The sequence below is a fragment of the Erinaceus europaeus genome, chromosome 13, assembly GCF_950295315.1.
Source record: "Erinaceus europaeus chromosome 13, mEriEur2.1, whole genome shotgun sequence".
Classification (NCBI taxonomy): Eukaryota; Metazoa; Chordata; class Mammalia; order Eulipotyphla; family Erinaceidae; genus Erinaceus; species Erinaceus europaeus.
In genome coordinates this window covers 13,695,515-13,821,738 of record NC_080174.1, presented here as the reverse complement: position 1 = coordinate 13,821,738, position 126,224 = coordinate 13,695,515, and the positions used below count along the sequence as shown (strand labels likewise).

At 43.8% G+C, this 126,224-nt stretch overlaps 2 protein-coding genes and 1 long non-coding RNA gene across 6 annotated transcripts; 1 reads left to right on the top strand and 2 right to left on the bottom strand.

Moving 5' to 3' along the window:
• Window positions 1-10,238: 10,238 nt before the first annotated feature.
• PCMT1 (protein-L-isoaspartate (D-aspartate) O-methyltransferase) lies at window positions 10,239-64,938 on the top strand. 4 transcript variants are annotated; one of them, XM_060205347.1, is made up of 9 exons: window positions 10,258-10,510; window positions 30,779-30,883; window positions 33,699-33,730; window positions 41,169-41,273; window positions 43,962-44,082; window positions 50,057-50,142; window positions 54,128-54,297; window positions 61,308-61,447; window positions 64,141-64,938. In XM_060205347.1, exons 1-8 carry the CDS (start codon window positions 10,273-10,275, stop codon window positions 61,444-61,446), a joined length of 996 nt encoding a protein of 331 aa, XP_060061330.1. In that variant the 5' UTR covers window positions 10,258-10,272; the 3' UTR covers window position 61,447; window positions 64,141-64,938. The 4 variants fall into 4 exon arrangements, with proteins under 4 accessions (XP_007515962.2, XP_060061330.1, XP_007515969.2 ...); XM_007515900.2 differs by lacking the exon at window positions 61,308-61,447 and having other exon boundaries at window positions 10,239-10,510; XM_007515907.2 differs by lacking the exon at window positions 61,308-61,447 and having other exon boundaries at window positions 54,128-54,344.
• Window positions 59,428-63,777, bottom strand: LOC132542678 (uncharacterized). The gene is made up of 2 exons (XR_009553646.1): window positions 63,483-63,777; window positions 59,428-59,555 (listed from the first exon to the last, which is right to left on the bottom strand). It is a non-coding gene; the product is annotated as an uncharacterized LOC132542678 (long non-coding RNA).
• Window positions 64,939-69,781: 4,843 nt separating the features above from the next.
• On the bottom strand, window positions 69,782-105,102 carry LRP11 (LDL receptor related protein 11). Its single transcript, XM_016185343.2, is given in 8 exon segments — window positions 69,782-72,567; window positions 79,501-79,590; window positions 86,581-86,805; window positions 89,171-89,217; window positions 89,219-89,294; window positions 90,332-90,473; window positions 96,236-96,393; window positions 104,197-105,102. Coding segments are annotated over 8 exon segments (1,521 nt in total). The 5' UTR covers window positions 104,825-105,102; the 3' UTR covers window positions 69,782-72,412.
• Between the last annotated feature and the right edge of the window lie 21,122 nt (window positions 105,103-126,224).

Sequence of the window (126,224 nt, the reverse complement as noted above, 5' to 3'; positions counted from 1 at the left end):
TGAGTTTCACTGAACATAGAAAAGGTCCAAAATCCCTAAGTGCTTCTGGAAGTAGGCCCATTAATTATTCATGTTATTGTTCTTTGTCTTTTCTCCGAAAACAAATCCTTGGCTTTTAAGTTGTCAATACACGGTCAGACACTGGAGTTGAAATTTGCATTACTCTGGTTTTAGTTTTGAAGTTTATTGCTTAACTGTGTAACCTTCTGTAAATCATATATGAATATAACTAAACCTGAACTTGATGGACAGCCCAGTAATCAATGGTCTAACTCCTATGTGTGTTTAAACTTTATTCATTTATTTGAGAGGGAGAGAGAATCAGAGCATCACCCTGACACATATAGTGCTGGGGGTTATATTTGGGACCTCATGCTTGGGAGTGATTCTTGATCACTCTTCAGTTTTTTTGTTTATTTATTTATTTATTTATTGCCCTTGTTTTTATTGTAGTTATTACTGTTGTTATTATTGATGTTGTTGTTATTGATGTCGTCGTTGTTGGATAGGACAGAGAGAAATGGAGAGAGGAGGGGAAGACAGAGAGGGAGAAAGAAAGACACCTGTAGATCTGTTTCACCACCTGTGAAACGATCCCCTACAGGTGGGGCCCCGGGGGCTCGAACCGGAATCCTTGCGCCGGTCCTTGCGCTTTGTACAATGTGCGCTTAACGCGCTGCGCTACTGCCCACCTCCCTACTCTTTAGTTTTTTATTACAACTACAATGTTTTTTCATTCTGCTCTACTTTTCAGATTTTTTTTTAAATTTATTATCATTATTTATTTGTTGGATAGAGACAGCCAGAAATTAAAAGGAGGAGATAGAGACAGAGAAACACCTAAAACACTGCTTCACCACTGACTGGCGAAGCTTTCCTCCTGCGGGTGGAGACCGGAGGCTTGCACCAGGGTCCTTGCACATTCTTACACATGCGCTCAACCAGGTGTGCCATCACCTCGTCCCCAGATTTTTTTAAATTTACTTTTCCCTTTTGTTCTCTTGTTGTTTTTATTGTTGTAGTTATTGTTGTTGTCGTTGTTAGATAGGACAAAGAGAAATGGAGAGAGGAGGGGAAGACAGAGGGGGGGAGAAAGACAGACACCTGCAGACTTGCTTCACCGCCTATGAAGGGACTTCCCTACAGGTGGGGAGTTGGGGGCTCGAACCGGGGTCCTTAAGCTTTTACGCTTCATGCCATGTAAGCTTAACCCGCTGCGCTACCGCCCAACTCTCGATTTTTTTCCCTTTAATTTCTATATAAAGACAGAGAAGCAGAGAGAGGGAGTGAAAGAGACTGAATGTAGCACCTAAACTTCCTTCAGTATGCTGGGGGCTGGACTTGAACCTGGGTCACACTATCCAAGCCATTTGACTGGCTCTACTCAGAGTCATGCATTATTGAGTTCCTCCTAGTATTTTTAATTTTTTTCCCCTCCAGGGTTATTGCTGGGGCTTGGTGCCTGCACTATGAATCCCCTGCTCCTGAAGGCCATTTTTTCCCATTTTGTTGCCACTGTTGTTGTCCTGGTTGCTGTCGTTATTGCTATTGTTTCCACTGATGTTGTTGTTAGTTGCTCAATAACAAGGACAGAGAGAAATCGAGAGAGGAGGGGAAGATAGAGGAGGGAAGAGAAAAATAGACACCTGCTTCACCACTTGTGAAGCAACCCCCCTGCAGGTGGGGAGCCAGCGGCTGGAACCAGGATCCTTAAGCAGGTCCTTGCACTTTGCGCCAGCTGGGCTTAACCCACTGCGCTACAGCCCCACCCCCTTTACTTTTCTTTGCTTCCTTTTCTTTTCTTTTTTCTTTCTTTCTTTCTTTCTTTCTTTCTTTCTTTCTTTCTTTCTTTCTTTCTTTCTTTCTTTTTGCCTCCAGGGTTATCTCTGGGGCTTGGTGCTGGCATTACAAATCCATTACTCCTCCTGGCAGCCATTTTTCCCATTTTATTGAATAGGACAAAGAGACATTGAGAGAGGAGGGAGGACTTAGAAAGAGAAAGATAAGACACCTGTAGACTTGCTTCACCACTTGTGAAGTGTCCCCGCTGCAGGTAGGGGGCTCTAACCCAGACCCTTGTTCAAGTCCTTGCACTTAATACTATGTGTGCTTAACTGGGTGCACCACTGCCTACACCTTCCTCCCTGTATTTTTTCCTGATTATGCAGGCCTTTGTTGGCCTAAATAAGTATTGTAATTAATGTCTAAATCACTGGTATCACTTACAGATATGCTAGTTTGGATGGAGATCTCCAAAGACTATAAAGCCTTCATTGAGGTCCAGGTTTGAGAGGGTCCATCAGTCTTAACCCAAACGCACAAGTCCTTTTTTCCACTTTAAGGAGTTAAGAGTACCCTTCCTTCCCCCTCCAATCTACTTTACAGAGTTTCCCAATCAAAAAAGGTGAGGCTTCAGCTAATAATGACTTAGTTAATAAAAAAAAAACTGTTTTTGTTTTTTTGTGTGTGGCTGTAGAGATCAACAGATTTCCATGCCCCAGATTATTGGTTCTTTTTTTAAAATTTATTTTTATTTTATTGGCTGGAGATAAACTGAGAGGGGAAAGAGAAGTAAAGGAGATTCCTTCAGCACTGCTTCACCATTCTTGAGGCCCCCCCTCCCCCACTGTGGGAGATTAGGATCTTGAACCCTGGTCCTTGCACATGGTAATGTGTGTGCTTACCCAGGTCTGTCACCACCCAGTCCTAAAAGCAAATCTTTTTTTAAAAAAATATTTTTATATTTATTTATTTCCTTTTGTTGCCCTTGTTGTTTTATTATTGTAGTTATTATTGTTCTTATTGATGTTATTGTTGTTGTCCTTGTTGGATAGGACAGAGAGAAATGGAGAGAGGAAGGGGAAGACAGAGAGGGGGAGAGTAAGACAGACACCTGCAGACCTGCTTCACCACCTGTGAAGCGACTCCCCTGCAGGTGGGGAGCCGGGGTTCGAACCGGGATCCTTTTGCTGGTCCTTGTGCTTTGCGCCATCTGCGCTTAACCTGCTGCGCTACAGCCCGACTCCCAAAAGCAATCTTTTAAGAAAGACTCTATAATATTGATATATTCACAACAGTTGATTTAAAAAAATGAAGGCATGCTATTTTTGTTGTTTTTAAGTTATTTATTGTGAGAAAGAATGAAAGAGGAAGGAAAGAGGGAACAGAACACTGCTGGGCTTTGGCAAAAAGTGGTGCCAGGGCATTGAACCTGTGGCCTCAGGTACGAAAGTTGATGCTCTAACAGGTGAGCTATTTTCTTTCTTTCTTTTTTTTTTCTTGAATTCTGTGGTGTTCAAGGTAGTTTTTTTCTCTTTCTTTCTTATTTCTTTTTTTGTCTCCAGGGTTATTGCTGGGGCTTGGTGCCTGCACTGTGAATACACTGCTTCTGGAGGCTGTTTTTTTTCCCTTGTTGTTTATCATTGTTGTTTTTATTATCATTGTTGGATAGGACAGAGAGAAATGGAGAGAAGAGAGGAAGACAGAGAGGGGGAGAGAAAGACACCTGCAGACCTGCTTTGCCGCCTGTGAAGCCACCTCCCTGCAGGTGGGAGCCAAGGACTCGAAATGAGATCTTTACGCCAGTCCTTGCACTTTGTACCACGTGCGCCTAACCCGCTGCGCTACTGCCCAGCCCCCAGGTTGAGCTATTTTCATGACCTGCATTTTGTATTTATTAATTTATTTGGGAGGGGACAGTGTGAGAGAGAACCAAAGCATCACTCTGGTATGAGTTGCTGGGGACTGAACTTGGGAACTCATGCTTAAAGTCTAACTGTTCCCAGGATGCAGCCTGAATTTTTCATTTCATTTATAAAAATGAAACACTGACAAAACCATAGCATGAGGTACAACTCCATACAATTCCCACCACCAGAACACTAGAACTCCACAACCTATCCCCTCCCTTGATAGCTTTCTTATAGCTTTTTTTTTTTTTTTGCCTCCAGGGTTATTGCTGGGGCTCCTCGGTGCCTGCACTACAAATCCACTGCACCTGGAGAACATTTTTCCCCATTTTCTTGCCCTTGTTGTTGCACTTGTCATTGTTGTCATAGCTGTTGTTGTTGTTGGATAGGACAGAGAAATGGAGAGAGGAGGGGGAGGCTAAGAAGAGGAGAGAAAGACAGACACCTGCAGACCTGCTTTGCTTCATCACTTGTGAAGTGACCCCCTACAGGTGGGAAGCTGGGGGCTCAAACCGGGATCCTTATGCCAGTCCTTGTGCTTTGTGCCATGTGCGCTCAACCCACTTTACTACCGTCCGCCCAGTTCCCTAGCTTTCCTATTCTTTAACCCTCTGGGAGTATGGACCCAAGGTCATTGTAGCATGCAGAAGGTGGAAGGTCTGGCTTCTGTAACTGCTTCCCCGCTGAACATGGGCATTAACAGGTAGATCCATACTCCCAGCCTGCATCTCTCTTTCCCTAGTGGGGCGGGGTTATGGGGAATCAGAGCTCCAGGACACATTGGTGGGGTTGTCTGTCCAGGGAAGTCTGGTAGGCATCAAGCTAGCATCTGGAACCTTGTGGCCGTAAAGAGAGTTAACATATAAAGCCAAACAAATTATTGACTAATCATGAACCTAAAGGTTGGAGTAGTGCAGATGAAGAGTTGGGGGTGGGGGGTCCTCCATTCTGTACATAGCTAGTAGGCATATTTTAGTTATATTCTTTAAAAAAATTTAAAATATTTATTTTCCCTTTTGTTGCCTTTGTTGTTTTTTATTGTTGTTGTAGTTATTGTTGTTGTTACTGATGTCGTTGTTGTTAGATAGGACAGAGAGAAATGGAGAGAGGAGGGAAAGACAGAGAGGGGGAGAGAAAGACACCTGCAGACCTGTTTCACCGCCTGTGAAGCGACTCCCTTGCAGGTGGGGAGCCAGGGGCTCGAACCGGGATCCTTTGTGCCACGTGTGCTTAACCCGCTGAGCTACCTCCTGACTCCCATTTTAGTTATATTCTAAAGGGCCTGTGGCTATACTAGTTTTTTTTTTTTTTTTTCCCCTGAGCCTGAAATCTGATATGCAGGTGGATCCAAGTTATTGTCTGGGAAGATGATGTCATGGCTGGAGAAAAGCCTGAATTTGTTGTTCTGTTTTGCATCCTAGTCTGAGGTTTCATGGCTATGGGCTTTTTCAGATAGAAAGACAAAGATCAGCCTAGGAGATGGTTCAGTTGAGATAAGGTGCTGGGCCCTCAAGCATTAGATCCCAAATTCTTCCCCAAGCAATACTGAGTTAGAGTGATACTCTGGCACTCTTGCGAGCTCTCTCTGCCTCTCTTTTCCTTCCCCTGCTTCCTCCCCTTTCCTTCCTCCTAACTAAAAGTTACTGAGATAAGGAGTACAGAAGACAGCACAGAACCAAAATTTCCTTAAAATGCATGGGGGCTGGTCTCCAGTTTGGGTGCTCATATGGAAAAGCAGACTCACTGTTTGGGTGAGTTATTTTATCAGCTCTGTTTCCTGTTTTTAATTTGATAGCTGGGGCAATAGCACAGCGGGTTAAGCACATATGGTGCAAAGTGCAAGGACGGGCTCAAGGATCCTGGTTCCCTTTGAGCCTCTGGCTCCCCACCTGCAGGGGGTTGCTTCATGGCAGTGAAGCAGGTCTGAGGTATCTGTCTTTCTTTCCCCCTCTCTGTCTTTCCATCCTCTCTTCATTTCTTTCTGACCTATCCAGCAACAACAACAGCAATAACAACAACAATAATAACAACGATAAACAACAAGGGCAACAAAAGGGAAAAAATGGCCTCAATGAGCAGTGGCTTCCTATTGCAGGCACTGAGCCCCAGCAATAACCCTGGTGGCATAATAAATAAAGTAATTAATAAATATTATATCCATAGTCCCAGTTGACTACCTTACTCTTTAATTTGTTTTTCCTCCAGGATTATAGCTGGGGCTTCCAATCTTTGGGGGCCTCATAGTGGCACACCCAGTTGAGAGCTCATATCTTACCATGTGCAGGAACCCTAGTTCAAGCCCCTGTTCCCCACCTTTAGAGAAAAACCCATGAGTGTTGAAACAGTGCTACATCCCACCTTCTCTCAACAGATGATGGACACTAACCATTCTATTTTTTAAAATTTTATTTATTTATTTGTGACAGAGAGAAATTGAGAGGGTAGGGGAAGATAGAGAGGGAGAGACACACATATACCTGTATACCTGCTTCACCAATAGTCAAGCTATGCCCCAGCAGATGGGGACCAGGGGCTTGATCCTGAATCCTTGTGCGCTGTATAACGTGTGTGCTTAACCAGATATACCACTACCTGGCCCCTCACATAGTTCTTTCCTTTTTTTTTTTTAAATATTTATTTATTTTTGCCCTTGTTGTTTTATTGTTGTAGTCATTATTGTTGTTATTGATGCCTTCGTTGTTGGATAGGACAGAGAGAAATGGAGAGAGGAGGGGAAGACAGGGAGAGAGAAAGATAGACACCTGCAGACCTGCTTCACCGCTTGTGAAGCGACTCCCCTGCAGGTGGGGAGCCAGGGGCTTGAACCGAGACCCTTATGCCAGTCCTTGTGCTTTGTGCCACCTGCGCTTAACTGCTGCGCTACCGCCCGACTCCCCACATAGTTCTTTCTATCTCCCTTTCCCCCTCTCAATTTCTCTGTCCTATCAAATAAATTAATATTTAAAAGAATGGGGAAGGTCGTAGATTAAAAAAAATATCGGGGGCTGGGCAGTGGGTAAGCTAGTTGAGAGCATGTTACTCTGTGGAAGTACCTGGGTCCAAGCCCCCAGTTCCCACCTAAGGAGAAAGCTTCCAGAGATGTGGAGCAAGGCTCTTCCTGTCTCTCTCTCCCTCTTTCATCTTGATTTGTCTCTATCCAATATATAATACATAAAATTATATTAAAGGGCCAGGCAGTGGCACATCTGGTTAAGCACGCACATTACAGTGCACAAGGATGAAGGTTCAAGCCCCTGGTCCCCACCTGCAGGGGAATACTTCCCGGGTGGTGAAGCAGGGCTGCAGGTGTCTCTCTTTTTCCCTCTCTCTTCCTCCCCTCTCAATTTATCTATCTCTATCCAACAATAAATAAAAGGGCAACAAAAGGGAATAAATAATATATATTTAAAAAATGACTAAAATAAATAAATATACTAAAAATAAAATTATATTAAAAAGATCACAAGTGGGGCTAGGTGGTGGCTCACCTGGTTGAGCACACTTTACAGTGCACAAGGACCTAGGTTCAAGTCCCCAGTCCTCACCTGTAGGAAAGCTTTGTGCGTGGTGAAGCAGGGCTGCAGGTGTCTCTTTCTCTACCCATTTCACCCTCTCAATTTCCCTGTCTCTATCCAGTAATAAATAAAAACAATATTAAAAATTAAAAAAAATCACAAGTAACAGAAAGGGTGATAAAGAATGCAGGAGAGGAGATTCTATAGCACTGCTCCAATGCTATAAAGCTTCCCTTTTTCTTTCTTTTTAAAATTTATTTACTTATTCCCTTTTGTTGCCTTTGTTGTTTTTTACTGTTGTAGTTATTATTGTTCTTATTGATGCCGTCATTGTTTGGATAGGACAGAGAGAAATGGAGAGAGGAGGGGAAGACAGAGAGGGGGAGAGAAAGACAGACACCTGCAGACCTGCTTGACCACCTGTGAAGCGACTCCCCTGCAGGTGGAGAGCCGGGGCCTCGAACCGGGTTGCTCACAGGTGCTTGCGCTTTGTGCCATGTGCGCTTAACCCGCTGCGCTACCGCCAGACTCCCTTCTTTTTCTTTCTTTCTTTATTTCATTTGATTGTCCTTGTTGTTTTATTGTTGTTATTGATGTTGTGATTGTTGGATAGGACAAAGCGAAATGGAGAGAGGAGGGGAAGACAGAGAGGGGGAGAGAAAGACACCTGCAGACCTGCTTCACTACTTGTGAAGCGACTCCCCTGCAGGTGGGGAGCCCAGGGCTTGAACTGGAATTCTTAGGCCAGTCTTTGCACTTTGCGCCACCTGCGCTTAACCCGCTGCGCTATTGCCTGACTCCCTAAAGCTGCCCCTTTTCATGGTGTTCCCGTGCGGTGGCTCTGGGGTTCAACATAGTAGAGCTAGAGCTAGAGCTAGAGTGTGCTGCAAGGGTGAACTATCTCCTCGCCTCTTGGCTTCTTTTATTAAAAAATAGGAGGGAGTCGGGCAGTAGGGCCAGCGGCTTAAGTGTATGTGGCACGAAGCTCAAGGACAGGCATAAGGATCCCAGATTGAGCCCCGGCGCAGGGGAGTCCCTTCACAGGCAGTGAAGCAGATCTGCAGGTATCTTTCTCTCCCCATCTTTGTCTTCCCCTCCTCTCTCCATTTCTCTGTCCTGTGCAAAAACGACAACATCAATAAAACAACAAAGGCTACAAAAGGGAATAAATAAATATTTTAAAAAGTTACCATAAAAAAGGGGGGGTCGGGCGGTGGCGCAGTGGGTTAAGCACATGTGGCGCAAAGCGCAAGGACCAGCTAAGGATCCCGGTTCGAGCCCCCGGCTCCCCACCTGCAGGGAGTCGCTTCACAGGCAGTGAAGCAGGTTTGCATGTGTCTATCTTTCTCTCCCTCTCTCTGTTTTCCCCTCCTCTCTCCATCTCTCTCTGTCCTATCCAACAACGAATAACATCAACAATGGCAATAATAACAACCACAACGAGGCTACAACAAGGGCAACAAAAAGGGGGAAAAATGGCCTCCTGGAGTGGTGGGTTCATGGTGCAGGCACAGAGCCCAGCAATAACCCTGGAGGAAAAAAAAAGGAAAATGGTCTTTGGGAGCAGTGGATTGATTCATAGTGTCTGCAGGGAGCTCAAGAGACAACCCTAGAGGCAAAAAAAAAAAAAAAAAAAATTCATTCATGAGGACAGGCAGAGAGAGAAAGATGGAGAGAGAGAGAGGAAGAACACACTCTGGTACATGTGCCGCCGGAGACTTCACACTTGAAGAGTCCAATGCTTTATCCACCGCCCCACCTCCCAGACCACTTTTTTTTTTTTTTCCCTCCAGAGAGATCGCTGGGTGAGTGTGGTACTATGAATACACTGCTCCCGGAGACCATTTTTTTCATTTTATTACATAGGGTAGAGAGACATTGAGAGAGGAGGGGAGGTAAAGGGAGAAAGACACCCACTTCACTTGTGAAGCCTCCCGTTGCAGGTGGCCTGGGGAGCCAGGAAAGAACCTGCTTCCTTGCGCGGGCCCTTGTGTTTAGTAGTATGTGTGCTTAACTGGGTGTGCCACCGCCCGCCCCCCTCTTGACTTCGTTATTTTTTAGCTGAAAATTATCAGAATTTGAGAAGATGTAATGGAAAACTACTAGAGTTCCCTAAATGACAGTTTGGTTTCTGATATTTAAGTGTAGCGAGCAATGCTTTGAGTGTGGTTTTGTTTACTGTCTCAGAATCCCAGAAGCTAGGTAATTTATACTCTGGTAGGAAGTAGGCTGAATGTCACATCTGACAAAACTTGGTGAGAACTAGAACTTGAGCCTTGGTGTTGATGCAATAGCATAGATGTCTTAACATAGGTGTGTTTCCTTTTCCTGAAAAACTTCTTTGGGCTGCATGGTGCTGGATTCTGTTTTCAGTTCAGATTAGGAGTCAGCAAGCTGCATGTGGCAAATAATTTTCAGGTCCAGTTTCTCATTGTCCTGAAGAGCTGATAATAACAACAAAACCACTAGTGTGCACTCCAATGGTGGAATCTGGTTGGCTTCATTAGCTGGAAAAAAAAAGAAAGAAAAGAAAAGAAAAGAAAAGAAAAGAAAAGAAAAGAAAAGCAGTACACAGTACACTTGTCCCGGGAAAAATAACTCTTTTCTCCATAGGCTGCAGCGGGTATTTTTAAGCAACTGTATTGTTCTCAAGAGCACAGCGATGCCCTCGCTCCAATCCACCTCGCTTTGAATTTGAGCTTCGGACAAATCAGGGTCCCCAAAGCCTTTGAGAAGCAGTTTAGGTCCTGGGGGAAGCTGTGCCTTCTGCTTTTAGGAAGATCCATCTATTCAGATTCAGGCTCTTCCATATAGGAAGCTGGGAGTCTAGTCGGTCCAAATATTATTAGTCAGCTGGGTTGGGCGAGGTGGCACCGAGGAAGCCCACCGTCTAATAATCTGGGCAGCTATAGGAGCAGACCCGGGCTGGCAGCAGCGGACCCAGCGAGCGGCGACAGCACTTCGCTGAGACGCGGCGGCGGGGACACAGGAGGCCGCCCCCGCCCCCGGCCCCACCCGGCCGCGCCCGAGGCCGCGCGGCGTCACAGAGCGCATGCGTGCCGCGGGGGATGCCGGGAGCGCGCAGTGGCGGCAGCGGTGGCGACGGCAGTCTAGGCGGCGGCAGCGGCGACTCGAGCGGGGACGCGAGCCGGGCGGTGACCGTGTGGGAAGTGGTCTCGCTCTTGGGGAAGCTGCTGGGCACGGTCGCCGCACTGAAGGCGGCTCTGTACCTGCTCCGGGTGTGCCTAGCGATGGCCTGGAAATCCGGCGGCGCCAGCCACTCGGAGCTGATCCACAACCTCCGCAGTAAGTGCCACCCCCGCCGGCTGCGGGGCCGCCGGGACAGGCCGGGCCCGGAACGGGGTGGGGGTGGGGGGGCTCGGGGACCGTCCGATGCGCGCCGTGTCCCCTCCCGTGCACCCGCTGGAGGGGGTCTGCACCGGCCCAGCCGTGGCGTCCCCGGGGACCTGTCACTCATCGGCGACGTGGACGCGGAGGGGAGAGAAAGAGCCCGGGGCCGCGGCGGGCAGGGGGCGCCGCCGCCTGCTCGTCGGGGTCCTGCGGGCGGGAGGGGGGGCGTGCCCTGGGGCTTGGGGTCGGGGGGGGGGGGACGCTTTGGCCAACCAGGCCTTGCAGAGAATGGGCTGAAAGCGGAGGGGAAGGGGAGCTACCCCCTCCAGCCCCCTTCGTTATCGACCTGGTTGCACGCTTTCTCTCCGCGGCTGCTGCTGCCTCCCCCGCCCTCGGCTTTTTCCTCTGGAGGGAGATGCCACCGTCTGATACCGGCCGAGAGGAGGGAGAGGAAGATGAGGGGCATTGTCGCCGCAGATGCTGGGAGAAATTTCCGCGGCGGCTGTCCGGAGCAGACAGCTTCGTGGGGTGGGGGTGCGGGGTGCAGGGGGAAGAAAGAAAGAATCTGGGGATGCTGTCTCCCTGCCTCCCCCCTCCCAGCCCCCACCCCAGACCTGTATTTTCAGTCCCCATCCAAGGTCCTGGGTTCCAGTAACCGATGCTGTGGTTTGGTGGCTAACTTTTCCACGACTGCTCCTTGCTCTTCACAGCCTGGTATGAAAGTTTGTTGAATGCGCCTTCTTGCTACTTATTGCATTCCTTCCTCTGAGGGTAATTTTAGGGGTGGGATGAGTGCTGTGTCACTTTCTTTTTTTAAATCGAAATGCAGAGTGTCGCCGCCTGGCTAGGAGACCGGGAGGGCCGAAGTCCCTAACGTACTTCACTCGGGCCAGAAATTTATAGCGCTCTGTTTGCCATTAACTTTGCAGACAATCATGTCGTGCCACGTGTTCTTTTAAATTGTCACAAAGCCTTTGGTGTGCTTGTCGTGTCTCTTCTAATGTGACTTAAAATTTTTTTAAAAAATTATTTATTAATGAGAAAGATAGGAGGAGAGAGAAAGAACCAGACATCACTCTGGCACATGTGCTGCCGGGGATCGAACTCAGGACCTCATGCTTAAGAGCCCCCCAATTTTTTAAAAAATATTTATTATTTATTCCCTTTTGTTGCTCTTGTTGTTTTATTGTTGTAGTTATGATTGATGTCGTTGTTGTTGGGTAGGACAGAGAGAAAGGGAGAGAGGAGGGGAAGATATAGAGGGGAAGAGAAAGACAGACACCTGCAGACCTGCTTCACCGCCTGTTGAAGAGACTCCCCTGCAGGTGGGGAGCCGGGGGCTCGAACCGGGATTCTTAGCCAGCCCTTGCGCTTTGCGCCACCTGCGCTTAACCCGCTGCACTACCGCCCGATTCCCGAGAGTCCACAGCTTTATCACTGCACCACCTCCCCGACCACTCTAATGTGACTTCTAAGCCTTCCTGGAGTGTTGGGACTTAACAAAATATAATTCTGGGTCCTCTCAGACATATATTTAAGTATTCACCTCCTTTTCATAAACATCAGTGGAGTTTACATTATATGCTCAGATCAATGCTAGAAATGCCAAGATAAATACGAGAGATATAGTACTCTCTGATCTTTGGTAAGTAGTTAATAGCAGCCATTTTTTTTTTTTAGATGATAATAGAATTTGGAAAATTGTGTCCTTAGTGTTTAGTAATGATGAATGTTTGCATTTCAGAATTTTGTCAAGCATTGACAGTGTTCACTTTATGAAAGGATGTGTGATTGGGAGTGGACATTTATGCTGAGGCAGTATTTATTATTCATGGGTTAGGTTTCCAGGAATTGCACATAATGCTTATGTTGTAAATGTTTGAGTGATTTAATAAAGTGTCTTGAATGATCTGGTGCCTGCTATTATTGCAGGATTGCCATGCACACACCTGAAACATTTGGTACATGAATTGTGACTAAGTAATTTTCCACCAGTAAGTTATCTCCATGGCCACTTGGCTGAGGCCGAAATTTGTAATCAATCGGGCACTGAAAGTCTCTCCTTTTGGGGCTATTTTTGGGCCACATTTACAAATGTAAGCCAAGATCTTCTGCCAGTAGTTTTCTAGTCACCTTAATTTACTGTTGCGCTACTGTTCTAACAGCATTTAATAAGAAATATTTAACATCTGTGACTGCTGTACTGAAGATACTTAGTTTTATGTGAGGTCACTTAGCCCCTGCTAAGGCAACACTTAGAGCCGAGCAGACAGCACAGTAGTAGTGCACGTGAGAGAGCCTGGTTTGGATCCCCAGCACCACCAACACCAGATTGAACAGTTTTCTGGTTCCCCTCACGCCCCCCCCCCCATCATGCAGTTTAGGCTTAACTTTATTGATTTATTATGAAAGTAATAACCTGCTCATGTGAAAAATTTCACTTGTCATAAAATTTGAAACATTTAGAGGCCAGGTGGTGGTGCACCCAGTCGACCGCACGTGTTACCATGCTCGAGGAGCCAGGATCAAACTCCGGCTTCCCACCTGCAGGGGGGAGCTTCACAAGCAGTGAAGCAGGTCTGCAGGTGTCTGTATTCCTCTCCCCCACTCTGTCTCCCCCTCCTCTCTTGATTTCTCTCTGTCCAGTCTAACAATAACAACAACAACAACGATAAGGGCAAGAAAAATGGAAAAAATGGCTTCCAGGAGTAGTGGATTCGTAGTGCCGGCACCGAGCCCCAGCAGTAACCCTGGAGGCAAAAAGGGACACCGAGACAGGCAGAGGCACACCATAGCGCTGAAGCTTCCTTCAGTATTGGGTCTGGGCTCAAACCTGGGTTGTGCCCAGGACCAAGCAAGCACTCTATTCAAGAGAGCTCTCTTGTCAGCCCTAAGATTTATTTATTGACTGATGATACAGGGAAAGAGGAAATGTATATATAGAGAGAACCAGGACATTACTCTGACGCATTCAATGCCGGGGATCAAACTTGGGACCTCATACCTGAGAGTTCAATCCTTTATCCACCGCACCACCTCCTTGTCTGCTGTCTTCTTTTCGTACCCTTGTAATTTTTAGCCACGGGAAAAGACGGGATGTGAGTGAAGGAGCCATGCAGGATGCCTGCCTTACTGTGTGCACTGTCCCAAGTTCTAGTCCCAGCAGCACTTGGGAGTCTGCTGGCGCTATAGTGTCTTTCACCTTGTGTCCATCTCTAGCTTCATGAGAAGGCTGCTCCAGAGTGGTGAAATTGGACCTGTGCAAGGCCCTGGCTTGTTTATAAAAATGAGTAAAAGTAGAAGGTGGCAGGGAGAAATGAAGTTGGGAAGGTGATTCAGAACAGGGGTGACTAAAGCAGAGCATTTGTGGAAGGCTCATGCTTAATCAATAAACCTCAAAGGCTGTACTGGCCATTTAATGATAACAGTTCTTCATTTACTGGCTTCTCTTTGTAAAAATAATTCACTCCACTATCCTAATTCAGCAGCTGTTCGTACTTCTGCTTCCTTTGCATACTTGACTGTGTCATTTTGTGTATATAATGTTTGTTGGATTTGTTGCTCATTTCACCGGCATTTGAGCATCTTCTATTTTTTTTTATATTTATTTATTTACTTATTCCCTTTGGTTGCCCTTGTCGTCTTATTGTTGTAGTTATTATTGTTGCTATTGACATCACCATTGTTGGATAGGACAGAGAGAAATGGAGAGGAGGGGAAGACAGAGAGGGGGAGAGAAAGAGAGACACCTGCAGACCCGTTTCACCACCTGTGAAGCGACTCCCCTGCAAGTGGGGAGCCAGGGGCTCGAACTGGGATCCTTAAGCTGATCCTTAAGCTGGTCCTTGCGCTTCGAGCCACCTGCGTTTAACCCCTCTGCGCTACCGCCTGACTCCCTGATCATCTTTTATTTTTAAAAGATAATATTTTATTTATTGGATAGTGAAAGAGAAACTGATAGGGAAGAGATAGAAAGAGAGAGAAAAGAGAGATACCTGTAACACTGACTCATCACTTGTGAAGTTTTCCCCCTGCAGGTGGGGACCAGGGGCTTGAACCCAGGTCCTTGTTCACTGTAACATGTATGTATGCTCAACCAAGTGTGCCGTCCCCTGGTCCCCTTGACTATCTTCAGTGAACTTTCACCAAATAAAGCAGCGAGTATGTTGCATGTTAAGTGATAAAGCAGAGAAAGAGGCTAGGGAGTATGGGCCAGTAGGCATGCAATTATAGGGGAGAAATTTTGACAGACGTCATTTGAGTAAAGATTGGGTGGAGGGGAACTTTAAGCCCTGCATATAGAATTGGGGAGTGGGCATTCCAGGCAGGGGAAATGGCAAGCCCTTTGTATTTGGGCTGGGCAGGGAGAGAGGAGCAAGGCTATGACACTGCGGTAGGTCTGGGCAACTGAAATCATTTGCCGTTTTCTTGAGTTGGAAGTAATAGGCGAGCACATACCATGGATTTGGCAGGGGAGCAGTAGATGTGGGAGACTGGAGTTGATTTTGGAAGAAAGTCAAGTTTGAGATGCTAGTAAGGCCCCTGTTGACATGTAATCTTGTAAATCAATATTAAATCACTAATAAAATTTAAAAAATTAGACTGGGTGGTGGCACACTTGGTTGAGTGCACATGTTACAATGTGCAAGGACCTGGGTTCGAGCTTCTGGTACCCACCTGCAGGGGGAAAGCTTCACAAGTGGTGAAGCAGGGCTGCAGGTGTCTCTCTGTCTCTCTCCCTCTCTGTCTCCCCTTCCCCTCTTGATTTCTGGCTGTCTCTATCCAATAAAGATAATTAAAAAAATAAAATAAAAATTAAAAAAAGATGCTAGTAAGACATTACATTAGAGATCTTTAATAGCACTTTGAATAGGTGAGAATTATGGCCCGTTGTCGCTTTTGTATCCTTAAATTATTTATTTCTGCAAATAATTGAAGTTGTTGTCTTAATCATTGTAGTCTTTCAGTTTTGTTCTTTTTTTTTTTTTGCCTCCAGGGTTATCATTGGGGTTCGGTGCCAGCACTACAAATCCGTTGCTCAGATCTGTGGCCGTTTTTTCATTTTATTGGATAAGACAGAGAGAAATTGAGAGGAGAGAGGAAGATAGAGAGGGGGTAGAGAAAGAGAGACACCTGCAGACCTGCCTCACCACTTGTGAAGTGTCCCCCCTGCAGGTGGGGGGTGAGGGCTTGAACAAGGATCTTTGCGTGAGGGCTTGAACAAGGATCTTTGCGTGGGTCCTTGTGCTTGTACTATGTGTGCTTAAACCACCACCCACTCACTTTCCTTTTTTTGTTGTTACTTAGGCTTCACCTCTTTAGTCTGACTTTTTTGTGTGTATGTGTGTAGAAAGACACACACGCACAGATACCGCAGCACCAAGTCTGTCAATATGGTGGAGGTTGGATTTGAATCTGGATCATACCCATGGCAAAGCAGGTGTGGGATCCAAGTGAGTTATTTGGATGGCCAAGCATTTCAGTTCTTAGCCACTGTTGCCTGACTGTAGTGGAAAAGAAGAGTGTTCCATTAGTTTCATCATGTCCTTCTTGGGCTAATAAAAAAAGAGGCTCTAGTGCTGTGGTCAGTTGTTCTCTCTCCCTGCCTCTATCCAAAAGGAAGTATAATAGCAATAAATAAATAATGCCAACGCTGAATGCATTATGAATTTAGAAAGCACAATCAAACATTAAATATATTCGGTGATTTGGTGGGACTGAGAAACTCTCAGAGATCAGTGGTATTTATTTATCATCATCAAAATCATTGACCAAAGCACTGCTCAGGTCAGACTGATGGTGGTGCTGAGGATTGGACCTGGAACCCAGGAGACTCGGGCATAAAAGTTTTTAGCATAGCTACTTAAACTTTTTTTTTTTTTAATTTCCTTTTTGTTGCCCTTGTTTTATTGTTATCATTGTTGTTGGATAGGACAGAAAGAAATGGAGAGAGGAGGGCAAGACAGAGAGGGGGAGAGAAAGATAGACACCTGCTTCACCGCTTGTGAACTTTTTAAAAAATATTTTGTCTTTATTTTATTTATTTACTGGGTAGTAACAGAGAGAAATTGAGAGGGGGGAGGGAGATTGAGAGGGAGAGAGACAGAGAGACACCTGCAGTCCTGCTTCACCACTTGTGAAGGGACTCCCCTGCAGGTGGGGAGCCGGGGTTCGAATCGGGATCCTTAAGCTGGTCCTTGTGTTTTGCTCCACGTGCGCTTAACCCACTGCGCTACAGCCCGACTCCCCATCTGCAGGTGTCTATCTTTCTCTCCCTCTCTCTGTCTTCCCCTCCTCTCTCCACTTCTCTCTGTCCTATCCAACAACAATGACAAGGGCAACAACAAAAAAAAATATGGGCAAAGTGGCCTCCAGGAGCATTGGATTGGTAGTGCAAGCAGGCACTGAGCCCCAGAGATAACCCTGGAGGCAAAAACAAACAAACAAACAAACATGGCTGACGGGTGTGGTGGATTTGTAATGCTGGCACCGAGGCCCAGCAATAACCCTGGTAGCAATAAATAAAAAAAAAAAAAAGAAAAAGAAAAAAGAAGGAAAAGAAACGAAGAACAAAAGAAGCACCATTTAGTAGAGGGTGAAACTAGGACAGGTGAGAGGCAGATTTTGGCTCGTTACAAGGAAGCATTCACAAAGCTATCCTACAATCAGAGTTGGCTTTGAAAATTGTGTTTTTTAATCACTGGATATGGTGAAGCAAAGAATAGTTGATCGGGGAAGCAATTACAGAAGCCAGACCTTCCACCTTCTGCAACCCACAGTGGCCTTGGGTCTAGACTCCCAGAGGGATAGAGAACAGGGAAGTTATCAGGGGAGGGGATGGGATCTAGAGATCTGGTGGTGGGAATTGTGTGGAGTTGTACCCCTCTTACCCTATGGTTTTGTTACTTTATCCTTTTTTAAATAATAATAAAGAATAGTTGACCATTTCATTGTAAGGGATATTGTGGAAAAGATCATCATCAGCTTTGAATAAATACTAGATTTCTAAGATCCTTCCAGGTCCCCATTTTAATTGCATCAGGAGTTGTGAGAAATCACCTGTATGTGTATGTTTTGCCATAGAAATTAACATAGAAATTAGAACCTTCCATGACTTCTCAGTTTGTCAAACATAAGAGTTCACCAAACACTCTCCTGTAGGAAACAGCATCAAAATAAGTAGCTGACTTTCTGTATTTATTATGAGTACCAACAGTATAGTGAGTAATTTCTTTTTTTTTGCTGTTTTTTTAAATTAATTTATTTTTTCCCTTTTGTTGCCCTTGTTTATCATTGTTGTTGTTATTGTCATTGCTGTCGTTGTTGTTAGATAGTACAGAGAGAAATGGAGAGAGGGGAGGAAGACAGGGGGGAGAGAAAGAGAGACACCTGCAGACCTGTTTTACCGCCTGTGAAGCGACTCCCCTGCAGGTGGGGAGCTGGGGGCTTGAACCGGGATCCTTACGTGGGTCCTTGTGCTTCACGCCATGTGCGCTTAACCCGCTGTGCTACTACCCGACGCCCCATTTCAGACTTTCTGTACTGAACGTGTCTGTAGCTCTTATGTGTACTTTTAATCAGGAAGTAAAAGTGACCATGTTGTTCACTTACTGTTTTTCCTGGTATTTTAGTAATTGAGAAGACATGCATTTGAAATGCCTTGGAGGTGACTCTGGATAAAGCGCTGGATTTGCAAGCATGAGGATCTGGGTTCAATGTCCGCATTTCCTGTGCCAGAGGGATATCCTGGTTCTCTCTCTCAAATTCATATAGAAAGAGAGAGAGAAGACCCATAGAATAGATGGTTAATAGCAGTTTACATACTGTAGATTAATAATAAGTTGCTCTTTTTATTTTTAATTATTATAATTACTTTATTCATTGAATAGAGACAATTTGAGAAGGGAGGAGGGAGATTGAGATGGTTAGAGAGAGTGTGCATGTGAGCATGAGAAAGAGAGACACAGCACTGTTTCACCATTCATCAAGCTTCCGTCCTGCAGGCGGGGGGCCCTGGACTTGAACCTGGATCCTTGTGCATTGTAACATGTTTGCTTTACCAAGTGAGCCACCCGTCGCCTGGCCCTTCTTTCTTCTCCCTCCCTCCCTTCTTCTCTTTGTTTCTTTCCCTTTCTCCTACTCTCCTTTCACCCTTCCCTTTCCTTCCTTCCTTCCTTCCTTTTTTTTTTTTTTAAATTTATTCCCTTTTGGTGCCCTTGTTGTAGTTATTATTATTGTTATTGATATCATTGTTGATGTTGTTGTTGGATAGGACAGAGAGAAATGGATGGAGGAGGGGAAGACAGAGAGGGGGAGAGAAAGACAGACACCTGCAGACCTGCTTCACCGCCTGTGAAGCGACTCCCCTGCAGGTGGGGAGCCGGGGGCTAGAACTGGGATCCTTCTGCTGGTCCTTGCGCTTTGTGCCACGTGCACTTAACTCGCTGTGCTACTGCCCGACTCCCTCCTTCCTTCCTTCCTTCCTTCCTTCCTTCCTTCCTTTCTTCTCTTTCTTTCTTCCTTCCTTTCTTCTCTTTCTTTCTTCTCTTCCTTTCTTCTCTTTCCTTCCTTCCTTCCTTTCTTCTCTTTCTTTCTATCTGGTCTTTACATTTCCTTAGTTCCTGGTGGACCCCGGTGCACACTCTACTAAGTAAGCTATCTTCCGGTCCCTCTTTCTCTATGAGATTTTTCTTTTTCATTTTCCCAGACCAGAAATCAGAAATCAACGAAATCATTATTTTTTTTTTTCAGTCATCCAGTTAACTCTGATTCTGAAAAATGCCTAGTCATCCCCTTCATTGTGCTTTTATTAGTAATTTAACAGTTATTTACAAAATTATTAGATTTTAGAGTCATAATTTCACATGCCTACAGGGTATATGTAAACCACTGCTCTCTTTGTCTTTTCTGGTATAAAAGAGAAAAGGAGAGAAAAGAAGAGACAAACTAGGACGTTGGCCTGTGGCAGTGCAGGCATTGCACCTGCCCCTTCCGAGCCTCAGGCGTGAAAGCCTTTCTGTAGAACCCTTATGCTCTCCCCACAGCCCAGCTTTCTTAGTGTCCCCAGTTCTGTTGCCAGCTTTCTGCACAGCTCGCTGTATCTAGTGTAAACACTTGCTGAGCTTTCGAGTCTCTCTGGGATCTTAGACAGCCCTCCTACCCTGCTCTAACTCCAGTCCCCATCTTCAGACTGAGTTCCCTTCTCCTCCTCATGTGTAACGTGCTTTGGAATACTTGCTTTAGGATACTGCTGCAGCAAAGACCGATATAACAACGGCTTCACCAAAGTAAAAGTTACTGTTTCCTCAGAGTCCAAGAATAAATTCAGACCTAATATAGTGGCTCTGGGGAGTGGGTCACCTGGGCTCTTCGACTTTTTTTTCTTTTTCTTTTTTGGCTCCACTGTCATCTGTGAGCTTGTTCTGCTATCATTTCTCTATTCCACCCAGTGCAGAGAAATACGGCGAAAGAGGAAAACCCCATTCCTTTTTATTTTTTTCCCCCTCTAGGGTTATTGCTGGGGCTTGGTGCCTGCCTGCACCACAAATCCACTGCTCCTGGAGGTCATTCTTTTGCATTTTGTTGCCCTTGCTTTTTTATCTTTGTTGTGGTTATTATTGTTGTTACTGATGTTGTTGTTGTTGGCTAGGACAGAGAAATGGAGAGAGGAGGGGATGACAGAGGGGGAGAGAAAGATAAGACACCTGCAGACCTGCTTCACTGCTTGTGAAGCGACCCCCCTGTAGGTGGGGAGCCTTGTGAAGCGACCCCCCCCTGCAGGTGGGGAGGCGGGGGCTTGAACATCAAGGATCCTTGTGCCAGTCCTTGTGCTTTGCACCATGTGTGCTTAACCCGCTGCACTACTGCCCGACCCCCAGCCCCATTCCTTTTAATATGTTTGTGTATGTCATTTCTGCAAAAGTTGTATTGACAGAAACTTAATTGTTAGGCTACATCTAACTACGGAGAGGGATGAGCACACACTTCAAACTCTCGGCCCCCATTTGTAGAGGGGAAACTCCATAAGTGGTGGGGCGAGGCTTTAGGTGTCTCTGCTTCTCTGTATCTCGCCCCCCTCCCCCCTTGTCTTACCCTCAGTCAAAAGAAGAAGATGGCCTCTGGGGAATCTGAACTTGTACAGATCCTAAGCTCCAGAGATAACCCTAGTGGCAAAAAATAAAATAAAATCAGTCTGTATGTGTATATATATATATATATATATATATATATATATATATATATATCTCGTTTTATCAAGACTTTTGGTTCCTTTTTTTTTTTTTTTTTTGCTTCCAGCGTTATTGCTGGGGCTCGGTGCCTGCACTATGAATCCACTGCTCCTGGAGGCTATTTTTTCTACTTTTGTTGCTCTTTTTTTTTTTTTTTAATCATTGCTGTGGTTATTATTATTGTTTTTATTGCTGTCATTATTGGATAGGACAGAGAGAAATCTAGAGAGGCGGGAAGACAGAGGGGGAGAGAAAGACACCTGCAGACTTGCTTCACCATCTGTGAAGTGACCGCCTTGCAGGTGGGGAGCTGGGGGCTGGAACCAGGATCCTTACGCTGGTCCTTGCACTTTGCACCATGTGTGCATAACTCTGCTGCCCGACCCCGCTGGTTCATCTTCTGTGGTTACATTTGCAGTTTTGAGTAATATACTGTAACTTCCATTTTTTGCTTCATAATTTGGAAGCTGATAACTGTGTCTTAAGCCTTTCACTTTGGAAGAAGACATACAAGGGAACTCTCTCTCATTTCCTAGTTTATTGGTGGCTCTTTCTACCTTGTGTCAAAAATGGTAACATTTGTATTTCATTCTGAGCACCAAACAAGTCTTTTATACTTTGTTCATTTTTAAGTTTTGAAAATCAGTAGCCATCATTAATTGTATGGCCACATCAAAACTTAAGAGTTCACTGGGTTTACTCCTTACTCTTTGTTTCTTTTGGATTGTTGGAAAAGCCATGATGTATTTTTCTATGGAAAAATGGATTCTCCATACTGTATATTTGTATACATTGTGAAGTGACCAAAAGTCTAGTTACCATCGGTCTCCATACCGATGTTATGAGAGTCAATGTTTACGATTTGCTGTCTTGGCAACTTTCAAGTATACTTTCCAGTACTGTTGACTGTAGTCACCATGCTGGACACTGCATACCCATGACTCACTTAACTTTATACCTGCAGGTTTTGTATTTCTTCCATCACTTATTTTTTTGCTTACTCCCCTACTCCCTCCACCCCTCTTAGCAGCCACCATTCTTTTCTTTGATTCTTTGACTTTTGTCTATTTTTGTCATTGCAGGGCCTTTGCTGCTCTAGAATGGCTTTTTCAGGTAGAAAGAAAAAACCACAGGGAGAGGGAAGGACACCATGGCACTGAAGCTTCCTTTGGTGCTGTGGGGTTCAAGCCTGAGCCGGCGTGCATGGCAAAGCAGGTGCACTGTGTTGCTGTCTCACTAACCTGACACTAGCCTGAGGCTCCAAAGTCCCAGATAAGTTAGAGATAAGCAGTGCTCTGGTTAAAAAAAAAAGTGTGGTCCAGGAGGTGGCACAGTGACTAAGGCACTAGACTCTCCAGCATGAGGTCCTGAGTTTGATCTCTGGCAGCACATGTACCAGAGTGATGTCTGGTTCTTTCTCTCTCCTGTCTTCCTCATTAATAAATTAATTAAATCTTTTAAAAAAGTATTTTGTTTATTTCATATTATATTGGAAACACTTCATATGAAAGAGAGAGAAAAGCTAGAACACCATCCAGTACAGTTTGTGCTGAGGATCAACCGGGAGCTCTAAGCATGCAAATCCAGTGCTCTGCCAGCCCCCCCCCCCCAACTTCTCCTTTGGACCAACATTAAACGTTATTATAATTACATAGTAAGGGTCCGTGCTTCCTAACATGCAGGGGAATTGGGCATGGGTGGTTCTAAAGTTCTTCACTGTTTCAGAAAGGCTAATAATAGGGGGCCAGGCTGTGGCATGCCTGGTTAAGTGCACCTAATAGAACTCTCAAGGACTCAGGATCAAGCCCCTGTTCCCCTCTGCAGGGGAAAAGCTTCACAGAGAAAAGCTGCAGGTGTCTCTCTGTCTGTGCCTCTATTTTCTCTCTTTTTCTTTTAAAGAAAGCCTAATAGTAATGGCACATTTACTCATAATTAGGCTATACGAGTCAGGCAAAGTGGAACATTAGATTACTTGGTTGTTTGCTGGAAATATTTAAGGACACTGGAAGTTGTATAATTCAGATTACAAAACAAAACAACACACTGGCATGGTTCAGGCATCTTTCAAAATAATAATAGGCAGAAATAAGTAAGAATCGTGTGGTGGAAATTTTAGAAACTTGACAAATAATGAGCCTTGATGTGTTCAGATTTTTTTTCCTTCTGTTGCTAAGCTTTGTTGAGGCTTTATGCCTGCATTATCCACTTGTTCATCGTTTCCAGTGGATTCTTCTTTTTCTTCCAGATAAAGGATGAAAGGCAGATAGGGAGAGAGAGAGACAATGCAATACGGTGCCACCAAAATGAAGCCTCCCCTTAGCATGGTGCTCCTCTGGTGGCAGTGGCTTCAACTGGGTGGGTCCTTGTGGATGGTAAAGTGTATCCTCCATTAACCGAACTATTTTCTGGCTCCAGATTCAGACCTCCAGGGTTATCTACAAATGAATCCACTGCTCCTGGAGGCTATTTTCCCCTTTTTGTTGCCCTTGTTGTGGTTGTTATTGTTGGATAGGACAGAGAGAAATGAGAGAGGAGGGGACAACAGAGAGCGGGAGAGAAAGACACCTGCAGACCTGCTTCACTTAAGTGGCTCCCCCTGCAGTTGGTTGCTGGAACGGCATCTGGGATACTTAGGCCGGTTCCTGCGCTTTACCTGCTGCACTACTGCCCAGTAGCACCCCCCCCCCCCGTTCACATTTGTAATAAATGACTGGTGGTGATATGCTTTTACTTAATTAATTATTTTTAAAAATATTTATTCCCTTTCGTTGCCCTTGTTGTAGTTATTGTTGTTTTTGATGTCATCGTTGTTAGGATAGAGAGAAATGGAGAGAGGAGGGGGAAGACAGAGAGGAGGAGAGAAAGACAGACACCTGCAGACCTGCTTCACCGACTGTGAAGCGACTCTCCTGCAGGTGGGGAGCCGGGGGCTCGAACCCGCATCCTTAAGCCATCCTTGTCCTTTGAATCACGTGTGCTTAACCCGCTGCACTACCGCCTGGAACCTTGTGATATGCTTTTAAAAACCACTTAGTGTTGGCAGTCCAGGAGGTGGCACAGTGGATAAAGCCTTTGACTCTCAAGTGTGAGGTTCTGAGTTCAGTCCCCGGCAGCACATGTACCAGAGTGATGTCTGGTTCTTTCTCTCTCTCCTTCTTTCTCATGAGTAAATAAATAATCTTTAAAAAAAAAAAAAAGGCACATGGGGCTGGGCAGTGGCGCACCTGGTTAAGCGTACAGGTTATAGTGCACACAGACCCAGGTTCGAGCCCCAGTCCCCACCTGCATGGGGAAGGCTTAACGAGTGGTGAAGCAGGGCTGCAGGTGTCTCAATCTCTCTCCCTTCCCTCTTTTGATTTCTGTCTGTCTCTATCCAATAAATAAAGATAATAAAAAAAAAAACTCAGTGTTTTTAGTAAATTCTGTGTACCTCTGTAGAGGTAATAGTGCAGCCAAAGAAATTCATGCATTTGATGGAAGTATATCATCTAGCTTCAAGGAAGTAATTTCTTTAATTTTTTAAAACTTTTTTATTTATAAAAAGGAAACATTGACAAAACCATAGGATAAGAGGGGTACAGCTTCACACAATTCCCACCACCAGACATCCGTATGCCATCCCCTCCACTGATAGCTTTCCTGTTCTTTAACACTCTGGGAGTATGGACCCAAGATAATTGTGGGATGCGGAAGGTTGAAGGTCTGGCTTCTGTAATTGCTTCCCTGCTGAACATGGGCGTTGACAGGTAGATCCATACTCCCAGCCTCTCTCTCTCTTTCCCTAGTGGGGAAGGTCTCTGGGGAAGCGGAGCTCCAAGGCACATTGGTGGGGTTGTCTGTCCAGGGAAGTCTGGGTCGCATCCTGCTAGCATCTGGAACCTGGAAAAGAGAGTTAATATACAAAACCAAAGAAATTGTTCACCAATCATGGACCTAAAGGCTGGAATAGTGCAGATGAAGTGTTGGGGGGTCCTCCATTTTGTAGATAGCTAGTAGGCATATTTTAGTTCTATTTCAAAGAGCCTGTAGCTATACTAGTTTTGTTTTTTTTTTTTTGCCTGAGCCTGAAATCTGATATGCAGGTGGATCCTAATTATTGTCTGGGGAGATGATGTCATGGCTGGAAAAGGACCAGAAAGCTGGATCAGGGAAGAGAGTAGCTCCCTAATATGGGAAAGGGGTATAAATATTGCTGTAAGACCCATCAATTTGATGTGACCTGGGGCCCATAATTAGCTTAGGAGCCTGTGTGACCTCTACATCCCTTAGATCTGAGCTCACATTCTGTGGTCATGAGTAGGAACATTCCAAGCTGCCCCAGTATCGACCTATCTTCCTCAGGTGTAGCATAGAGTATATTGTCCAGCCTCCCTTTGGAGGATGGAATATTCTCTACTACTGTTGATCCAGGTTGAGAGCAAGGTCCTATGGAGGCCCACAAAGGGGTTTATTTTGTTGTTCCTGATAGAAATGACAGGTAACAGTGGAGAGAGGGATTTATTTGAGTTCTAGGCCCATCAAGTCTGTTTGGGAATCTTAGGACTCCCCGATTAGGGGCCCCAGCTGGTGGAATGGCCTGATAGTGACTAAAGAGTCATTGTTAAAGTATGCCAGTCTCCTGCCCTTATTCAGCTTTTGCAGTCCTTGCTTTGCTAAGGTTAGCTTTGGAGTGAGTGATTTATTTTGATTTTTTAAATGTACTTGTTTAATTTTAGCTGTCATTTTATCTGGAGAAGAATGAATAAGTGGATATAAAGATAGTTTAAAAGCTTATGAATAATTGTAAGTATTGAGTGAGGCTCCTTTACCCAAAAAACGTAACACTTGAAGGATTGCTGATGCATTTTGTCCTTTGTGGCTTCAGAGAGCAGCATTAAGACTACATGTAAGTGAGATAAAAGTAGGGGGATTTCTTCTGAATATAGAGAAGTGTTCTGATAGAGTGGTCTTAACAGCCAATGGTACCAATATATGAGGAAGTTAGGCCTGTTGACCTCTAAGGCCCATGTGACCTTGGAGAACTATGACTCACCCCTCAGGAATTTAAATAGAGTTCAAGGCAAAATAGCGACTGAAGAATTTTTTGGAAGGTGAATTAGTAGAAGCTACTAAGCTATTTGAATATAATAGCAGCAATACAGTGAAATGCTTCATGGAATTCTGAGATGGCTATTTGAATGGCGGTATCCTTTGTTGGTCTGTGGACTTGGACTATTTAAGCTCCGTTTCATCATTTGTAAAATGAAATAGTGACAGTGCTTCCTTTATATGATTGGTTGTTGGAAATAACATATGGTTGTTTCATAGTTTGTGTAATGTGCTTGTTTACCACATAGCAAATATTAAGTAAATGATATTTATAAATAATATTTATATTTGTTACTCTGCGTTTAAAACTTTAAAAATGTTCTCACTGTCTTTATTATTAAGTTTTTGGGGGGTTATCACTGGGCTACATTACTACAGGGTGACTTTTTCACACAGAGATGGGGGTGCAGGTGGGCGGATAGGGGTGTTGGGGGTAATTTCAGTGGCAAAAGTCCCTCCAATGCTGTGGAGGGTGGGCTTGAATGTGGCTAGCATGAATGGCAAAGCAGCATGCTATCCAAGTGAACTATTTGCCGGCTTCTTATTATTAATGTTTTAAAAAGTTATTTATTGTGGTGCGGGAGGTGGCGCAGTGATAAAGCATGGGATTCTCAAGCATGAGGTCCTGAGTTCGATCCCCGGCAGCACATGTGCCAGAGTTATGTCTGGTTCTTTCTCTCTCCTCCTATCTTTCTAATAAACAAACAAATCTTTAATAAATAATTATTATGGAAAAAAGTTATTTATTAAACAGAATGAATCAGACTATCACTCTGGTATGTGTGATACTGGGAATCAAACTTGGGACCTTGTACACCTAAGTTCTGAGTACTACCACTAAGCAACCTCCCTAGCTACTCACTGTTTTATTTTAATATCTTTTGTAAGGGATTGCGGGGGAGTAGTTTCCTTTAAGCCGTTTCTGTAGAAATATTTTTTTGGGAGTTGGAAGGTAGCGCAGCAGGTTAAGTGCAGGTGGCGCAAAGTGCAAGGACTGGCATAAGGATCCAGGTTCGAGCACCCGGTTCCCCACCTGCAGGGGGGTCGCTTCACAAGCAGTGAAGCAGGTCTGCAGGAGTCTGTCTTTCTCTCCGCCTCTCTGTCTTCCCCTCCTCTCTTGATTTCTCTCTGTCCTATCCAACAATGATGACATCAATAACAACAATAATAACTACAACAATAAAACAAGGACAACAAAATGGGTTAAATAAATAAATATTAAAAAAAGATGTGTCTGTCTTCCCCATCTCTTTTGATTTCTCTCTGTCCTGTCTAACAATGACGACATCAGTAACAACAACTATAATAACTACAACATTGATAAACAACAAGGGCAACAAAAGGGAAAAAATGGCCTCCAGGAGCAGTGGATTCATGGTACAGGCACCGAGCCCCAGCGATAACCCTGGAGGATATCTCTATCTCTATCTCTATATTTAAAATTTATTTTCCCTTTTGTTGCCCTTGCCCTTTTTGTTTTATTGTTGTTGTAGTTATTATTTCTCTCCCTTTCTCTATTCCCCCTCCCCCCCCCCAATTTCTCTCTGTCTTATCCAACAATAATAACAACAAGGGCAGCAAAAGGGGAAATATGGCCTCCAGGAGCAGTGGGTTCCTAGAGCAGACACTGAGCCCCAGTTATATCCCTGGAGGCAAAACAAACAAACAAACAAAAACCCAACAACTTTATTTTAATGAGAGAAAGATAGGCCAGAGCACTGCTCAGCTCTGGTTTATGGTGAGTTCGGGATTAAACCTAGAATCTCAGAGCCTCAGGAATGAAAGTTCATTGCATACTCATTATACTGTCTCTCCAGCCCCTGGTTGGTTTTTTGTCACTTTGCATAGTGTTTACATTAATGTTATGGCATAATAATTCATTGTTGAATCTACCACATTGTTTACCCATTCATTAGGTGATAGATGTTTGAGTTACAGTTACATTTTAGTTAAAAATATTACTGTAAGAGTATAGTGTAGGTTTTTGTGTGGACATACTGTTCTTTCTTCCTTGGGTGCAGACAGGTTGTATAAATAGAAGTAGAATTTCTGAGTCCTGGGAGCTCTGGTGTTGAACCATTTGGGGCACTGCCACTTTTCCAGAGAACTGCAGCATTTTACATTGTCACATTTTACATTCTGATTTCTTGTGTTATTCGGATTCTTTATATGTTTTTTTTAAATGCACAGCATATTTCTTTCTTTTTTTTTTTTAAAAGAGTTGATTCATTTATTCATGAGAGAGATAGGAGGAGAGAAAGAACCAGACATCACTCTGGTACATGTGCTGCCGGGGATCGAACTCATGACCTCATGGTTGAGAATCCAATGCCTTATCCACTGCGCCACCTCCCGGACAACTCTTTGTATGTTTTTACTTATTTATCTTTTTAGGTTTTGTCACCAGCTGGCCTGGGAGATGGCACAGCAGCTTAAGCATTGAGCTGCCAAGCGTAAGATGCCGTTATATTATTATTATTTATTTTTATTATTTTTTTTAAAGTGGTAGAAGACATTTACAAATCATGTACCTGACACAGCTATACATCCAAAAACACATACAAAAGTCATACAAATGAACAGCCAAAAACCCTGATTAAAAAGTGGATAGATCTAAATAAGCATTTTTCCAAAGATGACAGAGAGGTTCAACAGGTAGATGAAAATAAAAAAGAAAACTGAGAAATGTTATGCATGCACTATATTATTTTTAAAATAATATTTTACTTATTATTGGATAGAGAGAGATTGAGAGGGATGGGGGAGGTAGGGAAAGAGACAAAGAGACCTGCAGTCCTGCTTTACCACTTATGAAGCTTTTCCCCTGCAGGTGGGGACCAGGGGCATGAACCTGGGTCCTTGTGCACTGTAATGTGTGTGCTGGTATCCAGGTGCACTACTTCCTGGCTCCTATTTTATTTTTTTATAGATATAGAGAGAAGCTGAGAGAGGAGGATAGATACCTGCGTCACTATTTCGCCACTTGTGAAGCCTCCTCTGTGGGGACCAGGGACTTGAACCAGGTTCCTTGTATACGGGAATGTGTGTACTCAGCCAGGTGTGCCAATATCTGGCCACAGGTGCTGGGGTCTATCTTTAATATCTCATGTGCCAGAGTGATGCTCTAGTGTTCTTATTCTTTCTCCCCATCCTCCTCTCATTAATAAATAAGTCTTTCTTTAAAAAAAATAAGTTTTGGGAACTGGGCAGTGGCACACCCAGTTCCTAGAATGCAAAGAGACCCGAGTTTAAATCTCAGGTGATTTCACCTGCAGAGTAAAACTTCTCCAGCGGTGAGGCATCTCTCTCCCTCTCTGTCTCCCTCTCCCCTCTCAAGTTCTGTCTCTCTCCAATGAATAAAATAAAAAAAAAATGTCACTGGTACTTCATTGCTCTAAGCTGATGGTTTTCATTTTTAAAAATATCTTTATTTTCTGTTTTGTTGCCCTTGTTGGTTTTTGTTGTTGTTGTTATAGTAGTTATTATTGTTGTTGTCATTGTTAGATAGGACAGAGAGAAATGGAGATAGACGGGGAGAGAAAGATAGACACCTGCAGACCTGCTTCACTGCCTGTGAAGCAACTCCCCTGCGGGTGGGGAGCCGGGGGCTCGAACTGGGATCCTTACGGGTCCTTGGACTTTGTGCCATGTGCGCTTAACCCGCTGCGCTACTGCCCGACTCCCGATGGTTTTCATTTTTAAAAAGTTTTATTTACTTTTAGAGAGAGAGAGTGGAGAGAACCATAGCATCACTCTGGTACATGCAATGCTGGGAATTGAGCTTGGAGCTTCATACTTGAGCTAAAGCTTTATCCACTGTGCTACCTCCCAGCTTCCTTCCTCAGATGGAAATGGAGAAAAAGACAGAAAGTGAAAGGGCGTCCTGCAGTGTGATAGGAGCTGGGCTTGAGTCTGGGTCTTGTGTGTGGCAAAGCAGGCACACTACCTAGGTGAGCTGTCTTGCTGTGATCACGGCTTTGTATATTTTTAAATTGGAATGTCTTTTTAAGTTGAGTTGTAAGAACTTTTGTATACTCTAAATACATGTCTTCTCAGATATATAATTTGCAGATTTTTTTCTCTTACCCTATGAGTCATTTCCTCTCCTCCTTTGAATGGTGTTCTTTAATTTCTAATTCTTGTTTTTGATGATACAGTTTATCTGTTTTCTCTTTTTGAGTGTACTTGGATTTTTTTCACTTATCTGTTATTTATTTATTTATTTTTATAGAGATTTTGTTTATTTATTAATGAGAAAGATAGGAGGAGAGAAAGAGAGAGAACCAGACATCACTCTGGTACATGTGCTGCCGGGGATTGAACTCAGGACCTCATGCTCGAGAGTCCAGTGCTTTATCCACCGTGCCACCTCCTGGACCACTTATCTGTCATTGTAATGAGAGAAAGCAGAGAACCAGAGCACCGATCCCAATGTGCAGTGCCAGGGACTAAACTTAGTGCTTCACTCCTGCAAGTCCTTGTGCTCACCACTGGAATATCTCGCCAGCCATTCCTTACCCTTTTGGTGCAGTTATATCTCTGACTTCCTGCCTTGGGCCTTGTAGATTTACCCCAATTTTTTCTTTTATGGATTAAAAAATTTTTTTTAAAAGATTTTGTTTATTAATGAGAAAGATAGGAGGAGAGGGGAAGAACCCGACATCACCCTGGTACATGTGCTATTGGGGTTTGAACCCAGAACCTCATGCTTGAGAGTTCAGTGCTTTATCCACTCACTGAGCCATCTCCAAGACCACTCTTTTATGGATTTTTATGGTTTTAGCCCTTGTGCTTTGGACTTTGCTCCATTTTGATTTTTTGTGCCTGTTATAAGAGTTGAGCTTCATTCTTTCACATGTATATTCATCTTACTTCCAACCTAAAATATTTTCTTCATTTATTTCAGAAAATGGAATCATCAAGAATGATAAAGTATTTGAAGTAATGCTGGCCACAGACCGCTCCCACTATGCAAAATGTAACCCTTACATGGATTCTCCACAATCAATAGGTAAGCTTTTTTTTTTTTTTCCTCCAGGGTTATTGCTGGGCTTGGTGCCTGCACCATGAATCCACCGCTCCCGGAGGCCATTTTTTTCCCCCTTTTGTTGCCCTTGTTGTAGCCTCGTTGTGGTTATTATTATTGCCATCGTTGATGTCATTCGTTGTTGGATAGGACAGAGAGAAATGGAGAGAGGAGGGGAAGACAGAGAAGGGGAGAGAAAGATAGACACTTGCAGACCTGCTTCACCTCCTGTGAAGGGACTCTCCTGCAGGTGGGGAGCCGGGGGCTTGAACCGGGATCCTTATGCCCGTCCTTGCGCTTTGCGCCACATGGGCTTAACCCACTGCGCCACCGCCGGGCCCCAGGTAAGCTTTTGAATTGTGGAAATGTCACTGTTTATAACTATTTAACTAACTAACCTATTTGAGAAGTAGAGAGAACAAGGAACAAGAGCCAGACAGAGCACCACTCTGGCACATGTGATGCTAGGGATTGAATTTGGGACTTTCATGGCTTGAGAATTCAACACCTTATTCACTGCACCACCTCCCAGGCCACTGAAAATGTTATGTCTTTATTTAAAACCTATAAGTTTTGTAAGTAAAAATAGTCAATAAATGGGTTCATGGAATCTTATTATTACATTGTTCATCTTGACCCATCCTGAATTTTGTAATTCCAAGTACATTTTTTTTTTAAAGAAACTTTATTTTTTCCCCCTTTTTGTTGTTCTTTTTGTTTATTGTCTTGTTGTTATTGCTGTTGTTGTTGGATAGGACAGAGAGAAGTTGAGAGAGGAGGGGAAGACGGGGGTGGGGGGAGAAAGACACCTGCAGACCTGCTTCACTGTCTGTGAAGCAAACCTCCTGCAGGTGAGGAGCCAGGGGCTCGAACCAAGATTAAAAAAAAATTTTTTTTATTTATTAATGAGAAGGATAGAAGGAGAGAGAGAAAGAACCAGACTTCACTCTGGTACATGTACTGCCGGGGATTGAACTCGGGACCTCATAGCTTGAGAGTCCAACACGTTATCCACTGTGCCACCTCCCAGGCCACTTCTTTTTTTTTAAAAAAATGTTTATTTATTCCTTTTTGTTGCCCTTGTAGTTATTATTATTATTATTGTCGTCGTTGTTGGATAGGACAGAGAGAAATGGAGAGAGGAGGGGAAAACTGAGAGGGAGAGAGAAAGATAGACACCCGCGGACCTGCTTCACCGCCTGTGAAGTGACTCCCCTGCAGGTGGGAAGCCGGAGGCTGGAACCGGGATCCTTATGCCGGTCCTTGTGCTTTGTGCCACCTGCGCTTAACCCACTATGTTACCGCCTGACTCCCAGCAACTGTCTTACTGACCCTTATCTCCCCAATTGAAGGAGTTTAAAAACATCCTTTTAATGAAACTTACAGTTTGAGCTGAGTGCTGTGTTTTCTTCTGGTCCCTTAATGCTGACACAGGCTGTTTTTCACATAGGCATTAGTATTTAAAAGTCAACACTAAAGGCATTAAGTGTAGGTTATTAATGACTTCTGTGCTTCACGTGGCCTGACTCTTTTGGTTTGTACTTGTTTTTATTTTATTTTATTTTTTAAAGATTTTATTTATTTATTCATGAGCAATGATAGGAGAGAGAGAACCAGATATTACTCTGGTACATGTGCTGCCAGGGATTAGTCCAAAGCCTTATCTGCTGTGCCACCTCCTGGACCACACTTTATTTTATTTTTAAGTTGTATGTTTTATTTATTTATTTTCCCTTTTGTTGCCCTTGTTTTTTTTTGTTGTTGTAGTTATTATTGTTGTTACTGATGTTGTCGTTGTTGGATAGGACAGAGGAATGGAGAGAGGAGGGGAAGACAGAGAGGGAGAGAGACAGAAACCTGTAGGCCTGCTTCACTGCCTGCTTCACTGCCTGCTTCCCCTGCATGTGGGGAGCCAGGGGCTCGAACCGGGATCCTTTTGCCGGTTCTTGCACTTTGCGCTATGTGCACTTAACCCAGCTGTTCTACTGCCCGGCTCCCAAGTTTGTGCTTGTTTTTAGAAAGCTCCACATTTAACTCCTTCTCCTGAAGCAGGTTTTGCTGAACTGCTGAGCCTTGGCAGTGGGCGCCTTTGAGGCTTAGAAGTGCCTCAGGATTCTGCCAGCCAGCTGCCATGCTTCCTTCGTTTGAAGCACCAAACCAGCAGAGAAGATCCCGAGGAGCTTCTGAACCCCGAAGGCACCTGCTACCACCGCTCAGTGAAGATTGCTTCAGATGCAGAAGCAGGTGAATAAATTAAAGAATGAAAGCAACACCGGAAGAAAATGAAGCAGAATTTAAAAAGTAGGGAGAAATCATGTGAGTTAACATCAGGCGATAGTACAGAGAGGAAGCTGAAGCTGCCTATTTTTTAAATTGTTCTGCTAAGTTGTCCTAGATTTTTTTTTAAATTGCCAGAAATACAAATCAGTTACATTTTATAAAGATTTTTTTGGCCTATTCTGTATGGAAGCTTATTTTCTTTTTCTAAATCCAAAGAGAAGTCATACCATTATTAGTTACTGAAAGAAAGGTTTCCTGAAAGTCTTCCTTTCTCAGCTAACTAGAGAGGTTTTTTTTTAAAAAAAAAATTAGTGTGATTGTTACACTTTGGCATGATTGTGTTTTGTAATTTTAATGGTTGCATGCAGTAATCGAAATTGCAAAATAAATGTTTTTCTTGATATTATAAAAATAATTACTATGAGCAATAGTTTTATGAATATTAGAAAAGGGAGTGACATGGACTATTTGGTATGTTTTTCTAGCTAAGTATATCAGTAGTTTTCTTCTTCTATTTCAGGTTTCCAAGCAACAATCAGTGCCCCACACATGGTAAGTTAACTTTTGCTATTTGGGCATATATGACATTATTCCCTCTTAAGTTTTTCTTTTCTTTCTCTCTCTCTTTCTTCCTTTTTAAAAATAATTTATTTATTCATGAGAAAGATAAGTAGAGAGAAAGAACTAGACATTACTCTGGTACATGTTCTGCCGGGGATTGAACTCAGGACCTCATGGTTAAGAATCCAGTGCTTTATCCACTGAGAGAAACAGAAGGACACTTGCAGTCCTGCTTTACCACTCACAAAGCTTTCCCCCTCAGGTGAGGACTGGGGGCTCGAACCCAGCTCCTGCGCATTATAACGTGCGCTCAACCAGGTGCGCTCAACCAGGTGCGCCACCACCAAGCCCCGATGATTAATTCTTGCTGAGAGCTATTTAATTATTAAAAAAAAAATTATTTATTTTCCTTTTTTTAAAATTCTTCCTTTTTTGTTGCCCTTGTTGTCGTAGTTATTGTTGCCGTAGTTATTGTTGCCCTTGTTTTATTATTGTTGTTATTCATTCGCTGTTGTTGGATAGGACAGAGAGAAATGGAGAGGGGAGGGGAAGACAAGAGAGAGGGAGAGAAAGATAGACACCTGCAGACCTGCTTCACCGACTGTGAAGCGACTCCCTTGCAGGTGGGGAGCCGGGGGCTCAAACCGGGATCCTTAAGCCGGCCCTTGAGCTTTGAGCCACCTGTGCTTAACCCACTGCACTACCTCCTGACTTCCAGCAATTTCAAATTTACAGGAACACTGCAAGGACAGTTTTAAGAACTCTCCTGGGGGTTGGGCATTAGCGCAGTGGGTTAAGCGCACATGGCGTAAAGCGCAAGGATCGATTCAAAGATCCTGGTTCAAACCCCCGGCTCCCCACCTGCAGGGGAGTCACTTCACAGGCGGTGAAGCAGGTCTGCAGGTGTCTTTCTCTCCTCTCTGTCTTCCCCTCCTCTCTCCATTTCTCTCTGTCCTATCTAACCTACAACATCAATAACAATAACTACAACAACCAAAGGGAAAATAAGTAAATATAAAATAAATTTTAAAAAGGGAAAATAAATAAAAAGAGCGAAAAAAAGTACATATATTAAAAAAAAGAATTCCCCTTTGTCAACTTCATTTGAAAGCAAGTTACTGACATCATGTCCCATCACTCTTGACTAGTTTAGAGTCATTTATTTTAGGCGAGGACATTCCTTTACGTAACAATGTAACCATCGTAGCCAGAATATGAGCATTGATGCTTTCCTACCATAGAATCCTTAAACCTCCTCCTCCTTCATTTCTCCTTCTTCTTCTTCTCCTCCATCATCATCATCACCTTCTTCTTCTTCTTCTTTTCTTCCTCTTCATCCTCTCCTCCTCCTACTTCTCCTCTTTCTCCTCCTTCCCCTCCCCTCTGAAATTATTTTATTGATGCCCATCAGTTTCAGGGGTTCATTTCCTCCTTAGATCCGGATGTTCTGCATCTTTGGTGGGAATGGCATAGGCGACGCTGAGTTCTCGTCACATCTTCTCCACTCAGAATACAGTCTTGTCCTATCTCTGGTAAAAAATTAATTTCTTTAAGGTCAGGCACCTACCAGCCTTCTCCACTGAAAAGTCACTCTTTCTGGCATTTGTAATATAACACCTATTTTTGTGAGGAAGTACGTTGAGAATTATATAAATGTCTGTTCCATGTTTATTTATACTGGTATGTGTTCATGGCTTCCTGTCTTCTCCCTTTCTATTTTTAACTGTGTTTCAGTGAGAAATGTAGTTCCTTTTTCCATATGCATGTAGTCATTCAGCCCTCTGTATGTAACCAAGTTCCCACTGCTGTCACAGCTCTTCTGTCCCTGCAGACGCCTCCTCCTCCACTGTTTATGCTGTGACACCTGGCACTAAACCCCCCCCCCGTGCGATGCAGAAACCTTCCATAACTTGAATTCAGACTCCTATTTTTCATTCCATGTGCCCTGTCTGACTATTTCATCAGGCCCCCTCCTCTCCCCTCTTAGAGTCTGAAATTTCTGGACGCCACATCAAGCTTCTTGGCCACCTAGGTATGGGCAGCCATGTATTTTACTCAGCCTGACTCAGTCACTCCAGTGCTGCCGTATTCAGAGAGGAAATGGGTTGGGATTGGGTAGCAGGAGAAAAGGGGAAAAGGAGGACATGAGCCAGTTTTCTTTTTCTTTTTCCATTAACCAACTTGTTTTGTTCTTTAAACAAAAGAGAGAAGCCACTGATTGATCCTAAAGAAAGTTCAGTACCTACAAAATGAGTTATTAGTTGTTTATCTTAACTTAGTAAATGACTTAGAAATATGGTGTGTGTGGGGGGGAGTCAGGCTGTAGCACAGGTGGTGCAAAGCCAAAGTACCGGCATAAGGATTCCATTTCGAGCCCCCGGCTCCCCATCTGCAGGGGAGTCGCTTCACAGTTGGTGAAGCAGGTCTGCAGGTGTCTGTCTCCCTCTCCTCCCTCTGTCTTCCCTTCCTCTCTCCATTTCTCTCTGTCCTACCCAACAATGATGACAGCAATAATAACTAAAACCATAAAACAACAAGGACAACAAAAGGGAATAAAAAAAAATACAGGGGGTCTGGGTGGTAGCTCAGCCATTAAGCGTACACCGGTTAAGCGTGCAACAATAATAAACAAGGGCAACAAAAGGGAAAAAATAGCCTCCAGGCGCAGTGGATTCATAGTGTAAGCACTGAGCACCAGCGACAACCCTGGAGGCAAAAAAAAAAAAAAAAAAGGAAATACCTTAAGGTAGGTGGTGTGTGTGTGTGTGTGTGTGTGTGTGGCCATTGTCTCATTTGTCTCGTTTTGCGATTTTATTTTATTTTGCCCCTATGGTTATCACTAAGGGTTGTGTTAGCACTTCAAATTCCCCCTCAGCAGCTTAGCCTTCCCTCCCTCCCCTTCTGTTTTTTCTTCCTGTTTTATTTGCTAGGACACAGAAGTTGAGAACGGGGAGAGGGGGAGGAGATAGAGGGGAAGGGAGGAAAGTAGATACTTATAGCAAGGCTGGAGGGGAAGCGCCCCATTGCAGGTAAGGAGCTCAAACCGGAGTCCATGCGCAAGGTGATGTGTGCACTCAACCAGGTGTGCCGCCAACCAACTCCCCTCTTTCAGGCCATGTTTTTTTTTAAAAAAAAAATTTTTATTATCTTTATTTTATTTACTGGATAGAGATTGCCAGAAATCGAGAGGGAAGGAGGTGATAAAGAGGGAGAGACAGAGACCTGCAACACTGCTTCACCACTTGCAAAGCATTCCCCCTGCTGGGGGCACTGGGAGCTTGAACCTGGGTCCTTGTGCACTGTAACAGGCCCTGTTTTCATTCAGGTAGACAGAGAGAGGTAGCACGACACCAGAGTTTCCTCCAATGTCATAGCACCTATGTGGCATCAAGGCTCACACCCTGACAGTATATATATGGCGGGGTAGGCACCCTTGCCAGTCAACTATGGCTTGGAACCAGGGAATCAATATTAATACAACACTATTAGCTAGTTTGTAGATCTAATGTACAAGTCAGGAATTTTAGTCAGTTGTCAGTTTTTAGTCTTCTTTATGTGATACTGTTGCTCTGTGTTGCCTTATATGGTCTTTATTTTATTTTATTATTTTTTTTATTTAAAAAAGGAGACATTAACAAAACCATAGGATAAGAGGGCCAGAACTCCACACAATTCCCACCACCAGGTCTCCGTATCTCATCCCCTCCCATGATAGCTTTCCTATTCTTTATCCCTCTGGGAGTATGGACCAAGGTCATTGTGGGATGTGGAAGGTGGAAGGTCTGGCTTCTGTAATTGCTTCCCCTATGGTCTTTATTTTTATTCAGTATTGAAATTCTTATGAATAAAGAACATTTATTTTCTAGAATACTCCTCAGCTTAGGCTTGTCTGACATATCCTCATGGTTTGGGTTATATACATTTCTGCCTGGAATATACCAGAGGTTATATGATTAATTTTTTTTTTTTTTTTATGCTGGTGCAGAGGATTGAATCTGTAACTTAGAAAACTCCGGCATGAGGCTTCTCCCCAGCCCTGAACTTGTTTCTTTATTGGTGATGTTAATTTTTGGTCATCTGACTAAGAAAGGGTTAGACAGATTTCTTCACTCAGGAACTGTTTTTTGTTTTTTATTTTGTCATTTATGAAAGGGTTAGACAGATTTTTCTTCACTAAGGAACTGTTTTTTTTTTTTTGTAAAGAGTCTCTCTTGCCTGAGGCTCCAAAGTTTCAGGTTCAATCTCCTATACCACCATAAACGAGCTGATCAGTACTCTGGTTAAAAAAAAAAAAGAAAGAAAAGAAACTGTTTTCTGAACCCGCTGTAAAGTTGTAAGTTTTCCTTTTGATGCTAATAAATGATGTAAACAAATGGTTTGATTATATGTAAATGTCTTGTTACTTCTCTTTTGGTAATCCGCTTGCTTCAGCAATCATGATTTTTTTCCTGAGTTACTTTTATTGAAATGGTTGCCAGTGAGTTCTCCAACTTCATTACTTATTTCTAATTGCTAGTTAGACATTCTCCATTTATATATTATGCAGTTAAGTATTATCACTATGGATATTTGATCTATATTTCTATATCCAATCTCATGGTTTATAATGATAACCATCAGGCATTTTAGAATATCTCTTGAGATAATATTTGTTATAAGCTCACTTTGGAAGAATTCTGAAATGTAGGTTTATAAAGAAGAATGGAATAGAAGAGGCTTTATTTCTTGGTTTGTTTTGAATCAAAACAAACATAGCCATTATGATTTAATTTGGCCTATATTATGTATATACTGCAAACAGAAAAGTATACTTGGATTCTCAACTCCACTTTGAGGATTTTTATACTATAGATAGGAATTGTGTATATATATAATTTATTTATTTATTTTAAAAAAGAGACATTAACAAAACCGTAGGGTAGGAGAAGTACAACTCCACACAATTCCCACCACCAGATCTCTATATCCCCTCCCCTCCCCTGATAGCTTTCCTATTCTTTATCCCTTTGGGAGTATGGACCCAAGGTCATTGTGGGCTGCAGAAGGTGGAAGGTCTAGCTTCTGTAATTGCTTCCTTGCTGAACATGGGCGTTGACTGGTCGATCCATACTCCCAGTCTGCCTCTTTCTTTCCCTAGTAGGGTGGGTCTCTGGGGAAGTGGAGCTCCAGGACATACTGGTGGGGTCGTCTGTCCAGGGATATAGATAGGAATTTATGCTATAGATATACTTTGTAAGATTATTCTACAAATATACAAATATTCTAGATGTTTGCTGTTTTCTTCTCTCCAGGGTTATTGCTGGGGCTCGGTGCCTGCACTACAAGTCCACTGCTCCTGGAGGCCATTTACCCCATTTTTATTGTTCTTGTTTTTATAGTTATTGTTGTTATAGCTATTGTTGTTGGATAGGACAGGGAGAAATCCAGAGAGGGGGACAGAAAGACACCTGTAAACCTGCTTCACCATTTGTGAAACGACCCCCCTGCAAGTGGGAGCCGGGGTCTTGAACAGGGATCCTTAAGCCTGTCATTGCGCTTCTCGCCATGTGTGCTTAGCCTACTGCACTTCTGCCTGGCCCCCAGAAGTATGCCTTTGAAGATGATTTCATCTTAGGAATTTGAAGACATCTTAAGTGAGATAAAGCCAAAAAGAGAAGGGCAAATGATCTCATTTCCAGGCAGGACTTAATAAATGCAACGGAGGGAGAACACAAAGTGAACTTGGTTGGAGTGGGCTTGGTAAGGACTCCGGGGAAGAGAGGGAGTGAGGGGCTGGAATGCAGCTTGAGGCCCTTCTCCATGATGATGAGTGTTCCACAGACAACTTTCTCAGGGAGATGAGAAATGGTACCCATGTGTTAGTGATTGCAATGTGAGCCATTAACAGTCTTCTCCCCTGTAAAATGATAAAAGAAATAGCATTTTATCTCAGTGACTCAGCTGTGGTGCAGTACTAGAATGCCAGACTTAAAAGCATGAGATCCCAAGTTTGACCTCCGGCATTTATGTACTGAGTAATACTTAAGGTTCTCTCTCTCCCCTCTCCTGTCATAACTAACTTGACTATGACTGAATATGCTCAACAATTATTTCATCTGGGGGTCCCAGCGCTGGTTAAGTGCACATATTCCCAAGCATAAGGACTTGGTTTTGAGCCTCCACTCCCCACCTGCAGGGGACGGTTTATGAAAGGTGAAGCAGGTCTGCAGGTGTTTAGTTTTCTCTCCCCTTCCTTTCTTAATTTCTCTCTGTTCTAACATAAAAAAAAAAGCCACTAAGAGTGTCCTTTTAACCCATGTGGCAATAAACAAATATATCTCCTGTTATAGAAGATAGGAACTCATGAGGAAGATAGCATAATAGTTATGCAAAAAGAGTTTAATGCCTGAGGCTCTGAAGTCCCAGGTTCAGTTCTTCCAGCTACCATAAGCCAGGACTGTGCAGTGCTCTAGTGGAGAAAAAAGTATTTGGAGCTAACTTAAATATCCATCATTAAGGATATTTGTTGTTAAAATTCATATAACAAACCCCTCAATCATAAAAAAAAAAAGATAACAAGGGAGTTGGGTGGTAGCGCAGTGGGTTAAGCGAAGGTGGCACAAAGCACTAGGACCGGGGTAAGGATCCTGGTTCGAGCCCCCGGCTCCCCACCTGCAGGGGAGTCGCTTCACAAGCGGTGAAGCAGGTCTGCAGGTGTCTGTCTTTCTCTCCCTCTCTCTGTCTTCCTCTCCTCTCTCCATTTCTCTCTGTCCTATCTAACAACAACAACATCAATAACAATAATAACCACAATAAAACAAGGGTAACAAGAGGGAATAAATAAATAAATAAATATTAAAAAAAACCACAAGGCTAACAAGCTCTACAGATGTTGACAAAAGTCTTGATGGTATCCTGCTTGGAAAAAATCTCTATGTATTTACTTGCTTGTACCTAGAGTGAACATATTTGGAAGGAATCACAAACTTGTAGCATAGATTGCCTTAGGGAATGAAACCCATTGGGGACAGGTGTGGAATAAAGACTTACTGATAATTCCTCTGTAACTGCAGCTGGGGAAGTAGTGTAGTGAGTAAAGTGTCACACCTGCAAACATGAGGCCCTGAGTTCAATCCTTGGCAGAATGATACTCTGTTCTCTCTCTCTCATTAATACATAAATCTTTAAAAAAAAACTTTCGTAACTTTTGACATTGAAACATTTTATTTAGATGTAAGAATTTGATCAAATAGAATTTTTAAAAGTAAGTCCTGTGTAGATAAAAGTTTATACGCTCTGTTTTCATCACCTTGGTGTAGACCTAGTAGAAGTAGAAAATGACAACAGAAAAATCATTATGAAGTCGGCAGTTGTGAACACTGTGTTACTGTGTAATCATCTGTTACAGAATCGTGAAAAGATGCGTATCTGTCCTGTTTTCTTTTGACAGCATGCATATGCATTAGAACTTCTGTTTGATCAGTTGCATGAGGGAGCGAAAGCGCTCGATGTAGGATCTGGCAGTGGAATCCTTACAGCATGTTTTGCACGTATGGTAAGAGCTTTATTTTTCACTCTGGCCTCAAAAGAGGCATATTATTATAATTTAGCTATATATACATACATACATATATATATATATATATATATATATATATTAACTAGCAGTTTTTTTTTCCTTCAAGATCTATTATAGGGCAGGCAACAAAGCTCCCTTGTCTAGTGCAGCTGTTTTGCCAAGCTCAGGGCAGGCCCATGTGTGAACCGGACCCCACTGCACTGGAGGAAGCAGTGGTGTTGTGTCATCGCTGGCTGACCCCCTCACCCCAAAACAAATGAACAGCAGCAACAAGGAAAACCTCATCACAGCAACAGTTGGGATATATAGCCTTAGGATTTTTTTTGTTTTGTTGTTGTTGAAAGTGAGAAAATATTTAGTTCAAACTGGCAGAGCTAAAGGGGAATTTATTTGTTTCATATAGTGGAGAAGTCTGAACCTGTGTCTAACTTCTTAGGGCCATGGAGATAATACAGTGCTTATGAAAAACAAACAAACAAACAAACAACTTTCATGCTTGAGGCTCTGAGGTCCCAGGTTCAATCTCTGGCACCACTGTGAGTTAGAGCTGAGCAGTAGTACTCTGGCTTAAAGAAAAAATCATGTCTGACTTTTTGTGTGACCTGAGTCAGAAGAATATTGGATGATGCTGTTGACAATGGCTTTGTCTCTTGTTCTTGTCTTTTGTTCTTGGTTTTGCTTTCTTCCACATGGTGGCTTCATTATCAGACAGACTCTTCCCTTTGATCACAAGACAGAAATTAGTAACTCCCTAACTGCATTCTTCCAGGTTGCCTTTGGGCAGGAAGTAATATGCCTGACTTGCATCTAGTCAGTGACTATCTGGAGTGTAAATCTGTATGCCCACTCTTTCTCCATGGAATAAAGGTTCAGGATTGCTCAGATAATCAGATTCAGCATGATTCTAAAAAGTAATGTCCCTAGAGGCCAAATTCAAAGGCTGTGGTCTAGTTAATTGGAATTTATCAATCTTAGAGTAGCATCTATTTAATGTTGCTATAAATATATATAGTCATCAGATATTAGAATGTAGCTCCAGGGAGAGACATTTTGTGACTTCTGCTTCACAGATATATCCAGAATAGTACCTGGAATATAATAGAGACTCAGACATTTCTTCTCATTTGTTTTACTTGTTTAGTAGAAATTAAGTCCTGCCTAGTGAGATGTCAGTAACTAGTTTTTTTTTGTTTATTTTTTAATTTTTATTTATTCTCTTTTGTTGCCCCCTTTTTTATTGTTGTAATTGCTATTGTTGTTATCGATGTTGTCGTCGTTGTTGGATAGGACAGAAAGAAATGGAGAGAGGAGGGGAAGACAGGGGGAGAGAGAGATACACCTGCAGATCTGCTTCACCGCTTGTGAAGTGACTCCCCTGCAGGTGGGGAGCTGGGGGCTCGAACTGGGATCCTTATGCCCATCCTTGTGCTCGCGCCACATGCGCTTAACTTGTTGTGCTACCGCCCAACTCCCAGTAACTAGTTTTTTAAAAAAAGCTTAGATACTGGGGCAGAGGTAGATAGCCTAATGGTTACACAAAGAGAGCCTCATCCTGAAGCTGTAAAGTTTTGGGTTCACTCCCCCTACCATCACCATAAACCATAGCTGATCAGGTAATATATATACTATGTATATGTATGTGTGTGTATATATGTAAAGTTTGTGCTGGGGATGGAACCTACGATGTTAGGGCCTCAAGCACTAAAATCCTAATAAAATATGTAAAAGTAAAAAAATCTTTGAAAAAACACTTAATTGTCTTGTTCTATATACTTTATGTAATTATGGCTTCAGAAGAGTATTATAAAATTATTATATACATAATATGAAAGTATTAGATTTCTGATTTGCTTTAAATATTTTGACTTAAGTTTTACTTTACATCATTTACAATGTGCTGATCAGTGTTCTGTTTTTTGATGTGTTCTCTAATCCTCACACTGTTTAAGAGGCATACCCCCTTTTCCTCTTCATTTTATTGCAAAGGAACCTGACTCATAGAATAATTTGCCAAGATTATACAGTTGAAAGTAAGTGATGAAATTCAGATGTGAGCCAAGGTACTCTTGAGAGTCCTTTATTCGATCACATTTATTTTACAGCTGATATTTATGCTTGTGTATAGTTTTCTATTTTCCACACATGGAAGTACAATTAGATGCAGAAATCCCTGTAAAATGTAGCAAAATTAGAGATTGAAGAAATAGATCACTGTTTAAAATTGTATAGTTCCTTAATTATTGGGATAGAGTGATTTGAGGTTCAAAGTTAAGAAAGTACATGGTAAACTGGTATCTATTTGAATGGAAACTTAAACTTGACTTTTGGTAAGGAAATATATTGATGCAATTACATTAGAGTCACTGTTCTAAATTAAAAAAATAACAAAAAACAAATGTAGACCAGCGTGCTGCACATTGAATCAGTCACTCCTTTATCATTTTATTGAGTGTGGTTAATGATTTGCAGAATGGTTGTTGATGCTTGGGTATGATTTCTCGGCTCCTCATGATAGGTGTGTGCAAAACACTCTCATCCCCAGTTTGGTCCTTGTCTATTATCATGCACCAGAACTGCCAAAGCCCTCTCCATCTCCTCCCTTCTTCCTTTCCCCCAGACTCCTTTGCTTTGGTGCAGTACATGAATCAGCTCTTTCATTTCCAGGTTGGACCTAGTGGAAAAGTCATAGGAATTGACCACATCAAAGAGCTAGTAGATGACTCAATAAACAATGTCAAAAAGGATGACCCAACACTTCTGTCTTCCGGGAGAGTGCAATTGGTTGGTGAGTATCAGAAAATGCAAGAATGTCATCTTTTAATTTTATTTTCAGGAGATTCCAGGCAAGCTGAATAACACAGATTTTGTTGCATCTTATTTTACATTTCCTTTTAAAAGTATTAAGTGAGAAAAACATTTACTTTAAAATGTTGTACTGCTTCTGCCTTCCCAAGTAATGACATGACTGTTTACTATTTCAGAAAACCCCCAAGTTGATTTTTATTTTGTAACATATGTATTTTATTTTAATGAGAGAGATAAAGATACAGATATAAATACAGACAGAAAGATAGATAAACCAGAGCACTGTGCAGTTCTGGCTTACAGTGGTCTTGGGGCTTGAACCTGGGACCTCAGAAAGTCTTAGGCATGAAAATCTTTTGCATAAACATTATACTGTCTCCTTGTCCCATGTTAAATTATTTAAAAAAAATATTTATTCCCTTTTGTTGCTCTTGTTTTATTGTTGTAGTTATTATTGTTGCTGTTATTGACGTCGTTGCTGTTGGATAGGACAGAGAGAAGTGGAGAGAGGAGGGGAAGACAGAGGGGGGAGAGAAAGAGAGACACCTGCAGACCTGCTTCACCACCTGTGAAGTGACTCCCCTGCAGGTGGGGAGCCGGGGGCTCGAACCAGGATCCTTACGTCGGTCCTTGCACTTTGTGCCACATGTGCTTAACCTGCTGCGTTACCACTCAACTCCCCCCCATGTTAAATTCTTCCTCCTCCTCCTCCTCCTCATTCCTTTTCATCATCATCATCATTTTGCCTCCAGGGTTATCACTGGGACTCGGTGCCTGCACTACAAATCCACTGCTTTTGGAGGCCATTTTCCCCGTTTTGTTGCTATTATTATTATTTTTGTCATTGTTGTTGGATAGGACAGAGAAATGGAGAGAGGAGGGGAAGACAGAGAGGGGAAGAGAAAGACAGACACCTGCAGACCTGCTTCACCACTTGTGAAGCGACTCCCCTGCAGGTGGGGAGCCGGGGGCTTGAACTGGGATCCTTTCTGGTCCTTGCCCTTCGAGCCATGTGTGCTTAACCCATTGCACTACCTACCGCCTGACTCCGTTTTGTATTATTAAAAAATATATATCTATTTTAATTGATAGAGTGAAATTGAGAGGCAGAAGGGAGACAGAGGGAGAGAGAGAGAAGGGCACCTACAGCACTGCTTTTCCACTTGCAAAACTTCCGTCCTGCAGGCAGGCTGGGAGCTTCCTTGTGCACCGTAACATGTGCACTCTAACTTGGTTTGCCATTCTGTAGCTCCCTTGATTTTTTTTTTTCTCATTATATTTTAGGGAGTAACACCCCAGTAATGTGTTCATAAAAAAAAAAAAGAATCTAACTGATGCAGAGACGTAGAAAATAAAGAAAAATTTCCTAAGTGAGAATCATCCCCCACACCAACGACCCACAGGGAAATTTCTTTGCCCTTTTACATTTTCTTTTCTTTTTTTCTTTTTAGATTTTTAAAAAATATTTATTCTCTTTTGTTGCCCTTGTTGTTTTATTATTGTTGTCGTTGTTGGATAGGACAGAGAGAAATGGAGAGAGGAGGGGAAGACAGAGAGGGGGAGAGAAAGACAGACACCTGCAGACCTGCTTCACCGCCTGTGAAGCGACTCCCCTGCAGGTGGGAGCTGGGGCTTGAACCAGGATCCTTACGCCGGTCCCTGCACTTTGTGCCACGTGCGCTCCCACCTGACTCCCTGCTCTTCTACATTTTCTAGAAGTGTAATGTGTGAATAAATTACATATGTACAGTTTTTTAAATGCTTCATAGTATCCTGCAGCTTGCTTTTTTTTTTTAAGCCTCAAAAATATATGTAGTGCACCTATTTCCATACAGTACATTTTGCATTATCGTGAGAAATAAACATACAAGAAGTGCTCAAAACACAAATTTGATGCTTTGTAAGTATCGACTTAATCACTACACTGAGCAGGAAGTGGACCACTGTTACTTTTTCCTAGTAATCAGCGTCAGTGTGTGTGTGTGTGTGTGTGTGTGTGTGTGTGTGTGTGTTACATAAATGGAACCATAGAGGGTATAATTTTTGTGACAAACGAATGGCTTCTTTCAATGTTAGGTCCAAAAGGTTCATTCATATTTTGATAGCTAGTCTTCAAAAATATTTATTTCCTTTTGTTGCCCTTGTTTTATTTTTGTAGTTATTATTTATGTCATTGTTGTTGAATAGGACAGAGAGAAATGGAGAGAGAAGGGGAAGACAGAAGGGGAGAGGAAGATAAACACCTGCAGACCTGCTTCACTGCTTGTGAAGCGAGGCCCCTGCAGGTGGGGAGCTGGGGGCTTGAACCGAGATCCTTACGCTAGTCCTTGCATTTTTCGCCACGTGCGTTTAACTTGCTGTGATACTGCCCAACTCCCCCTCCCCCCTTTTTTTTTAAAGCAGAGCACTCTTCAGTTCTGGTTTATGGTGGTGCAAGGGATTGAACCTGAGACTCTGGAGCTACCCTCAGGCATGAGAGTCTCTGCATAACCATTATGCTATACCCCTGCCCCACTGACAGTATTTTCATTGCTGCATAGCACCCCATAGCGAGAACAGTAACACAGTATGTTTATAAATTATGTAGATGAATCTCTTTTATTATTTATTTAAAAATGTTTATTTATTTCCTTTTGTTGCCCTTGTTGTTTTATTGTTGTAGTTATTATTGCTGTTGTTGATGTTGTCGTTGTTGGATAGGACAGAGAGAAATGGAGAGAGGAGGGGAAGACAGAGGGGGGAGAGAAAGATAGACACCTGCAGACCTGCTTCACTGCCTGTGAAGTGACTTCCCTGCAGGTGGGGAGCCGGGGGCTCAAACCAGGATCCTTATGCCGGTCCTTGTGCTTTGTGCCACGTGCGCTTAACCCGCTGTGCTACTGCCCGACTCCCGTAGATGAATATCTTAAGTTGCTGCTACTTCGGGGTGTGTGTTCATTTTGCTGCTATTAAAATGTGTCTACATAAGTCCTGGCGCATAGATAACTCATGATAGAAACCCTCATTTCTTAAAGATGTTAATTAGGCCAATAGCCATAAATACTACCAAGCTGATTTCCCCCCCCCCTTTTTTTTCTTTTTCTTTTTTTAGCCTCCAGGGTTGTTGCTGGGGCTCAGTGCCTTCACTGCGAATCCACTGCTCCTGGAGCCTATTTATTTTTCCCCTTTTGTTGCTTATTGTTCTTGTTGTTGGATAGGACAGAGAGATTGAGAGAGGAGAAGACGGGGGAGAGACAGACACCTGCAAAGCTGCTTCACTATCTGTGAAACAACTCTCCTGTAGGTGGGGAGCTGGGGGCTTGAACTGGGATCCTTGCACAGGTCCTTGTGCTTATACCATTTGCGCTTAACCCGCTGTGCTACCGCCCGGTCCCCTGCAAAGTTGATTTTTAAAGTGATTGAGCCAGCATGCATCCCCATCTGCAGTGTGTCAGGTTTCCTAGTACTGTTTCTTTATTAAAACTTGCTATTCTTAGGTTTTTTTGTTCGCCTTATGTGTGTAGTATTATCTCTGGGATTATAATTGGGTATTTCCCTATCAGTGAGGCTGAACACTTCATTAACTTGCCACTTTGATTTCCTTTTCCATGAAGGGCCTGTTCAGATCCCGAGTGGTTTATATTTGATTTTTAGAACTAATAAAGCCCCCCCTTTTTTAATCTGTTACTATAAATCTGTTCTCCAATACCATGGCATGTCTTTTTACTCACCTATTGATACTTGTTTTGATAAATAAAATTTCCCTCCCTCTCCCTCTTTGTCGTATGCTTTACATTGGTTTGTTCTAGCCCTCCCCCGCCAAGAGAATTGGATGAGTCCTGTTAATTTCGCGGGCCTGTTTGGCCCCGCCCCAAGGAACCCGGAGAGAGGGTTCCTGAGTCCGAGAGTTCCTGAGTTCCGGAGTTCGAGAGTTTCAGAGTTACAGAGTAAGAGAGAGTTCCACAGTGGAAGAGTTTCAGAGGGTTCCCCAGTAAGAGAGTTCCTGAGTTCCAGAGTAAAAGAAAGAGTGCTTGCGCCGCCGCAAAGAGACAGCAGAGTTCTGTTTGGTGATTAGTTTGTCTTAGTTTATGAATCGTTGTTCCTGAATAAAGAAATACAGCTTCCCTGCCCAGCCGCTGTCTCCGCGTCTCTGTTACCCGCCGTAAAGCAAGCCAGCCCGGCCAGAGCCTCCGAATTTTAACAACACTCTTTATCTCTCCCCATGTCTCTTTCTTTTCCTCCCGCCCTTTCCTCTTTCTTTACTTCTCCCTCCTTACCTCCCTTTCTTTCTCTCTCTCTCTACTTCATTCATTCATTGATTCATTACAGCACTTCAGTACAGTGATACCTGGGTTGTACACATAGCAAAATACCACACTATCCAAGTGGTTAATTCTAGTTCGTAGGGTCAAACCTGGAACGTCACACAAGCAACTCCTGTGTGCTACCGCTATGCTATTGCCCTGGCACTATCTCTGTCTCATTATTATTGTTATTACGATTTACTGCTACCAGGCTTGTTGCCGGGCCTCGGTGCTGGCATTGTGAATCCCCTACTCGTGGTGGCCATTTTTTTTAAAAAAGCTGTATTTGATAGGGTAGAAATTGAGTGAGGGGAAGAGAGAGAAAGAAAAAGATAGACACTAGCAGACCTGCTTCACTGCTCATGAAGCTTCCTTCCTATAGTTGGGGAGCAGGGGCTCAAACACGGATCCTTGTGCATAGTAAAGCGTGAGCTCAACTGGTTGCACCACCTCCTGTCCTCCCACACCACCCCCCATTTTTTAATCAGTGCAGCTTGGGGGCCAGCAAACATGGAATAACACCACTTAATAGCCTTCCCCAGGTCAATTATCTTATTCTTCTATTTGTTGTCACCAAGGCTTGGTGACATTTTCAGATGGAAAGAGAGAGACAGAGGCAGACAGCGAGAAAGAGAGATACCAAAAACGTCAGAAATCCCCCCCCCCCCAGTGTGATGGCATTTGATGGGCTGTGCACCTGACATAGCAGGTGAATTCTCCTGGTGAGCTGTCCTGTTCTCTTCAGGTTTTCTGTTCTTTTCTTTTTTTGTTTTTAGAGAGAGAGAAGTGGAGAGAAAAAGAGCAACAGGGCAGCACCATGCCTGCTCCATGGAGTTTGCTCTCGTTTTTCAAGCATTCCGTATGGTATCAAGGCTCAAACCCAGGGTCTCACTTCTGGTTAGACCTGCACCGTCATGGGTGAATTGTCTCCTGGCCCCAGAAATTTATTTATGTACATTTATTCACTGTTTATTTATTTATTTATTGGTCAGAGCACTGCTCAACTCTGGCATATGGGGGAGCTGGGAAATGAATTTGGGCCCCCAGAGCCTTAGCCATCAAAGCCTGTTGTGTGACTATATATATTGAACGTGGCACCACAGCTTTGCACATCGTGTGGTTCCAGCGCTTCTGACCACCTTTTCATTCTTTCCATTTTAGACAGAGGGAGTGAGAGAGACAAAGAGAGCCATCACAGCATCACTTCACCACCTGTGGACCTTCCCCTGGTGCCAAGTGGTGCTCCCATATAGTACCGGGACTCAAACCCGGGACCCCACACGTGGTAAGGCACACACTCTACCATGTGAACCGTCTCCCAGCCCCTGTTCCAGAAATTCTTAATTTTAATGTAATCAGACGTAGCGGTTTTCCCGTTTCACTCTGTGCCATATGTAAGGCTGATCCGAAGTCATGAAGACATGTCATTTTACATCAACATTTACCATTTCGGCTTTGCACATTTCGGCTTTCCATCTTCCTGACATTGGTTTGTGTGTGTGTGTGTGTGGTGAGGGACTCAGTTTACCCCCCACATATGAATATCTAGTTATTCCAGCACCAGTTATTTTAAAAAGCCAGCCTGTCCCCATTTTGTAGCCGCCTGTAATGTTTGCTCTCGGTAGTTCCAGCCGCTGCTGTCTCTGACGTGTGCACTTTCTTTCCTTGCAGTGGGGGACGGAAGAATGGGCTATGCTGCTGAAGCTCCGTATGACGCCATTCATGTGGGAGCTGCAGCCCCGGTTGTGCCCCAGGCAGTGAGTTGGGAAGAAAAGTTTTTTATTTTTTTATTTATTTTTAAATTTCTGTTTATGTGCTTTATTGAAGAACACCTCTATTAGATTTGTAGAGAAGTGACTTGTAGATGTTCACATTGTAATTAGACTTTAGTATCATGCATCTTAGCTGTAGTTCACAGGTGCTTTTTTCCATATGCAGATTGTTGCATAAGCGACTTGGTTTATGTATGACAAATACTTCCTGGCCTCACCCACACACCTTCCATAGCCTTGTATATTATGGCAGTTAAGATGCCAAGAGCTAATCAGCTGAAGAACTCCAAAGGGGTTTTCTAGTACAGGTTATCACCTTAGCCAAATACCGCTCCAAATCAGGCAGTCAGATGTCGGGCCTGCCAGCCTTCATGAACTCTAAAGCGTGTCACCTGCAGGCAGGTGGGGAAGAGCTGCTTTAGCAGTGTGGTCTGCAGAGACTTGAAGGGAGACTGTCCGTGCAGGAGCGGTTTGCTGTGGAGTGGGAGGCATCTGGGCCTGAGTCATCAGACATGAAGAAGCATGAGTCTGTAGAAAGTGACTGCTGCTTGAAGCAATTATTAATAGTTTGAGCCAAAGGACATAGTACTGAAGTTTGAAAAGATTGCCTGAGGGCAGGAAAGATAGCCGACTGGGTAGGTTCAAGTCCCAGGATGACATGGGAGGTGCTGTGGCATTAGAGAAGCTTTGGTGCTGTGGTGTGTGCCACTTGCTCAACCGTATCCATCTCTGTCTGAATTCAAAACAAACAATTAGCACATGCTTAAAAATCCGGGTTCTAAAAACAAACAAACAAACAAACAAACAAGCAAACTGCTGAGCACCTTCCCTATACAATTAATTTTTTTTAAAGAAAGAAAAACCCACAATATCACCATGAAATCTCAGAATATTAAGTTTAGAAAACTCCTAGCAAAACAACAGAACATTTGTTAAAGACAGGTCACCAGAAAGACTCCAGAATAGCAGTATCAGAACCAACAAGTGTAAGAGAACCCTCACTCTGAACTGAACATGATTTTCAACCTGGAATTCTGTACCCATACAGGTTGCCAAGTAGGCTGAGTAGAAATAGTCTTAGACTTGCAAATTACTTTTCTTTATGACATCCCACCCCACTCAGGGCTGGGAGATACCTTAGTGATTGTGCAAAAAGACTTTCTTGCCCTAGGCATCAAAGATCCCAGTTTCAGTCCCAAGCACCATCATAAGGCAGAGCAGAACAGTACACACACACGCACACGCACACACCCACATCGTGCTACATCACAGTTATTTCTGGAGTATTTGTTTAGAAATCTCGAAGGAGGAGAGAGAGAGAGAGACAGACAGACAGACACTGTTAGGAGAAAAAAAAAGCCATGGGATGTAGGAAAGCAGAACATATTTTGCTCAGGAGAAGTGGTGAGAGTTCCTAGCACTACTGGAAAGGGAAGTTTCTGGATAAAACTGTGATGCCACACCCTGGAGAAGAGTCAGTCTAGCTTCGGAGCAGGAGGAAAACACTAGACCCCATCTCCCAAAAAAGCACTAATGACATAGGTTGGATTGTATTCAAGTTTCATTGAAAAGCTTTTAGAAGGCACAAAGATTAAAAAAAGAAAAAAAAAGTTGCAAAGACAAAATCAAGTGGATTCAACTTTTTATTTATTTTCCCTTTTGTTGTCCTTGTTGTTTTGTGGTTGTAGTTATTATTGTTGCTATTGATGCCGTCGTTATTAGATAGGACAGAGAGAAATGGAGAGAGGAGGGGAAGACGGGGAGAGAAAGATAGACACCTGCAGACCTGCTTCACCACTTGTGAGGTGACTCCCCTGCGGGTGGGGAGCCAGGGGCTTGAACTGGGATCCTTATGCTGGTCCTTGCGCTTCCCACAACAATCCCTTAACCCACTGCACTACTGCCCGACTCCCTGGATTCAACTTTTAGCTGCAGTGAAAACAACATTGTTGGCTAGGAAAGGAAATGATCATTGGATTGTTGGCTCAGAAGCCATTTATATTCAGTCATAATAAAACAATTTTAACAAGACTTATATTGATTGGACTTGGGGAGAAGAGCAGAATAAATAAATGTGAAGGAACTCAAGCTTCACCTAGCATGATTTGACACTGAAACACGGCTGCCATTACTATAATCTATATTTGAAAGTTGCTAAGAAACCAGATCATAAAAATTGTTATCACAAAAGTGTAATTATGTTAGGTAATGAATGTTCACAACTGTTGTAGTAGTCATTTTGCAGTACATACATAATCAGATCATATTGTACACCTAAAACTAGTACAATATTATATTACACTTATATAAAGATGAGAAAAAGACATACTTCAGAAATAACTGTGGAATGCAGGAGAGGAAAAGGTAAAAACTAGAAGATACAGCTAGAAGGGTAGGATGACTTAGATTAAGGTAGTCTTGTTTGGAAGGAGGGAATAATACTGGCTTTCACTATAAACCTTAATATTTAGAAAAATAATTCCAAGAAAGGGGACCAGGTGGTAGCACATCAGGTAAAACGCACATGTTGCAGTGAGCAACGACCCAGGTTCAAGCTCCTCTCCTACCTACAGGTGGATTTTTTCACAAGCAATGAAGCAATAATGCAGGTGTCTCTTTTCCTCTCTCCCCTCCCAATTTTTATCTCTATCCAATAAATAAATAAAATAGCAAACAATATTTGTATTTCTTTCATTAGTGGAAAAACATTAGATTTGATGACAACCAAAATTTTAATTAAGGACATTTCTCCCTAGGATAAAACTATCTAAAATAAATGTGTTGTGGCTCAGTGGGTAGAATCCAGGACTTGCAAGCCTGGTTTGATCCCCAGCACCACATATGCTGGAGCAGTACTCAATTTTTTCCGCCTGCTCATTAAATAACTCCCAAGAAATTATTATTATTGTTGTTATTATTTTTAAAAAATAATTTATTGTCCCTTTTGTTGCCCTTGTTTTTATTGTGGTAGTTATTATTGTTGTTGTTACTGATGTCATCGTTGTTGGATAGGACAGAGAAATGGAGAGAGGAGGGGAAGACGGGGAGAGAAAGTTAGACACCTGCAGACCTGCTTCACCACCTGTGAAGCGACTCCCCTGCAGGTGGGGAGCCAGGGGCTCGAACCGGGATCCTTATGCTGGTTGTGCTTCGCACCACATGCACTTAACTCCCTGTGCTACTGCCCGATTCCCTGTTGTTATTATTTTTATCTTCAGCGTTATTGCTGGGGCTTGGTGCCTGTGCTATGAGCCAACTGCTTCTGACAGCCACTCCCCCTCCCATTTTTTTTTTTTTTTTTTTTTTTTTTGCTGTTGGATATGACAGAAATTGAGAGAGGAGAAGACAGAGAGAGAGAGAGAGAGAGAGAGAGAGAGACACCTGCAGACCTGCTTCACCACTTGTGAAGCGACTCCCCTGCAGGTGGGGATCTAGGGGCTCGAACCGGGATCCTTATGCCGGTCAGTCCTTGCGCTTTGCCCCACATGCGCTTAACCCGCTGCGCAGCCGCCTGACTCCCCCTTGCTGGTTTTCTACACGTTCCTTCCTCCTCTTCATCTTTCCACACCGGACATACAGGCAAGAAAGACTTTTCTGCTTTGCCTGAAGACCTACCCAGGACGATTGTTAGACATTATGTGGTTCAGATCAGACCATTTTCAGTACTGCAGTCAGGCCACGTTCACAACAAAGAATGACACTCCCTATTGTCAAAGGATTTAGTGGGGAGCATAAATAAGTAAATGCGTTAAGTGGCCTATTTTAGTAAAACATTTAGCAATCAGTGTGTCTACATAAAATACATTTCTGACATGCACTCTGCAAGTTGTGGTAAAATGGTGTTTAATAGAAGTCATGTAACTTGATGTTGATGTGTATGTATTGTGTATTTATCCCTCGCCCCTTCCTCTTTCCTTTTCCTTTGCTTTGCCTCCCCCCCTTCCTCCTCCTCTCTTTCTTCTGTTTCCAGCTAATAGACCAGTTAAAGCCTGGTGGAAGATTGATACTGCCCGTTGGTCCTGCGGGTGGAAACCAAATGTTGGAGCAATATGACAAGCTACAGGATGGCAGCGTGAAGATGAAGCCTCTCATGGGAGTGATATACGTGCCTTTAACAGATAAAGACAAGCAGTGGTCCAGGTGGAAGTGATTTTATGTACTGATCTTTCTTCTTCCACGCGTGCAAGGTGAAAGGGTGTGGATTTTAAGGCACTAGGCTGCAAGAGCTGCTCTTTTGGTTGTCACCTTTCTGCGCCTCCATTTTTAACATCGGAAATCTCCTACATTAAAAAATGTAGAAAAAGTTTTGCATGGTTCTTCCCTTCTTTTGGTTTAATTCATATCTTTGGGGAAGGGTGGTGAGACTTGGTTGGTACAGGATTCTCTTTCTACTTTTTAGGACTTTCACCCACAGTTTTTTGCTTCCTGAGGATAGTTTATTCGTAGTCTGTTTCTATTTCACAAATCTTTTTTTTTTAGTTTTCTTTATTATCTTTATTTATTGGGTAGAGACAGCCAGAAATCAAGAGGGAAGGGGAACATAGAGAGGAAGAGAGACAGAGAGACACCTGCAGCCCTGCTTCACCACTCATGAAGCTTTCTCCCTGCAGGTGGGGCCAGGAGCTTGAACCTGGGCCTTCACGCACTGTAACATGCGCACTCAACCAGGTGCACCACCACCTGGCCCCTCACAAATCATTTGTATAGTTGCTTTTTGGCTATGGAAACAAAGGTTTTGCTTTTGGTTTCTACCCCTCACCATTGTACGTATCATCAGTACAATGGGGAAAAAGAAAACTTCCTTGTCTTACTTTTTGAAGCTGTCAGCATCCCAGAGAACACATTCTTTCTCTCAACTTGACTTCTCTATCCTGTTCATGGATGTCTGACAACCTGTGCCTGTCTTACATCCAGCCGTTGTTTCAGGATGAGTATGGGGAATAATCATGCTGTAGAATAGGACAGCCACTTTTTAAAACTACTCCAGTAGTTTTAAAAAATGGAAAGGGATTCTGAAAGCTGCCCAGTGAATACCCAGGTCTCACAAACCCACCCAAAGGGCCAGTAGCATGCAGCATCATTTTCAGCACAGCATGGCTTGTCATAAATAAAACGCCTGTTTTTTGTTCTAAGTTTTAGGACAATCTGAATATTTTATTTGAAGGTGAGATTCTCTCTTCTCTCCCCTCCAGTGAGGAGTGAGAGTATTAAGAATGGTGTTAAGACTGTGAATTTAGTGCCCAAATAAGGGAGGTCATAGAATTTATTTTTATTTGACAGAGGGCTTATTCTAAGATCATTTTTCCTTTTCTTTCCTCCTCTTCCTCCTCCTTCCCCAACCCCCTCCTATTTATTCTTTTTCTTCTTCTTTTCTCCTCCTCCTCTGCCACCTTCTTCTCCTCCTCCTTTTTACCAGATTACTGCTTAGCTCTGGTTTATGGTGCTGTATGGGATTGAACCTGGGACTTTGGAGCCTTGGGCATGACAGTCTCTTTGCATAACAGTTATGCTATCTACCCTACCCAGATAATTGTTTCTTAATAAGCAAAACAGTAATAAGCTTAATAGACCTTTCAGTTTTGTTCTCTGGGAAGGAGAAAAACACCTATCGATAATGTTTAGTTGCACTAGTGATAGTGAATTTAACTCATTTGCTTACAGCTGAGAAAAAATAAGACTTCTGAGATCTTACTAGGAACTACATTTTATTCTTCACCAAATGTACTTAATTTTTTTTCTTTGAACTCTTAAGAGTTCTGAAATAATTTAAAAATTATTTGTCTTGTCAGAATCAGATGAAATTAATAACAACTAATTATAACATTCTTTCACTTTGGTTCTAATTATGTTTTATCATTACATAATCACATGATTGCTGCTATATAAAAGGGAAAATATGTCACCAAAGTTTTAATATCAGGAGTTGCAATTGTCATTAATTAGTTAACATTTTTCTTTTTTTAAAAAAAGATTATTCGGGAGTCTGGCGCACAGTGGGTTAAGCACAGGTAGTACAAAGCACAAGGACCAGTGTAAGGATCCCAGTTCGAGCCGCCAGCTCCCCACCTGCTGGGGAGTCACTTCACAGGTGGTGAAGTAGGTCTGCAGGTATCTTTCTCTCCCTCTGTCTTCCCCATCTCTCTCCATTTCTCTCCGTTCTTCTTCTTCTAGCGTTTGCCCTTCTTCCGTAGCCAGTCAACAGCAAAGCTGTCAGGAGCTGCTTGTTGCTGGCTTTGAAAGTGACTGGGATCCATGTGGATTCAGTCGGCTAGGAAGGATCGTCAGTTTCCCCAATGAATGGGTGCTCACGGGATGCACCACGAGAAGGTCGATCCAATGCAACCTGTTTCTCTCCGTCCTATCCAACAACAATATCAACAACAAAAATAATAACTACAACAATAAAATAAGGGCAACAAAAGGGAATAAACAAACATTAAAAAAAAAAAGATTATTCATCCATGCAGGGGAGTGGAGAACCATATGACATGTGTTGCCAGGGATTGAACTTAGGACACCATGCTTGAGAGTTCAATGTTTTATCTACTGTGCTACCTCAGTGGCCATAGCCTTTCTCTTTCTATATGTAATAAATAACAGTACTAACATTCCACCTCTAGTTTAATCATGAAGGAATTACAACAAGGTTTTTTTATTCCCCCATAACCAGAGGTAGATTTGGCTTGAAGCTAACTTAAGTTTTTTTTTTTTTTTTTTTTAATAAAGAAATTCCAGAATGGAATTTCTTTTTTTTTTTTTTTAATTTTTTTAAAATTAATTTTATTTTTGAGAGAGATGAAGAGAGGAGAGAGAGAGAAACACCAGAGCACTGCTCAGCTCAGGCTTATGGTGGTGCGGGGGATTGAACCTGGGACTTAGGAACCTCAGGCATGAGAGTCTGTTTGCATAACCATTATGCTGTCTCCCCCTGCCCGCTAACTTAAGTTTTAGGCTCTTCACTTGCTTACTGTCCTTTCTGGCCTTATATTAATTTCATATGACGAGTTTCATTTTTAGCCTTCTATAAAAAGATTCCTCTTCCTTATCTTTTAAAATTATTTTTATTGCCACCAGGGATATTGTTGGGGCTTGGTACTGGCATTACAAATCCACCACTCCCTGCAGCCATTTTTCCTTTTTTTTTTTTTGTTCTACTTATTATTTTTCTAGATAGGACAGAAAAATTGAAAGAGGACAGGGAGATAGAGAGGGGGAGAGAAAGATAGACACCTGCAGACCTGCTTCACTGCTCATGAAACAACCCCCCCCTTGCAGGTGGGGAGCCAGGGTTCAGGTGCTTGTGCTTGGTAATATGTGCAGTTACCTGGTGTGTCACCACCTCACCCCAGTATTCCTCTTCAAATACTGATGCCAAGGAGGTTGTTCTGATGACAAAGATACTTATCTGATTGCAGACCTTAGAGTTTGGTGTATATACGTTTAAAACAAAAAGTGTAACAAAGCTCAGAAGATAACTGCCACTATCAGTGACGAAGCTAGGAGTTTGTAGTGATATAAATGAGAGGAGAATTTTCTTCAGAGAAGTATGGGAAAGGTTATGGAAACCCATAAAGGATGCTGACAGGCCAGGGACCGGGACTCCCATGGCAGTAGCAGGAAGCTAGACCTTAAGGGGAGGAAGCAGGAAACTATATTACCACTCTAGGTCCAAGGGAGAGGAAACAATTCTACCAAGGACAGCAGTGTGGGAAGGTGGATGTTTCCTTTCAGGAAATACTGATGAAGTGAAGCGGCTAATACCACATCTATGAATCACCCACTTTCTCTCCTTCCAGCTTCTTGCTTTGCTTTGTTTATTGTTGTTACCACTTGAGCTTCACAGCTCCATGAAGACCTTTTCAGATAAAAAGAGAGAGATGGGGAGTCGGTTAAGCGCAGGTGGCGCAAAGTGCAAGGACCGGCATAAGGATCCCAGTTCAAGCCCCCCGGCTCCCCACCTGCAGGGGAATTGCTTCACAAGTGATGAAGCAGGTCTGCAGGTGTTTGTCTTTCTCTCCCCCTCTCTGCCTTCCCCTCATCTCTCCATTTCTCTCTGTTCTATCCAACAACATCAATAACAACAATAAAACAAGGGCAACAAGAGGGAATAAATAAATATTTGAAAAAAGAGAGAGAGATGTAGGAGATAGACAGACACCATGACACTGAAGCTTCCTTCAGTCCTAGTCAAGTGAGCTATGTCCCCCAGACTCATGTAGACCAGACTCAACAGGAATTGATAGAGGAAAGGGGCCCTGTGGTGGATCTAGTCTGAAATCAACTCTCACTAACACCTCTTTAAACTTCCCTCCCTCTGTAACCAACACTGCCTTTTTAAAGTAGGTCTGGAATAGATTTTAGAAGTCATCCAGTTTTAATGTGCCTTTTTTTTTTTTTTTAATCCACATCAAGCCAATTGATGATTAAGCATGTCTGATGAGAGTCAGGTGATAGCACAGCGGGTTAAGCAGTGACATCAATAACAACAATAATTACACAATAAAAAACAAGGGCAACAAAAGGGAAAATATAAAAATTAAAAAGTATTTCTGACAAGGAAAAATGTGGAAAAATGCTTTTGGAAAAGTAATATATAATACTTTTCTTGGTAGTTTTTTTTTTCTTCTTCTTTTTTTTTTTTTTTTTACCAGAGCACTGATCAGCCCCGGCTCATATTGGTTCGAGGGATTGAACCTGGGACTTTGGAGCCTCAGGTGTATGAGTCCCTTTGCGTAACCATTATGCTACTTATCCCCTCCCTCTTAGGTAGTTCTATTAAATATTTTTTTAGTGTGATGATCTTAATGCATTTTCTTAATTCAGTAAGTGTTTGTAAAGCCACAATGCCAGCTACTGTCCTAGGTGAAAGGAATAACCAGCTGTGTATTTGAAACTGACATACAGTCACGTAGGAGATCCAAAAAATAATGGCAGACAAGATAAGCTGGCAATTAGAGTAGGGTGTACTTAGCTCTGCTGGAGGGCGCTAGGGAAGGCGGCCAGTGATCAGAATTTGATAATTCTCTGGAGGCTTGATTTAGTAGGTTTTTAAAATCTTATCCATAGACCTAAATCTCTTATAACATAACCATCTCTGTTATAATTATGAGATTATATAGTAGTTTTTGTAATCTTTTTTTCATTTAATAAAATTCCATAAACATTGTCCCAAATCATTAGACATTTTATAATATGAAATTGGACAAATAACATGCAAGATTGTCTTAGTTTTTATGTATGCATGATTTGATTATATGCATTATAATGATTATAATAATGTTTATTTTTATTATTTTAGGACTTTAACAATTTTTTAAAAATTTATTCATGAGAAAGATACAGGAGAGAGAGACAATTAACCAGACATCACTCTGGTACATGTGCTGCCAGGGATTGAACTCAGGACCTCATGCTTGAGAATCCAATGCTTTATCCACTGTGTCACCTCCTGGACCACTAGGTCTTACATTTAATCTTTAATTCACCTTGAGTAGATTTTTTTTGTGTTTAATTTTAATATATATTTCTTCCCCTTCAGAGTTACTGGTGGGGTTTGGTGCCAGCATTATGAATCTATGCTGCTGGCACCCCAAATTTTTTTTTCCATCTTTTTGGATAAGATAGAAATTGAGAGGGGGAGGTGGAGATAAAGGAAGAGAGGAAGATAGACACTTGCAGATCTGCTTAGCCACTTACGAAGTGTCCCCCTGCAGGTGGGGAGCCCAGGGCTGGAACCTGGATCTTTGTGCAGGTCCTTACACTTAGTACTATGTGTGTCACCACTCTGCCCCTAATTGTGATCTTTTTCATGTGACTAACCAGTTTTCTGTGTGGTATTTATTGAAAAGACTGTCCTTTCCCTTACTGGGCTCCATAATTAGTCATATATGTGTGAAAGTTTTTCTGGCCTCTTCTGTTCCATTGTCCTGTGCATCTGTTTTGATGGTAGTACTATAGTGATTGGGTTATTCTAGTGTCTTAATAGTTTGCTATCAGGAACTATGATGCCCACAGCTTTCCTTTTCTTCTTAAAGATGCTTATAGACATTCCAGATCTTCATGGTTTCGTATACATTTTAGTATGATGTTCTGCTTCTGTGGAAAGGCCATTGAACTATTTCTAAGGATTTCATTGAATCAGTAGATCGAGTTGTGTATTGTGGACCCGCCCCCTCCCTTTCTTTTTTTCTTTTTTCCTTTTTCTTCTTTCTTTTGATGCACTGCTGGAGATTGAACTTAGTCATGCATACATATTGCCACTGGGCCACTTTTCCAGTCCAGTTTTTCCCCTTCTTCTCCCCCCTCCATATCTGTATATTAGAGTGAGAGAACAAGTGTTAGAGAGATAGGCAACAAAGCATCACTCCACCATCCATAGAGTTCTCTCTGCTACCCCCAGTATGTTCCAGGGACCAGTCCTAGAGCCTTACGCATAGAGGTAGACATTATATCACTCAATCATATCCCCAGCCTTGGATACTTATATATATATATATATATTTAATCCCTGAGCTTGGAATGTCTTTCCAGTTATTTGTACCTTTAAAAAAAATATTACCTTTTGTTGCCCTTTTTTATTGTTGTAGTTATTATTGTTGTCGATGTCGTTGTTGGATAGGACAAAGAGAAATGGAGAGAGGAGGAGACAGAGAGGGAGAAAGACAGACACCTGCAAACCTGTTTCACCACTTGTGAAGCGACTCCCCTGCAGGTGGGGAGCCGGGGACTTGAACCAGGATCCTTCTGCTGGTCCTTGCGCTTTGCGCCACCTGCGCTTAACCTGCTGTGCTACTGCCTGACTCCCTATTTGTATCATTTTAAACCACTTTTATTCATGTTTTATAGTTTTGGTTTAGAGATCTTTCACCTCTGTGCTAATTATTCAATATTTTCATACAGTTATAAAAGGGATGGTTTTCTTTATTTCTATAGTAGTTCATTATTAGTGCATAGAAACAAAACACTGGTTTTTGTACCCTGTAGCTTTGCCCAATGTATTCTAATAGCTTTTTTTGGGGGGGAGTGGGGGAGTGGAAAAATTAGGGTTTCCTACATATATAATATGTCATCTGCAAAAAGTTAGTTTTACTCTTTTTCCAATTGTGATGGCTTTTTTTTTTTTTTTTTCCTTACCTGATTACTCTGGCTAGGACTTCCAGTGCTATGTTGAATAAAAGTGAGAATGGCCATCCTTGTCTTGTTCCTGATCTTACAGGGAAAGCTTTCAGCTTTTCACCGTTGAGTCTGATGTTAGCTGGGGCTTGTCATATGTGGCCTTTATTATATTGAGGTATGTTCCCTGTCTACCCAGTTTATTGAGAGTTTATATCTTCTTTAAAAAATTTTTTTTTTAATGGAGAGGAGTATATATTTATGTGTATATATATATACATATACACATATATATACACACACACGTTATTGATAGAGCATTAAGATTTATAATATGTGTAAAACTTGTGACAGGTAAATAAAATGGTAAATTATTAAAATTAATAATGTCTTTAACTCATTTTTAAAAGTGCACATCAGCTTGTTAGTAGAGCACTTGGCAAATAACCTTTTGCAGATTAAATATTTTTAATGCATGAATTGAAGTAAAAGCTGTTGTGTGAAAATGACAGTCCTAGTAGGAGAATGTTAAGAGGAACTGACCTGATAATTGTTTTACAGAACATGGTATAGCGTGACAGAGGCAACTTACTGAAGAAGTAGTTCCTCCCACAGCTCACAAAATTCAGTATTAATTCAAGTCTTTTGTTCAATAATTGATTTTTATTTTTTAAAAGAAGTTTATTTTCCTTTTTGTTGCCCTTGTTTTTTTTTTGTTGTTGTTGTAGTTATTATTGTTGTTATTGATGATGTTGTTGTTGGATAGGACAGAGAGAAATGGAAAGAGGACAGGAAGACAGGGGGAGAGAAAGATAGACACCTGCAGACCTGCTTCACCGCTTGTGAAGCGACGCCCCTGTAGGTGGGGAGCTGGGGGCTCGAACCGGGATCCTTATGCCAGTCCTTGTGCATCACACCACCTGTGCTTAACCCGCTGCGCTACCGCCCGACTCCCAATTTTTATTTTATATTTATTGCCGCCAAGGTTCTCACTGGGGCTCTGTCCTTGCACGCACGCGCACACCCTGCTCATGGTGGCTGTCGCCCTCTCACCTCCACTTTTCCTTTTCTTTTCTTGCCTCCAGGGTTCTTGCTGGGACTCTTGTGGCGCCTGCACTACAAATCCACTGCTCCTGGAGGCCATTTTTTCCGTTTTATTGGAAAGGATAGAGAGGAATTGAGAAAGGAGGGGAAGATAGAGAAGGGGAGAGAAAGATAGACACCTACGGACTTGTTTTACTGCCTGTGAAGTGACCCTCTGCAGCTGGGGAACTGGGGCTCAAACCAGGATCCTTGTGCAGGTCCTTGTGCTTCATTCATACTGTGTGCACTTAACCTGGTGCGCTACCACCCAGCTCCTTCATCCCCGTCTTTTCTCCCCCTCCCTCCCCTAGACAGAAATTGAGGGGTGGGATAGAGTGGGAGAGAGAAAGAGGGACACCTGTAGCATTGCTTCATCACTTGTGAAGCATTCCCTGTGCAGTTGAGGAACAGAGGCTTGAACCCAGGTCCTTGCACATGGTAATGTACACTCAACTGGGTGAGCCACTACCTTGTCCCTTGTTTCTTAATTCAGCACTTAATTGGGAAATTTTAGCTATTTACTTTTCCTTTCAATTTATTTTAATCATTTTCTTTTTGAACTATTTGAGATTTAGTTGCAAATGGCATGCCTTTACCCCTAAAGTGCCTAGTGTTTTGTCATCCAGATCACTTTCTTTTTTTAAGATTTATTTGGGGATAGATAGCATCTGTTATGCAGAGAGACTCTAATGCCTGATGCTTCAAGGTCCCAGGTTCAGTCCCCTGCACCACCATAAGCCAGAGCTGATCAGTGCTCTGTAAAAAAGTAAAATAAACATTTAAATAGGTATATTTTGTACAAGATAAGAGAATTCCATACAAGAGAAGCCAGAGCACCACTTGGCACATGTAGCACTAGGGATTAAACCAGGAACTTCAGGCATGCAAGTCCTACACTCTGTTGGCTGAGCTATTTCCCCATTTCACTCTTTTCACTTTCAAATAGAAAACTTTTCTCGTAGCTTATTTTTTTTTTGCAACAGCTTTGTTGAGGTATAGCTTTTATACCATCCAATTTATTTTATTTTATTCTTTTTTAAGATTGTATTTACTGATTGATGAGAAACATAGGTGGGGAGCAGAGAGCTAGCCAGACACCACTCTAGTACATGTGCTGTCAGGGAATGAACTCAGGATCTCATGCATGAGTGTCCAGTGCTTTATCCACTGTGCCATCTCCTGGGCCACCCATTCAGTTTATTTGAGACTGTAAACCTCCCCGCCCCCCTTACTGGCAGTTGCTGGTACAGTGTTACACTAGGAGAGATTGGCTTCATTTGGAGCAGATAAAGCTGCCTTATGAAACCAACTGACAGATAACATCTGCAGTGACGTGTTCTCTCCCAAGTTGGCTGAAGTCAACCTACTCAACAGTTGCTAACATACTCTAAAGCAAAAGCTTAAATGTCCAATTTTGTGAAAGTTGGTTATAAAAATTATAGGAACCCTGCATATTTATAATTTTATAATAAACAGTATAGTAGACCTCAAATTTTTAACTTCTCTTAATTTTTGGTCTTGGGAGGAAAGAAGTGGTGTTCAGCATTTAAAAATAAAGAGCCTGAGGGCTGCCAGGTCTTGGCATTCATTCTGGACTAGCATGAAAGATGTTGAAATGGCTGACTTCCATCTTTGCTCTGACTTGGGATTGTTTGCTGCTTCTTTCAGCGCATTGCTTGGGGATCAGAGTATTTTTGTTGATTTTGATAGTGGTATCTCATTGATTAGAAAATCAGATTTGTAGCATGTAACTTCTACTTAACTCTCTCTCTCCCCCCCCTCCCCCAGGGATGAACTGTAAAAGCAACATCAACTTGACCGGTATATAATATTACAGTGGATCGCTCATCTTGGTCCTCAAAGCTTTTTGAAAACCATCAGCATCACAGCTTGTTTTGGACTTTGTTTCACTGTTATTTTCCGCATGAAAGTGTGTGGTTTTATAGAGTTTCGAATTATTCAAAGAGGCATAGAAGCCAGTTGGTTAGAAGAAGGATGCAAAGCATAAATTTGTGTATTACTACTTTAACACACCCACGTTTTGCTTTTAAAATATTAAAAGAAGAGTTTCTGCGAAACGGAAATGTATAGTTTGTGAATTGATTCCTGAGGACTGCTTTTTCTATTTAGACACTTCATTCTTCAGATGTCAACTTACCAGGTTGCTTTTGTGCATCGGATAACACACCATTCACAACTTCCGATTCTTCGGTTTTGAATGTCTCTTAGATGCTATTAAGAAAATAGAGATGAGCTTCCTTTTAAAAGCTTTTGATGTGGTGTCATATAATAGCATGTTGTAGATACAGTCAGCTGCTTTGTTACCTAAAGATTTAGCATTTGTAAATATTAAAGTGGCAGGTGGTATCCATGAACCTACTCAGCTGTTCAGATGGGACATAACTGACATAGTCATCCCTTCTCTCTTTAAACGTTGTAGGAGTCCTGTAGCTCAGTTTTTCTTTTCTGTTTTGAATTTGCTGCTGATAATGTATATGAATTTAACCTGCTGTGTAAGCTGTGTCCTAGGTACTGAACAGTTTATGCAGTGCTGCTTTGCCAAATAAAAGTTCGAAGTGAAAGAGGCATTGGTAGTGTTTGAATGTAGAAGAAAGAACAGCATGCCCACCAGATAGAGGATGTTAGGATCGCAGAGAACATGCTTCCTTTCAGGCTCTGTTTTGTGAAATCTGAATAGTCTAATAAACAGCATTAACAATTCAGCTGTGTAATTGTAGAATGTGACATTTCTTGAGGACAAAAACTATACCTCCTTTCATTTTTCTGTTCATATAGCACAGGGCTTGTCCTCTTAAGATGCATGATGTCAATAAATGCTGTATGAGCGAGTGAATGGATTGACTTAATGTCAGGGAAGAACAAAGCTGAGGATATATTTACCAAAACACACCTCCCACATGTGAATAGTTTCTTAGTATGACGACTCAATGAGTTCTTGAGAAGATAATAGTACTTGAGAGTTTACTTAAATGCTGTGGTTTCATGCCTTTTATAGTAGGCTCTTGGTTTTCCTAGGCATTCTAGAACTTGAAGAAATCGTCAGCTCTAGAGTAGGGGTGGGAACCCTCTTTCTGCCAAGAGCCATGTAGATATTTTTCATGTCATTTGCAGGCCATATTCAATGGACCTAAAAAATTAGTGCTTAATACTGCTACTGCTATGAAAAAAGCTTCTAACTTTATTGAATTTTGAGTCCTGCCTGTGGTTGCCTTGACAGGGTCAGACCAAATGGCTTCTCAGACTAGACTCTCCCCACTCCCAGCAGAACTCTTCCTTGTGCTCTTAGCAAGGGTGAGTGGTTCTGCCAGGTAGATCCTTAGTGAGTGTCTGAGGCAATTCTCACCCACACTTCCAAGCCTTACACACACACACATACGCACGCACGCACGCATGCACTTACGCGTGCAATCACAGCACCAAAGCTTCCTTCAATGCAGTGGGGGCTGGTCTTGAACCTGGTATTCATACGTATCAGAGCAGTGCATTATTCCAGTGAGCTATTTTGCTAGCCCTACATACTGTTTTTTTTTTTTTAATTTATTTATTTATTTTCCCTTTTTGTTGCCCTTGTTGTTTTATTGTTGTACTTATTATTGTTGTTATTGATGTCTTCGTTGTTGGATAGGACAGAGAGAAATGGAGAGAGGAAGGGAAGACAGAGAGGGGAGAGAAAGATAGACACCTGCAGACCTGCTTCACCGCCTGTGAAGCAACTGCCCTGCAGGTGGGGAGCTGGGAGCTTGAACCGGGATCCTTAAGCCGGTGCTTGTGCTTTGCGCCACCTGCGCTTAACCCCTATGCTACCGCCCAACTCCCTACATACTCTTTTTTAAGTGGAACAATTGATAAGATGAATTTAATAGAAGAAAAACCATTATTTTTTTGTAAACTAACTATGTAAAAAATATACATGCATCTTTTTCATGTGTGTCTCTTCTTTGGCAAGGTCCAAAATTTATTTAGTAAGTTCATTGCTCACTTCAGTTTGCTATTATTGATGTTACTTCTGGATTCAGATTATGAACCCTTTTTAGTCCAGAACTCCGTGTCGTTGAGATAGTTTTAAAGGTTAAATATTCTTTTTAAGTTTTTCTTTTTTTACCCACTAAGATTACAACTAGGGCTTGGTGCCTGCACATCAACTCCATAGCTGCTGGTGGTCATTTTCTTTTGAGAGAGAGAGAGAGAGAGACAGAGATACACCGAGATCCTGAGATCTGTAGCACTGTTTTACCACTGGTGACGTTTCCCTTCTGTAGGTGGGGACTGGGGACTTGAACCTGGGTCCTCATGCATAGTAACATATGCTCTACTGGGTACAGCACACCAGGCCATAGATGAAGTATTCTTTAAGACTTGATTTATTTATTTGCCACCAGGGTTATAGCTGGGGTTTGATTCCTGCATGAGGAACCCATTGCTTCTAGCGGCCATTTTTTCCCCTCCTCCTTCCCCTCTTTAATTTGATAAGAGAAAGAAATAGAGAGGCGAGAAGGAGATACAGAGAAAGAGAGACACTTGCAGCACTGCCTCACTTTGTGAAGCTGTGAAGCGTCCCCCCTGCAGGTGGGGATTGGGGTTTGACCCAGGGCGTTGGACACTGTGATGTGTACACTCAACCAGGTGTACTGCTACTGGGCCCAAAAGTAATTCTTAGCCCGTATCCTTTATAGTATCATAGGTAAACCAGGCCTAGGTTTGGGGCTGGGGGGAAGTGGCGTTAGAAAGAAAGAAAGCCTATACTCTCAAGGAGTTTGCACTCTGGTTAAGGGGACGGTTTATAAATTGACAGAAGTGCCACCTCATTGGTGTAGACAAGGCCTTTACCAAACATTGCTCTTGGACTTGATTAAGTAAAATTTTAATATAAAAAAAATTTAAGGAAACTGCTTTTATTTATTTATTTATTTACCAAAGCACTGCTCAGCTTTGCCTTATGGTGGTGCTGGGGAATGAACCTTGGACCTTTGAGCCTTTTTGCATAACCATTATATTATCTACCTAGCCCAGTAAAAAATTTAAATGTCAACCGAGCAGAAATGGATTTTAAGCAAGTATTGATAGAAGTGATGGATTTTGGGAGTCGGGCTGTAGCGCAGCGGGTTAAGCGCAGGTGGCGCAAAGCACAAGGACCGGCATAAGGATCCCGGTTCGAACCCCGGCTCCCCACCTGCAGGGGAGTCGCTTCACAGGCGGTGAAGCAGGTCTGCAGGTGTCTATCTTTTTCTCCTCCTCTCTGTCTTCCCCTCCTCTCTCCATTTCTCTCTGTCCTATCCAACAACGACGACAATAATAACTACAACAATAAAACAACAAGGGCAATAAAAGGGAATAAATAAATAAAATATTTTAAAAAATTTAAAAAAAAGAAGTGATGGATTTTTAAACATTTTATTTATTGATTAATGAGAAAGGAGGGGAGAGAGAAAAAATCAGATATTACTCTCCTACATGTGCTGCCAGGGATTGAACTTGGGATCTCATATTTGAGAGTCCAATACTTTATCCACTGCAGCACCTCCCGAACCACCATTAATAAAATCCTTTGGGGAAAAAAAAAACTTATTGTGATAATTTTTTATTGTGACAATTCTAGTAGTATACATGAGATAACAAATATGAAGAAATCCAAAAACGTTCTAAATGGGGTTCAAAAGGCCACACAACTTAGGTAATTGCTAAAATTTTTGCAGATTGTTGATCTCTTCCTAGAACTATATTCAGTAAGGCAAATGAGTTCTGATGAATCAGTTTTACCTCTCTTGATTTATTTTCTAGGAAGCTGTGTGTTTAGTTCCCATTATACTTAAAGGGTAGTTCAAATAAAATGCTAGTTAGAAAATCTTGGAGTCAGGCAGTAGAGCAGTGGGGCTAAGCGCAGGTGGCGCAAAGCATATAAAGATCCCGGTTCGAGTCCCTGCTCCCCACCTGCAGGGGAGTCGCTTCACAGGCGGTGAAGCAGGTCTTCAGGTGTCTATCTCTCCCCCTCTCTGTCTTCGCCGCCTCTCTCCATTTCTCTCTGTCCTATCTAACAATGACAACATTAATAACAACAACAACAAAAACATGGGTGAGAAAAGGGAAAATAAATATATATTAAATGAAAAAAAGAAAATCTGCTTAAGAAAGGCCAGTCGGCTCATGCAGCCCAGGGGAGACTGTGCCTGCATATTGTAATATAATAAAAAGGAAGGTAAGTCTGATCACTCCATTATAATCTTTCGGATCCTGCTACAACAGCAGTTCTTGGTTGCCCACTGCAAGCTCCTTTTCTTTCTCCCTTTTTAAAATATTTAATTAGTTTGATAGAGACAGAAATTGAGGGCATAATGATTATGCAAAGAATCTCATTTCTGAGGTTTCATGTTCAATTCCCTGCATCACCAGCAGCCAGAGCTAAGTGGTACTCTGGTTAAAAAAAAAAAAAAAATGAGGGGAGGGGAGCTAAGAGGAGACAAAGAAGAGAGACTTGCAGCATTGCTTCACCACTTAGGAAACTTTTCTGCTGCAGGTGGGAACCGGGGCTTTGATCCCAGGTCTTTCATCATTGTAACACATGCTCTACTAGGACCCCAGGCTCCATCTTTTTAACTGAATTGGGCTCGGACTTGTGAAGCGCCCTCATGCATGATGGGAGGCATTACCAGAGCTGTGCTACCAGGCCTGTGACTCCTCTTGCCCTGTCTCTCATCTCTCTTCCTCCCTCTCCTCTTCCCTTTCAGGATGAATTGGCACCACTAGATATGAACAGTTCTCCCTCAGGTGGAATATCCCCATAGGATGGGCATCGCAGAAAATTGCCTTTCATCCAAAGGAAGAGTGATGACAAACGTAGGGACATCTTAAGTTTGAAAGCACAGTGAACTACTGGCTTCAGGAAGCTGAGGACTTTTTTTTTTTTTTTTTTGCCTCCAGGGTGATCACGGGGGCTGGGTGCTCACACTACGAATCCACTGTTCCTGTGGCTATTTTTTTTTTCTGATTTATTTGATAGAAATTGAGAGGAGGGGGAGATAGAGAGAACTACAGATCTACTTCACCACCTGTGAAGTGACCCCTCTGCAGGTGGGGAGCCAGGGGGCTTGAACCTGGATCTTTGTGTGTGTTCTTGCTGAAGACATTTTGTTCACACCCTGAACACTATCTTCAACACTTAATCGCTCCCTTTTTAAAACTGTAGTTGGTTTGATTAAGCCAGGTAATTTAGTAAATATTAGGAATTTAGGATCATATTAAAAAGTCCTGAAAGGTGGTCAGGGAGGTGGCGCAGTGGTAAAGCTTTGGACTCTCAAGCATGAGGTCCTGTGTTCGATCCCCGGCAGCACGTGTGCCAGAGTGATGTCTGGTTCTTTCTCTCTCCTCCTCTCTTTCTCATAAATAAAATCTTTAAAAAAAGTCACGAAAGAGGTTTAAGAAGAAAATACAATTTATTAAAGTAATATTGTACACACAGTCATGGAGTTTCACAAGTCTGTCAACACGTAGCAACACTGAATTGTGTTTACTTTCCTCCTCTAGAAAAGAAATGCTGAAAGGTGCATGCCTCATCAGGATGTGGTTGATTTGGTCTGAATGACCTCCTCCTCCCTATAGAAACAAACTTCACCATTATCTTCCACACACTCATCTCGCTAACTGCCCTTGAGAAATTTCAATCTTAGCTTCTTTTTAAACTTTCAACAAAATGCTTAGATTTCTCAGGAAATGGCTTCCCCCCCCCCTTCCATTTTACTGGATAGGACAGAGAAATTGGGAGGCAAAGATAGAGAGGGGCAGAGAAAAATAGACACCTGCAGACCTGCTTCACTACTTGTGAAGCGACTCCCTGCAGGTGGGGAGCTGGGGGCTCGAACCCAGATCCTTGCACTTCATACTGTGTGTGCTTAACCAGGTGCGCCACTGCCCGGCCCCCATAACTTTTTTTTTCCCTAGAGCTATTTGCTCTTTATTAATAAATTCTTAGGAACAAGCTGCTTCAGGTTCAATCTAACTATTGCCAGGTATTTAAGGACTTAACTACTGTACTGAAAAAATCATATTCTGTAAACAGGATCATCCTGTGAATGTAGCTAGCCATTGTACTCTATTCTTCTAAGGACAATTGCTAAGAATGGGGATTGTCTTGGCATTAAGTGATGACGGAATAATTTGCCTTTAAGGCCCACAGATTAATTGTGAAGAGATGCTAAACTATTGAATAAATGTCAATTTCCTGTAAAGATGAATCTGTGCAAAACTTTTCTACTCTGGGAAACATACACTTGGCATTAGCGAATTGTTACAATATAAGTTCTATTGCATTAAATAATGGAAAAAATGGCTCATTCCATTGGATGAAAGAACTACTGGTAATTAACATGTAACATTTTGACAGAAACTGTACCCAAAAGTCCACTGGGCATTCTGCTTTCCATTTTGAATACATTTTTTTCCCCTTCAATACCGAATTTTGTTCAAAACTGGTGACAGTATAAATCAACTGATGGGTCCTGGGCCATCAGACGATGCAAAGTAGATGGAAGAACACATGGATTCATTTGTCCTCAGAAAAGTTTGTTAAAACTTCTTTTCCCAAAAAAATATTTATTTTGGAAAGAGACAAATTGAGACGCAAGGAGGAGATAATAGAGGGAGAGAGAGACATCTACAATACTATCTCACTGCTCATGAAGCCTCTCCCTTGCAGGTGAGGGTTGGGGGCTTGAACCTGGGTCCTTGCACACTGTAACATTGCTGTACTGGCTTTGCCACTGCCTGCCTGGTCCCTCTTAAAATGTTTGACCTGGCGGGTTCTTTGCTTCTAGCTTGATTTCCTATCTCATTTCATGGCCTTGTTGAGGTATTTCTAATCCCAAATCAATTTTTTTTTAAATCTCCCAAAGGTCATCAATAATAATTCACATTCACCTTCCCTGAGGCCTCACTGTTGTTATAAGATTAGCACATAGATAGTCCTGCCAAAGGTAACATCTCATTGAAGGTTAAAAAAAAAAAAATTAACAGAAGCAGGTCTTCAAGGGGAGAAAAAAAAAAGGAGAGCATAGGAAGTTTCAAGTAGAAAGAGGAGGATTACAGAACAAGGGAAAGTTACAAAAAGTCAACCAGGGCTGCTGGAGGCCAGCAGCTGGATTCTGAGAAGAATGGGTTAACTAAAATTGCCATTCGAAATCTATCTTGCCTAATACGAATTTCTGTTTTCAGGGACAGCTTACATAAATGAGAATTAGAATTTGCAAAAGCCTTTCATCACATGGACCTCTGAATTTCAAGATATTACACATTTCCCCAAGGAAAGTTTTTCAACAATTAGAACAAAGATTTGGGGTTTTGCAGAATCATCTGGGTTCTCAGTAGTTTTCTTAACCCAGATAAAAACAGGAGATTCTAGTCCTAATCCCAACTCTTGACACCATCTTCCCAGACAATACTTTTAGCTCACCTGCATGTTAGCTGTTGGGCTCAGGCAAAAATGAGTAAAGTCACAAGCCTCTTAGAATATACCTAAAATAGACTCCCTAGCTTCTAACACGAAGACCTCAAATCTCATGTGCTATGTTCTTACCTTTAGGTTCCTGATTATTAGAACAATTTGTTCTGCTTTATATCTTAATGCTTTCAACCACCAAATTGCAGATGCTACCATGAGGCTAACCTGACCTCCCTGGGCAGATGACCTCACCAATATGTCCTAGAATCTCACCTCTCCAGAGCCCTGCCCCACTAGGGAAAGACAGAAACAGGCTGAGAGTATGGATCAACTTGTCAATGCCTGTGTCCAGTGGAGAAGCAGTTACAGAAGTCAGACTCCCACCTTCTGCACCCCATAAAGATCTTTGGTCCATATTCCCAGAGGGATAGAGAAGCTTCTACTGGAGGGGAGGGGATGTGGAACTTTGGTGGTGGGAATAGTATGGAACCATACCCCTCTTATTCCTCAATCTTGTCAATCGTTACCAAATCACTAGTAAAATTTAAAAAAGGAATTTATAAGGGAACTATCTTTGCCCCCCCCCCCCAGCTATTTAAATTATCCTTAATATTACAGATACATCCCATTGATTAGGTAGTCAGATTCCTCAGATGTTATGGGATGAGCCTTTTTCAGTTTCTGTCTGACCAGTCGTAGTCGGCAAACAACCATGAGAAGCAGGAAAGCAGTGATCGCCAAACCCAGTGCCAGGGGTAACACTGCACCTGTGGAAAGGTTAGGTGTGGGAAAGGTGGTCCGGTGATTAACAATGGTAGCTGCGATCCACCGTGTGACAAACGCTTTGCATAGACTATCTAATCTGAACAGCTCAGATAAGGTACTTGTGTTAAGTAGGTCCTTGTATTACCACTATTTTGTTGATTAACAGGCATAAAGAGATTAAATGGCTGGTTTAAGAGCTCAGAGCTTGTGAGTTGTAGGTTTAAACCTCTAACACAGATTTCTTTAAAGTCACATTTTTCTACCAGGTTCCGGCAGAATCTATATATCAGTTGGTACAAATGGCACTGTGAGATTGTTCTTTTTTTTTTTTTTTTAGCCTCCAGGGTTATTGCTGGGGCTCAGTGCCTGCACCATGAATCCACCGCTCCTGGAGGCCATTTTTTTCCTCTTTTGTTGCCCTTGTTGTTGTAGCCTTGTTGTGGTTATTATTGTTGTTGATGTTGATCGTTGTTGGATAGGACAGAGAGAAATGGAGAGAGGAGGGGAAGACAGAGAGGGGGAGAGAAAGACACCTGTAGACCTGCTTCACCGCCTGTGAAGTGACTCCCCTGCAGGTGGGGGGCTGGGGGCTCAAACAGGGATCCTAACGCCAGTCCTTGTGCTTTGTGCCACGTGCGCTTAACCTGCTGTGCTACCGCCCGACCCCCCAGATTGTTCTTATGATCAATTATAATTCAGATTCTGTAAAGAGAAATTGTGACTACAGGAAACTGTTTAAGTGTGGTCACTGATTAAATTTACACATTCATAAATGCTCATTTTATTTTTGAGGGGCTGGGGGCTTGCTCACGAAAGGTCATCACTTCTAGGTTGCTTTTTTTATTATTATTTTTTATGCCACCAGGGTTATTGCTGGGGCTTGGCGCAGGCACTATGAATCCGCTGCTCCTGGTGGCCATTTGTTCCATTTTATTGAATAGGACAGAGAAATTGAGAGGGAAGGGGGGGGGATAGGGAGAGGAAAAGATAAACACCTGCAGACCTGCTTTACCGCTTGTGAAATGACCCCCCCCTTCAGATGGGGAGCTGGGGGCTTGAACTGAGATCCTTATGTGAGTCCCCTTAGCCTGGTGTGCCACCACCCAGCTCCCTGCCTTTTTTTTTTTTTTTTTAAATATTTGTTTTAATGAGACAGATACAGAGAGATCTGGTTTATAGTGGTGCTGGGGGTTGAACCTGGGATCCTGGAGCCTTCGGTATGACCGTCTTTCTGCATAACCATTATACTGTCTCCCCAGCTCTCTAGGCTGCTTTTCCATTCAGATGAGGGACAGAAGTAGAGAAGGGGAGATACTACAGCTCCAGAGCTTCCCATGTGAAGAAGCCGTAACAGCTCTTTTAGTGTTGAGGCTAGAACCCATGGCATGCACCCTACTAGGTGACCTATCTGGCCCTGTTCTCTCTTTTTGATATTTTTGTCTTTTGTTTTTGGATAGAGACAGAGATTGAGAGGCAAAGGGGAGCTAGAGAGAGGGGGGGGGGGAACACCGACCAATAACTGCAGCCCTGCTTCACCACTTATGAAGCTTCCCTTCTGCAGGTGGGGACTGGAGGCTTGAACCCAGGTCTTTGTACATAGTATCATGTGTATCCAACCAGATGCACCATCACCTGGCTGCTTTCTTTTTTAAAATTAAAAAAAAAATTTTATTTATTTTCCCTTTTGTTGCCCTTGTTTTTTATTGTTGTTGTAATTATTATTGTTGTTACTGGTTTTGTCATTGTTAGATAGGACAGAGAAATGGAGAAGGGAGGGGAAGACAGAGGGGGAGAGAAAGACAGACACCTGCAGACCTGCTTCCCTGCTTATGAAGCGACTCCCCCGAAGGTGGGGAGCCAGGGGCTGGAACTGGGATTCTTACGCCTGTCCTTGTGCTTTGCGCCACGTGCTCTTAACTCACTGCACTACCGTCCGACTCCGTAAATATTTATTTTTATGAGAGAGCACAGCTCTGTGGTATAGTAGTGCTGGGGAAAGGATTTGGGGGCACTGGGGTCCCATGCTAGCAAGTCCTGTGCTCTTTACACTGAGATGTCCCCCCCAGTCCCGATCAGTCCCTGTTAAAATAATTGTGGACTAGGGGGCTAGGTGGTGGTGTACCTAGTTAAGGACACAGATCACCGTGCACAAGTCCCTGGGTTTGAGACTCTGGTCCCCACCTGCAGGGGAGATGATTAACGAGCTGTGAAGCAAGTCTACAGGTGTCTCTCTCTCTTCTTCCTCTCTTATCTCCCTCCCCTCTCAATTTCTCTCTGTCCTATTTAATAAAATAGAAATAAGAAAGACAAAAGACAAAATGGCCACTAGGAGTGACAGATAACCCGGGCTGCAATAAAATAAATAAATAAATGGAACTATGAACTAGCTCTTGCTTTCTTGTTCTGGTTAGAGCTTTAAGAAAAAGTTATTTCTTTTTCCAACTCAAAGGAGTATACTTTTTTTTTTTTTTTTAACATTTATTTATTTTCCCTTATGTTACCTTTGTTGTTTAACATTGTTGTGGTTAATTGATGTCGTCATTGTTGGATAGGACAGAGAGAAATGGCCAGAGGAGGGGAAGACAGAGGGGGAGAGAAAAACAGACACCTGCAGGCCTGCTTCACCGCTTGTGAAGACGCCCCTGTAGGTGGGAAGCCGGGGGACTTGAACTGGGATCCTTACCCCGGTCCTTGTGCTTAACCCGCTGCACTACCGCCCAACTCCCCGGGAGTATACTCTTAACTAGTGGGACCATAGCTGAAAACAAACCTCAAAATATGCAGGAGTAATATTGGCTCAGGGTCATCCATGGAGGAAAAGTCCTCTCTTGTCCTTCATGGGGTTTTGCACACACAGGGTGGTTCTAAAACCTCCTTAGGGAGAAGCAGCCTCTAGAGACTTACAGGAGTTCTTCACGTACCAGACCGGCATTCCTTATCAAGCTCAGCAGTTTCTTTTTTCTTTCTTTTTTTTTTAATTTTTAATATTTATTTTGTTGCTCTTGTTTTATTGTTGTAGTTATTGTTGTTGTTGGATAGGAGAGAGAGAAATAGATGAGGGGAAGACAGAGAGGGGGAGAGAAAGTTAGACACCTGCAGACCTGCTTCACCGCTTGTGAAGCAACTCCCCTGCAGGTGGGGAGCCAGGGGCTCGAACCGGGAACCTTTCGCCGGTCCTTGCGCTTTGCGCCACCTGCGCTTAACCCGCTGCGTAACCGCTCAACTCCCAAGCTCAGCAGTGTCTATTCTTAGTCTACAGTCAAAAGTGAAAACATGGCCTATTTTTAGCTGCTGTGGTCTGGCCAACAGGTGGAACTAGAACAAGATTCTCCATTGCAAACACTGACTGCACACTACTCTTCATTAATTGATTCATTATTCAGAGTCTTGTGCCTGGAGGGCCGGGATAGGGAGGGGGTGGTGGTGCATCGGGTGAAGTGCACATAGTACGAAGTGCAAGGACCCGAGCAGAATCCCAGTTCAAGCCCCCACTCCACTCCCCACCTGTGGGGGGGGGGGGTCACTTACAAGTGGTGAAGCAGGTCTGCAGTTGTCTGTCTTTCTCCCTCTCTATCTTCCCCTCCCCTCTCAAGTTCTCTCTGTCCTATCCAAAATAAATAAGTAAATACATAAATAAATAAAAATGGCTGTCAGGAGCAGTGGATTCATAGTGTAGGCACCGAACCCCTGTGATAACCCTGAAGGCAAAAAATAAAAAATAAAAAGTCTTGTGCCTGACACTGAGCTAAATGTTGCTGCTGAAAGACAGGGAGCCAGTGCTAAAGAGGGCCAACATTGTTCTTAGTGCTTCAGAGCTCGAATCATCTCTTTCTCCCCACCTCCGTATGAGGTGGTACTATGAGCCCTATTTCACAAGTGAAGGGATAAGGCATCGAGCAGGAAGCGACTTGTTTAATATGCGTAGCAAATGGTGGAGCTCCAGGGCCACTATGATACTGTTCCCAAAGCTAAATGGGGTGTCTGGGTGGTTGCACACCTGAGAGATGGCTCATATTACCATGCTTAAGGTCCTGGGATCAAGTCCTGGCTACCCACCTGCAGGGGAGAAGCTTCACAAACCATGAAGCATGCTACAGGTGTCTCTTTTTCTCTATCTTCCTCTTCCCTCTCAAATTCTAGCTCTGTCAAAAAGAAAAAAGGCGTCAAGCGGTAGCGCAGCGGGTTAAGCACACGTGGCACAAAGCGCAAGGACTGGCGTAAGGATCCCGGTTCGAGCCCCCCGGCTCCCCATCTGCGGGGCGTCGCTTCACAAGCGGTGGAGCAGGTCTGCAGGTGTCTGTCTTTCTCTCCCTCTGTGTTTTCCCCTCCTCTTGCCATTTCTCTCTGTCCTATCCAACAACGATGACATCAATAACAACAACAACAATAAAAACAACAAGGGCAACAAAAGGGGATAAATAAATATTAAAAAAAAGAGAGAGAAAAGGAAAAAAGAAAAGGCCACCAGTAGTGGTGGCTTCATCATGTAGGCACCAAGCCTCACCAATAAACCTGGTGGCAGTGAACAAAAAAAAAAGTTAAATGAGATGAATTAAAAATATATATATTCACCTGCTTCACCACCTGTAAAGTGACTCCCCTGCAGGTGAGGAGCTGGGGGCTCGAACCAGGATCCTTACACAGGCCATTGTGCTTTGCACCATGTGTACTTAACCTGCTGCGTTACCACCTGACTCCCCGAAGCTGCTATAGTTTTATCTCCTGACTAATAAGGACATCAACAAGCCAGAGTTCAGTGGTGCACCAAGGTGTGAACCTGGGCACCTGACTTTGAAGTCCATGGTACTAATCACCATGCCATGAGCTCTGTCCTTGAAATGTTACACCTGGGGGGGATTGCAGGGCTTCTCTAGCTCATCAATTCCTTTTTAAAATATATCTTTTATTTTATACATATAGGAGGGGCCAGGCAGTGGCACACCTGGTTAAGTGAACACATTACGGTGTGCAAGGACCCAGGTTCATACCCCTGATCCCCACCTGCAGGAGGAAAGCTTCATGAGCAGTGAAGCAGGGCTGCAGGTGTCTCTCTGTCTCTCTCCCTTTCTATTCCCCCTCCCCTCTCAATTTCTCTCTGTCTGTATCCAATAATAAATTTAAAAAGATATAAAAAATGAAATTGGTACATGTGCCCATGTGTCAACGATTTTAAGAGAGAGACAGAGACAAGATCATTGTTCACCTCTGACTTATGGTGCTGCTGGGGACTGAACCTGGGACCTTAGGCATGAGAGGGTTTTTTTTTTAATATTTATTATTCCCTTTTTGTTGCCCTTGTTGGTTTTTATTGTTGTAGTTATTATTTTTGGGTATGACAGAGAGAAATGGAGAGAGGAGGGGAAGACCAAGAAGGGGAGAGAAAGACAGACACCTGCAGATCTGCTTCACCGCCTGTGAAGCGACTCCCCTGCACGTGGGGAGCCGGGGGCTCGAACCGGGTTCCTTATGCTTGTGCTTTGCGCCACCTGTGCTTAACCCGCTGCGCTACTGCCTGACTCGGCATGAGAGGGTTTTTTTTTTTTTTTTTTTGCATAATTATTATGCTTGTCTCCCCAGCCCTTATTTAAGAAAAAAAAAATACTGGGGCCAGGTGGTAATGCACCTGGCTGAATGCAAGGACCCAGGTTCAAGCCTCGGGTTCCCACCTGCATGGAGAAGGCTTCATAAGTGATGAAGCAAAAGATGTGTGTGTCTTTTTGTTTCTTTATCTCCCTCGATCCTCTTAATTCTATCTGTCATATCAAATGAAGAAGAAGAAAGAAGGAAAAAACAGCCACCAGGGACTGAACCCCAGCAGTAACTTTGGTGGCAATTAAAAAAAACAAAAACCTTATCTATGAGTAAGAGGTGGAAGAGAGGGCCTGAGCATCACTGTTGCCTGGGACTGAACTCAGGACCTCATGTTAGAGGGCTCAGCACTTTATCCACTGCACCACCTCCAGAGCTGCTCTAGTCCCAAAACTTATAAAAAAAAAAAAAAGAAGCTGAGATTCATAGAAGGGAAGAGCCCAAAGGGGAAAGATGACACGGGCTGCTCATGCCATAAACTCTGGCAGCTTTTTCTCACAGCCTCAACTAGAAGATGTCTGGTTCTACAGATGTTTACAGGAAGAAACACAAACCAGGGGCAGGGGATGTTTGTAAACAGCCTATGAAATCATTTGGTCTGGCCTTGCCAACGCAACTGCAGACATGACTGGTAATTCAATAAGTGCTTGATTTTTTTTCTTTCTTTTGTCTCTAGTGGTTATTGCTGGGGCTCAGTGCCTGCACTATGAATCCACTGCTCCTGGAGACTATTTTTTCCCTTTTGTTGACCTTGTTGTTTATCGTTGTTGTTGTTATTGTCGTTGTTATTGGGTATGATAGAAATGGAGAGAGCAGGGGAAGACAGAGAGGAGGAGAAAAAAGATAGACATCTGCAGACCTGCTTCACCACTTGTGAAGCGACCCCTCTATAAGTGGGGACCCAGGGGGGCTCCAACTGGGTTCCTTACGCCGATCCTTGTGCTTTGCACCATGTGTGCTTAACCCTGCTGTGCTACCACCCGACCCCCAAGTGCTCCATTTTTTAAGTTGGAAATTTTGTCTAGCCCAACATGATGTTATAATTATCCAAATGGTCCTTGGCAGGAAAAAGGTTCTTCAGTCCTGGTTGACACCATGCAGTGAGCTTTTTTTTGTTTGTTTGTTTAAATTAATTAATTAATTATTGTGTAGAGACAGAAACTGAGAGATGAGGGAAGATAGACAGGAAAAGAAACAGACACTGCAGCCCTGTTTAACCACTTGAAGCTTTTCCCCTGCAGGTGGGAACTAGGGGCTGGAACACAGGTCCTTGTGTGTTGAAACACGTGTGTTTAACCAGCTGTGCCACTGACTGGCCCCCAGTGAGTCTCCAAAGTGTGTACTACCTGCTTCTGGAGCTGGGCGTTCCTGTCGTCTTTGATCACTCTTTGCCTCAAACATGTGATTTTTCTCTTTTCTTTTCTTCTCCAAGGAACCTGCAGAAAACAAACATAACTTATACTGAAGGGGCATCAGAAACTTCAGGAACTAGGCATGAAAATACAACTTAAAGAAAGGACTATAGGACTTCTTTCTTTTAAAATTTTAAAAAAATATTTATTTTCCCTTTTGTTGCCCTTGTTGTTTTTCACTGTTGTAGTTATTGTTGTTGTTGTTGTTGATGTCATCGTTGTTGGATAGGACAGAGAGAAACGGAGAGAGGAGGGGAAGACAGAGAGGGGGAGAGAAAGTTAGACACCTGCAGACCTGCTTCACCGCCTGTGAAGCGACTCCCCTGCAGGTGGGGAGCTGGGGGCTTGGACCTGGATCCTTATGCCGGTCCTTGTGCCTTGTGCCATGTGTGCTTAACCCACTGTGCTACTGCCTGACCTCCTCAAAGAGTATTTTCTTAATTGCCTTCTCTTCCTGGGAGAGTCTGTAAAGTGATGGAGGGTCTGGATGGCTGGGTGTTAGGGGGAGGGCAGTGAGCACAGGAGCCCTCAGAATTGGGCTCTGGAGAATTTGTCCTGTCTCTCTAAGATGCCTGGAAAAATGTCTCTGTAATTTCCCAGCCTGAATCACTCTTCCTGGGCCTCAGCATATAGAAGGCCACAGAGAAGTGCTTCCATTTCACACATTCCATTCCAGGTTGTTCTCAAGGGCTAAACCTGACAACACCCCATCACTTGCTTTTGCAAATAATTCATTTTGGCGATGATCTTTCTGAAAGAGGCAATGTCTTAGGAAATAATCTCCCCTCCTCTTCTGCTTGAAGAGTCCAATGCTTTATCCAGGGCACCACCTCCTTGACCACGCCCCACCTCCCATTCTGTATGACCTACTGTGCAGAGTTAGTTACAGATTCTCTGGAGGTGTTGAAGTTACAAAGGGAAGTTGTTTTAATTTCATTTTCCCATAGAACATGCAGACATGTTCTGGGAGGAAGTTGGAAATAACACTTGGGGAAAAAAAAAAAAAACATCTGGGTCTCCCTTCCAGAGTTCTCCAAAGCTTCTGTCTCTGCCTGCCAACTGACACAGACAACGAAACTGTCCCTCCTCACCGTTCACCCGGTAGACCATGCTGTGTGCTTGCCAAGGAACTAAGAGGGAGCGCTCTCTCTTTTAATTAACAAAACCAACAATTTTATTTTGGTTCTGCATTGCATTTCTCATTTTACTCAGGTAGTTTACATAGAAGATGAATTCAGTACATGATTATTATTACAATTTCTATTTTTATTAATATCATCTGAGTTATATTTCTTTCCATCCTATGCAGAAATTACTTTTATGAATCCTAGCACCCGGCCCCCAACCAAGCAGTGTCTTTACACTGGATCTTCCACCCATCTGACAACCTGGTGATTCTTGCTACCAAGTTGGAGCACAGCAGGCTATTCAGCTGTGCGCTGTATCAGGCTGTCGCGGAAACTGTCTTTCCTGTAGCATCCTAGCCATTTATAAAAAAAAGTTCTCGGGGCCTAGAAGGTAGTTCAGCAGGTAGAGGGCATTCCTTCTGTCTGTCGGCCCTTGGTCTTGACTCCCAGCTCACATGAGAGCAGCAAAGTCAGGGAGGGATAAATGAAACTAACACGGTGGTTAGTGAGGTAGTGCCTTGGTGTCTCTCCTCCCCTCTCTGATAAGAAAAAAATATACGTATTTTTTCATTTCTTTATTGGGGGATTCATGTTTTACATTCAACAGTAAATACAATAGTTTTTATATGCATAACACTTCTCAGTTTTCCATATAAAGAAAAATATTTTTAATTTATTATTATTTTAAAAATTTTACTTTTTGCCTCCAGGGTTATTGCTGGGGCTTGGAGCCTGCACTACGAATCCCCTGCTCCTAGAGGCCATCTTCTCCCCCACTGTTGTTGTTGGATAGGACAGAGAGAAATTGAGAGAGGAGGGGAAAACAGAAGGGGGAGACAGACACCTACAGACTTGCTTCATCTCTTGTGAGCGACCATCCCCTCCCCATAGGTGGGAAGCTGGAGCCTCCAACTGGGATCCTTGCGCCGGTCCTTGCAATTCGCACTGTGTGTGTTTAACCCATGGAACTACTGCCCTGCCCCCAAGAAAATTTTTTTTTTTTTTAAGAAAAATCTTTTAAAAATTCCTTTAAAAATAATTTAATTGATTTATTGGATAGAGACAGAGAGACAGGGAGAGAAGTCAAGAGGGAGGGAGTGATAGAGAGGGGGAGAGAGACACCTGCAGTCCTGCTTCACCACTCATGAAGCTGTGAAACCCCTTAGTAGCTGATGGGGGAACTGAAGTTCAGAGATATGAAACCACTTTCACAAAGCTCTACAAGCAGTCAAGAGTGGAACCTGATGGTGAGACCTGCCTTTTTCCCTCTAGCCCGTCTCACTCAGTTCATTCATGTGCACATAGGCCTCTGCTACAGTGAAGCAGCAAGAGGTCATCTCTCCTGGCTTCTGAGAACTCACTTCTCTCCATAGACTTTTTTTTTTGAATTAAAAAAAAACTTTATTTATTGTTTGGATAGAGATAGTCAAAAATCAAGAAGAAGAAGGTAAAGAGGGAGAAAGACAGAGAGATACATGCAGCACTGCTTTACCACTGCAGGTAAGCCCCCTTCATAAACTCTTTTTTAAAATTTTTAAAAATTTTCCTAAAGCGCTTAGAGACACAGTAGATAGCAACAATTTATTATAATAATTATTATTTGTCTGACTTTTTTTTTTTTGCCTCCAGTGTTATCACTGGGGCTTGGTGCCTAATTTGTTGGCCTTGTTGTTGTAGTGTAGTTGTTATTGTATAGGACAGAGAGAAATTGAGAGCGGAGGAGAGAAAGACACTTGTAGACCTGCTTCACCGCCCATGAAGCGACCCGCCGGGGGCTCGAACCGGGATCCTTACGGCGGTCCTTGTGCTTTGCGTCACATGCGCTACCGCCCAGCCCCCTCCTCCATAAACTCTTTAAAAAAAAATTATTCCTTTTTTTGTTGCCCTTGTTTTTTTTTTTTTAATTGTAGTTATTGATGTCGTCGTTGTTGGATAGGACAGAGAGAAATGGAGAGAGGAGGGGAAGAAATGGAGAGAGAGGGGGAGAGAAAGACAAGACACCTGCAGGCCTGCTTCACCACTTGTGAAGCGACTCCCCTACAGGTGTGGAGCCGGGGGCTCAAACCGGGCAGCCCTTGTGCTTTGCGCCACGTGCGCTTAACCCGCTGAGCTACTGCCCAAACCCCCTCTATAAACTCTTTATCCCTGATATCCCCAGGCTCTATTTCTTAGGTGTCTGTGGTTTCTAAGTAAACTTTCTATGTGGAGAAAACAAGTTGTCCACTAGGTGGCCGTACAAACAAGAAACAGAACAGAAACTTATCTCAAGTGTGTTTACCCTGAACCAACCAACCAACCAACCAACCAACCAACCAACCAACCAACCAAAAACACCACTTGGTGGAAAATTTGCACATCTATTTATTTGGAGGGAGACACTTAAAATCTACAAAATAAAGAAATAAAATATCAGAAGGACATATTCCAAAATATTAAAAGTTATTCTGAGGGGGGTTATTGCTGTATGGTTGAGCCTGGTTGAGCGCACATGTTCTAGTGCATAAAGACTCAGGTTTGAGCCCCTGACCCCCACTTTCTTAATGTCTTGACAGGACAAAGAGAAGGGAGAAAGAGGTAGGAAGATGGGAGTCGGGCTGTAGCGCAGCGGGTTAAGCGCAGGTGGCGCAAAGCACAAGGACCGGCATAAGGATCCCGGTTCCGAGCCCCCGGCTCCCCACCTGCAGGGGAGTCGCTTCACAGGCGGTGAAGCAGGTCTGCAGGTGTCTATCTTTCTCTCCCCCTCTCTGTCTTCCCCTCCTCTCTCCATTTCTCTCTGTCCTATCCAACAACGACAACAACAATAATAACTACAACAATAAAACAACAAGGGCAACAAAAGGGAATAAATAAATAAAATAAATATTTAAAAAAAAAAAAGAGGTAGGGAGATAAAAAGATAGAGACACCTGCAGACCTACTTCACCGCTCATGACCCCCCCCCCCCGCCCCCCCAATCTGCAGGAAGGGCCTGGGAGCACTGTAGCATGTGCACTCAAAGAGGAGTACCACTGCCCAGTCCCTATTTCACATCTTAAAGAGAAAGACCAAAACAGTACTGCATCACTTAGTTCCACTTGTCTCTGTCCTTTGTATTTTCACGTGGTACTGGGGATTAAGCCCTCAATCTCATACACGGAAGGGATGAGCTTTCACCAGGGAGCTGCCGCCCCAGTCACAAATACTAGAAGTAGGGAGTCACGCGGTAGCGCAGCAGGTTAAGCGCAGGTGGTGCAAAGCGCAAGGATGGTGTAAGGATCCCAGTTCGAGCCCCCCGCTCTCCACCTGCAGGGGAGTCACTTCATAAGCAGTGAAGCAGGTCTGCAGGTGTCTGTCTTTATCTCTCCCACTCTGTCTTCCCCTCCTCTCTCCATTTCTCTCTGTCCTATCGAACAATGACGACATCAGTGATGACAACAACAATAATAATAACCACAACAATAAAACAACAAGGGCAATAAAAAGGAACAAGTAAATATTTAAATATATATAAAAAAACCAAATACTTGAAGTCATTATCTATTTTTTTTTTTTTACATTTTTTCCGTTTTACAATTTTTGTTGTTGTTATTGCTGTTGTTGTTGGATAAGACAGAGAAATCGAGAGAGGAGGGGAAGACAGGAAGAAAGACAGACACCTGCAGACCTGCTTCACCACCTATGAAACGACCCCGCTGCAGGTGGGGATCTGGGAGCTCAAACTGGGATCCTGATGGCCGGTTCCCTCCCCCTCTCTCGCTTTTTTATGTTTTGTTTATTTATTTTCCTTTTTTGTTGCCCTTATTTTTATCATTATTGTGGTTATTATTATTATTATTATTGATGTTGTTGTTGCCAGATAGGACAGAGAGAAATGGAGAAAGGAGGGGAAGACAGAGATGGGTAGAGAAAGACAGACACCTGCAGACCTGCTTCACCACTTGCTAAGCGACTCCCCTGCAGGCGGGGAACGAGGGGCTCCAACGGGGATCCTTATGCTGGTCCTTGAGTTTCGCGTCATGTGCACTTAACCCGCTGCACTACAGCCCGACCTCCTCCCTCTCTTTTATTTATTTATTTAGTTTCTTTATTGGAGAATTAATGTTTTATACTTGCTAATAAATACAATTTGTGCATGCATAACATCCCTCTCTTTTTTTTAGCCAGAGCACTGCTCAGCTCTGGCTTATGATGGTGTGGGGGATTGAGCCTGGGTCTTTGAAACCTCAGGCATGAGAGTCTCTTTGCATAACCATTATGCTATCTACCCCTGACCCTTGAAGTCATTCTTCTTTCATATTTGCATTTTCTGGATTTTCCACAAGTAAACATAATGAAAATTACAAAAACAGAAATAGTAAAATATATGAAGAATTTGAGTATGGAAGAGATATTTTCAAAAGCATGCAGCTATGTGGTCATCTATATTTCTGTCTTATCTGTTGTTTAGCTCAAAAAATAAAAGTGTAAGTTGGGAAGATGGCATAATGGTTATACAAAAAGACTTTAATGCTTGAGACACCAAAGGGCCCAGGTTCAATCTCCAGTGCCATCATAAGCCAGGGCTGAGTAGTGCTCCGATAAAATAAATAAATATAAAAAAAGAAAATGAATAATAAATGCATAATATATTTTACATACACTTTAATAACTAAATAAATCCAAGATTAATAGAAAATTTCAGCAGAAGAATATATTTTACAGTCTAAATAGCTTTGCTTTAAAATCTAAGATGGGGGAGTTGGGCGGTAGCGCAGCGGGTTAAGCGCACATGGCGCAAAGCACAAGGACTGGTGGTTTGAGCCCCGGCTCCCCACCTGCAGGGGAGTCACTTCACAGGTGGTGAAGCAGGTCTGCAGGTGTCTATCTTTCTCTCCCCCTCTCTGTCTTCCCCTCCTCTCACCATTTCTCTCTATCCTATCCAACAATGACGACGACATCAATAACAACAATAATAACTACAAAAATAAAACAAGGGCAACAAAAAGGGCATAAATAAATAAAATAAAATAAGTATGTCTTAGTTTATATATAAAAAAAAAGCTAAGATAGGGGGCTGGGTGGTGGTGCTCCTGTTGAGCACACACATTACAGTGCATAAGGACCTGGGTTCAAGCACCAGGTCCCCACCTGCAGGGGAAAAGCCTCATGAATGGGGAAGCAGGGCTGCAGGTGTCTCTTTATCTCTCTCCTCTCTATCTCCCCTCCCTTCTCAGTATCTTTCTGTCCCTATCCAACAATAAATAAATAAAATTATATATTTTTTAAAAAAGAAAATATAAATAAAATTGGCTATTGTGGTCTGGGACGTGGCGCAGTGGCTGGGGCGCTGGACTCTCAAGCATGAGGTCCTGAGTTTGATCCCCGGCGGCACATGTACCAGAGTGATGTCTGGTTCTTTCTCTCTCTCTCTCCTATCTTTCTCATTAATAAATAAATGAAATCTTATAAATAAATAAGATTGACTATGCACTCATTCCAAGATGACATAGTCTATGTCTTTGCACTCACTTGTTTAGTTTGGAGTAGATTAATATAGCTCTGTAGCGATTGTGTGGCTTATCCCAAAATCACCTCAATTGTTAAACTTGCCTTATTTTTATCATTATTGTGGTTATTATTATTATTATTGATGTTGTTATGGTGCCAAAACTTCCTTAAACTTACTTAAACATATATATTTGTGCCTCTGGACTATGTCTTTATGCATGATTGTACAAATATATTTAGTGGATGTCACTATAATTTGTAATCACACAAATGTTAGATTTTTTCTTTGTAGACAAGTTCTCCATTTTCACCTTTCTCTGTAGATATGTTCTTAGCATGGTGCAAATATAACCTTACATGTGAGCCTGATCTCACCATAGAAAATGAGGGTCCTCGTGGAGAACCTGCCTCAAGTCCTTACCTGACATGGTGGGGTCAGTCTCCGGATCCACTAGATGCTCTGGTCCCCAGAAGGCAGACTGATTGCTCTTCTCTATGTTTGATGACACTGATGGCTGGCTTGGGGCAGCGGATTTCTCAGATTTTTCCAACAAGAACTCTCTCCTCACATCTTCACTGGGCCCTGCGGTTCTGGTTCTTGGCAAAGCAGTTGGCCTGTGGGTCACCACCTTCCTCTCAAGGTTCACTGGAGCAAGGGAGAACTGCTGTTAGTGTTTAGGCTTCTTTTCTGACCTTGAACTAAACCCACTGAGCCTACAGTAGATTCTAAGTCAGGGCTGTATGGGAATAATAATCCATCTGTCTAAGACATGTTGGAACCCCATGAAGAGAAGTTTTCTGTGCTCTTCCAACAATTAAATTTTCTCTAGTTACACATAAAGAAACTGATTTTGAGGTCATGCATTCTTCCTCAGCAGGAATCCGAGAAATCTCCTGTAGCTATTTCTCCACAAATCCACTGCTCCGTGCGGCCATTTTTTCCACTTTATTGGATAGCACATAGAGAAACTGAGAGGAGAGGGGGCAATAGAGAGGAAGAGAGACACCTACAGACCTGCTTCACTGCTTGTGAAGCATCCCCCATGCAGGTGGGGAGCCTGGGCCTTGGACCTGGATCCTTGCATGGGTCCTTGCACTTTGTACTGTGTGCTTAACCAGATGCGTTACCACCCAGCCCCTGATCTTCCCCCTTTGAAAGAATAACAGTGTAGGGAGTGGGTGGTAGCACAGCGGGTAAGTGCAGATGGCGCAAAGCACGAAGACTGATAAAAGGATCCGGGTTCGAGCCCCTAGCTCCTCACTTGCAGGGGGGGTGGCTTCATAAGCGGTGAAGCAGGTCTGCAGGTGTCTATCTTTCTCTCCCCCTCTCTGTCTTCCCTTCCACTCTCCATTTCTCTTTGTCCTATCCAACAATGATGACATCAATAACAACAACAATAATAACTACAACAACAAGGGCAACAAAAGGGAATAAAATATTTTTTAAAAAGAGACTAACAGTGTATATAGCTCAGACATAGACACAACCTACCTGGTGACTTTCTTAAACCTTATTAAAAAACAAAATCTTAACTCCAGTTTTAAAAAAACATACATGGGGCTGGGCTGTGGCACATCCAGGACATCGCACATGTTACCATGACCAAGGATTAAAGGTCGAGCCCCTAGTTCCTGCTGATAGTGGGGAAGCTTCATAAGTGGTAAAGCAGTGCTGCAAGACTCTCTCTCTATCTCTCTCTCTCTCTCCCCCTTTCCTCCTAATTACCCTCTGTTTCTATCAAAAAGAAAAAAGAAAGATGTAAAAAAAAAAAAAGACCTCTGGAAGCAAAGCCCCAGCAATAACTCTGGTGGCAATAATAAAATAAGTAATTAAAAAAGTATACACTTTGCTTTTTTTTTTTTTTTCCTCTGACATGGAGGCCTTGCAGATATGTGATTTTACTGTTCCTAGGCTGACTTTTTCATTTCATGTAGAGGGAAAAGGAGTGGAAGAGGGAGAGAATGGGGGAGAGGGAGAGGGAGAGGGGAAAAGAGAAGGAGGAGAGAGTGAGGGAGGGAGAGGGAGAGGCACCACAGCATCACCCAAGAAGTCTAATACTCCCATGTGATGCCAGGGTTCGAACCTAGTTCACAGGCATGGCGAGGCGCCCTCTACAAGGTGAACCATCTCCTAACTCTAAACATCATTTTTAGGGTGGGGAAGGCTCCCTTGGAACATTCAAAGCCACAGCAGAAACCTTTAACATGGACAGAGACTCATAGAAAATGCTCATTAATTTAAGACATATTTTCTTCATACAAAATTATGCCTGAGGGCGGGGGTAGATGGCATAATGGTTATGCAAAGAGACTCTCATGCCTGAGGCTCTGAAGCCACAGGTTCAATCTCCCGCACCCCCATAAACCAGAACTGAGTAGTGCTCTGGTAAAAAAAAAGCAAATGAACAAAAAAGTTACTCCTGAATGGGGGCCAGGCGGTAGCGCAGTGGGCTAAGTGCACATGTCACGAAAACACAATGACTGGTATAAGGATCCTGGTTCAAGCCCCCGGCTCCCCACCTGCCGGGGAGTCGCTTCACAGGCAGTGAAGCAGGTCTGCAGGTGTCTGTCTTTCTCTTGCCCTCTCTGTCTCCCCCTCCTCTCTTGATTTCTTTCTGTCTTATCCAACAAAAATGACAGCAATAACAACAATAATGATAAACAACAAGGGCAACAAAAGGGGAAAAAAATAGCCTCCAGGAGCAGTGGATTCGTAGTGCAGGCAACAAACCCCAGCCATAACCCTGGAGGCAAAAAAAAAAAAAGTTACACCTTAAATAGGGCAGAAAAACAGCAACGTTGAATTTGCACACGATTTTTTAATTTTGTTTACTGTGAAGAGAGGGGTGGGAGGAAAGATAGGGAGACCAGTGCCCCACTCTGCAGTGCACAGTTTTCTCGATGCTGTTCCTGGAGCTTCATGTAGTGCTGACGCATGAGCTTGCATGTCAATGTGACAATAAGAGATTCCTTCTACCCCCTGTCCTAGAGGAATCATGAGGCCAACTCACAGTTCTGACAGAAGACTTCATCAGACCTGTCTGGACACTGTTCCTCTGTCGCAAGCCAGTGTGATGTCAATGCAACAGCCATCGTCACAGAAGAAGTGGTAACGAGAACAGGCCTTTAAGCACCCTGTTTATCAACAAGATGCAGTCACAGGTTGCACAACTGTCTTCCTGGTGTTTGTTTGTTTATTTATTCTAGTGAGAGCCCAGACACCACTCAGCTCTGACTTATGTAGTACTGGGGCTCAAACTCAGAGCCTCTGGCATGCAAGTCCTATACTCTACCACTGAACCATCTCCCTGGTTCTAGGTGCACTTTTTAAAAAAAGTTATTTATTATGCTTATTTATTTATTGGGTAGAAACAGCCAGAAATTGAGAGGGGAAAGGCATGATAGAGAGAAGGAGAGACAGACAGCTGCAGCCCTGCTTTGCCTCTCGTGAAGCTTTCCCCCTGCAGGTGGGGGCTGGGGGCTCGAACCTGGGTCCTTGTGCACTGTAACATAGGTGCGCTTTTAACATGTAGTAACTGGACCACTTACCTTTAAAAGCTGGAAAAGGGGGGTTGGGCGGTAGCACAACAGGTTAAGTGCATGTGGCGCGAAGTGCAAGGACTGGAGTAAGGATCCCTTTTTCAGCCCCTGGCTCCCCACCTGCAGGAGGGGTCGTCTCACAAGCGGTATAGCAGGTCTGTAGGTGTTTATCTTTCTCTTCCCCCTCTCTGTCTTCCTGTCTTCTCTTGATTTCTCTCTGTCCTATCCAACAACAACGACAGCAATAATAACAACAATAATAATCACAACAATGATAAAAAAACTAACAAGGGCAACAAAAGGGAAAAAATAGCCTCCAGGAGCAGTGGATTCCTGGTGCAGGCACTGAGCCCCAGCAATAACCCTGGAAGCAAAAAAAAAAAATCCGGAAAAGTCGCGTGATTGTCCCTTATGAAGAGAGTTAAGGAAAGATGGAACAGCTCGAGTTTCCTGTAGCTCCCAGCCAGTTCACACCTCCTGAGTCCCCACCTCAATCCAGCGGGGTCACTTAGTTCAAAACATAATGGAACTGTATCTTTTAACTTTAGTAAAGATTCTCTCACTCAACAACAACAACTGGAAACCAAGGCCTCTGTCGGCCAATGAGGAGGTGAGGGCAGAACTTTTCTCACCTCTCGTGGAGAAGGCCACGGGTAGCACTGTCACGGAGACGTTGTCTGAACTCCTCTGTCCCGCAGTGTCCGTCACTGTCAGCTGAAAGGTGTACGTTCCTTCCCGCAGGTGGGACAGTTTCAGGGTTCCTGACTGTGGCACCTGGCACGAAACAGGATATATCAGGTATAGTTCGGAGACCTGAGGCTTGGAGTCCAGTGTCACCTGGACCTAAGACTCCACAGCTTCCTCCTACCCCTGGCCCATGGTAGTGGGTCATAGATCACATACTACGCCCTTTGGACATAAATACTGATCCAGGGGTGGGTGGTAAAGTCAAACCTGGCACAGTGGAGGTGTTTGGGGCAAATTGTAGCAGTCTCACTTTCTCTAGACCTGGCTTACCATCATAGGTGGCAGCAGTGCAGTAAGTTACACTGTTATTATTTTTTAAATACATTTTATTTATTTATTATTTTAATATTATCTTACTGGTGATTTAATAGTGGGCTGTAACACCATTATTATTTTATTTTTTAAAATATTTATTTATTCTTGGTCCAACCTCTGTGGAGAACAGTCTGGAGAACTCTCAGAAGGCTAGAAATGGACCTACCCTATGATTCTGCAATTCCTCTCCTGGGGATATATCCTAAGGAACCCAACACACCCATCTAAAAAGATCTGTGTACACATATGTTCTTGGCAGTACAATTTGTAATAGCCAAAACCTGGAAGCAACCCAGGTGTCCAACAACGGATGAGTGGCTGAGCAAGTTGTGGTCTATATACACAATGGAATACTACTCAGCTATAAAAAATGGTGACTTCCCCGTTTTCAGCTGATCTTGGATGGACCTTGAAAAATTCATGTTAAGTGAAATAAGTCAGAAACAGAAGGATGAATATGGGATGATCTCACTATTAGGCAGAATTTGAAAAACAAGATCAGAAGAGAAAACACAAGTAGAACCTGAACTGGAATTGGCATACTGCACCAAAGTAAAAGACTCTGGGGTGGGTGGGTGGGGAGAATACAGATCCAAGAAGGATGACAGAGGACCTAGTGGGGGTTGTATTGTTATATGAAAAACTGGGAAATGTTAATGCATGTACAAGCTATTGTATTTACTGTTGAATGTAAAACATTAATTCTCCAATTAAGAAATTAAAAAAATTATTTATTCCCTTTTGTTGCCCTTGTTGTTTTATTGTTGTAGTTATTATTGTTTTTGTTAACACCATTATTTTTTATGCAGTGTTGGGGAGTGGACCCAGGGCCTAACACACAGGAAGGCATGCACTTGACATCTCCTAGTCCCAAAGGGGAACTATTACTCACACCTTCTTGGGACTTATGGGCATATGGGTAAGATGGTAGCCGTGGAGGAGCATGCTGGCAGGAGGTCTGCAGTGCAGAGTCAGGTGCTGGGAGACAGAAGCCCTGTCCCAGCTGGTGGCTCTGAGAGCAGACAGAAGATTAGGACTGCAGAGAGAAGCAGCTTTGGGGTCACTGGCCTGGTCCTTGAGCGGAGAGGGTGGCCTGTAAGGCTGATCAGAGTGGGGATTTGTGGAGTGGATGTGAAAGGGGAGCTGGAGTTATGGGAAAACAGGTGGTGAGGAACAGGATCGGCTGATCACAGGGACACTGTCACTCCCTGGCAAAGCGAGTGATTCACAGGTCCTGAGTATCAACACTCAGCTCACCAGAGTCAGACTGAAACTCTGCCCCTGGGGTCACTGGGAAGCCTCTTTCCAACACTGAGGCTGGGAGGACAGAGCTTCCCCATCGCAGGGGCCAATCCTTCTACTTCTGCCCTCTCAGGGATCTGCTCTCTGATGCAGAATATACAGAATTAGACCCAGACAGGTGAGGGAGTGCTCCTCAGTGTCCTGGCTGTGCCCATATTTAAATATAACCAGATAATATCTCTTTCACTGTTGCAGCTGCTTTTCCTTGAAATCAGACAGTCTGGACAGACAGAACTATAGATGGACACCCCCTCCCAAGCACCCAGGGGATCCTTACAGACACCTCTTCACTCTCATATGATACTTAAAAAGATTTATTTGTTTTTCACACATTCTGTAAGACAGAAAAGGAACACATGGGGCCAGGCAGTGGCATGCCCAGTAAAGCTCACACATTACTGTGTGCAAGAACAGGGTTCAAGTCCCCAGTGCAGGTGGGGTCTAGAGGCTTGAATCCTGGTCCTCATGCATGGTAATGCATGAGCTTTATTGGGTGGCTCACCACCCAGTCCCCCCTAGAGCTCTAATTTCAGGCCTCTTAAAAACATGTGTTCCCAATGGAATACTACTCAGCTGTAAAAAATGGTGATTTCACCGTTTTCAGCCGATCTTGGATGGACCTTGAAAAAATCATGTTGAGTGAAATAAGTCAGAAACAGAAGGATGAATATGGGATGATCTCACTCTCAGGCCGAAGTTGAAAAACAAGATTAGAAAAGAAAACACAAGTCGAACCTGAAATGGAATTGGAGTATTACACCAAAGTAAAAGACTCTGGGGTGGGTGGGTAGGTGGGGAGAATACAGGTCCATGAAAGATGATGAATGACATAGTGGGGGTTGTATTGTTAAATGGGAATCTGGGGAATGTTATGCATGTAAAAAAAAAAAAGAAGTAGAAACGCAAAGCAGAAATTGACTGAGTTTGGAGTATGGCACCAAAGTAAAAAAGCAGAAGTGCACTAGAGTTTGCAGTGAGTACCCCCCAACACTTCCTCTCCACTATTCCAAGCTTTGGGTCCATGATTGCTCAACAATTTGTTTGGCTTCGTATGTTAACTCTCTTTTCAGTCACCAGGTTCCAGATGCCATCAGGATTCTGGCCAGGCTTCCCTGGACTGAAGACCCCACCAATGTGTCCTGGAGCTCCGCTTCCCCAGAGACCCACCCTACTAGGGAAAGAGAGAGGCAGACTGGGAGTATGGACCGACCAGTCAACGTCCATGTTCAGCGGGGAAGCAATTACAGAAGCCAGACCTTCTACCTTCTGCAACCCACAATGACCCTGGGTCCATGCTCCCAGAGGGATAGAGAATGGGAAAGCTACTGGGGAGGGGATGGGTTATGGAGATTGGGTGGTGGGAATTGTGTGGAGTTGTACCCCTCCTACCCTATGGTTTTGTTAATCAATCCTTTCTTAAATAAAAAAATAAAAAAATAAAAGAGTAAAATGAAAAAAAAAAAAAAGAAAATCTGGATCAACAACAACAAAAAAAAACATGTGTTCCAGGGGTCGGGCGGTAGCTCAGCGGTTAAGCACCCGTGGCGCAAAGCGCAAGGACTGGCGTAAGGATCCCGGTTCGAGCCCCCAGCTCCCCACCTGATGGGGAGTTGCTTCACAGGTGGTGAAGCAGGTCTTCAGGTGTCAAAAACAAACAAACAAACAAACAAACAAACAAACAAACAAACAAACAAACAAACGTGTTCTTGCTCAAGGACCTGGGTTCAAGTTGCCACTCCCTACCTGCAGGGGGACATTTCACCTGTAAAGCAGGTCTACAGGTGTCTATCTTTTCTCTCTTACTCTCTATCTTCCCTTCCTCTCTCAATTTCTCTCTGTCTTATCCAATATAATAGAAAGGAGAGAAAAAGAAGGCCTCTAGTCCTAGTGGATCCATAGTGCTGTCATCAAGCTGCAGCAATAACTCTGGTGGCAAACACACACACACACACACACACACACACACACACACACACACACACACACACACCACCACCACCACCACCACCACCACCACCACCACCACCACCACCACCACCACCACCACCACCACCACAACAACAGAAACATGTATTCCTACACTAGGCCGTTATCTCAAGAACACCACTGCTCAGTGGTGACTATTCTCACGATGAATCACGGTGGGATGAGATTACTTTGAGGAGGTTTGAGAATGTATACTGTTATACATAGTTTGGTAGTAAGCGACTCTGTGCAGACTGTGTCTCAGCGATGATGGTTTATGACAGGAACTCTCCCTGCCATTGTCGTGACACAGAACTCCAGGCCGGGGAGATGACCCAGCCCTTTCCTCCTAATGGCACACCAGCCAGCCCTCAAAGCCCAATTTTGCCATGCCTTCAATAAATCAAATACTGAATCATCAGTACTCTTTTACTTCAGCATTCATATGAGCAATTAATCCTTCATGGAATAAAGCTGTTAGTAGCAAATATGAAAGGTTAAATGAAAACAGAAGCAGAGTTACAGCTGTTTGAATAAATACATTGCAGAAATGCCCATAAACATCCATCTCCAGGGAGCTCTCTGGTGCTATGATGCATGCACCTTCCCTCATCACCCACGGTTCTCAGAGATTTCAACTAAGACATGTCAATGTTACAGCTGACACAAAACACAGGAGGGTCATAAAGATGACAGACAACACTCAAGATCAATTTCTGTGGTAGATGGCTTTTCGAAAGCTGTGATGCAAAAAATGTGTTAGACACGAGGTTCTGCACTCAGGACTAGTAAGTCAGTTACACAAGCATGGGAGAGAGGAGCTCATCGCAGTTCATGTCAAAAGATGAAGTGGGCTTCAGGTATATCCTGACAATGGAAAGCTTAACAGGAACCTGTGTGTAGAATGGCCCCTGAGATAGTTTACTTTAGTCAAATTTTATTACTGGGAGGAAAGCCAACGCCTGAATCATAAGAGGTAATATTCTGTGTAGGAAGAACTCCAGTGTCTGTGTGGGGTTCAGTTAGGGATGTCAAGTCTGAAGAAGGGTCTAGATGAATCTGAAAATAGTTAGAAGAGACAGGATGGTAGGGGAGAGAGGTTGCAAACCAACTCCTGTTCGGAACACCTGAAAGACCTGTGAGTGTGTTGTTCTAGGAAGAGTATTCCAAGACATGCTGCTCATTATTTTTAGACTATAAGGGCTATTACACAGAATAAAAAGATACCCTAGGGGCCGGGTGGTAGCGCAGCAGGTTAAGCGTACATGGTGCAAAGCACAAGGACTGGCTAAAGGATCCTGGTTTGAGCCCCTGGCAATCTGAGTCATTAAAACAAAGAAAAGGGGCCAGGCAGTCAGGTGGTCAGGTGGTGGTATCGTATACCTGGCAAGTTACCATGTGCAATGATGCAGGTTCAAGTCCCCCGCCCCCACCTGCAGGGAGGGAAGCTTCATAAGTGCAAGTGTTTTATTTTTTTCTTTCTCTCTTCTTCTCTATCATCTTCTTCCTTTCAATTTCTCTCTGCCTCTATCCACAAAAGAAAAAAAAAAAGAAAAAATTGCTCTTGGGAGAGGTGAATTTGTCCTGTAGGGACCAAATCCAAGTGATAACCCTAGTAGCAATTTAAAAAAAAAGATAAAGTAAAAGCCTTTTGTTCTTGAGGGTTGTCTGTGTTGTGGACAAGTTAAAAAAAAAAAAGAAGAATCAAGAACAAATGTAAGCTTTACTTTTTCATATATATTCTCTTTTGTTGCCCTTGTTGTTTTATTGTTGTAGTTATTATTGTTGTCATCGTTGTTGAATAGGACAGAGAGAAATGGAGAGAGGAGGGGAAGACAGAGAGGGGGAGAGAAAAACAGACACCTGCAGACCTGCTTCACCACCTGTGAAGCGACTCCCCTGCAGGTGGGGAGCCAGGGGCTCGAACTGGAATACTTGAGCCAGTCCTTGAACTTTGTGCCACGTGCGCTTAACCCACTGCGCAACCGCCCGACTCCCCAAGGGTAAGCTTTAAAACAAATCAGGATCGTGGTTTACTCAGTAGAAAGGTAAATTCTGGGATAAACTGTCTTTTCAACAAACATTCTTAAATCCCTTTCTCCATTGTATATTTCTGGTTTATAAGCATTTGGTGAAAGTGTGGGAGGTCAGTCCCAAAGATCTCTTCAACAAACAGGAGCTGTCATTACAATGAGGACAAGAGTTACCTTCGTGTCCACTGACGGGTCGCCCTGCAGGAGTGTCCACTCATACTGGACGATAGCCCGGTCATCTGTGCTGTCACGGCCATCCAGAACCACCCTGTCTGTGGGCAGGTGCAAGACCACATCCTCCCCGGCCTTGCAGAGTGGAGGCTCGTCCTTCTCTGGAAAAGAAATTCAACAATTGATAATGCCATCATTTCCTACTAGTTTTTAACTTATTAAGTGAGCCAGTTTATTTGCTAGAATAGATTTAATCCAGCAAGAGGCTGCTAAGAGACTATATAGTAACTAAAAATTAGTCTTATCCTTGATTTTTAAATTATTATTATTGATTATTACTATTTATTTTCCCTTTTGTTGCCCTTGTTTCATTGTTGTTGTAGTTATTGTTGTTGTTGATGTCGTTGTCAGATAGGATAGAGACAAATGGAGAGAGGAGGGGAAGACAGAGGGGGGAGAGAAAGACACCTGCAGACCTGCTCACAAAGTCAGAGCCCAGGCAAGTTAAGCACAGGTGGTGCAAAGCATCAAGGAACGGCATAAGGATCCCGGTTCAAGCCCCCGGCTCCCCACCTGCAGGGGGAAAACTTCACAAGCGGTGAAGCAGGTCTGCAGGTGTCTATCTTTCTCTCCCCCTCTCTGTCTTCCCCTCCTCTCTCCATTTCTCTCTGTCCTATCCAACAATGATGACATCAATAACAATAACAACTACAACAATAAAAAAACAACAAGGGCAACAAAAGGGAATAAATAAATATTTCTTATTTATTTTGTATACAGAGAGAAATTGAGAGGGAAGGGGGAGTTAGAGAGGGAAAGAGACAATTGTTTGTTTGTTTGTTTTTGACACCTGAAGACCTGCTTCACCACCTGTGAAACAACTCCCCTTCAGGTGGATTCTTATGCCAGTCCTTGCGCTTTGCGCCACGTGCGCTTAACCCACTACACTACCACCCGACTCCCAGACAAATATTTAAATGTTACTAGGATGCTGCCTTTCCCTCCACAGTTGAAGTTGCTTTATAATTTTTAAAAATTATTTTACTTTATTGAGGGGAATTACTACATTACAGTACAGTTGTTGACACATGGATATAATTTCTTATCTCCCCCTGATAGGTGTCTGCAAAACATTCTCACCCCCAACTTCTGTCCTTTTCCTACCATCAGGCACTAGGACTTTAAAGTCCACCAGACTTCTCTCTTTCCCTCCTTCCCCAGGGTTCCCTGCTTGAATGCAATACACCACACTCAGGCCAAGGTTGTTTTTTCTTCTCGACAGAGACAGTGGCAGAAAGAAAGCAGTGAGGCTGATCCTGGGCCATGTCCACAGCAAAGCAGCATACTATTCCCATGACTTATTTTGCTGCCCCGCCCCCCAGTCCCAGTTTTACTTTGTATTTGTCCTTTTACGTCCTTGTTTCTTTCTTTTTTGCCACCAGAGCTATCACTGGGGCTGGGGGCTTCGTGCCAGCGTGACAAACCCGGGGCCATTTTTCTCTTCCTTCCTTTGCTTCAGCCTTGGCTGAGGCTGAGGTAGCGGATGGATTATCCATGAAGGCCTTGACCTTTACACCAAGTGGGAAAGTATACCTGCTCCCGACAGACAAGGCCAGGACCCCCAGTCCCAATTTAAAAAAATTATTTGGGGGGGGAGGTTGGCAGTAGCACAGTGGGTTAAGTGCATATGGCGCAAAGCGCAGTGACCGGCTCAAGCAACCAGGTTAGATCCCCCCAGGTCCCTCCCTGCAAGGGTTTCTTCACAAGCGGTGAAGCAGGTCTGCAGGTGACTACCTTTCTCTCCCCCTCTCTGTCTTCCCTTCCGCTCGCCATTTCTCTCTGTCCTATCCAACAACAATGCCAGGAATAACAACAATAATAATAACAATGATAAACAACAAAGGCAAGAAAAGGGGAAAAAATAGCCTCCAGGAGCAGTGGATTCGTAGTGTAGGTACCAAGCCCCAGCAATAACCGTGGAGGCAAAAAAAAAAAAAATTTGGGTCAAGGTAATAGCATGGTGCTATACACAACAGACCCTCATGCCTTAGGCTAAGAGTTTCCAGGTTCAGTCCCTGGCATCACCGTAAGCTGGAGCTGAGCAGTGCTCTGGTAAAAGGAAATAAAGTGGGAGGGAGAAAGAGAAGAAAAGAAATGAGCTATTTTTAGACTTTCACCTGTATGGTTCTGAGGTCTCAGGTTCAATCCTCCACACTACCATATGTCAGAGCTAAGAAGCACTATGATAAAAAATAAAATAAAGGGAGTCAGGCAGTAGCACAGCAGGTTAAGTGCAGGTGGTGCAAAGTGCAAGGACTGGCATAATGATCCTGGTTCGAGCCCCCGGTTCCTCACCTGCAGGGGAGTCGCTTCATAGGCGGTGAAGCAAGTCTGCAGGTGTCTTTCCCTCCCCCTCTCTGTCTTTCCCTCCCCTTTCCATTTCTCTGTCCTATCTAACAACGACGACATCAATAACAACAACAATAATAACTACAACAACAATGAAAAACAATGAGGGCAACAAAAGGGAAAATAAATAAACATAAAAAATTTAAAAAAAGAAAAGAAAAGAAAGTAAAATAAACGAGGAAAGACATCACCACACTCACCCACCATCTATGGAGCTTCCCTGGGAACATCTGAATAGTTAGAAGGGACTCCAGAAGTCAGGGTACAACAGTGGGGCCGGACTAAGGGGAGAGGTTCACACACAGTTAAAACCCATCATGATTTTGCTTTTTGTTTGACTTTGTATGTATCTGTTTTCATTGTGAGGTATTTTTTTCCTTCCTTCTTTTGTTTAATCATTTTATTAGGGATTAATGGTTCACAGCACAGCTATTGACAAATGGATATAATTTCTCATCTCCCCCAAAGTTCCAAAAAACACTTTCATGACCAATATAAACCTATATATTTTCTACCATCATGCACCAGGACTGCAACAAGGGACCCCCCACACACACACACACACATCCCCTCTTCCCTGAAACACCCTGTTTTTCCCCTCCTCCAGAGTCCTTTGCTTTGGTTTAACACATTGCATCTAGCCCAAGTTATGTTTTGTGTTTTCCCTTTTTGTCCTTGTATTTTAAGCGTGTTTTCCTTTTTTAAATTATTTTTTCCTTTTTTATATTTTTATTTCTTTATTATTGGATAGAGAGAGAGAAATTGAGCAGGGAGGGAGAGAGACAGAGTGATATTTACAACCCTGCTTCACCATTTGTGAAGCTTTGCCCCTGCAAGAGGGGACCAGGGGCACTTTAATATGTGCACTTAACCAGGTGTGCCACCACCTGGACCCTAAAAATTTTTTTCTTACTGATTTAATAATGATTAACAAGATTGTAAGATAACGGGGGTACAATTCCACACAGTTCCCACCACCAGAGTTTTATGCCCCATACCCTCATTGGAAGCTTCCTTCTTTTTTTTTTTAATTTTTTATTAGCGACTCAGTATTGATTTACAAAATTACATGTCAGTAGGAGTGTAATTCCACATTGTTCCCACCACCAGAGTTCTGAATCCCAACTCCCTCCATCGCAAATCACCACAGTTCTCCCAAGGTTGCAGACATGGGTTAACTGCTATCTCTACAACTATCTGTCTACATATGTACATAATTGCCCCTTTTTCTTCCAGGTCCTGGAGGTGGGGAGCTGGGGGCTCCAACCGGGATCCTTATGACTGTCCTTGTGCTTTGTGTGTGCACTCAATCTGCTGCGCTACTGCCCGACTCCCAACAAACACTTTTTATCCATATTTTCCTTAATCACTGCAACCTCTCTGGAATTTATATGTGGTTGGAATGTTAGTTCTAAGTATATCTCCCCAACATTCCAAACTAATTATCTCAATAATATGTATTAGTGGCAGTCTCTGGTGATGTTTATTTACAACATGAAATGGAGAGGTTGAAAACCTGAGCAAAAATGGCCCCTGGAGGAGGCGGTTGGTCAGACTTTAACAGGAAGATAGCTCAACTCTTCCCTTTGTGTTGGCAGACGCTGTGGATAAGGCCTGCAGAGAACAGGGCAGAGGCTGCTCCCTCAAGACGTGGAACTTCTCTGACATAGAAGTGGGTCCAACCTCTTAAATTACAGAGGGTTTCCTCCGAGATCCTAGTTTTCAGGCTCAATATTTAGTGGAGACAAATAAAGGTTCTTGTCCTTGAGCCCTTGGAGACCACATTCTCAAGTTTCTCTTGGATCCTTACTGTTTCTTCCCTTCAGTTTTTTTCAGGGCATCCAGGTCCCAGCCCCTCTTCCCTCCAGTGACAGGACTCAAATAGGGGAGTCCTCTAACAGCATTCGTGTCACCTGTGTAATTCCAAGCATGTCCACCCTGGCTCCTCAGGGCAGCCTGGGCTGGGAGGCAAGGCAAGGTGTTCCCAGGAGGTGAGCAGGGCCCTGGGTGTGAAGGAGTCATCTCAAAGCCAGCTCTCAGCAGGCAGACAGCCATTTCAGACCTCTCTCCAGCACCCTCCACTGCTCCCTGCTCTCTCCTAACACTCCTGCAGCCTAGTCAGCACGACCCTGGGAAACTCAACAATCCTCTGCTTTCAGGCTCTGGTGCTGCTGGAGAAAGCCTCCCAGCGTCCCCAGAACACAGCTCACCACCCACATCCCACATAACACAGGATCTCAACTTACACGGCAAAACTCAATAACCCACATCACACAGCCCATAACCCACATGACTCAGCTCCACAGTCCACATACCTTACAAGTCTAGAGATCTTTAGACAAATTACTTCCTCGCACAAGCCTGTGAGGACACTGTAACAGACACTGTGGGGATTGTAACAGAACCCAGATTTCTGGGTCTGTGGACAGAGTGAGTTCACTAGGCTAAGGAGTTTATGACAGTCCTTAATACCAAACTCAGTAAACAGTGGTAGCAGACATGGCAGATGTTTTCAGTGTAACTCCATGCTGGTTTACCCCATCTCACCTGGTCCTTTGTGACATTTTTTTATTTCCTCCAGAGTTTTGGCTGGGACTCTGTGCCAGCGCTACCAGTCCACCACTCCTAGCAGCCATCTTTTCTTTATTTCTTTCTTTCTTTTTTTTTTTTTTTGCTACTTTATTGGATAGGACAGAGATAAATTGAGAGGGGTGCGGGAGACAGAGAGGGAGAGAGAAAGAGAAAAGACAGACACGTGCAGACCTGCTTCACCACTTGTGAAGTGTCCCTGCCATAGGTGAGGAGTGGAGGCTCGAACCTGGGTCCTTAGGTGGGTCCTTGTGCATAGTACTATGTGCACTTAACCAGGTGCACCACTGCCTGGCCTCTTCATGATTTTTTATGTACTTCAAATGAATTACTAATGTATTCTTTGGAGTAACTCTTTTCAACCATATACACTTTATAGCCACTTTAACCTCCAATTCTGTGTGCACCAAAGTCAGAAACCAAAAACATGCAAGAGGGAAAATCATGTTAGTTGTTTAAATTAACTTCAGCCAGTTGAACTGCTGAACAAGGAAAACACAGAGCATTTGTGGAAATAACCTTTGCCCGACTGGAAGAACAGAGAAGTGTCCCCACCCCGGAAGGCCTGAGACGTACTGTTCTAGTTTCCCTCTTGCTGGGGTCTGGGGAAGTATGTCATTGCTTCCCCAGAGTGAGGACCAGTGGTCATCTAATTCAGTACAAAACTGCATTTTTGGAAAACATCCCCCCCAAAGAAGGGAAAGGCAAAGAAGGAAGGAAGGAGAAATTAATGACTCAGAAAATCTATCAGAAAACAAAACTTTGCCTTTTAATCCCATGGACATGATTTTTCCTTGTTTATTTTCCTTTTGGGCTCTCCTGGCTTATAGAAATATGCTCTTCTGCAGTGTCAGATGCTTCCAGATGTCTGGTGAGAATAAGGGGAACAGATATTGTTTCTTCATGGTTAGGATTCAGGGGTCTCTGTTGGGCAGAGGAAGGTTGTGTCTAACTATCACCCTTGTGTAAAAATGGGCTCAGAGACGCTGATGGGGTCCTCCTACATGTCTTTCATGGAAAAGACTTTGGGTGCCCTCCCTGTGTCTGCTTCCAGTTTGAGCAGTGACCTGCTGGGTGGCCTTTACTTTCTGTTCAATTGACAAGGTTTCTGAGCCTCCTCTTGGGTAATGAGGCAAGTCCTTGGGGGCACAGATCTCTAGACCCTTTTTGGGGAATCCTGAGGTTGTGAAGACTACAGATCTCCATAGTGGAAGTGGCCACTCTAATCTTGCTATATCACATCTGTGTAATTATAAAGAGCAAGAGTGTAATTAGTGGATACAAGGTTTTGTTACTTCAGTGATTAATAGCTACAATATTTGTTCCCTCTGGTAAGTCTTGGTTCCATTCTGAGTAACTGCAGAAAGGAAAGTCATCAGATGAAAAGCATATTTAGTGCTCTCTCTCCCTCCCTCTCCCCCTTCTCTTTTATTGTCATTGGGACCTCACTGCTCCAGGCTGACTTTTTCAGGTAGAAAGAACAGAAATAAGCTTTCTTCTATCGTGGGGACCAGGATCAAACCTGGATAGTGCCCATGAGAAAGCAAGTGCTTTACCCAAGTGAGCTATCTTGAAGGCCATCTTTAGGTTTTTTTTTTTTTTTTTTAAAAGCAGAGATATGCCTTAATTGCTATTATATTCAACCAAAATCCAGCCCCTTCTTTTTCTCTTTTTTAAAAAGTTTTATTGGCTCATGACCACCTCTATTCTTTTATGTATCACGGATGACTATTTTCACCCTCCCACTGCAGAGCTGAGCAGCGGCAACAGAAACCATAAGGCCTGAAACATTGAAGATATTTTACTAGCTGACCTTTTTTTAAAAATATATTTTTATATTTATTTATTTTCCCTTTGGTTGCCCTTGTTTTTTATTGTTGCTATAGTTATTATTGTTGTCATTGATGTCATTGTTGTTGGATAGGACAGAGAGAAATGGAGAGAGGAGGGGAAGACAGAGAGGGAGAAAGATAGACACCTGCAGACCTGTTTCACCACCTGTGAAGCAACTCCCCTGCAGGTGGGGAGCCAGGGACTTGAACCAGGATCCTTAGATCAGTCCTTGAGCTTCGTGCTACATGCACTTAACCCACTGCGCTATTGCCCAACTCCCTCTTTATAAAAAGGTACAGCAGGTCAAGGGCTGCATGATGGTGCACCTAGTTGAATGTACATGCTACAATGTCCCTGGACCCGGGTTCAAGTCTGATTCCTACCCACAGTAGAGAAAGCTCACTGGGGGTGAAGCAGGTCTGCAGGTGTCTATGCCTTTCCTCCCCTGCCTGTCCCTTCCTTCTCGATTCCTCTCTGTCTCTAGCCCATAAACAAATACATAAAAGAAGTAGTAGTTCATTGACTCTTTCATTTGGATCCATTGTAAAATTTCCCGGAAGTTCTCCTTCTTTTTGTTCTCTCTTATGAGTGCAATTAAATGTGGAATCATGAGTCAGAAACCTGAAGGCAAGAAGCAGTCTGTGTTATCAGCAATCTGGCAACCAGTTAGATTTTGCTCTTGAAATTAGTTGACACAAATCATGCCCTATAAAAAAACCTCTAAGACTAGAATAGACCTGTTCTTTTTTTTTCAGAGTTTTCTTTTTTCTTCTTCTTTTAAACTTATTTATCATTTATTATATTCATTCAGCCAACTAAATTCTGTTTTCTTCCCCCTTTGCACTGAATTGCTGTAAGTCCTTGCAGATGAGTTTCTATCTCTAAATCTAGAAGAATCCCAGAAGCAACCCACTTTCCCAGCTTCTGCTTGATCTACTGCGAGTTTTCAGAAACCCGAGACTGAGAAATCAAAGCTACTCTTCTGTGTGCACGTTTAGCTCACTTGAGGACAGGCTTTTGTTTCTAATAGGGTCGGGGAGGGCCCAGGGGTCCTGCGTAGGTGGGTTTCCCAGAGGCAGCCAGCCGACAAGTGCAATAGGAGGACCCAGCGGTCTGGCCCCGCGCTTGCTTACCCAGCCAAGGTGAGGACCTGGCGGTGTTGTCTTCCAGGCCTTCCTGGCCGCCTTCCGGAGCGCGGCTGAGGCGGTAGCTGCTGTATCCTCGATGAGGAGCGAACTTGCAAACACTGCGGCCGTGCACTGTGCAGTTGAAGAGGTAGCAGCGCAGCTCGGCGGCGGCGGGGCCCTCGGGTCGCCGGGGCAGCTCCACCACGGCCACCGAGCAGCGCGGCTCGGAGCAGCAGGCCGCCACGCACTGCCGCGAGTCCCGCACGGCCGCGGGCGCCCTCAGGAAGCTGGCGCCGGCCGCGATGGAGTCCTTGGTGCGGATGATGGCGTCCGGCCTGGCGCTGTAGCCGCCGCCTCCGGGCCCGGGACAGCCCTCTCGGGGGCCGCCGCCGGCGCGCAACTCCAGCTCCAGCTCCTCCTGCGGCCGCTCCTGCTGCAGCTGCCGGCGGAACTCCTCCAGCAGCTGCTCCACGCCCGACAGCGGAGCGAGCAGCCCGGCCCGCGGGGCAGACGGAGGCCCGGCCGCCCCGCCGCTCGGCAGCCACAAGCAGAGCAGCAGCAGCACGCGTAGCGCCGGGATCCGCGGCAGCCCCCCGCGGCAGCAGCCCGCGCTCTCCGGGGAGGCGAAGGCCATGGCGGCCAGCAGCCGGGGGAGGAGCCGAGGCGGGGCCGCGGGGGCGCTCGGCCGGTAGCCTCCCGGTGCGGACTCCCCGGGGCCCCGCTGCTCTCCCGAGGCCGCGGGCGCGCGGTCACCGGTGAGACCCGCACAGCTGGAGGCACAGCCACCGCCCTGGCGCGGCGCCGAGGCCTTTCCCGAGGTTCCCGGCGCCCCCTGCGCCTCTCCGCCGGCAAAGGAGCGCCTAGGGCGGACACACCGCGACCTCCGCGCAGATCAGCACCACGGAGAGTGGACAGCGCCACCGAGGGGGCGGGGCCTCTAAGCCCGGCTCAGATCCTCCCCTTCACGCGGCCCCGCCCTTGGCTCGTACTGACCCCGCCCACCGAGGGAGGGAAAGGAGGTCCCGGGAGGAAAAGATTGTATCCCAGAGTGCAACCGTCTTTGCCCTTGGTCCTAGTCAGGGCAGGCTTTATGTCTAGACCCAATGGACTTTATTAACCACCCAGACCTGCTCAGTGTTAGCTCAAAGTATGGGTACTTGGGGGAGAAGGGCATGGGGCATCCTTTCCCCACTCTGTAAAGCACATTTCATGACCGAGGGCCTGGTTCTCCTGCAGGAGAGAAGGTTCATGAGGGGTGAAGCAGTGCTGCAGGTGTCTCTCTTTTCCTTCTCACTCTCTTCTTTCTTCTCCATTTCTCTGCTTATATAAAAGAAAGGAAAAAAAGAAGCTTAAAAATAAAAGCTCACCAGGAACATTGGATTCCTTGTGTAGGAACTGAGACCCAGTCATAAACCCGGTGGGGAAAAATAATATAGGCACTTGCTGAGAAGCAGAAGGGGTTATTTTGTTTCCCAGGCAAGAAAAAAGTTACTCATCACAGGCCAATATTATCTTTGTCAATAATTAGCTCATTGTGTGATAAATAGATTTAATTTTTTTTTTTTTTTTTGTCTACAGGGTTATTGCTGGGGCTCGGTGCCTGGACTACAAATCCACTGCTCCTGGAGGCTATTTTTTCCTTTTTGTTGCTCTTGTTGTTGTTATTGCTGTCGTTGTTGTTGGATAGGACAGAGAGAAATGGAGAGAGGAGGGGAAGGCAGAGAGGAGGAGAGAAAGACACCTGCAGACCTGCTTCACTGCTTGTGAAATGACTCCCCTGCAGGTGGGGAGCTGGCTCGAACTGGGATCCTTACTCTGGTCCTTGGGCTTCACATCATGTGTGCTTAACCCGCTGCGCTACTGCCTGGCCCCCATATATAGAATTTCTATTTCACAGGCCAGTACAACAACTGTCTCACTGTGTAATGTGGTCCAGGTTCAAGACTTCCTCATACTACTCAAGAACATTAAGGTATAATGGGGAAGCTTTGGTGATATGGTGTATGTTCCTTTGCTTCTGTCTGAGTCTGTTAGCTTTATCTAAAGAAGTTGAGCAACCCTGGACCAGCTGCCAAGGGCCTGGTACTGTGGGGAAGGTGGATGGAAGGGTTCAGGGTTTGACCCTCTGGGCTGCCCTTACCAGGGGGGCTTCAAGGCTTAGAGATTCTGTTGACATAACCATGGCATGAAGTTGCTCATCATCTGTTTGGTGTCCACAGAGCTCTGAGGGTTGGCAGAGCTGATGCAGAGCTGAGGAAGCAGCAGCAGACAGACACCCAGGGCCAGCACTTGAGCCTGAGGCTGAGTCTTCTCACCATGCCCAGTAGGTTTATCTCATTTGGCCTGGGGTTGCCCAGGGCTGGCTTATACTTGCTTGGTGGTGGTTTGTATGTAAGCACTTTGTTCAACCTTTATAGCTTTGATATATTGTTCATGGAAAGACTGTACAGGTTTCAGGGTATGATTTCGCAACTTTTCAAAATGTATCTTTCCACACCACCTCCATAACCAAAGTGCCAGTATCTCTCCACTGTAGTGCTTGGCCCCTCCATCCTTTTGGTCTTCTCCCTCTCTTTGGTGACCTCTGCTAGAAAGCTATAGAAATCAGCAATAACTAGCTCTGCGCAGAACAGTCACCTTCAATAAGACTTAACAGATATGTTATATTTACAGCTTGAAATATCCTTCATGAAATGGGCACCACTGTGTTACTAAGGAGTCTGTAATACATCAGCCCTCTGTGACATGTGCAGTCAATCAGGTGCGCCACTACCCGGCCCTGACATGCAATTTTATAAATCAATATTAAATCACTAATAAAATCAAAAGACTCTTTCTTTTAAAGTTTCTTTTTTAATTTAAAAAATTTTTATTATCTTTATTTATTTATTGGGTAGAGATAGTAAGAAATCGAGAGGGAAGGGAGGGATAGAGAGGGTGAGAGACAGAGAGACATCTGAAGCCCTGCTTCACCATTTGTGCAGCTTTCCCCCTGCAGGTGGGGACCAGGGGCTCGAACCTGGGTCCTTGTGCACTGTAATGTGTGCGCTCAATCAGGTGTGCCACCACCCGGTCCCCTTCTTCTTCTTCTAGCGTTTGCCCTTCTTCCGTAGCCAGTCAGCAGCGTCAGGTTGAACCTGATGTAAAGTTTCGAGACCTCCTTTGAATCTGGAGAGGTGGCAGTCGTTGACTATGTGGGTCATAGTCTGTCTGGAGCCGCAGGGGCAGTTCGGGTCGTCTCTGGCTCCCCAGCGATGGAACATAGCTGCGCACCGGCCATGGCCTGTTCGATAGCGATTGAGGAGGGCCCAATCATAACGTGCTAGGTCAAAGCCGGGTTGACGCTTGCAGGGGTCTGTGATGAGGTGTTTGTTCTTGACCTCAGCTGACTGCCAACTCTGTTTCCAAGAGACTGGAACAGAGAAGTTCAGTGTAGGCGTAGGAGACCAGATTGGGTGACAAGACGTCAAGCGTTGAACAGGGTGGGCGAAGATATCCGCATATATTGGCAGGTCCGGTCCTAAAAAATCTTAATCCAATTTCATAGTGATTTCTTTCAAAGCCACAAGCAACTTTGTTCGAAACATATTTTGTAAACAGGCTTTGTAAATCATAATAAGGGCCTGGGGAGGTAGCACAGGACAGCACAGAGAACTTGCATGCAAGAAATCACAGGTTTGGTCTATAATATCAGTAACACCCAGGGTTGAGCTGTGCTTCTGTGAAAAATCAGTCAGCCAGCACTGGGGAGATAGCATAATGTTTATACAAATTAGTTTCCTACCTGAAGACCTAAATTCAGTCTTCAGTACCACTGTAAGCTAGAGCTGAGCAGTGTTCTGGTAAACCCTTCCTCCATCCTCTTTAAGCAACAAGCAACAGTATACCCAACCAACCAACCAACCAGTCAGTCAACTAACACAAGCTAAAGCTAGTACACAAGCAGAGACTCCCTTCATATCTTTGTGTCTTCAGAGCTTGCTCTGCAGGAGAGACCTTTGTGTCTTCAGGACCTACTCTGCAGAAGAGACAGGAACATTGTTCAATTGGGCAGCTGGCATACACCATTTTCAGTACTTTGATTCCAATCATTTTGATTCTTCTCTAGTTAGGTTCCCAAATTGTTGTACATGGATATCACAAGGCAGCCAGTGCCATTGACAAATATACAAGTAGTGGTCACATTAACTCAGATTTCCACAAATATAAACACAGCAATTATGGGGACCCGATGTCTGATCTGCAGTGTGTGGGGGAAGCCTTCAGGGCAGCTCATTAGATTTACAGTTGTTGTTTTTCTTTTTTTGCCTCGAGGGTTATTGCTGCGGCTCAGTGCCTGCACTGCTCCTGGAGGTCATTTTCCCCCATTTTGTAGCCTTTGTTATTACCCTTGTTGTTGTCATTATTATTATTGTTGTCGTATAGGACAGGAAGAAATAGAGGAGGAGAGACAGAGAGGGGGAGAGACAGATAGACAACCGCAGACTTGCTTCACTGCCTGTGAAGTGACTGCCCTGCAGGTGGGGAGCCAGGGGGCTCTAACTGGGATCCTTACACTGGTCTTGCGCTTTGTGCCATGTGTGCTTAACCCGCTGCACTACTGACCGACCCCCTACAGTTGTTTTTTAATGACATAATAAGGCATTTGAGGGTGCATGAGGGAGCATAGTGGTTATGCAAAAAGTTTTTCATGATGGAGGCTTCAAAGTCTCAGACTCAATTTTCCATCCCCACAGTGCCATAAGCCAGAGCTGAGCAGTGCTCTAATGGGGAAAAAAAAAAAAAAGGAAGGAGCATTTGAAAATGTCTAGTTCCAGCCATCTCCATTAGGAACAACATAATGGATCCCTCTGTGGGGCCCTATAGGACCTTGCCTTCAATGTGGATCAATAATGGTAGGGAATGTTCCATTCTCCGAAGGGAGGTTAGACCACACTACCTGAGGAAAATGGGTCCTGAAATTAGTGCAGCCTGGAATGTTCCTAGCCATGACCATAGAATTCGAGCTCAGACCTACAGAGATGCAGAGGTTACATAGGCTCCTGTGCTGAATATGGGCCCCAGATCAAATCGAAGGGGCTTACAGTTAACAATATTTATATACTTTCCCCATATTTGGGAACTACTCTCTTTCCTGATACAACTTTCTAATCCTTTTTCCAACTATGACAACATCTCCCCAGACAATAAACTGAGTCCACTTGCATATTAGATATCAGGAGGCCAAGGCAAAAACTAGTAAGTCATAGGCCCTTTGGAATATACCTAAAATAGACCTACTAGCTTTTTCCAAAATGGAGACCCCAAATCTTCATCTGCAATATTCTTTCCTTTAGGTTCATGATTAGTCAACAATTTGTTCTGCTTTATATCTTAACTCTTTTTCAGCCACCAGGTTCCAGACGCTACTGTGATGCCAACCTGACTTCCCTGGGCAGACGACCCCACCATGTGTCTTGGAGTCCCAACTCCCCAGATCCCTGCCCCACTAGGGAGAGAGAGAGATAGGCTGGGAATATGGATCGACCTGCCAACGCCCATATTCAGTGGAAAAGCAATTACAGAAGCCAGACCTTTCACCTTCTGCACCCTACAATGATCTTGGGTCCATACTCCCAGAGGGATAAAGAATAGGGAAGCTATCAAGGGAGGGGATTGGATATGGAGCTCTGGGGCTGGGCACTGTGTGGTAATGTAGCCTTCTTATACTGTCGTCTTGTAAATATTTCCATTTTATAAATAAAAATTAAAAAACAAAACAAAACAGAAAATGTCTGGTTCCTTAGTGAGGAACTGAGAGTTCCAGTAGCCTGTCGAGAGTTCCTGCATCTTGCTCATTTCTGAGTCAGTTTCTGCAGATTCACTTTTCTCCAGACTAAGGATGGCATTTTTCTGCTTCTGGCTGGCTCACATATTCTCTGGCTGGGTGCTTGAATATTATGACTTATGTGTTGCTAGATGATTCATTTTAGGGGGAAAGAAGTGAGTGGAGAGGAAAGCCACGTTCTCTGCCCTCTGCTTTGCTTTCAGAGATGACCTGTCTGAATCATTCCCATCACGTGTAGACCAGAGTATGAGGTGGAACTCACAGACAAGAACAGAAAAGGAGAGAAAAGGGAAAAAAGTAACCTAATAGCTCTTCTCTTCTTTTGCAGAGAAGAGATTGAAAAGATTTGGGAGTGTGTATTTTGATAAGCTTAAAGCTGAAGAAAATCACCTCATTTCTTCCTGTTTCTTCTTCTAGCGTTTGCCCTTCTTCTGTAGCCAGTCAGCAGCATCAGGTTGAACCTGATGTAAAGTTTCGAGACCTCCTTTGAATCTGGAGAGGTGGCAGTCGTGGACTATGTGGGTCATAGTCTGTCTGTAGCCACAGGGGCAGTTCGGGTCGTCTCTGGCTCCCCAGCGATGGAACATAGCGGCGCACCGGCCATGGCCTGTTCGATAGCGATTGAGGAGGGCCCAATCATAACGTGCTAGGTCAAAGCCGGGTTGACGCTTGCAGGGGTCTGTGATGAGGTGTTTGTTCTTTACCTCAGCTGACTGCCAGCTCTGTTTCCAAGAGACTGGAACAGAGAAGTTCAGTGTAGGCGTAGGGGACCAGATTGGGTGACGAGACGTCAAGTGTTGAACAGGGTGGGTGAAGATATCCGCGTAGATTGGCAGGTCCGGTCGAGCTTTGGCGTGGGAAATGAACTTAGATGATGCCGCATCCCGACGAATATCTGGCGGGGCGATGTTGCTAAGAACTGGCAGCCATGGAACCGGGGTGGAACGGATGGTTCCAGAAATTATCCTCATGGAGGAATATAATTTGGAATCAACCAAGTGGACATGGGGGCTACGGAACCATACTGGGGCACAGTATTCTGCAGTGGAATAGCATAATGCCAGAGATGATGATCGTAGTGTGGAAGCGCTCGCACCCCATGAGGAGCTGGCCAGTTTTGCAATGATGTTATTCCTCGCGTCCACCTTTGCTGCAGTTTTTATGAGATGTTTGTGAAATGACAGAGTGCGATTGAGAGTAACGCCAAGATAGACTGGCTGGGCTTCATGCCGGATTCTCGTATCGCCAAGCTGCACATTAAGCTCACGTGAGGCCGAGGCATGGTGTAGATGGAAAACAGATGATACCGTTTTAGCAGTGCTAGGAATTAGTCGCCATTTTTTACAGTAATCAGATATCAGAGACATGTCTTTTGTGAGTGTTTCCTCAAGGATGTCGAACTTGGATGCCTGAGTTGCACAGCAGATGTCATCGGCGTAGATGAACTTCCTTGAGGAAGTTTCTGGGAGGTCATTGATGTAAATATTAAATAGCGTAGGAGCCAGAACAGAGCCCTGGGGGAGGCCACTTGAGACATGTCTCCATCTGCTAGACTTGTCACCCAGATGTACCCGGAATCTTCTGTTTTGGAGAAGAAACAATATAGTGTTGGCCACCCATGGAGGCAGGCATCTTGAGATCTTGACCAGGAGACCACGGTGCCAGACCGTGTCATAGGCTGCTGTGAGATCAATAAAGACAGCACCCGTCTTTAAATTCTTCTGGAATCCATTTTCAATGTAAGTTGAGAGGGCCAGGGCTGGTTCGCAGGTAGATCTCCCTGGGCGGAAACCAGCCTGGGCGGGTGATAGGAATTTCTCTGTAAGATGAGAAATACGTGACAGAAGCAGCCTCTCAAGGAGTTTGTAACACACGGAGAGGAGAGAAATTGGTCTATAGCTGGCGGCCAGTGTTGGGTCTTTCTTTGGTTTCAAAACCGCTATAATCTTCGCACGATGCCAAACTTTGGGCATAGACTCAGATTCCAAGATGTGGGACAGGAATGAAGCGAGCCACTTCTTTGCCGCAGGGCCCAGGTTAAGAATGAGTTCTGGGGTGATGTTATCATAGCCAGCAGCTGTTCCCGGTTTAACCCTCTTCAAAGCGTCTTCCAGTTCAGACAGTGTAAAGGGAGAGAGTTTTGGAGATGGACAAAATAACTGGAAGTGGGATGACCACTCATGGGAAATTTCTCTTTTCCAGACTGGGTCGATCTTAGCACGTCCAACTTGAGTTAGGTGACTGGCCACTGAGTTTGGAGATACGGGAGGATGGGAGACGGGAGGGGGTTGGCTACCGGCACCCAGTCTGTGAAGAAGCTTCCAGGCCTTCCTACTTGAGTGGGTGAAGTTCAGACTTTCCGTGAGTTGTTGCCAGCGAGCTTGGCGTGCTGCATCCAGGGAGGTAATGAGATGGTCAGCCACATCTGGGTCACCCGACTCATCATACTGCTTTAGTAGTTGCTCGCATTCAGCATCAAGACAAGGCATATAGTTAGCACGTCTCCCACGAGGAATGGCTTGGGAAGCTTTGAAGATGGCTTGGCAGAAGCGCCTGTAGGAATCTTCAGAGGGGATAGAGTTAATTGGAATTGCAGGAATAGATTTGTTGGTAAGATCACTGAACAGACGCCAGTTTGCTTTCCGAAAGTTCCATCTTAGTTTCTCCGAGCACAGAATCAGTGGGAGCTGGAGACCAATGTGGATGATAGCTGGGCGATGATGACTGTGCGGGAAGATCTTGAGAACTTGTCTCGTAGTGGGAAAGGCTTGGCCGTTGACTGTGCTAATCCAGCACAGGTCGGGTGACGAGTCTTTATTCCATCTAGCACTGTGAAAAGAGCCTGGTTGTTTGGGATCGTATAATAGGGAGAGGTCATTTGTTGAAGCCCAGTCGGCTAAGATAGAGCCGTCAGCACGAGTGGAGGAATATCCCCAGTCTTGGTGATGACTATTAAAGTCTCCAACGTAAACGGCTGGGTGATTCGGGCTAGGCAGGACCTCGTTATCCCATGAGGCACTGGGAGGCTTATATACATTGACGAGCTGAATAGTTCCAACAGTAATGGAGTCGTAGAAGGTCGAAGAGGCCGTGTGGTAAACGTCCGCAAGACACGATTTGGCGTAGATGGCTCAGCCATGTTTATGATGGAGATTACAGCATATTAAATCAATCCACTGATGGTGAATCGAGCAGCTTCATCGACTGCTATATGTGTTTCTTGTAGGCAGATAACATCTGCCTGATGCTGTATCGCCAATTGACCAATAAGAACCTGGACTACAACATTTTGGGGTGAAGGTTCTTTCTACAAGTCCTTACTCCACACAGTGCAGCCACTTGAAGATAGCCTGGAGGCAACAAGGACTCCTTGCTTTAAAGTAGGAGATTTTTTTCTCTTTTTCTTTCTTTCTTTTTTTAAAAAAATTTTATTGGGGGATTAATGTTTTGCATTCGACAGTAAATATAATAGTTTGTACATACATTACATGTCTCAATTTTTCACATACCAATACAACCCCCACTAGGTCCTCTGTCATCCTTTTTGAACCTGTACTCTTTTCCCCACCCACCCACCTCAGTCTTTTACTTTGGTGCAATACACCAATTCCAGTTCAGGTTCTACTTGTGTTTTCTCTTCTGATCTTGTGCCGGTCCCAGTTTGGGGCACCAGTTGCCGGTCTAGCTTCGCAAGCGGGAGACGACCAGGGACTCATGGCTGAGCTGGGAAGCAGTATCTCGTTTATTAATCAGATACATTGCCTTTTATGCATCTCTTTACCATAAGTGGCAAGGGAAAGGAAAATGACTAGGAGAGGGGGTGGAGCAAAAAAAGAGCGGGAACAGAACATAGAAAGCTTCCATCTAACCAGTGGGGATTAAACCAATATCCTGCAGGCAGGGCGGGACCCAGGTAAAACAGTGATTATGTAAATAGACCACATGGTAAGTAATACAAGCGAACCTAATGTGATGATCAAAACAGAAGGTCTTATAAGCAGAATTTAGAAGCATACCAACAATCTTGTTTTCAAGTTCTGCCTGAGAGTGAGATCATCCCTATGTTTCTGACTTATTTCACTTAACATGATTTCTTCAAGCTCCATTCAAGATGGGCTGAAAATGGCCCATTGTGTTGCTCAGCTCTGGCTTATGCTGGTGCTGAGGTTTGAACCTGGAATTGGAACTTCAAGCATGAAAGTGGTTTGCAAAACCGTTATGTCCTCTCCTCAGCCTTAAAATTATCATTTTAGTTGGTTTCTAATGAGGAGAAACTGCTCTAGAGACTGAGACTCCTAAAGTTGGCATTAAGCTATAGAGTTTTTATAATAATTATTGATATTCAGCTCATGATAAAAATATAGACATGATGCAATGTAAACTAACAATTGTGTATGGTTTTATTTATTTATTTGATAGGATAGAGAGAAATTGAAAGGGAAGAGGGAGATAGGGAGGGAGAAAGAGAGAGACATCTTCAGCATTGCTTCATAGCTCATGAAACAGCTACCCCCCACCACACACACAGGTGGGAAGCAGGGCCTCAAACCCCAGTCCTCATGCATGGTAATGTATGTGCTTAACTGGGTATAGCACTGCCATCCCCTTTGTATGATTTTAATGGTTCCAACACTTCCCTTATTGTCCTATGCTTTTTAATGTGACACTGAGGAAAAACTCTTGTATGTATGATGCCACTGAACACCTTTCTGCTGCCCTAACTGGCTTTCCCTTTGCCCCTACCTCTGTTCTATGGTTTTTAAATGAAACCTGAAAACTCTGTGGCGAGTTATTCAGAATTCCTGGGTCTTTAGAATGTCTGTAGGAGGTATAATTCTTATTAATAAATTTCCCTATACTTTGTTTTATCAGTCTGCCTCTTGCTTGCTCTGATGATTTGTCCAGCCTTGAAGAAACCAGAGGATGGTTACTTTCTACCTGTCCCCACCCCACCCCTTTCCACAAGGCAGAGGTCTTAGAATGCCCTCCCTTCTCTGCCCACAGGGCAGCCCTTCTCCTGGCCTTGCAGCAGGGCTAATCCCAGAGGTCAGCCCTGGCATGTCCCTGCTGACAGCCACCCTGACTGAGGCCTGAGCCATAGTGCCCCCCCCCCAGGCTCCTGCTCCTCACCTGCTCCTCCTGCTCCCCCCTTAACACGTGTGCTCAGCCAGGTGCACCACCACCAGGTCCCTGCCCCCTCCCCCCCACCCAGCTTTCTGCCTGAAGGCTTTGGGGGTCTGACTTAAAAAATTTTTTTAAAAATATTTATTTTCCCTTTTGTTTCCCTTTTTTATTGTTGTTGTTACTGAAGTCGTCGTTGTTAGATAGGACAGAGAGAAATGGAGAGAGGAGGGGAAGACAGAGAGGGGGAGAGAAAGATAGACACCTGCAGACCTGCTTCACCACCTGTGAAGCGACTCCCCTGCAGGTGGGGAGCCGGGGGCTCGAACCAGGATCCTTATGCCGTTCCTTGATGCTTTGCACCACGTGTGCTTAACCTGCCTGGGCTCTGACTTTGTGAGCACCCAGCTGAAAAGTTTCACTGCAGACTTTCAGTAAATGCACTTTCCAGATGGACTTCTTGAAAGTTCGCTGACTTCAGCCATGAACCAAGTTACGCAATGCCCATTGCTCTTCTCTAGCTTCTGTCCAGAGCAGAAGCTCTGCCTTGTGGCCCATCAAGCAGGACCTGCTTGCTGTGCGCTGTGACAACGATTTGGGAGCTGTGAGATGGACAGTTTCATTGGCTGGCAGGTGACCTGAATACCAGTAAGAACTTAGGAAACAATACCCATAAGAGCTTAGGAAACAATACCAGTTAGAGCTTATTTAGAAGCCCCCTGGATAGAGATGTTCCAGGAAATAAGATGTTTTCGAACCCCAGAATTACCATTTATTTCTGCTTCTGTAAACATAGCTGCTTTTGTGCTAGGTCCATACCGTTGTCCCAGTGCCAAACAATGTTCAGGACTTGGGAAAAGAAAAATGACCTGTTTTCACTGATCCTTGAAAGCTGTCTGGGATCTCAAGTCAGGGTTCTTGTGATTCAACAGTCTCAAGTGACTGACTGTATGGATCCAGCAACCCTCAGCTGAACTGACTTCTAATAAATTCATATCTTTTCCTCGGTTTTGAGCGAAGCCTCTGATTCTTCCATTTGAGAAATCTTCCCATATAAACAGGAGCCAGTGGTGGTGCTTGGTGGGAGGACACCCTGGCAGCCTCACAATAAGGACAGACCTAAGGAATGAGCCAGAGGAGTCAGGAGACTGGCCTTTTCTGGAGAACAGGAAATGCTAAGGGGGAAGGAGAAGGGGTGGAGAGGGATGGTTGGAGACAGAGTCCTGCCTTCCGCCATCTAGCTCAAGTATAAACATTAACCAAAGACATAACAACCCTAACCCAAATTCACACACACTGAAGTAGTGGCCTTTTCCTTCAGGAATAGAAAAAAAAAATTGCAACAAGGACACTGTGCAGGGGTGGGAGGGCAGGGAGCACACTTGGTAGAACACACATGTTACAATGAGCAAGAAATCTAGCTTCAAGTCCCACATTCCCACCTACAGGAGGAAAGCTTCAGGACTGTAAAGCAGTGCTGAGTCTCCCTCTCTCTCTCCCTCCCACCCTTTCTCTTTCCCTCCCTTTCTCCCTTTTCAATCTTGATTCCTGTCTCTATCCAATAAATGAAAAAAAATGATTTATTCCCTTTTGTTGCCCTTGCTATTTTTGTTGTTGTAGTAGTTGTTGTTGTTATTGATTTTGTTGTTGGATAGGACAGAGAGAAATGGAGAGAAGAGGGGAAGGGAGAGAAGGGGAGAGAAAGATAGACGCCTGCAGACCTGCTTCACTGCTTGTGTGTGGGGGGCTCAAACCGGGATCCTTGAGCCGGTCCTTGCGCTTTGCACAACCTGCACTTAACCCGCTGTGCTACTGCCCAACTCTCCCCCCACACCAAATTTTTAAAAAATGTTTTGAGACACATGGTGCCTGTGGAGACAGATTTTATTTCTTTCGTCTTAGCTGTCAGTTTTTCCTTCCTGCCTGTCTCTGCCCAGGATTTGTGACAGAACCTGGGTGACTCCCAAGCCAAAAGGTTTGACTGTCAGCAGAAAAAAAACGAAACTCCACCTGGAGCGCTGAAACCTGACTACTTGCCCTCTCCTCCCCGCAGCCAACTTCAGACCGGGGCGAGTTCCAGGACTGGGATGGCCTGGGGCAGTAGGCTCTGGCTGGAACTCTGGCTGCACCTATCCCAGCTCTGCTTGTGGATTTTTTTCCAACTCTTGCCCTTGTTAAGGGGTGACTCTGGGTGTGTGCAGGGGTGCGAGGACGTCACACTGCAAACCAGAAGGGCCTGGGGGGGGGGTACGAGTCGCTGTGAACTGGGCTGCAGGTGTTCGCAGAGACAATGGGGGGAAGGAGCGGGGAGAGGACCGGACGGAAAGAAATGTCTGTGTCCTGGCTCCACTCCCCACCCCCCCCCAGAGATTCAGTTGGCACAGGTTTGATCCAAAACGGAAAGCGATTTGCATATCTTTCGAAGTTCTTGTTTCTCTTTCTCTTTCATACGTGGCTCTAGCCCTGAGCAGACGGCTGGGGTGGGGCACTGAGCAGCAGCCCCCTTCGCCCCTCCAGGCCCGAATGGCAGACTGAGCAGAAGCGCTTGGGTCTTGCACCTTCCGCGGCTGCGGTCATGGCCTGAGGATCCACAGACAGGACAGAGGACACCTTGGGGACGCCCAGGACAACACCACGAGGTCGGCAGAGGCTGCACCCCTTCTTGATGGTGGGGAGGGTGGGGGTCCTGAAGGGGTCTCTGGGGAGGGGGGCTCCTGCATTGTGACTCCCTGGCAGGAGCTTCCTTACTTCCCTCCTGGGGAGAGTGGCTGCAACCCTGCCCTGCCCTCCCGGGGCAAGTTCCTTTCCTCTGAGTATTTGGAAGTTCCCTTGGGATTATGTGTAGTTCTCTCCCTGCCTAAACACAAATTGCTTGACAGGGTTTATTTCTGGAGAAAGTTGAGGACTTTTCTCCTTTAACCGTCTTCCAGCCCCCTCTCTAGAAGTGGTGTAAATTTTAATAGTGAAGGGACGCCTTAAGGTGCTCAAAGGTAATCCTGTATCAGGGCGCCAACGGTCCCAGCCCTGGAACATTCGCAGTTTGAAGCCTAAGCCCTGGGAGCGTGTGCGCATGCGCCCTCCTCTCGCCCAATCACTTCCTGACTAATGCTGATTGTGAATTTGTGAAATTTAGGTGAAATGTCTATAAGCCTATTCACATTTTTGGCTCATATTTCTACTGAATTATTTTTTACTATTATTATTATTACTAATATTTTAATATTAGTATAATAATTTTACTAATTGTTACTATATTATTGAAAAAAATTAACATGTTTTACAATTGTATAAAGGTTAGTATAGTTTCACAACCAGGTGTGTGGGTGCGTGTATGAAGTTCTGGAGTCTATACCACAGATAACCTCCACCTACGCCTTCCTCTCCCAACTCCCTCCATATATTCACAACGGCTTCTTTGTCTTTCTTTCTTTTTTTCTTCCTTCCTTCCTTTCTCTCTCTCCCTCTCTTTCTTTCTGTCTTTCCTTTTTTTTTTTTTTTTTTTTTTTTTTTACCAGAGCATAGATCTGTTCTGGCTTTTGGTAGTGCTGGGGTGCTTATAGTGGTGAACCTGGGACTTTGGAGCCTCAGGCATGAGAGACTCTTTGCATAACCAACTTGTCATCAACTCTATAAAATGTTCCACTTATCACCATACCACACTTTATCTTTCACAGTTTCTGGTGTTACAAGATGTGTAATATGTTCATAGATATGTAAATTCACAACTTAACTTGTGATTCTGCCCTTTTGTGAAATGACATTCATTTAGTCCCAATAACTTACTTTTTACAAAATTGAGGGAGACATATGAATATATTTCATGGAACCAAGGTGATATATTCTTGTTTTTCCTCTGAATTGAATAAATTGCCAGAAGACACTTGAACTCCACCAGCAATAAAGAAAGTCTGTTGGAAAAAGAGCTGGGAAAAAAAGTAAATTCTAACTGGGTGTGAGCAAATCTCTTGTGGAACATTTTTCAAATGTCTCCTGTAAGGGTTATAGGGGGTTGTGCCAGTGAATTGTGTGGAAGCTCAGGCTTCATCCCCCCTCCTGTAAACGCACCTGTGTGCGAAGCTCCTGTATTAGATTGACAGCCTGAGCCTTTCAAGTCAGTTTCAGGAACAAACTGGACTAAGTCTACCTGTTTGGGAATTTAAGTCCTTCTCAGTTCCCTTCACTAGGGATTCAAACCACACTCTGTGCCTGCATCTTTGGGGGTGTGTCTCCATTCTTGTGAACACCCTTTCCCTGAAGTGGGAAGTAAGAACGGAAAGCAGGATGCCCTAGCTTTGTAGGGAGGGGGGTGGAACAGCAGTTGTAGGACAGGCTAGGACAGGGCAGGACAGGACAGGATAGTACAGGTTCTCCTACACACAACAGTGCGTTGTAGGCAGAATCCACCCTGAACACTCTCTGTCAGGAGCCTCTTTCCCGGCACTGCTGCAGCTCAGTGGATACACTTGACTGTGAGTATCTGAGGCATGTGGTCTGGGAGCTGGCTGTCCATACTGCTCCATAGATGGCAGCTTACAGCTCTCGTTTTCTCTGCCTGAGTGTGGGCCAGGAGGACAGACAGTGGGCAGGAGAGCCAGCAGCACCTCTGGGTGAGAGGTGGAGAGGAAGGGGAAGGAGATGGGGAGAAGCAGCAGGGAGACAGGAAGGAGGGGATGGGGGAACTAGAGCTCTCCCGAAGCTGGGCACTCAGACTGGCAGAGGGGCGAGGGCTGAGCTTCTGTTCAGTGCAGGACTGAGGCCAATTTCCTGCCTGCCCTGAATTTTTCTAGCACTACTTCTCTGACTCTCCCTTAATCCTCCACCCCCACCCAGTCCTCTCTATTCTTTGGACCTTCTCTAGTTTCCTGAACCCACATGCTCCAGAACTCTCTCTCTCTCTTCTTTTTTCTTTTTACCAGAGCACTGCTCAGCTCTGGCTTATGGTGGTGTGAGGGATTGAACCTGGGGCTTCAGAGCCTCAGGTATGAGAGTCTCTTTGCATAACTTTTATGCTATTTACTCCCAACCCTCCAGAACTCTTTCTACCCATCCCTACAGTCTCTCTTTCTCTTTCTCTTTCTCTTTCTCTGTCTCTGTCTCTCTCTCTCTCTCTCTCTCTCTCTCACACACACACACACACACACACACACACACGACTTTCCAGCACATGGTTGACATGCCAGTCATAGACACTCAGCAAACACCTTACACCCCAATGTCTCACACATAATGTAGACCCCCTCCCCACTCTCTCCTCAGTGCTCCTTCACACCAGTCTTCCTCACACAGTAAATCTGTCACTGCCTCACACACTCAGTGTGGTCTTCCAGTCCCTCAAATCCCACGACCTCAGGGCAGTTCCACAGGCAGATTACTGGAGTTCTGCCCTGGGAATTTGGGGTGTGCTTATCCGAAACCTTCTTTGAACAGGACCTTCTCCTAGTGAAGCTCCAACTCCTTCCTTTTCTGTTCTTATTTTCTTTTGTGGTCACTGGGGCTTTACCACTGTGGACCAACTTTTTCATAAAGAAATAGAAAGACAGAGACCACCAGAGTGGAAGCTGCCTTCAGTGAGCTGCCTGCTCCTGACTGCCCCTAGTGGTTTGAGATAGCACACACTTAGTGTCTCCTCCCAGGGCCCCTCTCAGGCCATGTTCCTCAGCCCTGAATTGAGAGTCTCCCTAGATAGCAGGTCACAGGGACCCTCTGTGCCACTGCCTACTCAGGTCAGAGGACAGCAGTGCCCCTTGATTCATGGTTTCACTTGCCCACATTTCACTTACCCATGGCATAAAGATATTAGGCTCAACAAGACAGTTTGGAGTCAAAGGGTGAGACTATATTACATGATGTTTATGTATGCTATAATTATAGTATTTTTAGTTATTTGTTAATCTTACTGTGTCTAATTTATAAATGAAAGCTCCTCATGTTCACGAAGTAGAGGAAAAGCATAGACAGTACGGGAATCAAACATTTTTTTTTCCAAAGAGCTCTTTTTAGAAAATTTTAAATTATCTTTATTTATTGGATAGAGACAGAGAGAAATTGAGAGGGGAGGAGAATACATAGAGGGAGAGAGACAGAGGGACACCTACAGCCCTGCTTCACCACTTGCAAAGCTTTATCCCTGCAGGTGGGGACCAGAGGCTTGAACTCAGGCCCTTGTGTATTGTAACAGGTGTGCTCAACCAGGTGCACCACTGCTTGGCCCTGAGTTTAAACTGTCTTTGTGGGGTTTCTCTCTTCCCACCTTCCGTGAAGTACACCCGCCTGTGGCACCATGATTTTCTTTAAACCTTGTGGTTGCAATGCTGTAATATAATATAATATAATATAATATAATATAATATAATATAATATAATATAATATAATATAATATAATATAATATAATATAATATAGTATAATATAATATAGTATAATATAGTATAATATAGTATAATATATAATAAATATAATATAATATAATATAATATAATATAATATAATATAATATATTCTGGTTGATTCTTCATATAAATATGGCTGTTCCTGAGTGTGATTTTTCAGTCTTTGATACTCCATGGCCACTTCCCTGAGAATCCCCAGTCCAGAATGTTCTTTTTCTGTTCCAAAAAATGTAGCAGAGTACCCTGTGCTGCCCTCTGCTTAGCTCTAAATGACCAAGGGCACCAGGTCTTTACTTTTTGGCCTGACAGTATGACTCTTGGACTCAGAGCTCATCCTACTCAGCTGACTCTGTGAAACTGGAGATCTTGGTCACTTGGCCCTGTGGGGAGAGTTGCTCAACAGGGAGTGACGGGGCAGGTGTAGCAGCAGGCCCAGTCAGGAGGTGGAGACCATAGTGGGCAGAGTATATATATATGGCATTAAACAATGCAGGAGAGTGACAGATCTCAAATAATGTTATACAGAAGCTTCGAGCTGAGAGCAGTACGTAAGGAAGGGCACCATGGGAGTGGGAGGGGTCCCCTCTTTAAGGCTGGGGTTCAGCCCTTGTTGGGGAGGCACGATTAAGCTCTCTGGAGTCAGGAAGTTCCTGGTTGCCTGAGTCAGAGCTTATCTGTGTCACCGTGCAGTCAGGACAAAGTGACCAGAACGTGTGAGGGATGGGGTGTGGGGGTCCGGTGCAGAGGAGAAGTGGGGTGTACGGGAGGGGGCACAGATTTGCACAGTGTGCGGCGGTTCTGTGGGGAGCTCTTGGTGGTGTGAGCTGGAGGTACAATTTGCAGAGGGACTGGGGTTCAATGCAGGCAGGTAGCCTTTGGAAATCCGATTTATGTATAGTAAAGGTCACATGATAGCTGTCACCAGGCCCGGCCAAGATGCAAGGGGGCAGAACCAGCTGGTGTCCTGGGCTGAGGCTGGGACAGAGCTCCCTTAGCTCCTCCCCCGGCCTGGCCTCTGTGCAGCATCGGCGGTGCACGGGACCCCTTTTCCCTTCAGTGTCCTGCAGCGCCCTCTACTGACGCCGTAGCGTCATGCTCACTGTGAATGACAAATGATTAAAGAATTCTGTCCATTGCTGCACAGAGTGCAGTAAGAGCAAAGACTTACTCAGGGACACGATGGGGCTCCCCAGAAGCCAGGCCCACTCTGCCCTTCATTGCTGCCCACAGCTCCTGGGGACATTTCCCACTTGATGGTTCTGACACAGCTGCCAGTGAAAGAGCACGCACAAAAATGTAGACTTTTAAAAAATTTCTTTATTGGTGAATTAATGTTTTACATTCAACAGTAAATACAATAGTTTGTACATACATAACATTCCTCAGTTTACCATATAACAATACAACCCCCACTAGGTCCTCTGTCATCTTCCTTGGACCTGTATTCTCCTCACCCACCCCAGAGTCTTTTACTTTGGTGCGATATGCCAATTCCAGTTCAGGTTCTACTTGTGTTTTCTTTCCTGATCTTGTTTTTTCAACTTCTGCCTGAGCGTGAGATCATCCCATGCTCATCCTTCAGTTTCTGACTTATTTCACTTAACATGAATTTTTCAAGGTCCATCCAAGATTGGCTGAAAACGGTGAAGTCACCAATTTTTTTTATAGCAGAGTAGTATTCCATTGTGTATATATACCACAACTTGCTCAGCCACTCATCTGTTGTTGGACACCTGGGTTGATTCCAGGTTTTGGCTATTACAAATTGTGCTGCCAATAACATATGTGTACACAGATCTTTTTAGATGGGTGTGTTGGGTTCCCTAGGATACATCCCCAGGAGGGGAATTGCAGGGTCATAGGGTAGGTCCATTTCTAGCCTTCTGAGAGTTCTCCAGACTGTTTTCCACAGAGGTTGGACCAATTGACATTCCCACCAGCAGTGTAGGAGGGTTCCTTGGACCCCACACCCTCTCCAGCATTTGCTGCTGTTACTTTTTTTGATGTTTGACATTCTCACAGGAGTGAAGTGGTATCTCATTGTTGTCTTTATTTGCATTTCTCTGACAATCAGAGACTTGGAGCATTTTTTCATGTGTTTCTTGGCCTTTTGGATCTCTTCTGTGGTAAATATTTTGTCCATGTCCTCCCCCCCATTTTTGGATGGGGTTATTTGTTGTCTTGTTGTTGAGATTTGCAAGTTCTTTATATATTCTGGTTATTAGCCTCTTGTCTGATGTATGGCATGTAAAGATCTTCTCCCATTCTGTGAGGGGTCTCTTAGTTTGGGTAGTAGTTTCTTTAGCTACGCAGAAGCTTTTTAATTTGATGTAGTCCCATAGGTTTATACTTGCCTTAGTCTTCTTTGTAATTGGATTTGTTTCATTGAAGATGTCTTTAAAATTTATGTGGAAAAGAGTTCTGCCAATATTTTCCTCTAAGTATCTGATAGTCTGTGGTCTAACATCCAAGTCCTTGATCCACTTGGAAAAAAAAGGCAGAAATCTTACAAACATCTTAGTACCATCATTAGTTACAGACTAACACGGTGATGACGCTAAGACAAAAAAGATTTATTAGTGGAAAACTAACTAAGGCCACGGTACCACGCAGCAGTGGGAATCACGCTCAGATTCAATCTTTTTTTTATTATTAAATATTTTTATAGCCTTAGTTTTTCCATAATTTATTAACATTTGAAATGTATTTATTTTTTAATTTCTTTATTGGGGTATTAATGATTTATATTTGATAACAAAATACAACAGTCTGTACATGTGTAACATTTCCCAGTTTTCCATAAAACAATTCAACCCCCACTAGGTTCTCCTCTGCCTTCATCTTCCAGGACCTGAACCTTCCCCACCCCCACCCCAGAGTCTTTTACTTTGGTGCAAAGCACCAATTTATTAAATATTTTTATTGATTTGTTATTGGATAGAGACAGAAAGAACTTGAGATGGGAAGGGAGATACAGAGGGAGCATATATAAAAGATATATAAGCTGCAACCCCGCTTCGCCATCCTTGAAGTTTCCCTCTCCTTCACGTGGGGGACAAGGGGCTTGAGCGTGGGTCAATGTAACGTGGACACTTAATCAGGAGTGCCACTACGTGGCCCCCTCAGATCCAGTCTTTCCAGCCTGTTTCCTCAATCCATTTACAAAGGTCCTTGGTCTAGCCAAGCTGCTTCATTTGTATCCCCACCCTCCCACAAGCCTTACAAACAGCTTCATTGCTTCTGGGTTTTGTTTATGTGCTTGTTTTGGTGAGTTCATGTGTATCAGTTCTCTAGATTCCACATATGTGGGAGACCATCTGGTGCTTGTCTTTCATCTCTTTTACTTATTTCGCTAGGCATAATCAACTCCAGTTCTACTCATTTTGTCCCAAAGGACACTATATCATCTCTTTTGATTGCAAAGTAGTATTCTATGGCATAGACATAGAAATGCCATAGCTTCTTTACCCAGTCATCTGTTGACAGGCATTTAGGCTGCTTCCACTCTTCGGCTATTGTGAACAATACAGCTATGAGTATAGGGGGCATATGTCCCTTCGAATTAGTGTTTGCCCACTGGATAAATGCCTGAGAGTAGTATCACTGGGTCATAAGAAATTCCATTTTTTATTTCTCTAAGGATAGTTTCCCAAAGGGGCTCTACCAGTTTGCAGAGTTCCTTTTTCTCCACAACCTCTCCAACACTTGTCATTTCCTGGTTTGTTGATGTAAGCCATTCTCTTGGGTATGATAGCGTCTCAGTATGGTTTTAATTTGCATTTCTCTAGTGATAAGTGAAGTGGACCAGTTTTTCATGTGTATCTCTTTGTTGGGAAACTGTGCAGTTCTTTGGCCCACTTTTTATTGGGTTGTTTTTGCTGCTTTTGTAGGTTATGTGCCAATTTTTTAAAACTTCTTTATTATCTTTATTTATTTATTGGTTAGAGAAAGCCAGAAATCGATGAGGGGGGGTATTAGAGAAGGAGAGAGACAGAGAAACTTAAAAAAATTATTTATTTATTCCCTTTTGTTGCCCTTGTTTTTTTTAAATATTTATTTTATTTATTTATTCCCTTTTGTTGCCCTTGTTGTTTTATTGTTGTAGTTATTATTGTTGTTGTTGTTGGATAGGACAGAGAGAAATGGAGAGAGGAGGGGAAGTCAGAGAGGGGGAGAGAAAGATAGACACCTGCAGACCTGCTTCACCACTTGTGAAGTGACTCCCCTACAGGTGGGGAGCTGGGAGCTCGAACCAGTATCCTTAAGCTGGGCCCTTGCGCTTTGCACCACCTGTGCTTAACCCGCTGAGCTACCGCACGCCTCCCAGAAATATATTTTTTTAATTTTCTTATTGGGGAATTAATGTTTTACATTCAACAGAAAATACAATAGTTTGTACATGCATAACATTCCCCAGTTTACCATATAACAATACAACCCCCACTAGGTCCTCTGTCATCCTTCATGGACCTGTATTCTCGCCACCCACCCACCCCAGAGTCTTTTACTTTGGTGCGATATGCCAATTCCAGTTCAGGTTCTTTTTTTATTATTTATTTTTTATTTAAGAAAGGATAAATTAACAAAACCATAGGGTAGGAGGGGTACAACTCCACACAATTCCCACCACCCAATCTCCATAACCCACCCCCTCCCATGATAGCTTTCCCACTCTCTATCCCTCTGGGAGCATGGAC

Excerpts from the sequence above, each read along its gene's own strand:
- PCMT1 (XM_060205347.1), top strand. The coding sequence starts at position 10,273 with ATGCCGGGAGCGCGCAGTGGCGGCAGCGGTGGCGACGGCAGTCTAGGC. Across the intron at positions 33,731-41,168 it reads CAATCAGTGCCCCACACATG|CATGCATATGCATTAGAACT; the intron begins GTAAGTTAACTT and ends TTCTTTTGACAG. Across the intron at positions 41,274-43,961 it reads CAGCATGTTTTGCACGTATG|GTTGGACCTAGTGGAAAAGT; the intron begins GTAAGAGCTTTA and ends TTTCATTTCCAG.